The sequence below is a fragment of the Canis lupus genome, chromosome 1 (assembly GCF_003254725.2).
Source record: "Canis lupus dingo isolate Sandy chromosome 1, ASM325472v2, whole genome shotgun sequence".
Classification (NCBI taxonomy): Eukaryota; Metazoa; Chordata; class Mammalia; order Carnivora; family Canidae; genus Canis; species Canis lupus.
This window is the reverse complement of record NC_064243.1, coordinates 74,139,437-74,283,615: the sequence shown is the minus strand read 5'-3', so window position 1 is coordinate 74,283,615 and position 144,179 is coordinate 74,139,437. Positions and strand designations below refer to the sequence as shown.

Genomic DNA, 144,179 nt, shown 5'->3' with positions numbered 1-144,179 from the left:
AAAAAAGTTTGTTCTTGGGAAGCTTCTCTTCCTGGCTGGCAACCTCAAAACCCGAGAACACCAAGGTCTGATTTCTTGAGATGGAGAAGTGGGGAAGAACAGAAAGACAACTGTCCAATACAAGATCTTCAGAGGGAGAGACGCCTGGGTGACTCAGTGGTTGAGTGTCTGCCTTCAGCTCAGGGTGTGACCACGGGATCCCAGGATCGAGTCCCGCATTGGACTCCCCACAGGGGGCCTGCTTCTCCCTCTGCCTATGTCTCTGCCTCTCTCTGTGTGTCTCTCATGAATAAATAAATAAAATCTTTAAAAAAAAAGATCTTCAGAGAGAAATGGGTTTCAAAGAACAAGGTGGCATCTGTCACTGGAAACAGTCATAGGGGGCAGCCCCAATTGGTTCAAATTGTATTCCAGATCAAGAAGGGAAAGTGAAATTACTGGACTCTCTGCAGTATTTTTTGAAAATTTATGAAAATTTTAGGGATGCCACAATGTGTTTTATCCTCAGATGACAAGGTTTCAAAAAGGGGGAGTAGCCTCTCCCCTCCTGCCCAGAGCACTGTGGCTTCCAAGTGTAAAATCCCAGCATCCTCACCTCACTTGAACACCTCAAGGGCTCTGAAGGAGGAGAAAGCAGAAAGTTGCCCAGCCCAATGGGGAGGTGCCCGTGGCATCTGGTGGGTAGAGGCCAGAGATGCTGCTCAACATCTTACGGTGCTCAGATCAGCCCTCAACAAATAAATTTTTGACCCAAAATGTAGATAGCAACAGGATCAGAAATCTGCCATAAATCAATCCAGAAACATCTTCATGGTTCTTCTATGTCTATAATTATGCAAGGAAATCCTCTTCATGGTTTTCTAGAAGGAACATGGTAAACACTGGTATGTATTCTCAGTTATAGTCTCAGCTTTAAGGGGACTCTACTCTGTGCCATGAGTCTTAAAACTCCTAGGAGTTCTTTCTTAATCCAAGCCAAGCCAAACTACCATCTCTCCCCCATTTGCTATGACTGTGGCTTCCTCTTCACCCTCCTTCCTAAAATCCCAGTGCAGGTATTAGCTATTGCTTGCCTTAGCTATTTGCTAACTAGTGCACACAGGATGCCAAATGCAGTCAAATGTGAGTAAAAAAAAGGAGCCAAAATATTAAGTATCAGGTACCATCTAACTTCTCTCTACTGCTCTTCCTGCCTAGACCAGGGAGTGTTTCTTGTCCCACTGGCTCCTACATGAGTCCTAGACCCACCTGGTCCTCCAACTTAGCCTGCTTCATATGACACAGACTTATTTTAGTTTAATAACAAACAACTTTAATACAAGGCAGATTGGTCCCAGTGTTATAACAGAGTAACACTCAAAGGGCAATGTAAGCATTGGTGGGAAGAGATGAATGCCAACTGGGGTGCCCTTAACCTGCTAGGAATAAGAAATAACTGACTTGGAGAGTTGCATCAGCTATTTCATACTATTACAATTTGTTTTAGTGAATTATCTTTCTTAGAATACCAAATGGTCCTCTAATGGCCTGAAAGATTTGAAACACTTCCAAAGCACTAACAGTTTTCTGTACTCAGTCACTGGGAGGTCTGGACTTCAGAATGCAAGTTGGCTAACAGCCAGAGCATACCAATGACTTAGATTTGCAAACTCTGTAGTAACCCAAACAGGTTAGCATCAGAGGTCATGACGTGGGTTCTGTTAACATTGTAAATTTGGATCTCTTATGCACACATAGCAAATTCATTGCACATATATGGGGAATTTGCCCAGATCTGCCTCCTTGTTATATATTTTTTGGCTTCCCTTATTTTTCTAGATCCATTCCCAGTTCTATCAAGGTGATGCAGTCACTTTCTTCAGAGAGATGAATACCGAGAATTGTATATGGCACCCACTTGTAAAGAAGTGATGGCCATGGGACATCTGGGTGGCTCAGAGGTTGAGCGTCTGCCTTTGGCTCAGGGAGTGATCCCAGAGTCCCAGGATTGAGACCCACATCAGGCTCTCTGCATGGAGCCTGCTTCTCCCTCTGCCTGTGTCTCTGCCTCTCTGTGTCTCTCATGAATAAATAAAATCTTAAAAAAAAAAAAAAAAGAAGTTATGGCCAAAGAACCTATGTAATGTCAGACAGTGGAGTAAAGTTTCTCAATATTAATCTGTGTTTCTATTCCATTCTAAACCCACCAAATTCTTTCAATTATACCCTGAGCAATTCTTTCCTCCCTATAACTAAACAGATGTGAGTCATCTATTGGGAAAACACAAACAATGGTCGGGAATTACATGAGAGACAGGAAAAGTCCACAATTAGTTTTCTGCTCACAGAAACTACAAAAACATCAAAGATGGATAAAGGAGAAAGGAGAAGTGGGCAGAACACCAACAGAGAAGGCAGAAATCAGGAAACTTGAATTCTCAAGGGAAATAATGTCCTGGAGCATAGTAAGGGGCTAAGTGGAAGCATACTCAGTCGTGAATTGACCCTCTCATAGCTGTCCACACAGGGCCACCCATCTGTCCCCACTGAGGGTCCAGTTGGAAGTGAAGATTGAGCCTTAAGAATACCTGCCCAGGTATGACCCTCTCCTGTCTTGTGAGTGTAACTGCCAGAGTAGGGATCACAGGGGTGATGGTGACATGAAGGGAACACTATCTTACCAAGTCAGCACCATAAGGAAGCAGTTTGAAGACTGAGCTAAGAGGGAACACACATTCTTTTCAACATTAACAAATCCACAGAAGAGGGCATTTGCCTAATGCTAGCTTTTTGGGGGAATTCACAGCTCATTACTAACTTATTTTCATCGTCTTCTCTCTCCTCTCCTCTTCTCTCCTCTCCCTCCCTATCCTTCTCTCCTCTCCCTTCTCTTTTCTCTTCCCTCACTCTCTCACACAAAAAATTCTCAGAATAGATAATGTTCCATTTATCTTGACCTCTTTTCCTTCCATCCCATTTAACTTCCCAAATCTATCTACCTTTAAGAGGATCAAGGTTAAATATCAATATGCACAGATATGCGTAGTCATTAATTTGTCTCTATAAGGGCAGCCCGGGTGGCTCAGTGGTTTAGCGCCACCTTCAGCCCAGGGCCTGATCCTGGAGACTGAGGATCGAGTCCCACATCAGGCTCCCTGCATGGAGCCTGCTTCTCCCTCTGCCTAGGTCTTTGCCCCCCCCCCCCCCTCTCTCTCTCTCTCTGAATAAATAAATACATTTTCTTAAAATTGTCTCTATAAGATTATGGGTTCCCTTCATAAAAGATACCTTGTTTTAAAATGTACTTCCTCCCCCTCTCAGTTCCAGCAGACAAAGCAACCTGAAAAGTCACAAATTGTATTAAAGTTTCCTTGACTAATATTTGGTGCCTAGCAGCACTTCAAAGGAGAATTTTTACTCCATTCTGAGCTTCACACTTAACATATCATAGGAATAATAAGGCAAAAAACTTTAAAGTGTTCAAACATATCCATGATATTTAAAAGGATCATATTTAAACTCTATAAGGTCTAAATGTTTAGAGCCCAGGCATCCCAGCTCTGTCACTCTGTTTCATTTCCTGGAAATGTGGTCACTTACCAAACTTCTCTAGGTCCCACTTTTCTCACCTTCGATATGAAGAGGTTAAACAGCAGAACACAGAATGTCTTTCTAGTATGCTTTCATCATCCGTAAGAAAGATTATTCTGTTCCCTATTCTCTTTTATCCTTTAATAACTGTGTATGGGGTTTGCCCTACTTGTCTTGCCACTCATTTTCATATGAATTTCATTTTCCTGAACTGTTAGAAGACTTGGTACTCGCAGGTTGTCTAACTTCACAAAGCTCCCTCTTCTATAGGCCCCATGTTGTATTATGATGTAAGGCATCTTGCTTCCTGAGATGTCCTTGCCCTGTCCCCTCCCCAACTTGTGTCTTCGTCTTTTCTCTTCCTCTCCCTTACCCTCCCCCTGCTAACTCACTCCCGACCAGAGAGAGGTGTCTCCCTAGTATGGGCCTGGTCCTGGAAGGAAGCTATGCTTGCTCAGGCCTGAGAGCTCATGGGAGATGGGCTCCCAGACCTTCCCCAATCCCCTTGCACTTGGCTGAGATGGGAGTGGGGGAGCTTTTGCAGCTTCACCCACTGCTCCTAGCTTCATTCACCTCACTTCCCAGGGTACACCTGCCAGCCACATGGGGATTCTCCTGTTCTCAGCTCAAACATACTGACGTCCCCGTTGGTCCCCCCACCTTCTCTCACATGGAAGCACACAGCTCTTGTGCTGTTGGTGGCTGGTCTACACCTATCTATATTTTGAGATTCCTTCCCCGGTGTCCTAACAGATATGGCATTGGCCTCCTATTTTGAGATTCCTGGGTATACCTTGTTGGCTTAACTTTGTTAATGCCACCCATAGACTTTTGGTTTTGTGATCTCGTTGCATGACTTCTTTTTGTGAACCACTGAAAAATTCTAAAAAACAATGCTGATGCCTCTGCCACCATGTTCCTAGAGCTCTCAAGAGCATGTATTTTAATCTACTGTTCAGAATCACAGACAGCATCTTCACATTAGTTGTTCCTTCAATAACTTAAAAGTACAGATAAGTAAAATGAACAAATGAGGAAGATACTGAGTTTTCCAAGATAAATAAGCTCTGGTTTTCATGGTCCAGACAGTTTTGTTGTAGAATTAAGCTGCTCCTCAAATAAGGTAGGTAGTAACCCAAGTGTCGGCCTCCCATCTTCGACATGCACCTTCAACACAGTGTAGGCAAGCAGAAGAAGCAGAAGAAGATTCATGTGACTCCCTCCCGAGTTGTTCACTCAGACCTGGGTCCTTACCGTCTCTTACCAGGCTCGCTCCAACTACATGGCTGTTCAATTTCCAGAATGCCTTCTGCCTGTGCACAGGATAAGGAACAAGACATACCCACCACTGCTTGGCCCTCTTTTCCCCCACCATATCACACACAAGGTTTTACTGAAAAATTGAACTAACAAGGGAATTACAGAACAGGGTGGGGGTGGGAAGCAGGAAGTGGGAATGATTTGTGTCTTTCTGTATCCCAATCAAGGCTCTTCTGTTGGTCCAAAAGAAATGGCAAAAAGAAAGAAAGGAAGGAAAGAAGGAAGGAAGGGAGGGAGGGAGGGAGGGAGGGAGGGAGGGAGGGAGGGAGGGAGGAAGGAAGGAAGGAAGGAAGGAAGGAAGGAAGGAAGGGAGGAGTCCAAGAAGTCACAACTTCACAAAGAGCCTTCATGGATACTCCCAGTTCCTAATTTTTTGCTCTTCTGTACTTTTTACAAAAATACTTTCTTCTAATCCTTACTCTCATGTGAATTTCCACCAACTTTCTAGAAAACCTCATGCCATACCCAGAGTAATCTTTCCTTGTAGTGGCTTCATGGTGCTGCATTTCTTCAATGCTCAAATGTTTATATTAGAGTAAGTTCTGAAGGTTATAGCAGAACAGAGATCAAATTTATATTCAGTCTTTGGTGGGTAGAGGTGCCCTAAACCCTGTTCTCTTTGAGATCTCTCCACCAGTGTGAACTGCAGCTTTGCTTCTCTGTTCTTCTCACTGCCCCAAAAGTAACTGTTAAGTTATTCAAATAGACCAAAGCACACATACATGCACAGACACACATCTCTTCCAAAAATAATACTAATTCTCAGAGGCAGTAAAGTTTAAAACCATCAGAGAGAATACAAACATTGTTCTACCAAGCCATGATTTGTCATGCCACCTCTGCCACAATGGGGTTTCCTCTTTACTTTGCTATGCCCAGGATTCTGGGGTGCTTTGGCCCCTCCTCCATGACCCAGGCCCCTATACCCACATACTTTCACACCTGCTGGTGCTGGAAACAGCCTGTCACTGAGAGAGACACACCTCACAATGGTCATTCACTGAGCTGACCAGAGATGCTGCCAAAATGTAGAATTTACTCCTTTTAAGAATGCAGTCATGAATATGGTTGCAAATGCCAGTTATATCCTGAGTATTCACAGAAGTCTTACCCAGCCCATTTTAAAGCTAACAGAAATCATGCCACTAGCCCAAAGGCAGGCCTACAAACAAGAGCCCATGCAATCAAAGAACAAGAAAAGATCATATGGTTCTTGTTTTTTCTCTTGCCGATATGATGAATCACATTGATTGTTTTACGAGTGTTGAACCAGCCTTGCATCCTGGGGATAAATCCTACTTGGTCATGATGAATAATCTTCTTAATGTTTGGTTGTATCCTATTGGCTAGTATCTTGTTGAGAATTTTTGCATCGATGTTCATCAGGGATATTGGTCTATAATTCTCCTTTTTGGTGGGGTCTTTGTCTGGTTTTGGAATTAAGGTGATGCTGGCCTCATAGAACGAGTTTGGAAGTACTCCATCTCTTTCTATCTTTCTGAACAGCTTTAGTAGAATAGGTATGGTTTCTTCTTTAAACGTTTGATAGAATTCCCCAGGGAAGCCATCTGGCCCTGGACTTTTGTGTCTTGGGAGGTTTTTGATGACTGCTTCAATTTCCTCCCTGGTTATTGGCCTGTTCAGGTTTTCTATTTCTTCCAGTTCCAGTTTTGGTAGTTTGTGGCTGCCCAGAAATGCATCCTCTCAATAGATGCAGAGAAAGCATTTGACAAAATACAGCATCCATTCCTGATCAAAACTCCTCAGAGTGTAGAGATAGAGGGAACATTCCTCAACATCTTAAAAGCCATCTACGAAAAGCCCACAGCATATATCATTCTCAATGGGGAAGCACTGGCAGCCTTTCCCCTAAGATCAGGAACATGACAGGGATATCCACTCTCACCACTGCTATTCAACATAGTACTAGAAGTCCTAGCCTCAGCAATCAGACAACAAAAAGAAAAGACATTCAAATTGGCAAAGAAGAAGTCAAACTCTCCCTCTTTGCCGATGATATGATACTCCACATAGAAAACCCAAAAGGCTCCACCCCAAGATTGCTAGAACTCATACAGCAATTGGCAATGTGGCAGGATACAAAATCAATGCCCAGAAGTCAGTGGCATTCTATACACTAACAATGAGACTGAAGAAAGAGAAATTAAGGAGTCAATCCCATTTACAATTGCACCCCAAAGCATAAGATACCTAGGAATAAACCTAACCAAAGAGGTAAAGGATCTATACCCTAAAAACTACAGGACACTTCTGAAAGAAATTGAGGAAGACACAAAGAGATGGAAAAATACTCTATGCTCGTGGATTGGAAGAATTAATATTGTGAAAATGTCGATGATACCCAGGGCAATTTACACGTTTAATGCAATCCCTATCAAAATACCATGGACTTTCTTCAGAGAGTTAGAACAAATTATTTTAAGATTTGTGTGGAATCAGAAAAGACCCCGAATAGCCAGAGGAATTTTAAAAAAGAAAACCATAGCTGGGGGCATCACAATGCCAGATTTCAGGTTGTACTACAAAGCTGTGGTCATCAAGACAGTGTGGTACTGGCACAAAAACAGACACATAGATCAATGGAACAGAATAGAGAATCCAGAAGTGGACCCTCAACTTTATGGTCAACTAATATTCGACAAAGGAGGAAAAACTACCCACTGGAAAAAAGACAGTCTCTTCAATAAATGGTGCTGGGAAAATTGGACATCCACATGCAGAAGAATGAAACTAGACCACTCTCTTTCACCATACACAAAGATAAACTCAAAATGGATGAAAGATCTAAATGTGAGACAAGATTCCATCAAAATCCTAGAGGAGAACACAGGCAACACCGTTTTTGAACTTGGCCACAGTAACTTCTTGCAAGATACGTCCATGAAGGCAAGAGAAACAAAAGCAAAAATGAACTATTGGGACTTCATCAAGGTAAGAAGCTTTTGCACAGCAAAAGATACAGTCAACAAAACTCAAAGACAACCTACAGAATGGGAGAAGATATTTGCAAATGATGTTATCAGATAAAGGGCTAGTTTCCAAGATCTATAAAGAACTTATTAAACTCAACAGCAAAGAAACAAACAATCCAATCATGAAATGGGCAAAAGACATGAACAGAAATCTCACAGAGGAAGATATAGACATGGCCAACAAGCACATGAGAAGATGTTCTGCATCACTGGCCATCAGGGAAATACACATCAAAACCACAATGAGATACCACTTCACACCAGTGAGAATGGGGAAAATTAACCAGACAGGAAACCACAAATGTTGGAGAGGATTTGGAGAAAGGGGAACCCTCTTGCACTGTTGGTGGGAATGTGAAAGGGTGCAGCCACTCTGGAAAACTGTGTGGAGGTTCCTCAAAGAGTTAAAAATAGATCTGCCCTACGACCCACCAATTGCACTGCTGGGGATTTACCCCAAAGATACAGATGCAATGAAATGCCGGGACACCTGCACCCCGATGTTTATAGCAGCAATGTCCACGATAGCCAAACTGTGGAAGGAGCCTCGGTGTCCATCGAAAGATGAATGGATAAAGAAGATGTGGTCTATGTACACAATGGAATATTACTCAGCCATTAGAAATGACAAATACCGGGATCCCTGGGTGGCGCAGAGGTTTAGCGCATGCCTTTGGCCCAGGGCGCGATCCTGGAGACCCAGGATCAAATCCCACGTCGGGCTCCCGGTGCATGGAGCCTGCTTCTCCCTCTGCCTGTGTCTCTGCCTCTCTCTCTCTCACTGTGTGCCTATCATAAATAAATAAAAATTAAAAAAAAAAAAAAGAAATGACAAATACCGACCATTTGCTTCGACGTGGATGGAACTGGAGGGAGGGTATTATGCTGAGTGAAATAAGTCAATCAGAGAAGGACAAACATTATATGGTCTCATTCATTTGGGGAATATAAAAAATAGTGAAAGGGAATAAAGGGGAAAGGAGAAAAGATGAGTGGGAAATATCAGAAAGGGAGACAGAACATGAGTGACTCCTAACTCTGGGAAACGAACTAGGGGTGGTGGAAGGGGAGGTGAGTGGGGGGTGGGGGTGACTGGGTGACGGGCACTGAGGGGATGAGCACTGGATGTTATTCTATATGTTGGCAAATTGAACACCAATAAAAAATAAATTTATAAAAAAAAACAAAGAATAAGAAAAACCTCTCCTGATACAGAGGAAGTTGATATAGAGTATCTTAATCTATTGCTCTGTGACAAATTATTCCAAAACTTACCACATTAAGACAATAAACATTATTATTTCACAGTCTCTGTGGGTCATTGGGCGTGGCTTAGCACGGTGGTTCTGTTCAGGCTGATACTCACGTGGCTATTGATCTAAAACAAAACAAAACAAAACAAAACAAAACAAAAAAAATGCAATCATGTTCTTAGGCAAGAGCCATCTTCCTCCCCAGTCTAGGAAAGAAGGGAAGAGTCAAAATCACTTTCATTTTTCCAATTACATTCAGCAGTATTGCAGCACACCATAGCACTTCTCCTACTTGGTACTGAAGATAGAAGCCAACCACAGATACAATACAAGCCTATGTTGAGGAGACCTCTCTTAGTAGCCCAAGCCCAGGAGATCAAAGGATCTTTCAGAGAGAATCAACCAGCCTGGGTACAAGTGCTTGAGATTTGCTATCTCCCTGACTCAGCTTTGTCCTTTTTTCTCACAAAATTAACTTGGAAATCTGGCCTCTTTTTCCTATCATCCAATGCCAGGTGCCTATCTCTAGTTTACTCACGCCTGTTCTTGCAATGAATTATTAAGATGACACTATTTCTCCTCAAACCCTGCAGATGTCTCTTCTCTTTCCCAAAGTTTCCCATGCAAGAGGGTAGCAACAACCATAGCACCTGGTGATGCTCAACAAATACCAAGGGAGTTTTGTTTCAGGGAAACTTTCTTTCAGGAACAGTATGAAACACTCAGAAAAGGTTGGGCTCTGGAATCAAAAAGATCGGAGTTTGAATCCTGGCTTTGGCAATTACATGTAATATAACCTTGAACTTAGTTCATTAAGCCTCATTACAGGACTTTGGAAAATAAGAATAATAATGCATAACTCAAAAGATTTGGGTTATAAATGACTTTTACATCTGTAAAGGATTCCGATCTGTGCACATGGCAGTGGGGCAGATATGGTTTTAAGAATTTTGCTGATTTTTCAAATTTGGTAAATCTGATGCCAAGTCCTCCCACTCACCAGGGGTTGAGAAATGCAATTGATGAATCTAGCATAAGTAACATTTGAATGAGTTAAGTCCTCAATTGCCAATTGGAAGTTAATAAATAATGTCCAAAATTAATGAGAATTAGCCTGTTATTTCTATAAAATACCATATTATATGGAAATATGGGTATAAGGACCAGAAAAAATAGATGAAAAGTAGTTCCTATAGGAAGAAAAGCCATATGCTGATCACATAAGATAGAGAACTGATTTTTTTGTTGTTGTCACAAAATAGTGTCATTTCCATATGCACAGAGGTTCCTTTATATCTATTATCTGGTCTCAGAGTAAAAAAATTCTAATAGGTTGAAAGCCCTAAATGTTTCTTTGTATAAAACATTTTGCAAGGGCGCTTAGGTGGCTGAGTAGGGTAAGTGTCCTGCTCCTGATTTCAGCTCAGGTCATGATCTCAGGACTGAGATAAAGCCCTGTGTACTGGGTTCTGTGCTGGGTGTGATGCCTACTTAAGATTCTTTATCCCTCTCCCTCAGCCCCTCCCCTCCTCCCTCTAAAACAAAACAAAACATTTTGCAGTTAGGCAAAACAACCTACAGAAACATGTAAGACCATGACATAAAGATTGCCCAGGATTTCCTTGTGCCAAAATATTTTCTTAAGTGTTACCTGGATGTTATTCAGTCCTTTGTCCAAATTCTACCATGAATTCATTCTGGATCATTAGACAAGCTGCTCCACTTCTATGAGACTTAAAGTCCTTATTTATAATGTTAGATCCATTTAAAAAGCTTCCTTCCAAAACCTGTTATTATTATTTCTGTCTTTGTAACTAGCTATCAGAATGGAGACTGGATGATTTTTGAAGCCACTCTCAGATTTAAAATGTTGCACACTGAGCAGATGATTCTTGTATTTGTGTCTCTTTTGCAACAGCTATTCTGCTTGTGTGCAGTTGTGTGACCTTCCATTCTCATTTCTTAGATCCCTGTGATACGAAGCAGTCTCAATTTCAGTGTCTGATGAAATCCTCTCCTTCCTCTCTCCTGGATTTCAAGCAAAGTCTAAAAAGAAACACAACCAGGCACCATGGGATCTGCAGATGGCTCATAAAACATAAACTGAATCACAAACACAGAACAAGCAGAGGACAGAGAGAAACAGCTTGAGGTTAGATGTTTTAGAATTTTCTAAGAAAATCCAAGAGCCACACCTCAGGCTGCATTTGATACTGATGTTTCTTTATTGATATAAGGTTGGGGGGCTTGAAAATCTGCAGTATATACAACACCAGTAAATACTAAAATTCACTATTCTAAATAATTCAAAGGAAAGACAGCTTAGTTTTATTTTACATTGAATTACATATTTTCAAAGGTTAGTTCTTCTAAATCCAGAAATTACTCTGCAGACAAGACTTATGGAGGTATGTTTTATTTTAAGATTGGCAAAATATTTTAAAACAATCATGAGATTATTGTAATTTTTTAAAATAAAGCACACTTCTGTTTAAAATCCTGTAAACCTCGTTTTTCTACCAGGTTTCCTTAGAAGACAAATATTTTTGTTGCTCTCATAAATCTCAACCTCAAAGGATTCTTCCATTTTCAGATTTGTTCTGAGTTCCCAGCTATGTGGCCATAAAACCATCCACACAGACCTTCAGGGAAAAGACCTATCTGGTCATCTGGGGTGTCCCTTCTGTCACCAAGTATTGCTCAAAATTCTCCCCTGAGGCATCTTCTCCAGTGATTTGTGCAACTTTACAATAGCTCAAGAAATTGTGCGTCCATGGCTTCTTTTAAATGAATTTCCATCATTACAATTAAACTTACCTCACTTTTCTCATGACGCTCAACTCCATCCTGATGTCTGTCTTTGCTTGGCAATGACATCTAGATTTTTTTAAATGGCTGTCTGCTTGTTTGCAAGGCATTTAGCACCATCATTGACACTTATCCCCAAATTCTTCTGCATGTCCCTAGCATCTTGGCATTTCTTCCCTGTTGTATTTGTTCTGGGCAGAAAAAAAGATTTTTTTCTCTCCTGGCACCTCAGTTAGTGCAGCCAAATACCGGCTCTATCTTGCTTTCTTTTTTTTTTTTTTTTTTTTTAATTTTTATTTATTCATGATAGGCACACAGTGAGAGAGAGAGAGGCAGAGACACAGGCAGAGGGAGAAGCAGGCTCCATGCACCGGGAGCCTGACGTGGGATTCGATCCCGGATCTCCAGGATCACGCCCTGGGCCAAAGGCAGGCGCCAAACCGCTGCGCCACCCAGGGATCCCTCTATCTTGCTTTCAGGACATCACCAGATTTTCCACTTGGGACACCTCAGGGTCCTTCATATTTGCAGCCTTTCTTTTCCAACAAATATTCTTTGACTGGCAGATGCTGAAGATACCACATGAGCAGGAGAGACCAAGTCCTTGTCCTCAGGAAACTAACATGCTAGGGAGAGATAAACAACAAAAAATTTTGAATTGTTCTGTCATGTTGGGTAGAAAACAGCTATGAAGCAAAATAAAGCACAGTAAGGGCATACGGAGTGGTGGGGTGCTACTTCAGATGGGGGAGTGAGAGAAGAGCTCTGTGAGGAGATGGTGTTTGAACAAAGGCTTGAGTGACACAAAAAACTCAAGCCAGGAAACATGAGAAAAATGTAATATGGTATTTAGCACACATGGTAAATGTAGCTGGGCTGCAATTTTCCTTTTGGGTAAAGCGAAACTTAGTAAAATTCCTCATTTTGTTTTCCACAAACTAGTGTTACCACTTCTTTCAAGTTTAACTAAATACTTCCACTACTCAAATGAACGTTGAGTGCCTGTGATCATGGGGTTCAGACACCATACGCCCTTGTCCATCAAAGGAAGAATCAAGAAATAGTTGAGCTGAAAGGGAATATTACAAGTCCTTTGTGGGGGAAGAGTACCTTGCTTATCTACTGCTATGAAACAAGACAACTGAAAACTTAGTGAATTATGACAATTTAATATCTCTCACAATTCTGTGGGTTGAGGCACTCAGCTGGGCACTTCTGTGGAACTCACTTGGGTTCTCTCATGTGGTTGCTGTCATATGATGAATGAGCCTGGGGTCCTCTGAGACTTGAATGGGCTCTAGTGTCCAAGATGTTGTCAGCACTCCCATGTCCAGTACCTCAGAGCTCCTCCATGACACCTCACTCTTCATGTGACCCCTCACCCACCACCCTCTCACTCACTCCAGCAGGACAGACTTCTTACATGCAGACTGGCTTCCAAACCACAAAAGCAGAGATGGTGAGATTTTCTGTCAAGGCTTTAGACAGTGTCACTTCTCCCACATTCTACAGGTTAAAATGGAGGCATGGGGTCAGTCCCCGTCAGGCTGCAAGGAGACTACACAAGGGTGTTAAAATAGAGGCAGAGTTCACTGGGGGCCATCCTTGGAGACAGCTGCCACCTCTGGCAATCTGATGTGACTTGCCCAAGTCATGCATTTACTCAGTGGCTGAACGAGAATTCAAGCAACCAGTTTCTTCACTTTGCTTTCCTTTTTTAACCTGAACTGATCCAAAATTCTTTTTGAGCCTAAAGTAAATAATTACATGAAGCTCAATGACACAAAATAGCATTAATTCCCTGCACCTCCCAATTGGTCCCCTCCTCTTCCCTAAGCCAGAGCCCTCCTGCAACATACTGTTGATTTTGTTCAATTATGATATACATGATATATATATGTATGATATTGTGTATATGATATATATATGGTATGTATATATATATGTATGGTATATATAATTATGGTGTATATATATGGTATGAAATATAGTAATGTATATAATTACAGTGTGTGTATATATATGTGTGTGTATATACATAGTTTCATGTCCAAAGCACTGATTTAACAGCACTTAGAGCTCAGGAGTAACTTCTAGAAACTGTCACTAGTACTTCAAAGAGCTGCTAATCAGATATATCAGCCAAAATTTAAAGATAAAGCCAAGAGGAGTCATGTCCTTTCAATGTCATACTGAGGCATGCCTTAACAAGCCCACCAAAAGATTATTCAATTATCTAGGAGAACATACCTGTGTTTGACTTTGCTGTCCACTAATTTGATTCTGTGAAGTTTCATAACGGAGACTTCTATCCAGGAGAAACACTAATGATTTCTTTCTAGTACATAACATAACCCATAAAACAATGGCCTTTATTTGCCCTATAGAGCATCAATGCATTTTATATCTAACCTAGCAATTTATTCTAACATTTGTTTAAATGTTTGTAAATAAATACTCAGTCCTTCAAATCTTCCGTGAGCCAACTTTACTGGCTTCCTTATTAATGAGTGGAAGAAATCTATGACACAAGCTCAATCTGTATTTCTATGAGAGATTTTCAACTTTCTGAAAGTTATAATGCGACACTACAAAGGCTCCAAGAGAACATCCTGGGGGCAAGCAAGACTGACACAGGCTGGGCCATTATTCTTGTCTATGCAGAGTTGGTTGACTATCCTATTTGGCAGTAAAATTTTGCCAGAATTATTCATGGGAGCTTCACTTCACAGTGCTCAGGGCTCTTATTCTGAGATATAAGCAGCTCAGGGAGGAAAATGCTGAACAGTTAAATTCCAACCAGATTTTTACCACCTGGAAAGATACCAAAACAGGCAAAAGGGAAGTCAGCCAGTAGAACTTTCTGGAGAAAGACCACCATTTCTGTTAATTCAATACTGAAATTTTTTTCTTTTGATTGGAGAAATTAACAATCCCTATGCACCTACAGCCACAGCACATATAAGAATTATCACGGGAAAATCTTGTGTAGGCTCTTCTATTGCTCTACTCAGTGGCTATTTTGGGTTCTCAAGAGGTATAAAGGAATCCAGCCCTCTGTCCCCACCACATTACTGGGTTTTCCTCTCCTCCTTTTCTTCACAAGCACATATGGTAAACAAAATCTCATGCCACAAATGTGGGAGTATAAGACATGTGATATGTTTTCCTTCACCTGAGCTTTATTTCTGTTGTGCTGGCTGATGGAAACACAATCAGGTTCAACTCAGAGCCACTGTACTGGGTGCAGAATAGTTCAAAAGGATGTGAGAATGCTGGGGCACTGTGTATGTCACCAACATGCTCTGTCTCCTCTAGCACCTGAATGTGGTTGCTGTCACTACATCCCTCACTTCCAGCTCCCACTCCACCTTGGCTGACAATCAGCTCAATCCTGGGGTCTCTGGATCTCCCAGAAGATACAGTTCTGTTCTCATATCTTTCCAGAGATTCTGAAGCTAGATACTACTGGCCCACTCTGTCTAGATGTCCCACACAGCTATTTCTACTCTATGGCTCTCTTAGTTCAAGAAAAATTATCCACAACTTGAAAATAAGATGAAAACATGGCTTAATTAGTGTTCCTTAAAATTAATTGTGAAGCCCTCTTATAGGGTCATCTGATGCTCTCACCTTTTATCGTCATCCCTTCCCCAAAGAGAAAAAGTTACTTACATTCCAGTTTAATTTTAATTAATTAATATAAGCTAATTTAATTTAATTAATAATCAATTTGTTGACTAATTGGTGTAATTTACCCCTAATAAGAAAAAGTAAATAATCAGGAATAAGATTTTCCAGGTAGGATTGAGCTTTGGAGGGTCATATATCACTGTAATACCTAAGTATTTTTTTTCACCCACCAAGAACCAATTTTCACCTTCCAAAATGCAGTAAATACCACCCCTCAATTGAGAATTCATCTTTTTTTTTTTTTTTTTGAGAATTCATCATTTAAAGAGAAGTAACTTTGTCTCACTACTTACTATTAAGGAAGGGCCTGACTCTTACAGGAAATTGTTAAGTTCCATATTATCTCTGTCCAATAAACTTGCAAATTATTTCTATTCACAAATCAAGTAACCCCAAAACTTACAACTGTTTTGCCCTATAAGATCGCATTATTCATTTACAGATCACATTCTTATACTTTCCTTGAACTAGCTTTATTTACTATCCAACTGGTTCCTTCACTAAAAGTTAAAAATTCATTTTTTCTCATATGCTCACTATATATTTATATTACAGTCATGTTGTTACTTGGTGAAAACTAAATATTGACCTTTGCCATTTTAAGAAACTAGAAACTACCAACAAAGATGATAACATAGGTCCTCTCTGTTCTCAGATCTCTCTGGTCCCCAACTCATCAGGACCCAGACAGGGTGGAGCAGAACCTGGGGCTCATTTGTGGGGGATCCTATGGGCATCTAACTCTCATTATTCTTTCTCTGACCTTCTCCATCCCCATCCCTGATAATCTTTATCTTCTTATAGAAGGCTGGGGATACAGAGGGTAAGTGACTTTCCCCAGAAAGAAAAATGTTTCCAAGACTCATTCAGAACTTAGACTTCATGGCTCAAAAACTCAGGATCTCAAAAATCAGATCAAGACAGCATATAGATGGGTCCTGCTTTTTTTGAGGTCCCATCTATATGTTGTCTTGATCTGATTTTCAGAGTGTAGGGATAGAGGAAACATTCCTCAACATCTTAAAAGCCATCTACAAAAAGTCCACAGCAAATATCATTCTCAATGGGGAAGCACTGGCAGCCTTTCCCCTAAGATCAGGAACATGACAGGGATGTCCACTCTCACCACTGCTATTCAACATAGTACTAGAAGTCCTAGCCTCGCAATCAGACAACAAAAAGAAAAGACATTCAAATTGGCAAAGAAGAAGTCAAACTCTCCCTCTTTGCCGATGATATGATAATCTACATAGAAAACCCAAAAGACTCCACCCCAAGATTGCTAGAACTCATACAGCAATTGGCAGTGTGGCAGGATACAAAATCAATGCCCAGAAGTCAGTGGCATTCTATACACTAACAATGAGACTGAAGAAAGAGAAATTAAGGAGTCAATCCCATTTACAATTGCACCCCAAAGCATAAGATACCTAGGAATAAACCTAACCAAAGAGGTAAAGGATCTATACCCTAAAAACTACAGGACACTTCTGAAAGAAATTGAGGAAGACACAAAGAGATGGAAAAATACTCTATGCTTTTGGATTGGAAGAATTAATATTGTGAAAATGTCGATGCTACTCAGGGCAATTTACACGTTTAATGCAATCCCTATCAAAATACCATGGACTTTCTTCAGAGAGTTGGAACAAATTATTTTAAGATTTGTGTGGAATCAGAAAAGACCCCGAATAGCCAGAGGAATTTTAAAAAAGAAAACCAAAAAAAACCAAAAAAATAAAAAAAAATAAAAATAAAAATAAAAAAGAAAACCATAGCTGGGGGCATCACAATGCCAGATTTCAGGTTGTACTACAAAGCTGTGGTCATCAAGACAGTGTGGTACTGGCACAAAAACAGACACATAGATCAATGGAACAGAATAGAGAATCCAGAAGTGGACCCTCAACTTTATGGTCAACTAATATTCGACAAAGGAGGAAAAACTACCCACTGGAAAAAAGACAGTCTCTTCAATAAATGGTGCTGGGAAAATTGGACATCCACATACAGAAGAATGAAACTAGACTACTCTCTTGCACCATACACAAAGATAAACTCAAAATGGATGAAAGATCTAAGTGTGAGACAAGATTCCATCAAAATCCTAGAGGAGAACACAGGCAACACCGTTTTTGAACTTGGCCACAGTAACTTCTTGCAAGATACGTCCATGAAGGCAAGAGAAACAAAAGCAAAAATGAACTATTGGGACTTCATCAAGGTAAGAAGCTTTTGCACAGCAAAAGATACAGTCAACAAAACTCAAAGACAACCTACAGAATGGGAGAAGATATTTGCAAATGATGTTATCAGATAAAGGGCTAGTTTCCAAGATCTATAAAGAACTTATTAAACTCAACAGCAAAGAAACAAACAATCCAATCATGAAATGGGCAAAAGACATGAACAGAAATCTCACAGAGGAAGACATAGACATGGCCAACAAGCACATGAGAAGATGTTCCGCATCACTGGCCATCAGGGAAATACACATCAAAACCACAATGAGATACCACCTCACACCAGTGAGAATGGGGAAAATTAACCAGACAGGAAACCACAAATGTTGGAGAGGATTTGGAGAAAGGGGAACCCTCTTGCACTGTTGGTGGGAATGTGAACAGGTGCAGCCACTCTGGAAAACTGTGTGGAGGTTCCTCAAAGAGTTAAAAATAGATCTGCCCTACAACCCACCAATTGCACTGCTGGGGATTTACCCCAAAGATACAGATGCAATGAAACGCCGGGACACCTGCACCCCGATGTTTATAGCAGCAATGTCCACGATAGCCAAACTGTGGAAGGAGCCTCAGCGTCCATCGAAAGATGAATGGATAAAGAAGATGTGGTCTATGTATACAATGGAATATTACACAGCCATTAGAAACGACAAATACCCACCATTTGCTTGGATGTGGATGGAACTGGAGGGTATTATGCTGAGTGAAATAAGTCAATCAGAGAAGGAAAAACATTATATGGTCTCATTCATTTGGGGAATATAAAAAATAGTGAAAGGGAATAAAGGGGAAAGGAGAAAAGATGAGTGGGAAATATCAGAAAGGGAGACAGAACATGAGTGACTCCTAACTCTGGGAAACGAACTAGGGGTGGTGGAAGGGGAGGTGAGTGGGGGGTGGGGGTGACTGGGTGACGGGCACTGAGGTGGGCACTTGACGGGATGAGCACTGAGTGTTATTCTATATGTTGGCAAATTGAACACCAATAAAAAATAAATTTATAAAAAAAATCAGATCAAGCTTTAAACCTCAAGAACCAATAAATTAGCTCTTTTGTTTTCTCCTTTTGCTTGTACTAAAGTGTACTCAAGATGCTTTGAGGTCTAGTTTGAAGAGGAAAGGCCTGGAGGGTAAAAAGATATTGTTAAGGAGAAAACAACTTGATAAATGTAAAGATTTAGTATAGATAAATAAATAAAATAAATATACTAATCTAGTATTAATATGATATTATTAATAAAATAAATATATTTATCTTTATGAGTTAAATCAGGGTACACCTTGTTTAACTCTGAAAGTTATTGCTGCTGACTTGCTAGAGGTCATTCACAGATCTTTTTTTCTTAAGGTTTTATTTATTTATTTGAGAGAGTGAGAGAGTGAGCAAGGAGGGATATAGGCAGAGGGAGAAAGAATCTAAAGTAGACTCCACACTGAGGCAGAGGTCGACATGAGGCTCAATCTCACCACCCTGAGACATGATCTGAGCCAAAACCAAGAGTCAGATGCATAACCAACTGAGCCATCCCGGAGCCCTGGTCATTCACAGATTTTTAAAAAGACTCCAGGCAGACTTGACAGGGTGGTGGGTCCTAGGAGACCCAGGACTGTCACCATGTGCTGTAGTAAGTCAGAGCATCACTTCTTTTGATAACATTTTTTTTAATCCATATTAGCCAAACAAGAGCACAACTTTTAGAAGTAACTGATACTCTCTCAAGCCTTGTTCAGTTGTCTGAGCATATTCACCAAAAATGAGTGGTCAATATGAAAGACTGTTTGTCAAATTATTTCTACTCCTTCCTTTACCACTAGAAAACAAACTCTAGGGACCCAATCTATAACATCCTCAAAGCTCTTCCTGGCTAATCACAGCATCTCTCCCTTTACTTTCTGCTTTTTCTCTTTCACCACCTCCCTACAATACCCTCAGCCCATGGCCAACCTTTCCACAGCAACTTGCCCTCCTAAAATCATCTGGGGTTTTTTTTATACCTCAGTGAGATTTCTATTCAATGCAATATACCTTTTCTAGTGTTATAAATCCTGTCTTTACCTGTGCAGGCTTTTGTAGCAGCACAGAGAATTTTAAGGCTCAGTGGAGAGGCAAAGATATTCAGGTGGGAAGGGGTAGAGGAACAGAGCTGATTCTATGATCTATACAATAATATTGTCAACATGCAGTAATAAGGACAAGGTAAGAGGATGAGTGATTCCAAATCTCCCAGGGGATATGCTAACATTTGTCAAGTTGATATTTTTGGCCAGCACTTTCAACTCTCACTTGGAGTTCTAATAGAAATCCAAGTTCCAGCAATTCCTTTTGCATTATGAAGGAAAAACATTAACAATATGGAGGGAGCAGTGAGTTCTTCCATTAATATGTGTCTTAATGAGCCCTCCTATTACTATGTACAGCCGTCTCAATCCCCCTATCATGAGACAAAGGGAAACCATGAAGATACTCACAAAAATACAAGTACAGTTAGAGTATCAAAATTAAATGGAGAGTATATAAAGATCAACTGAAAGATCAATTGAAAAGTGTTTTTAAAATAAAAGGAGGGGCACTTGGTCAGTTAGTCACTTAACCGTGAGTTAACCCATTAAGTTACTGACTCTTGATTTATCAGCTCAGGTCATGATCTCAGCATCAGGAGATCCAGCTCCATCCAGCCCCACAGCAAGATCCACCCTCAGGGATGATCCTCTCCCTCTGTCCCCCCTCCTCACACACTTGCTCCCTCTTTTGAAAATAAATAAAATAACTCCTTAAAAAAATAAGAAATAAAAGGAAAGATTGGCTTCTGCTTCCAGCCACAAAAGAATTATAGGTATTATATTTGCCCTCATGAGGAAACAATGTGGAGCAAATATTTTGGACTGTAGGCATCAGACAGCTTGGAAGAGGTGAAATGCACGAGGTAAACTTCACATTCTCCCTAGCTTTCAATTTGGTGGCACTTTCCAAATCATAGAACAGAGAAGTAAAGACTAAATAAAGAGCAGAAGTCTCATGATGCACAGAAAACAGAATCTCATGGCTGCTTAGGTTGCTGGGATTTGTGAGACAGAGTAAAAGCTAAAACTATAGATTCTAGAAAAAAATCAGTGGAGAATATTTTTCAATTTTGGGGTAGGGAAAAAATTTTAGAACACACATTGTAGTAATTGTAAGAAAAATTGATAAATTAGATTCATCAAAACTAAGATATTTTGCTTTACAAAAGACACCATCAAGGAAAAAATCAGGCAAACAATATTTTGGAAGAAAAAATATACATGTAAATATTCATGCGTGTATGTGTATGTATGTGCATGTATACATATTTGTATATATGTGTATGTATACACATAATTGTATAAGACAAATGACTTCCTTATATATGTTATACAGAACTCTTATAACTCAATAACAATAAGACAACCCAATTTTTTGAGTGCACAAAGACTTAGACATTTCAAAAGGAAGATCCATAAATGGTTAATAAATACAAGAAAAAAATGTTCAATGTCTTATGTCATCAGGTAAATGCAAAGGATATCCATAATGAAATCCCATTACATACCCACTAGAATTGTTAAAATTAAAAAACAACACCACCAAAAAAGGCTGTTGAGTAATTGGAACTTTCATACTTTTTTTTTTTTTTTTTCAAACACACAAGGGTTTATTTACAAGCTCGAGCTTGGGTCCAAGTATACCCGACACAGCGGAGCAGGGACTTGGACCCCGAGGTGGGTTTCAGCTTAGTTTTTTATAGGCTGGTCTAGGGGATCTTCAGAAGGGGTGGAGGAATTTCTCAAGTTCTGTTTACATTTTGATATGGGGACTTCAAGGGCATTGAGCTCTGTTCTTATTCTAATAGGGGCTTCCTGCCCTGGCTTGGGCTCTGTTCTCATTCTAATAGGGGCTTCCTAGGACTTTAAGCTGTAAGTTGTTTTCTTCCTGTAACTGAAGTAAGGTAACCTTCAGCTCTTATTCACAGGGGCCTGGGATGGCTGTACTTGTGATAACGCTGAACTTAAAGTGGAATGGCCTTAATTTTCTGGGCCTCCACATTTCCCCCTCTCAGAGGAACCTAAGGAAGGACCCAATCATGGGTCCAGGTTGCTCTCAGAGTGAGCCGGGGGGAATGATTAAACCAGGATTCTAACCAACCTTGTTGCTATTCTCGCTCCCATTTACATTCCAGGGAAGAAGCAACATCTTGGTTTAAGGCAGCACATAACCATCCCCACCCCACCCTTTGTTGTAAGAAGACGAAGTCTAATCCCCTTCTATTTTGAAAGACAACCTCAGACTAGGGAGTCTCGCAGGTGGGAAATAAGTGAGAACAGCGCAGTCTTAGCTTTAGGGGATTGTCCTTGTTCGGTTGGCTTTTCCTTTCTGGAACAAAGTCCTTGAGAACGGCATGTGGGTCAGCTGGCCGGATGTGGGTGTAGTGGACCCAGGGAGTAATCCCGTCGACCTTGAGAGCGGTGGGAGTGGTCAGGATCACGATGTAAGGTCCCTTCCAGCGAGGCTGAAGTGTCCGGTGTTGGTATCTCCGCACGTACACCCAGTCACCTGGCCGATATCGATGGGGATCCGGGAGTGGCCCAGTCTCATAGAGGGCCCCCAGCTTAGGCCACACCTTCTCATGAGTTCGTTGTAACATTTGGAGGGAGAAAGGAAGTTGGTGATCATCAAATTCAGCAAGCACCTCAGGTTTTAAATTGGGGATAATAGGTGGAGGAAGACCAAACATGATCTTGTAGGGAGTCAGTCCCATCTTATATGGGGAGTTCCTTACCCTATATAGGGCGAAGGGGAGGAGAGTCACCCAGGCCCACCAGTCTCCAGGGCTAATTTAGTTAAGGTCTCCTTTAATGTTCTGTTCATCCTCTCTACCTGTCCTGAGCTCTGGGGCCTATATGTACAATGTAATTTCCAATCTGCCCCAAGTACTAGTGCCACTCCCTGTGTTACCTTAGAGATGAATCCTGGGCCGTTGTCTGACCCAATTCTAACAGGAAAACCATACCTCGGTAAGATGTCTTCCAGCAGTTTCTTGGTCACGGTCTGTGCCATTTCATGTTTGGTGGGCCTCTGTCCATCCTGAAAAAGTATCTACAAACACTAATAAATACCTGTATCCGTATTTTCCAGGTTTTACCTCAGTGAAGTCCACTTCCCAGTAGGCTCCTGGGTGGTCCCCCCGGAGCTGGGTGCCCGGGTTAGATCCATGGGCGGTGGCATTAGTTAACTGGCATGCGTGGCAGCTCGCCACAATCTGCTCGATCTTTGCTCAAGAGTCTTTAATAGTGATCTTTGCATGTCGTATGAGGTCTTCCATCTTCCTTGTTCCCATGTGAGTACTCCGATGCATTTTGGATAGGACTCACCGTCCCAGTTCCTCTGGCAGGATGATGCTGGAGTCTGCGGCCCTCCACCAGCCATGCAAGCACTGGGTCATAGGCAAGCATTTGATCCAATGTAAGTCAGCATCAGTATAGTTGGGGGTGTCACGCAGGGTCGGTGCCCCCGGATCGGGTAGCGTGGTAGCTAAGACCTGGGTCACCAAAAGGGCTGCCTCCTTTGCTTTTAAATCGGCCAGCCAGTTTCCCCTGGCTACTGGCATGTCTGCCTTTTGGTGCCCCGGACAGTGGATGATGGCTAGGGCCTTGGGCAGTCAGAGGGCCCTCAGGAGTTCAAGAATCTCCGTTTGGTTTTTAACAGTCTTTCCCTCTGCTGTCAGAAGCCCTCTCTCTCTCTGTAAAGGGCTCCGTGGATGTGAGCGGTGGTGAAGGCGTACCTGCTGTTGGTGTAGATGTTGATTCGTTTACCTTCCCCCATGGTCAGCGCCTTGGCCAGTGCAATCAGTTCTGCCCCTTGAGCTGATGTTCCAGCTGCCAGTGGCTCTGCCCAGACGGTCTTCGTCTCCGTGGTTACAGCTGCCCCCGCATATCTGACTGCTTCTCGGACAAAACTGCTGCCGTCCGTGTACCGGGTGGCGTCCCCATTCGCCAGTGGCTGGTCCTGGAGATCAGCTCTGATTCCGTGCACCTGTGCCAAAATTTCTTGACAGTCATGCAGAGGCGGGTCCCAGTCTGGGTTAGGGAGTCGAGAGGCATGGGGTATTGGTGGACCCTGACAGGGTCTGCCCCCCGGCTTTAGTTCTATGTATATGGTCAGTCGGTACCAGCCCAGTTTCTGCCCACGCTTGGGGAATTCCTGCAGCCAAGGGTCAATGTCAGTCATTGGGGCTGAGGGCGTTTGGTGGAGACGATAGAGATGATATTCGTCTTCTAAACTCAGGACAAGCACCTGAATAGAGTGCCCCTTCTTGTTTAGGACTTTTGCCCCTTCGGGGTGGAAGCAAATTTGTGCCCCCATCTTGGTGAGCAAATCCCTACCTAACAACTGGTAGGGACACTCAGGGATGACCATGAAGGAGTGGGATACCCGGCCTGTGCTAAAATCCACAGTTCTTCGGGTAGTCCATGAGTATTGTTTGGTACCCGTGGCCCCTTGCACCCATGAAGTTTTGTTTGCCAATTTCCCTTGGGGTTGTAATAAAACCGAATGTTGTGCCCCAGTGTCCACTAGGAATTCAACAGGTTGCCCCTCTACTTTAAGAGTTACCCTGGGCTCGGGGAGGGGTGCCAAACCCCGACTCCCCTAATCATCCATTTTCAAGATCTTGGCAGGGGCCTTAGATCTTTTGTTAGGGCAGCTTTTCACCCAGTGGCCCTCTTCTTTGCAATAAGCACATTGGTTTTTGTTCAGCTTAGGGCACTCCCGAGGGGGACCAGGGCCATCCTCCTTACCTGTCCCTGAAGCCAGCTTCTTGAGGTGCCTCCGTCTTTCCTGTGGGTCGTCCATGGTTGTGGCCAGCAGGATCTTGGCCACGTTTCGGGTCTGCCGGTCACTTAGTTTGGTTTGTTGTTCTTCCGGACGTTCTCTATTATTATAGACTGGTTCTGCTACTATCACTAAGTCCTGCAAGCTCTTCTCTCCCAGTCTCTCTACGCTCTGCAATTTCTTTTTAATGTCCGGAGCGGCCTGGTTAACAAAAGCCATGATAATTGTGGCCTTTGTTTCCAGGGCTTCTGGGTTTATAGGGGTGTACTGCCTAAAAGCCTCTATGACTCTAAGAAGGCTGCTGGACTCTCATCCTTACCCTGTCTCACATCATAGACCTTGGCCAGATTGGTAGGCTTGCACGCGGCAGCCTTGAGACCTGCCATTAGAGTCTGGCAGTAGACCTGGAGTCTCTCTTTACCTTCAGCTGAGTTGTAGTCCCAGGTGGGGGGGGATAAAGGGAAGGCAGCATTTATGAGGTCTGGGTTTTGAGTCTGCTGTCTGTCCTCTCCCAGGACAGACTTCCAGGCTTCCACCTGAATTCGTTCTCTCTCCTCGGTGGTAAAGAGAACCTGCAAGAGCTGTTGGCAGTCATCCCAAGTAGGCTGGTGGGTAAAGAGAACAGTATCTAAAAGCCCGATTAGATCTCTCGGATTATCAGAGAACTTTGCATTTTGGGTTTTCCAATTATATAAATCACTGGTGGAGAGTGGCGAATATAACATTAGCTGTTCGCCAGTCTCGTCGGGGGTCCCCATGGCGCAGAGAGGAAGGGTGGTGGAGTCGGCTGGCCCCACATTCAGAGGTGGGGCCGACCAGTGGGTCGGACCGCGTGTCCCCGCTGCTGGCCCGCGCACAGGGACTCCCTTGTCAGGGAGGGGTGGTGCCCCTTCTGCAGCCCCCGGTGTCTCCAATGGAGGGGTGGAAGGGGGGGGTGCCCGGTAAGGCGGCGGGAGAATCAGGTCCTCCGGGGAGGAACCCTGGAAGACTGGATGAAGGGGAGCTTGGGGCGTAGAGTCGGTCTCCTTCTCGGCTTTCCGCAGGGCTAGAATCTTGGTAGGTCCTGCTTTAGGGGGTAAAAATGGTTTTAGCCAAGGAGGGGGATTCTCGATCATGTCCTGCAAGATCAGGATGTTGGGCACCTGGTCAGGGTGGCCGTCCGGTTTGTCCCTGAAGATCACAGCCTTAACCTGTAAGATAATAGGTAGGTAGAAAGTTCCTTCTCAGGGCCATCCCACGCCAAAGGTTGGCCATTCTGATATGCAATAGATTTGAAATCTCCATCTCCTTATGTAAACAGTTATGACAGTTAACAAAGACACAGTAACACAGACAAATGCACAAACAGTTAACAAGGACATAGTAACACAGACAAATGTTCCAGTGTGGCCGCAGAGACAAAACAGAAAGCAACCCAAAGGTCTGGCACCTGGCCCTCCTTACAGATGAGACCCCGTCCTCCCGGTGGAGGCAAGGGACGTCTCCTCAAGACCCCCTGGTCGACAGCCCGCCAGCGCGTCCGCCTAAGCCAATGCCAACCTAATACAGATTGGAATTCCTTCAGGTTAGAGCTCTCAGAAATATGCGCGCAAAAGGTGGAAAAAGTTGAGTGCACTCACCACACGTGAAACCCTCCAGATAGGGTCCTGGGGGTCTCTCGGATCCCGGAGGAGCCCCCAGATGTTGTGCCCAAGATCGCGAATCCGAGAAACCACCAAGGAGCCGACACCGATGCAAACGAGGGTTTACTTACAAGCTCGAGCTTGGGTCCAAGTATACCCGACACAGCGGAGCAGGGACTTGGACTTCATACATTTCTTTTGAGAACTTTCATACATTGCTGTTGGGAATCACCATTGTACACCCACTTTAGAAATACGTGAGTGATTTTTTTAAAAGTTGTATGTAACCTCTACGTTATGACACAACAGTTCCACTGCTAGGTTATTACAGAAGAGAAATGTATACATATGTCCACCAAACCTATGTATAAGAACTTTTCATAGCAGCTTTACTCAACTAGAAACAATCCACATCTTCAGCCACAGGAGTACAGATAAATAAACTGTAGTTTATTATAACAATGGAATACTGTTCAACAGTAAAAGAATGAACTATTGATATAATCTACTACATGGCTGAATCTCAAAAGCATTATGCTGAGCAAAACAATCCAGAAACAAGTGTTCTTACTGTATGTCTCCAATTATTAGAAATTCTAAGAGACAAAACTAATCAAAGGTGATAAAAATCAGAGCAATAGCTGCCTAATACAAGGTGTGGGGATTGAGAGGGAAAGGATACAAAGGAACTTTGGGGTGAGTTCCCATAAGTTGACATAGCTGTGTACACAGGTGTATATATTTGTCAAAGCTCATGAAGCAGTGTGCTTAAGATCTGTGTATTACATCGTATAGAAATTATATCACCTTGATTTAAAAAAAAAAAAAGGAAAAGAGAAAAAAAACCTCAGTGATAATAAACAAAAGAATAATTCATAATATGGGTATTGAGGTTGAGAAAGTGAATGAGTCCAGTGACAAAAGTAAAACTTTATTTTGCAAATCATAGGGTTTCATTTATTTGTTTCAGTAAATTGACTGAAGACCAATCAATTGCTGACAATAAAAAAAATTTTGATAATAGATCGCTGTGTATTTTCTATCATAAAATCCAGAGGATTTCAAAAGATTTGATTGACACAAGACTTCTTCCACCCATATCTGCTTATTTATGCTCTAGTGTTTCTCAGCACTTCTACAAAAATAAAAAATAGAAAAATACCAAGGCAAAAGGAAGAGAAAAATCTAGGGTAAATGAGTAGATAGTGTGCAACTACAAGTTAATTTCTTTCCCTGAAACCACAAACTACAAGTTCCCCTCCCATCTGTTCATCTGCGTTTAAGGCCTTTGAAGTAAAAAATGCAGAAACCAAGTCCCCAGCAATGTGGTTGTCTGTAGCTACCATTTCCTGGGCATGCACACAGTGTCTCCTCTCTTCTCTAGTGGTGGTAAATTAACAATCTTCATTGTTTGGCTAACAGTGTTGCTAGAAAACGAGTCCAGTATGTTACAGAAAAGGAATGAACACAACTGAGTTAAAACAACAAAGCATAAAAGCCTCATTTATCCTGAGGAATAGAAACGTGTTAAGCTCAGATTTGGTTTATTTTTCCAAGTGGCATTTGAGAAACTGGTTGGCATGCCAAATCCTAATGCAGCAAAGATGCAAAGGGATTCTTGTCACTTACTACTTAAAACCCAACCACGTGGCCAGTTCTTAACATCAGAGACATCATCTTATACCACAACTTCTCTCAGTGGTCAAGAGATATCCATTTCCATTTTTTTAAGTTCCTGTCATATTCAAGATTTTTAAATTCCAAAATAGGTTACAAAACTGTGGAATATTTTTTATGTTGTCACTTAGCAAATTAACACTATTAATACTAATAATTTGTCATTAAAAATCACAATAAAATATAATTATGAAAATCACAACCAATAGGATTCATGAAAATATATTTCATAGTGGACTTCTGTGATATGATAAGATTTCAAGCCAAGAGGGTAGCTCTGTGGCTTACATGTTTGGAGTTAATATCAAAAGTCTGTAGGTGAGACCTGTGAACTTAGATAGTTTACATCTTTCACAAAATTAACTCATCCTACATCATTGATCTAAATGTAAAATGCAAAACTGTAAAACTTCTAGAAGAAAAGATGAAAAAAATATATACAACTTTGAATTTGATGATGAATTTTTATGTGCAACACCAAAAGCACAATCCATAAAAGAAAAAATAAGTAGTTTTATTAAAATTAATAACTTTTACACCAGGAAAGACATAGTTTCAAGAATGAAAGGACAAGCCACAGACTATGAGAAAATATTTGCAAACACATATCTGATAAGAACTCATATCCATCATAATCAAAGAATTTTGAAACTCGATGATAAGAGAATAAACAGTACAACTGAAATGGCCAAAAGATCTGAACAGACACTTCATCAAAGAAAACATACAGGTGGCAAATAAAGCATATAGAGAGATGCTTGACATCATTTGTAATTAGAAAATTGCAACCCAAAACCACAGGGAGATCCACTGTACACATATTAAAATGGTTAAAATCCAAAAAACTTATAATACCAATTGCTGACAAGGATGTAAAGTAACAGGAACTCTCATTCACTGTGGTTGGGACTGCAAAATGGTACAGCTGCTTTGGAAGACAGCTTGGCAGTTTCTCTCAAAGATAAACATAATTTAACCATAAAATTCAGCAATCACACTGCTAGGTATTCACTCATCTGATTTGAAAACTCAGATCCGTATGAAAGCCAGCATGTAAATGTTTATAAGCAGCATTTTTCATACTTTCCAAAAATTGGAGACAACCAAGATGTCCTGTAATATGAATGGATAAACAAAGTGGTATATCAATATGATGAACGACTATTCAGCAATCAAAAGCAATAAGCTATTGAACCAAGCAAAGACCTAGATGAATCTTAAATGCACATTGCTAAGTGAAAAGAGATGGTCTGAAAATGCTATTTATTTTCTGATTCTATTTCTAGGTCATTCTGGAAAAGACAAAATTAGTGAGCCAGTAACCAGATCAGAGATTGTCAGGTTTCAGGGGGGTGGAGGGTGGTGAAGAAGAGTCATTGAATTGGTAAAATAGAAAGCATATTTTAGGGTAGGGAAACTATTCCATATGCTACTACAGTGAAAGATACACGACACTAGGCATTTGTTAAAACCTACAGAACTTTACAGTATCAAGAGCGAGCCTTAATATATAAACATGTAAAAAAAATCATTTAGGTGGTCAGAGGATATGAGAATGGATTACAAAATGTGACAAAATAACTGACTCAAAAACATATGAAACGACTTCACTCAAAAGGGTGGGGAGCAAAGGTGCTGACCTAAGTCACTCTGGAAATGAGTGGTGTCTAAGCCTAAAGGCAAAAAGAACTACACAACCAGCACTGCACTCTGGTAAGGTTGTTTCCCATGGGGATAGGAGTCAACGATCCTTGAGAGTACTGTATGTGTACACTGGAGTCAAGCAATTAAGTAAATGATTGGCAGATGGTGGGAGCCAGGTTTCTCCCTGCTGGAGTGGGATGTTACACACAAACAAGATTAGACTGATCCATGTGGCAAGCTACCAAAGCTGGAGACATAAGTATGAACTCATGTTTGGTTTAATACAGAAACAAATGCTCACATACAGGAACACTCGTAGGTGAGTGTATATACACACATCCATGGCCTTGCTCTGTGGCTGAGAGGCCCCAGAGGCAACAAGCACAGTAGCAGTGAGCGCCCTTCCTCTTACCCTGCCCTCACCCCTCCCCTTATCCTATCTGCTGAATCCTCAAGACTCCCAACAGACTGAGGACTCACTTCTTTCATCTCTAAGTACTCTGTGTACCTCATTTTCTCCCTTCCCATGTCCTCAGGTGATCAGCTGATAGTTGGAGGTCTTGTTGTTTTTTTCTTCCACCCACTGCACATTTAAAGTCTCCACTAGCTGGGAACTATGTCTTACTGGCTTGCATCGTCTCTGTACATGATTGCTACGTTATGTTCGTTATGTTCGTGGGAGGAGGTGTTGTATTCACTTCCTAATTCCTGTGGACCTTCCAAGTTTCTCCATCTCAATATGAGTGGTAAAGTGAAGTCTCTCTTCTTCAGACCATGTGGGTTTGCTTTTCTTCCTATGAATTTGCCGAAATCAAAAGGAACAATGCCAACAAACTGCCGCTTAAGAAAAAAAAAAAAAAGTATTGTCTTTAACCAGAAATACTATTGCTCCAACAGGAATACTATGCATCGGCAAAGTGGGTCCCCCATTTAGTGGCTTTTTTCAGGTTCCCTGTCCCTCGAAGCTCCTTTTGCTTCTTGATTTAGTTGTACAATCGCTGAAAGCCAGGACCCATCCCACAGAGCACAGCCAAATGAGGGTCTTAGAATGGAGTGCTGAAATGGGGAGAGGAGTTCAGAGACTGGCCTGTAACTTTGATGACTACAACCATTTCTTTTGATTAAGCAGTTTCTGTGATTTCAGGAGGACCAGAAGGCTGCCATTCCAAAGACACTCAGACTGATTTATTAATCTGCGTGGGCCCATAACGAATTGTTCCTCCGACTCTTAGAAATCAAGAGGGGAATGGAAGTTAGAAAGTTAACTGTCATTAACCCAAAACATAGAAGAATCCAGATGAATAACATCTCTGCTCTTATTCTTTTTTTTTTTTTTTAAGATTTTATTTATTTATTCGAGAGAGAGAGAGAGGGAGAGAGAAGCAGAGACACAGGCAGAGGGAGAAGCAAGCTCCATGCAGGGAGCCCGATGTGGAACTCAATCCCAGGTGTCCAGGATCAGGCCCTGGGCTGAAGGCGGCGCTAAACCGCTGAGCCACCCAGGCTGCCCTGCTCTTATTCTTTTACCAAAATGCCACCCCTACAATTCTAGGCTGGAAATACCAGCCATTTTCCTGTATATAGCAGTCAGTGGGCTAGCATCCTAGGCTACAAGCATGAAATATATATATATAGACATATATATCTATATAGCAAGCATTTCAAATCACCTTCATGGTTTGAAGAGACAACCATGAACATCGATGGGGCCCAATATACATATCTGTTCAACAAATGAATACATAAATAAATTAATCTTATTGACTAATAGTTTTACAAGGTGGAGCCTGGCCAGACAGGAGTAAAGGATGAATTTTAGGGCAGAATGAGATATAACACTGAGAGAAAAAACCCTCTATTAAGTGACTTTAGAGTGGCTTGACGTTAAGTAGATGTAGTGAATTTTGACAGGAAAATTATAAAATACATTATATTCTTCCAAAAGAGTTGCAAGGTTGTAAAGTACGAAAGTGGCCCAGAAAGACAGAATGATTTAGCTATTGGGAGAAGTATATGAACAAATCAAACTTTGGAACAGTGAAGTGAAATTTTCATAGAATCTGATATATGAAAAGCCAAAAGGGCTCCAAGAGAATAAATTCCCTTCTTTCATGGGTCAGAGGTCATCATTCTTACCTGACATAAAGTGAACCCACAATATTTGTGTTTGTTCTGAATTGGGGCCCAGGCAACAGTACTTTTCACTTTTCAGTGGCCCCAGTTCATTCATATTTGCAATCGGGGTGGCGATGCTATAATATGCAAACTGCAGAGATGAAGGGCAATAATATGTCCTTTCCAGGAGCACAGCACAGTGAGATAGATCACAGTCAATCTTCCTCTGACTCATTTTATTTTCAGTCTTTCACTTAAAGATTAGTAGCTTGGCACTTACATTGTCACCATGCAGGCATTTGGTTACTGGGCTGCTATTTGTTCTCTTGCCTGGTACCCCACAAATATTAGGAGTGGCCTGGAACCTCAGCCATAACCTATAGGAAACTGCATACCTTCTTGCACCTCACAGGGTCCAGTTGCCCTGAAAGTATTTTCAGAAGCAGAGAGAGAGGGGTTGGATGTGGAGATAAAATGCCAGATGATTTGAACCCAGTTCTGGTCTTCCCCATCCTCAACTCAAGGCCTTTTCTGAGACTATTTCCTCCATGCCTCTTGGAATGACAAGCTTCTGGAAAGCCCCCAGCATCATCAACCACCTGCAGAGAGGGAAACTGAAGTTCATGGAGAGGAAGCGTCTTGGCCAGTCCAGGAACAACAGACAACCTGGGCCAGCCCAAATGCCCCTGCCCCCTATCCATCCTTCTTTGGAATGAGCTTGGGACTCGGGCTCCCCAAATGGTCCTCTCCATCCTCTTTTGGTCAGGTTGGGGTGCATCATTTTTCTGAGCCTTAGTTTTCTTGTCTGTGAACAGCCATGGTCCTACCACCTTCCCCAGGTGCTCAAAGATAAAGTATTCGTAGGTTGATTCGTAGGGTTGGCAACCCTAACCAAGAATCTCTCTGTGCAGAGGCAGACCAACAGCCTCACGATGGCCCTGTGTACACAGAGTTCATGGATCCCAGGGCCATGGAGTCCATGTGTTCTGAACATGCCATGTGATCATTTCAGTCCTAACTGGAGCACTAAACCCACATTTCTGATGTATGAGGGCCCTGGCCCACAGAGAGGCTGAATTTGGGGACAGAAGTGTCCCCTTTTATGTGGCTTCACTACTCTTTCATCTTGCTATCCTCTCCCACCTTTGAGAGCTTTAATCCCCTCACCATACTTCACAGAATATTCAGTGCAGGGTTCCAAGCATGCACTCCTCCCCCACCCACTGATGGTTCTACTCCTGACACAACAGGAAGTACGAGAGCTGATGGTGCAAGGCTTGGGGAAGCCAGGCAGAAACCCTCCCCACCCTCAATACCCCTCATCCACAGCTTCTCAACATCTCCAGGCAAAAGAGCTTGAGTATTTAATTGCATGTCAGACTATCACTGAATGAGAGGATGCTTTAGGACTCTAGATATCTAAACATGTTTATTTCATTTGAACTCTAAAAAAAAATTCCTCTTTCTGAAAATAATTCATAGATTTAATTTAAAAAATATTCAACTTTCAAAAGAGTTCTTGAGCATCCTTCAATTTTTTTTCAGTTCAAGTCTCACAGAGTGAAAAAGAAAACCATCTGATGGAAACAAAATCCACTGGAAAAAAAAACATATCTCAGTCAAATGTAAACAGAAGTCAATTTAAACCCTATTTCACAGATAATAGATACCATCAATTCCCGTCTGGCCCCTTAAACAAATAATTTTTCAGATAACAAATGGCTAATCTTTATACATAAAACCCCGAATTCCTATTTTATTCTCATAGTTCACATAGATTAATCAAGGTAGACTCCCTGATGGTGCCAGAGGGATTTCTCTTAATTTTGTGCCCTTTAATCTCTAGTACTGACATTGAGAGAAATCAGGAAACACTCTTTGGCTCCAGAGCAAACATTAAAAGAAGCTCTCCTCTCTATTTTTCTCCCGTGATGTTCTCTTTGCTCTACCTTGGTTAATAAATGAGAGGCTATCTTTCCACGATCTTCCTTGAGGTTCCCTGGCTTAGTTGCAGTTTAGGTTTTTAAGGAGTCTGTCTTCAAAAGCAATTACACTAAGTGAGAGAAGTTAGAGGGAGAACTGCTTTCACACTTCTATGTGGAATCAAACAAAACAAAACAGAAACAGAAACAGACCAGTGGATTCAGAAAGAACACACCTTCCCAGGGAGGAGGTGGGTAGGGCAAGAGGAGAAAGAGGTGAAGGAGATTAGGAGGTACAAACTCCACTTGCAAAATAAACAAGTCACAGGGATGTAATGTACAGCATAGGGAATATAGTCAATGATGTTGTAATAACATCATTGTGTAGCAACAGATAGCAACTAGACCTATCCAGGTCATCATTTCACAAGGTACAAAAATACAGATCACTGTATTGGACACCTGAAACTAATATAATATTGTAATTTAAATTATATATCAATAAAACAGTGTTTTAAGTGATTCATATCTGAAGTCCAGTTTATATTCACCAAATGCTAAGACTACAACATAGCCATTTTAATGAGCAAAATGGATATGGTCACAGCCTACTCACCCCTGTTGATTTATGGCAGTCATGACAATGACTGAAGTGCTCAGATTTCCTAGGCCAGCTTATCTCTAAACCAAGTCCAAATCGTTGTCATCTTTGGCATTCAACACCCCCCACCCCCCCCCACCCCCCCCACCCCCACCCCCGTCTCTTACAATGTGCTTGCTGCATCTCGCCAAAAACTGGCTTAAGAGAAAAACCTACTGGGTGGACACAACACTTTTTCTTACGGACAGATCCAGCATGCAGCAAACTGAATTAGGATAGAGGAACCCAGAAGCAAAGCGAAGCCAGTCAAGCTACAGCCCTTGAGTTCCTGAATCAGGGAAATCTCTCTTAGGTATTTAAGCACTTTCATTTCCAGAGGAGAGTTGAAAGGCAAAATGGGCTGTATGTTTCCATTTAGTTAGGCACACTGCAGGGAGCTTGATCCCTCATGTGACAGACGAAGGGTCACTCACAGGGAGTCATGAGATGTACTCAAACAACATAAGCTTAAATATATATATAATTATATATATATTTGGCCACAAAGTTCCCTCAGACTTCAAGGGCCAATTTTTTCCCCTGTGTGGCCAGGTTGGCTTCTGAGTTATTATTATAAAGTGTCTATTTTAAACTGTAAATAAGTGATAATGCTAAACAGCTGCAGGGCATAGCCTAGAGAAATGATTGACAGAGCAGCTGTCAGCTCCACTTTCTATCACTGTGCTGGTCTGAATTCCAAAGTGCCTGTTTAAATGGGGCACATTAGCAGTTTTATGGTGACTAATAGGATTGCCACATAGTAATTCAGAACCCGTGGCCTATCTCTACAGGGGAGGGATTGGATTTCACCAGGGCCAAAGCTATTAGGAAGGTGGGGACAGCCTGGACATACTTTCCAAAACAGAGCTTTCACATCTGACACTTAGAAATGCATTGCTAAATAAAAATTCAACTCTGCCCTTGTTCAAACCTGAATCTCAAGGTTTGCTGAGAAGGCAGCATACCTGAGGTCCTCTGAGAAAATACCAGATTGAAAGACCACGCTCTGCCTTTACATACCATTGAAAAGCACAGAAAAAGAATCATAGGCATGGTACAGTGCTAGATGGTGCAGAACTTTATTATTTTCCTTGGAGGAGGATAGGTTGCTGGAAGCTTTCTAGTGGAGAGTTTACTGACTCTACTTAAATCAGACTGATTTTTTGTTTGGGAAAGTCACTGAAATGGAACCTTTTAATTATATGGACGCAACATAAATTTCACCCACTATCCTGAGAGAAGTGTGTAAGTGGATTTTTTAGTTTGTGGTGGAAGTTTGAGATGCTTCATAGACAAATGAGGTATTGTAGTGTTTCTTTCTGTACCCCTGGAATACAATTAAAAAGAGGTGGGAGCATTTGCCGCAGAGCCATAAAATCTTAGAGCCAAAATTATCCTGGAGGAGACTTGTTCCAGACTCGACCTATATATTCTTGGAACACCCTTTGACATGGCGTCACTGGTCAAGATGTATCATTGTCTCATCCTGGTTAAAGCAAATTATTTTTGGTGTTTTCTGGTTGTTGAGATATACCAATGGTTGGCAAACTAAGCCTAAGGGCTGGCTATCTGTATTTGTAAGTAAAGTTTTACTGGAACATGGCTCTATTCACTGCTGTATTGTCTACATCTGCTTTTGCACTACAGTGTCAGAGTCAAGTAGTTGCAATACACATCATGTGACTCCACACACCTAAAATATTTAGTATATAGTCCTTTAAAACAAAAGCTTGCTTGCCCCTAGAGAAAAAGGAGTTCACTGTGTTAATAGCTGCATACCTATAATTAGAAGATGTATTGATTGTATTAGAAGAACACATTTGGAGTAGAAGCTGCACGTAGATAGTCTTTCTGATCAAGCAAATCAGGCTCAGTATAAGTCAAACTAGTGAGTTAGATGGGTATGTCACGCCTGCATACCCAGGCCTGCATCGTTCAGGGTTTTGGTGGGGACCTTTAACTTCGAGATTTCCTCCAGCAGTGAGGCACTGCTCTTGGTTTATTTGCAAGGAGAGAAAGTTCTAAGGACTTCCATTTGGCTCGTCCTACGGCACCAGCCACTACTCCAGGACAAAAGGCCAATATATGGGTTTTGCCAAGTGATATATGTATTACAGATATACTCTCATAACTGGGGACTGAACCAGAAAATGTGTTTAAAGTCTCTATGACCCCTATTGCAGGGAAGACCTAGAATAGAAACTCTATGTATTTTCCAACCCCTGTGAGCCCTATTGTGACAATGGCTTTCTTAGGTCTCCAGTAATTAGCGTTGACTTTATTCATCCAATGTCCTATAACCCCCCAAATGTTCAGGTATTTTCCTTTCCACAATCCATTTATTGTGATGAATGTCTACTGGTACCCTCAGTGAAATCTAAGAGGAAGAGTCACAATACAAACTGTAAACAGGGTCCCTAATCTCTCTATACTGGTGTACAGACAGACTCAAGCCTGAAAATTGGACGAGGGTCTTGGATTAATCATGTTTTTTATTTTCTGTATCTTATAATGTTTTGAGATCTTAAAAATCATACTGGCAGGGAAGACTGCCCTTCTCAGGGCTAGCTAATTGTTAGAAATAGCACAAGGCTCAACCAGAACCACATCTTTCATATGCAAACAACCAATCTGGAATCTATTTATCCCCCTCACCCCTTTATCTAAATCTGTCACATCAAACCAATATTTCTCCTGCCCTAAATCACTCCAGAGCCAGTTACCAGACGGCTAGAGGCCACCTGTATAGCCCAGAGTCCACCAACATTATTCAAACTAGCCAATCCTAAACCATTTACCCTGCCCTGCTTTTCCCACAGAAACCCCAATAAAGGCCATGGCTTAGGATTCCCCCTCACTCCTACTTCTGCCTCCTGACCAAAAATTCCATGTTCCCCCTGTGGCCGTGTGTGTCATGACCCTTTCTCTCAGGAAATATAAATCATAAAATTCTTTCAAATAGCATTGGTTTCTCTGTGTCATTAGTCAGCTTTATAAATTAAGACCCAGGCACAAAACAGAGCCATGTCTCTATTCTGGTAGCTCAAGGCAGGCCTCTATTAACCAGCTTTACTGTTTTATCAGTCTTACAAATCAAATTATATTGTAATGGGCAGCCCATCCATTTCTATCCTACTACCCTGTGATTAATTGACCATCATCAAAAATTCCTATGGATCAGATTATTCTGGTTCAGATTCCAGCTTTGGTATCTAGTGTAGTATCTACATAACCACCCTCTAGGGTGCCGGGGTGGCTCAGACAGTTAAATGTCTGCCTTCAGCTCAGGTCATGATCCTGGGGTCCTGGGATCAAGCCCCACATCGAGCCCTGCAGAGGGCTCTCTGCTCCATGGGGGGGCCTGACTTCTGCCTCTCCCTCTCCCTCTGCCTGCTGCTCCCCTGCTTGTACTCTCTGTGTTAAATAAATAAATAAAATCATATATATGTGTGTGTGTGTGTGTATGTATGTATGTATGTGTGTGTGTGTGTGTGTGTGTGTGTATATATATATATATATATATATATATATATATATATATATCTCCACCCTCTGATTTCCACACTCAAAATAGAAAACACATTTACACTTTCACATCCTGCACTAAATCCTCAGCCTATGGAGAATTGACACTACAGGATTTTACAAAAGTGTTGCTGCTGCTTCTCCAATATATTTATCAATGGGATAGAGTTAATACACCCAGATTAAAAGTGATAAATCCCCTCTACATTCTCATCTTCAAAGAGTTGGGATTGCTATCTCTATATAATACCAAGGGAATCCTGGCATCTCAACTTCATTTAGTACAGCCACCACTGAATCCAGATTTCAGACACTAAAATAAGCATTTAGAACCACTCTCTATTACATGGTCTAACACATGAAATCCAGGATATTTACTAAGAATACCTGTGTTAATAGGTTCAACTTTATTTAATACTATCTTCTTTCTTCATTTATCTAGCCAGCTGAAAATGCACTCCTATGCTAATTCTCAGACTTCATGAAGGAAGAAGTCTTTCAGTGCTTTCCCCCAATATTACTTGATTTACACCTGATTCATAACTGTTTTTGCAACACTGTGCAACACTGTGTCATTAGCTACAGTGGTCTGGGCCTTAATACTTAGATTTTCACAATCTTCAGCCCCAACCAGGGCATATAAAAAATTCCATACCCCTCAGGCACCTGGATGGCTCAGTTGGTTAAGTGTCTGCCTTAGGCTCAGGTCATGATTCTTGGGTCCTGGGAATGAGCTCCACATCTGATTCTCTCTCTCCCTCTGCCCCTCTCCCCCACCACTCCCTCTTGTGCTCCCTGCTGTCTCAAATAAATAAATGAAATCTTTAAAAAAATTCCAAACTCCTCTATTTCCTTGAAAGTCAGGTGCTTGCAACTATTTCTGGTACCAATTTAGGTATCATTTGAGGGTTCTCACATGAAAGCCAAGTATCAACCTGACTCATGCAGGCTCAAAAGAAAGTTATTAAAAGATATTGCATATCTTGTAGAATTTTTAAGAAGACTGGAGAACAAAGTTTAGGGGATGCAATGAGGAACAATGCCTAAAAGCATGTTGCAGTACTTCTAGTGAGGATGCCTCTGGCCAAGGCCACCAGGCAATCAATGCTACTACATCATGTACCACAGATCTTCAGCCTGTATCCTGGATGCTACCATGAGCACCACAACTTCTGCTGCTCCAGGAACTCTTCTCAAAACCCTAACTCCCCTAAAAGAGAATCCTCACAACCCTAACAAATCTCCAATAGATGCCTGTAATTTGTGGAACTCAGACTCCATATCTATGATTTTGCTGCAGCTAAAGAAATTAGAAATTATCTTAGAAATTCAAGAACAATTTCTATAAAATAAAGTGGGACCTACCTCTTACTAGGTAGGCTTGTAAGGTGAAGCAATTCCCAGAAACTAGGAAAGGAGTTCAAATCCTAGGTCCCTCCAAAAGCCTGACCGTGCCTTCTGTTGGACATTTTGTGTATAGTCCAGCATAGTACTACACATGTAATAAATGCTCAGTCTAGACATTCCCATCGAAGACTGGGAGAATACATTTGATTTTTTTTTTCTCTTTGATTTTGGATAGCCACACATTCTTTTCCTCTGTACAAAGTGGGCTGGCATCATTTGTTCCTGAAACCAAATCTTGATTTGTTTTGTTAGTTGGTTTGTTAAATGTTTTATTTAAATTCAATTTAACTAAAAATAAATAAATAAATAAATAAATAAATAAATAAATAAATAAATAAATAAATTCAATTTAACTAACATACACTGTACTATTAGTTTCAGAGGTAGAATTCAGTGATTCATCAGTTGCATATAACACCCAGTGCTCATTACTTCTAGTGCCTTTCTTGATTTGTTTTTAGTGTGATTTTTTTAATTCACAGAATGTTGCAAGTGACTTGAGAGATTAGCAAGATCCCCCTTCCATTCAACATGATCTTTTAAGGAATCCCAGATACATGATTAAATGGTGTTGGTCAGAGAAGCTAATCTGACAAAAGCTTTAACTATGTCTTAAAGCAAACCCAATCTACCTCCTGGATATCTCTAATTGTCACTTGGTTCTTTCTTACACTGAGTTGAAATTTAATTGCCAGATCTTCCACCTGTATGCTAATTATGCTCTTTAAAGTAACACAGAACAATTTTACTTCCCCTTTTCCAAGTCATAACTTCCAATATAGCCCAACAGCTATGACTTCCCCTCCTCTTTATCAGGCTAAACATCGCTAATTCCCTCTCAACCCCCCCAACCCCACCCCGTGATGAGATTCCAAATGTCCATCTTTGCTGGTCATCCTGTGTGAAATCCCACCAGTTTATCATTACCTCATGAGCAGGTTTGGACATATGTTAAGGAATAATCTTAAAAACTATTTTTAATATATTCATCACTCATTTCTTATAGGATTTTACTTAATCCCAAATTCCTACCACAATAAAAGCACTGGCTTTTGTGTGTTACATTTTAAGATGAAACCAAAACTTAACATTCCTGGACATTGCTTTGCTTTTTCAGGTGCTTTCTGTTTGGTTGTTTATTTTGTATCTTACCATATGCTCTGGGAACGGTGACTTCTTGTGGAAATCAAATCCCAGATTTCTTTTCCTAAAGTAATCTCATAACTTGAGAGCTAAATTAGAAGGCTACTAGGAAACATTTGTAGTGTCTCCTTGGTCAACATCTGCAATGCGTGAAGCATTTAACACACCAAGGGAAATGCTAGGAGAGAGAAAAAAATGCAGAGATGTATGAATGGAAAACAGGAGAGAAAAGAACTTAGGTTTGTTTTTGTCTTGTGGTGGTGCTTTTTTGTTTGTTTTTAGTGACTCTTGGTTTGCAAAGATAAGCAACATGAGAGAAACACAATGAAATTAACATCTGTTAATATCCTGATGTGGAGGAAGAAATACCAGTAACATTGGAAGGAAGAAAGAAAAACTTGTTAATTATAACAAAGTTTTAATGACATTATACATTAACTTTAATGAACACACATTTAGAAAAGATTTAGCTCCTTTGAAGAGAAATATATCAGAAATGAACAAATCTGTTCAAGGGATCCAGAAGTGAATTGCCAACCTAATAAGACATTGGAATTTTATCTGCACAGATTATTTAGCATCCAGGAAAGGAGTCGTTTATGTTTTATATTAATGTTGCTCACAAGCTTGTTAACAATGACTCAAAGTCAGTCTCTAAAATCTTTTGGGTAAATACATAAAACTGTACTTCTACTTCTCAAATATATGGCAAACACACAGTATTTAACATGTGCCAGATATTGTTCTAAATATTCTGTGTATATATAGATATATTTTTGCACAATATATGTACATACATATATAGTTTAAATATATATAAACTCATTTAACCTGAGGCACAGAGAAGTAACTTGCCCAAAGTCACATAGTCAGTTATTGGTGAAGATGGAATTTGAACCCTAGTTGGCTGATCCCAGAATCCATGTTCTCCACCATTATTCTACCTTGTCTCTCAGGGCAAGTGGAATAAATCTTAACATATTTTACTCAGTTGTAAAAGAGAAATGGTGTACTGACCACTTTTTCAGTCCAAGAGAAAACTGCCTTGAAATGTGCCCTTCTTAAAAATAACAAGAATAAATAATAAGGTGGGAATTTTCATAGCGCTGCATGAATTATGTGTGTCATTTTCCTTGGCCACACCAAATACTGAGGAAAGGAAAGGAAAGTTGCACCTTCTATTGCATTAAGGCTCTCTTGGGTCTGAGAACACATCTTTACAGTCTTCAGGTTGCCCGTTAATGATGTCTAGTTTTTCAGACTTGAGACATATGTCACTCCAAAGCATCTTACTTGGCCATAAAAACTGATAGTAGTTGGTTCATGTTGTAAGTTAAAATAATAATTTATCAACCTATATAACTAATTTAAGGTGTCTTTCAGAGATAGAGCCACATATATGTGCCCTGATATGTCCCAACAGCCAGACCAAAAGGGCATCATACTTCCACCATAAAATATATATTTATCTTCCTGCCTCTAGCGCAATATACATCTCAGTTCCAACGTGATAGCCCAAAAGGCAATATGTTCTGCTGAGCCCTGGTGGCTCAGCAGTTTAGCACCGCCTTCAGCCCAGTATGGGATCCTGGAGACCCAGGATCGAGTCCCATGTCAGGCTCCCTGCATGGAGCCTGCTTCTCCTTCTGCCTGTGTCTCTGCCTCTCTCTCTCTCTCTCTCTCTCTCTCTATGTCTTTCATGCATAAGTAAATAAAATCTTAAAAAAAAAAAAAAACATACCCATGGAAAAAGAGCATAGGAGTCAAATTTGATCAGGAAAAGGATAGATGAAATAGTGAGCTTTTGAAGGGTTACTTGTAAGTTTTCTTTGTCCATAAGAATTATTTTACAGTAAGACTCAGAGAAAGACTACAGCTTCAAGTTTAAACCAACACTACATCTTGCATTAGCATCTTGATTGGAACTCAGAAGACAGAGCAAGAGACATGGATCCCCAGTGTGCACCACACACATTTCAGGGGGTTTCACTAGCACATTCATGTGTTGGCTGCTCAGTTCAGGAGACGGCCACACCTGTGTTCCTGGTCTCCTACCTCACTCTTCTACCATGGTCACATCGCTCATTCCTGCTGTATCTACAATTTCCCTTTTATATGGTATGAGAAACTAACAGTATCTTTTCACAGGCTTGGGATTTTGGAAGCAATTGATTGACACTTGAACTCAACTTTTTCTTTCCCCACTACACTTTGATATAGTTTATTGGCATAGGACTGATCTTTAGTAATTTTGAGAGCTCTTTTGTGGAGATCTTCCCTCCAACACTTGATGAATTTGTACATAATAATGCCATTAGATTTTTACAAATTGCTATTTCATACTTCTGGTTGATGGTATTGACTGAATACATTTATTCTATCAATACACTTTTCAATAAATACCAGAAGAGCTGACAATCTTAAACATATTAATCTACAGTGTCTTCCCATTAAAGTATTAGATATGGTTGGCATCACATGATAATCCAATTAAAAACAAGCTATGTTCCTAAAGATGTTATAGGTTAACTGAAAAGAAAAAACCTAAGTCATTGCCTAAAATCTTCAATTAAATTTTTGGCATTAGAGGAGAAATGTAATTAACTTTTGCTTTCCAGAAGTTTAATTTTTCTCAGCCCCTAGTGAGCTCAGAAGTGCCTGGGGAAAAGACTGATAGAATATTTCCAGAAGAAATAAAGGAAGAAGTCTTTCTTGAAAATTCTCAACCGAATTAACCGACTATGAAATAAAGGGTGGAGACACTTCAAGGATAGGAAATACCAGCTTGGAAGCAGATGATTCACCTTGCCAAACTAAAAAGACTTTTACTGACTGCTTGTTAAGCAAAATTTTGTGCTCATCAGTTACCTATGGATGATGAACAGAAAGAAATGGCCGGCCACTCTTCTCTTTGAAAGTTAGAGTAACCTCACTGAGGCCAGAACAGGGAAAAGTTTTTCCAGACCTTCCTCACTATCCAGCTTGGCTTGAGGACCAGTGGGCTGGCTTGATGTCCAAGCACCATCACTGAGCCCCCATGAGACCATGGTGAGCTCCAAGGGGAAGTTTACTCATCCATAACAAAAGCAGAAGCATATCTCCGATGGAGGGTGGTTTTGAATATTAAACAGATAAAATCTGTAGAATACTTATCAGGCAGTTCTGATTTCTGGCTCTGCATGCAAGAAGTATGGAAGTTGCCACGCCATCCTAATAAGTAAAAAACTAAGGAAACTAAAAAATCAACAACTCTTCTCAGATCTGCAAAAGAAGTAATGTCACAGGGCCACTCACTGTCTCCCCCAAACTGGAAAGACGGACAGATGAATACAGACGGTCACAACTTACTAGAGCAGAAACTCATGGTTGACAGCTCCAGGGGAACCCATGCTGGGCAGGAACACCAGAGCTGCAACTGATGAGCTGCTATAGGATTGGTGTGGAGAAACTGGAGAGATAGAAACTCCAGGGGGACCCAGTCACTTTTATGAGTATTACTGACTGGAGCTCTATCAGGTTCTTATGCTAAGTATCAGAGAAAAATTCCCTCGTGCTTCTCATAGGAGGAGAAGTAAAGGAACCATATTCAAATATGCCAGAGTCCTCTGTTCTTCTTGAAAGGTTTCGCTGTGAGAGAAACTATTTAACCAGAGCTTAACCTGCTGGGGTCTTGTGAGAGCCTAAGATACCTGGGGGAAGGGACACAGTCAACTGCAGCCCACTTCATCCATCCTGTGCCACCTAAAGGGCAGAAAAAACTCAGAGGCACTTGTGAAGTTCAAGGTCCAGAAACATGAGTTCACTGAAAGACAGAGCTTAATCATAGGAGTATAGAATGCTTCCCCTTTGCCCACATCTCACCACCACATGACTAAACGCCTACTGATGATCGTTTCTTTTGCCCAAAACATCATGTCCAGCTACCAAGAAAAGATTAGGAGGCACATCAAAAGATATGACAATTTGAAGAGACAGAACAAGCATCAGAACCAGACATGGCAGGGGCATTGGAATTATCTGACCAAATTTAAAACAACTCTGATGAATATGCTAAAGACTCTAATAGATAAAGTGGACAGCATGCAAGAACAGATGGGCAATGTAAGCAGAGAGTTGGAAATCCTAAGAAAGAGCCAAAAAGAAATGCTAGAAATTAAAACACTATAATCAAAAGGGAGAATTCTTTTGATGGACTTAGTAGTAGACTAGATGCAGCTGAGGAAAGAATCTCTGTGCTTTCAGATATATCAATAGAATCCTCCAAAACCAAAAAAAGAAAAGAATAAAACCTGGGGCAGGGGTAGGGGGCATATGTATGTGGGCAGAACAAAATATCCAAAAATGTGGGAAAACAAAAGGTGCAAAATACATGTAATGGAAATACCAGATGGAGAAGAAAGAGAGAAAAGAATAAAAGAAAGATCTGAAGCAATAATAACTGAGAATTTCCCCAAAATTAATGTCAGATGTCAGACCACAGAACCAGGAAGCTTCAAGGACACCAAGTATGATAAATGCAAAAAATAAATCCAAACAAAACAAAAATACTACCCTTAGATACACTATATTCAAACTACAGAAAAACAAATGTAAAGAAAAAATTCTGAAAGAAACCAAAGCAAAGCAAAAAAAAAAAAAAAAAAAAAAGCACATCAGGCATACAGGAACGAGCATAAGAATTGCATCTGACTTCTCCTCAGAAACCATGCAAGCAAGAAAAGTGTAGAATCTAGTATTTAAAGTATTGAGAGGGAGATGCCTGGGTGGCTCAGTGGTTGAGCGTCTGTCTTTGGCTCAGGTCATGATTCCAGGGTCCTGGGATTGAGTCTCACGTCAAGCTCCCTGCATGGAGCCTGCTTCTGCCTTGCATGTGTCTCTCCCTCATTCTCTGTGTCTCTCATGAATAAATAAATAAAATCTTAAAAATAAAAAAAACTAAGTATTGAGAGGGAAAAACCACCAACCTCAAATTCTGTATCCTTTGAAATTGTTCTTCAAAAGTGAAAGAGAAACAAAGACCTCAAACAAACAAAAACTTAGGGAACTGTAGCCAGTAGAACTGTTTTTCCTTTTTCTTTTTTTCTTTTTTTCTTTTAAAGATTTCACTCATTTATTCATGAGACACACAGAGAGAGATAGAGACATAGGCAGAGGGAGAAGCAGGCTCCCTGTGGGGAGCCTGATGTGGGACTTGATCCCAGGATCTCAGGATCACGACCTGAGCCAAAGGCAGATGCTCAACAGCTGAGCCACCCAGGTGTCCCTAGACCTGCTTTTCAAGAAATGTTAAAAGAGGGGTGCCCAAGTGGCTTAGTCAGTGAAGTGTTTGACTCTTGATTTCGGCTCAGGTCATGATTTCAGAGTCATGATCTCAGAGTTATGACATCAAGTCCCACATTTGGCTCCATGCTGGATGTGGAGCCTGCTTAAGATCTCTCCCTCCCTTTCTGTCTGCCCCTCCTCCCTTACTCTCTCTCTCTTAAAAAAAAAAAAAAGTTAAAAGAGGTTCTTTTGAGAAAAGGGAACTAATATACATCAGAAACTAGAGTCTACCTAAAGAAGAGAAGAGCACTAAAGAATGAATAAGTGAAGGTAAAATAAAAACTTATTTTCCTTTCTCTTAATTGATCTAACAGGTAACAGTTTGTTCAAAATAATAATAGCAACATGGACGCCTGGGTGGTTCAGTGGTTCAACATCTGCCTTTGGCTCAGGTCCTGGGATCGAGTCCCTCATCAGGCTTCCTGCATGGAGCCTGCTTCTCCCTCTATGTTTCTGCCTCTCTCTGTGTGTCTCTCATGAATAAATAAATACAATCTTTAAAAAACAAAACAAAATAATAACAGCAACAATGTATTCAACCATACATGCTTATATCAAAACACTTGTGGTACAGTGTTGTTTGAAAGTGGACATAGATGGGACCTCTGAGTGTCTCAGTGGTTGAGCATCTGCCTTTGGCTCAGGGTGTGATCCTGGGGTCCTGGGATCGAATCCCACATCGGGCTCCCTGCATGGAGCCTGCTTCTCCCTCTGCCTATGTCTCTGCCTCTGTGTGTCTCTCATGAATAAACTAATAAAATCTTTAAAAAAATGAAAGTGGGCATAGATTAGTTGTTCACATATATTATTATGAGGGAATATATTCTAAGGAAACCATTTAACAGATTTTTTTAAGTATATTTGATATGCTAAGAAAGGAGAGAAAATGGAACCATAAAATGCTCAGTTAAAACTACAAAAGGCAGAATAAGTGTGGAAGACAAATTTTTTAAAAAGTAACAAATATGGTAGATATTAGCCTGACTGTATCAATAATCATACTGAATGTCATTGTTCTGTATGCGCCAATTAAAAGACAAAGATTGTCAATGTAGATCAACAAACAAGACCCAAATATTTGTTGTCTACAAGAACCCCACTTAATATAAAGATACTTACAGATTTAAAACAGTAAAGGGATGGATAAAGATATACTATACTAACACTGATCAAAATAAAGGAGTGGTTGCATTAATTTCAAACAGAGCAGACTTCAAAGCAAGGAAAATGATCAGAGATAAAGAGGGGCATTGTGCAATAAATGGATCCATTTTTCAAGAAGACATCACAGTCCTTAATGTGTGTGTGCCTAACAACAGAGTGCCAAAAAACATGAGACACAAACTGAATTTAAATAAAATTCAAAAAAAAAAAAAACATACATAAGACAAAAACTGATAGAACTGCAAGGAGAAACAGATGAATCCACTATTGTAGCTGAAGACTTCAACAACCCTGTCAGAAATGGACAGATCCAGCAGGTAGAAGATCAAGAAGGACACAGTTGAACTCAACACCATTAGCCAAGGGGACATAATGGACGTCCCTAGACTATGTCACCCAACAACAGCAGAACACACATTCTTCTCAAGCTCATGTGGAACATTCACCAAGATGGGCCTCATTCTGAGCCACAAAAGGCTTCCCGCAGTGGTTGTAGGTGTGAAAAAAAAAATGGTTGTTGTCATAGTCATTATTTTTAGTAAAAGATGTAAAGGTACAACATTTAAACCAGGAATTCCGTGAAACTACATTCTAGAACATTGGAAGATAAGCAGATTGAGACCAGAGACAAGTACCATCTCTCCTGCTACCACACATGTGACAAGTAGCTCACACACAGTTGTTAAATGAGGGGCTGGTGTCTGTATAATGAGCAAATTCTGTCGGCTCAATGGTGAGTTTACCTAGGGGAGGGAGACAGAAAAGAACCTCCAGCAGCAAAGGAAAGTGCTGAGTTTGGCTGCTGAGCCCTTTTAGCTCAATTTTAAGAAAAATTAAAGGAAGTGCCTATGGCAAGGGCTCCCCAACCCCACCCCCTGCCTTTAGCACGGGGACAGGTGCACTGATTCTGTCTGCATCATCTCCATGCCCACAAGCCAGCATCTGCTCTCTATTGGTTTTGTGCATTTTAATATTTACTGGGCCCTCCCCAGCTACCCTCATTCCTTCTAAGTTCTCTCTCAAGACAACCATTCTTGTTTTCACAAGGGCTATGGTTGGAGTCTGCAGAGGTTTTGAATGGCTTGCCCCTAACCTTAATATCTCCTTATATCTGATTATGTTTAATGTACAGCTTTGTGAAATGCATTTTTTATGGAAATGCATACGTTACTTTACAGTGTACTACTAATTTCCAGCAAAAGGATTTTTTATTTAGTAAACAGTACCATTTGCAAGAAAAGGCTGAGTATCAAACATTTATTTCTTAAAACAACTATCAACAAACACTAAATATCAGGTTTGCATTAAGATCAAAGCTCAGGCCACTGCCAGAAAGTATCAGAGGAGCACGAGTTATCAGCTCTACTCCCCAGAACCGTTAAGAACTGCCAGTGAAAACTTGCAGAGTCCCTGTGCTGGGTAAATGAGTGATACAAGCATCTTATGCTGTGACAACTGTGTGGTACACATGATTAGTGCTCTGGGTATGCAAAGGGAAAAAGAGGGTGCTCTCTAGGTTACATGGCTAGGGACACCTTCAGAATAAAAATGCACTCTGCCAGGATCCTTCATTCAGCCCAACTATTTATTGAGCACCTACTATGCACCGGGCTCTGTGCTCAGTGCCAAGGATATGGAGATGAACAAATCGAATATTGGGCATTGCACTCATGGAGCTAGAAAAAAAGGCAAACCTTAAATAAGTGTAAAAAATATTGAATTGCTATTTTGCTAAAGGCTCAAAAGAAAAGAACAAAACCCTCCAAGTCAGAGGAAATTTAGAAGGATGAAAAGAGAGGCCATTCTTAGCTTAGGGACTGAGCTTAGTAGTTTTTCTGGTACCTCAGCTGTCATAATGACATGGGCAGGTGACACCTCTCCTCATGCCGTTTGGTCACATCATAGCCAAGGAGCCGTTGGTCACCTCCCAACATTCTGCATCAGCTAGTCCTGACTTACAAACTCTGTTATGAAGATTCCTCCTTATCAAGGAGAGTTGAAACCACAATCTTGTACATAATTAGTAACTAGTTGTCCTAAAACCCTATTAATACATCTGCTTCTAACTGTTACACAGAGCTGCCTTTTCACTCCAAAAGGCAAAGGCACTGCCCTGTACATGGGATCCCATACTCAGACCTTGAAAAGACTGGGGAAATCTCACCTACCCAGCCAGCTTTATGCGACTTAATTAGGAAAGAGCCCTGGACATCTGGGCTACAGTTAGAACCCAACAATTTGCTTGGGGGACAGTATCTTTTCATTCACATCTGTCTCCGGCCTCCTTTCCATGTAGTAGCTAGGCTTTTGTGCTTCCAGAATTGAGAGGAATTTGTATAGATGGGCAGGAAAAAAAGAAGAATGAAGAAGAAGAATGAAGAAGAAGAAGAAGAAGAAGCAGCAGCAGTAGCTGCTGCTTCTGGAAGACAGCTTATCTTTCATTCCTTTATGAAAGCCTGAGTCATTGATGAAATTGAGGTAGGCAGCTCAGAAGGGATAGTCACAGGCATTCCAAAGGCAACTGGAAAGAAGTTAATGCTCTTGCAGAAAAGAAAGGCAGCAAAGAAGAAATGAGCTGGCCCTGAGTTGCTCAAAGTGGTGGAGGGACACTGGGTTTCCATCCACAGCTGGCTTCCTTGAGTGCCTTGAAAGGCAAATTGAAGGGAGGGGTACCTCAGAAATCCAAGCCTTAGGTGAAGTTTTTCCTACCCCAAGCATACCTCAGACTTAGCACAAGCCCTGGAAGCTAGACACGCTTGTGTGGGCTTGGACTCCACACATCAGAGAGACATCTAGAGCACTAGTTTCATGTAAGACCTACCCTTTCTCCATAAAGACTTTGCATGGTTCTGGAAGAGGGTGGGAAAGAATTCTAATAACCCCTGAGACTGAATTTTGCACTAGCCCAGTGGAATGGGCACTTGAGTTGGATGTGATCTGATTTCAGGTAAGTCAAGTTTCATGACAGGCATTTATTTCATGCATGTCTTTGGAGCCTCTGATTCATACCCATTGTATTTCATCTTGTTTTCCACTTTTTACTTTGTACAACTAAATAATCAATTGCCTTGATAGCCTATCAATATGCCTTTCTTTAATTGTTAAACATTTATTAATAATTCAAAATCTACCGATAACCTCCCAACACTCCTGTGATTTTTGCAGGTCTCAGAGCTCTTTGAAGAAGATCTGTCACTCTGGAATCCAGAGTCAGCTAAAAGCTTTCTAGTTATGTCCTTTCTCTGGAAGGCATCCTGCTTGCCAATAGGTCTTGGGGTTAAATGGAAGACAAGAGTTCAAGGATTTTGAAGCTCTGATTCAATTATAGTAAATGAGTGTAAGGGAATCAGATATGTCACTGTTGAGTGCATTCACCCAACCTCGAGGTCTTTTTTTTTTTTTTTTAATAAGCTAGAGAACTCTGCTATTGGAGAAATCTTGCTCCTGGGATCTGGGGTTGCACTAAATCCTTTTACTCAATCTAACCCCTAATTCAAGCAGAATAGGTGAGAATGAGTGGGTAATGTGGTTAATTACAGGCTTCCAGTGGATTAGCTGGTCATTTTCTTCACCCATCTTTTCCCCCACGAGACGCTCAGTTGTTGCGACAGTAAGATGTTGTGACAGTGACATGCAGTGTAGCTGAAAGCTGAGCAGTGCCTCTTCTGCTGTGAATTCTTGTTGGATCTCCTAACACTTAGGTGGTCTGGTGTGGAACTCTAACCACCTCAGTGCAGATTCTTCTGAAGTCATTCTGGCTATTGGGTCTAAACTAGCAGTTTTTTAAAGATGTAAAGTATCTTAAAACATAATCAAATAAAATCCCCCTCAAAAATAAAGAAATTAAGGACAAGAATATTGTCTAAGACCAATCAGAATGGTTAAGGAGAAAACCAGGGCATGAACCAGAACTCCAACTTGCTGCTCTTTCGCCATCACTGTCTCTTCAATTTGTCACAAATACTTCTACTTTTCTTCTACCCTGTTCTCTGTTTCTCAGGGGTTTGCTTTTTCTGCTTGAATCTAATTTTCTCTGTGGCATTTTGGGAAACTTCCAGTAACTGCGCATCAGCAGGAAGATTATTTTAAGCTGAAAAAAATCTTGCTATTCTGCAAGCTCTGAATATCATTAATTTCCATATGTTCTGAGAGTTATTAAATGTTTTTCATGTGTTTTCACCTGACATCATTTCTGTCTTGTGTTCCCTGCTGACTGGGCCAGTATTACCTCTCCAGGTAAAATGTTCTGTTGCTTTAGTGCTCTTCTGTTCTTAAATGATATTTGACATTTGACATCTGAGTCCTATGTCTGCTGCATAAATGGCTCTGAGCCAGACTCAATTTGCTGCTTTCATCAAACTATTTGTCAGCCTTTGAAGTTGGGACATACAGTATGACTCATTTGTGATGTCACTGCGCTAGGCAGAATTTGAGAAATTAAATACTCTAAATATTCATGATGAAGAATATTTTTTGTCAAATCCCCAAAATTGCCAAAATTAGTTGTGGCAGTCACTGCTGAAATGAAATGATACCTAATTCTGAAGGTCTGTCCACAAGCTTGGTTCTCTTTTCCCAAGATACTGGAGCACCGGTGCTCCTCATTAGCAGGCAACAGAAATGATCTCTCAGGTAACAAAATGCCATGCTCTTATCAGAATGCAAAAGATCTTAAGCAGCCTTGCAGTTTTCTCTGACAATAATCAAAGACTTTTAGGGACAGACATAAGCACTAAAGGGAATCACTGATTCTTATTCCAAAGACCTCTGAGGGTAAGCCAAAAGAGGCAATTTCAAGAATCTCTAATTAATACCACTGCCTCGGGGATCCCTAGGTGGCGCAGCGGTTTGGCGCCTGCCTTTGGCCCAGGGCGCGATCCTGGAGACCCGGGATCGGATCCCACATAGGGCTCCCGGTGCATGGAGCCTGCTTCTCCCTCTGCCTATGTCTCTGCCTCTCTCTCTCTCTCTGTGACTATCATAAAATTAAAAAATAAAAAATAAATAAAAATAAATAAATAAAACCACTGCCTCAAAGATATACCTACATTTGCATGTTCATTGAAGTATTATTCATAATGGCCGAGACATAGAAACAACCAAAGTGTCCATCAACAGATGAATGGATAAAGAAAAAGTCGTATACATACTCAAAATATCATTTGGCCCTAGAAAAGAAAGAAATCTTGACATGTGCAACAACATGGATTTGAGGGCATTACGCTGAGTGAAGTAAGTCAGACAGAGAAAGACAAATACTGTATGACTTCACCTTACATGTGGTGTCTAAAAACTCTGAACATGACAGAAACAGAGAATAGAGTGGGTGGTTACCAAAGGCTGGGGAGTGGGAGAAATGGGGAGATGTCAGTCAAAGGTAAACTTCCACAATAAACTTCCAGTTATAAGATAAACAAGTTCAGTATAGTAACTGTAGTTAACAATACTGTATTATATACTTGAAAGTTGCTGAGAGAGTGAATCTTATATATTTTCACTACCACCAAAACAAAACAAAAAACAAAAACAAAAACACAAAAGGAAATTGTAGGAGATGATGGAGATGTTAACTAACCTTACTGCAGTAATCATTCCTCAATGCATAAAGTGCATCAAATAAGTATGTCATACACCCGAAATTTACACAGTGTTATATGGCAACTATAGATCGAAAAAGCTGGGGAGAAAAAAAAAAAAAAAAAAAAAAAAGGGGGGAAAGAAGAAAGATAAACTTCCTTTGGGGAAAAAAATGAAAGAATTCCTAAAGACTGTACCATATAAACAAGTAACTATGTAACTAAGGCAAGATCCCCTTGCAGGAAAGCATAATGGATGTAAATCACCATGGCACAAGACAAAGCAAACCAATGGTCATGCTTCCTGCCAAAGAGCTCATGTCCATGTTTCTGGCATGAATAAGATGTAACTTGGATGAAGAAAAACTGAAAAGCTAGAAAGTATCCTCATCTTCCTGTATGACCTTTTGTCACTCCAGGAGAAAGAGACACATTAAGGATATATCTACAACTTAAAAACTATCTACCATATAAGCGTTCCTACAGAACACTCAATAAAAAAAGAGAAAGGAAAGCGTCTATTAGTTACTCCTTGCCTGTCTACAAGGATCCATGCAATAAATTTCAATTAAGAGTCAGTGCTTTAAGGAGAAAACTCACCTCCTGGTGAATTAGTATGTATCCTTTTCTCATCAGATAATTAAAGTTCAGTCCTTCACTATATTTTAAAATTTCAACTGCCTAGGAACCCACTACTAAAATTAGTGCTGTAATAATAATAGCTATTATTAGCCTACATTTACCATTTCATATATTATATAAGTTTTCATTTTTTTATCCATGGTTTCTTTCTTTTATTGTAAGTCATCTCAAAGATACTTTAGAAGTAGGTAGGGTCTAAATAATGAATGCATTAAAAATAATAATGACCATCTAGGGAAAACACAATGACCCCGACTTGCTTCCCAGCTCTGATGTTCATGCAGCTCACAGTCAGCTTCTATACACCGGGGCCCATGAAGTAAATCAACCTCACAAGGCTAGCTGGGTGGTTGCTGTAGGAATCCTGCCCAGCAGCGAGGGAAATGAACGAGAAGGAAGGGAGAGAGAGACGCAGATTTCCACCCAAGCCAATGTGGCTGTTGAAGCAGAAAGGAACAGCCAGAGTTGGACATGAGCCACCTCATCTGCATAGAAGGACTTCAGATTCACCAATTTTAGAAACATTTAAAAAGCTGAAGTTGAAGAGTCTGGATGTATCACACGGCCCACAGTGTGGATGATGTCCAACAGAGTGATGTTCATAGATGCATTAGGGAAAGACAGGAGGTTTGTCTCTACTTCAACTGCATTCCTATCACAGATGTGATTTCTGCTTGGAATGATCTGAAATTTTTAGAGCCCTGATTCTTTCCTTTATCTCTTCCTTCCTTCTTTTCCCCCTTCCTCCTTTCCTCTGCCCCCTCCCCTCCTTCCCTCCCTTCCTTCCTCCCTCGTTTCCTTCCTTCCTCCTTCTCTCTCTCCCTTCCTTCCCTGTCTCTTCTCTCTCTTTCCTGGGACAGAGCCAAATATCAGTGAGAAGAAACTGTGGGTGGTCTATATGAGAGCCTAGCAGGCATGCAGAATTCCACACAGGCTGGCCAGCTTAATATTCCAGCATCAGGCACAAAGTCAGTGCTCAACAGAGTATGTGGAATTGAATGGAGTCTTTTCCAGAAGACCTTAGAGATTATTGAGCCCAAATAGCAGTGAGATCCAAAAACATTTGACAGTGTACCCATTCATTTGAAAATGTCAACAAAATATGGGGAGGAGGGAGGCAAGAATAAACCTTCCATATCTAGGCCATTCAGAGAGGAGTACTCTGTAAATGTTCACTCATAAAGTTTGACCTTTGATTAGAAGGGTGAAAATCAAATACAGCATTACACTCAGTTAACAAAGAGGATCTCTTTTACAAGCATAGTCAAATGCATGGCCTCATGTGAATTCAGATTTATGTATATATCAGGTTAACCAGTATAAGGTGGCATAGGTAGACTCAGAGGACAGCTGCATCCCTCAGGCTAGAAGTGTGAAATGCAATGACAGTCTTTATTAATGGGGGTAAGGTGTTTATGTCCCTTGAAAGACATCCTTTGAACAGTTCCATCATCCTTTAAACAAGTTATCTCTGGTCTCCCCTAATCCCTGTGTGCTCTGTACAGTCAGTAACATAGATGCCATTACTTTTTAGGAAAGGACTGCCTCCAGTATTAGTCTCCCAAGCTACAAATGTGATTTAAAACCTCTCAGCCAGCACTTTATCCATGGCAAGATGCATTGCCTATCCCCTGAGAAGTCATAAGTGCAAGGCTCCCTTTAAGGGCACTTAAATTGGACTGAAATTGAATAATCTTTGCAATTTATGATGGCTATTTCCCTCTGGTATAGAATAAAGTTGGAGATGCAGGGAGCTCAGAGAATGAGAGCAAGCCAAAGGATTTGGGGTTTGGAGAAGAGCCCACCATCGTTTCTACTCCTTATAACCACCTACCTTTAAGCCACAAATGAAAGAAAAGTATCTGTGCCCACAGATAATTTGAATGATTTCTCTGAATGTGAGTCATTTAGATGAAACATATGGAAACTCACTTTGGCAAAAATGAACGAGGGGAGGTAACAGGGAGCAGGAGGAAGAAAATCATCCATTTGACTAGATTACATCAAAAGCAAGGTTTTCTCAGGATGCCTCTTCAACATAACTTATATCCTCAATGAATTATTCCACATTTATAAAAACAGCTTATGCTCCATATAAAGACTTTAAAAATCATTATGCTTCTTTTCGTTTGGATTCAAAGGAGACAGAAGGAAATCTCTAGGCCTTAAATGTGATTATGGTTCTATAATTTGGAGTACTGAATTTTTTCACTGGGCTGACTACTCTAATCAAATTAATAGACATCCACCAAATCTCCACTTCCTCCACGTCTTTGGTCCACTCTGAGTTACACAAGCTGTGCTGCTTAAGGACTTCACCATTTGAACTATTTGCTCAACTAGAGAAATTTGTACCAACATATAAACTAGTCATGATGACAATAACTATTGTCCCAAATGTTGTGGCATGGATGATCATTCATATTCTCAATATGACACTGTCAAAATACATGTGAGGGAGAAGTTACTTATATACAGTACAGTGCAAGATGCTGTGTCTAAAATTGTGTAAATCTGGTCCATCCTTACTTTGAAGAGCACACAATTTCTGGCGAACACTGATAAAGTTACAGGTCTAAGTTAGAAGCATTACACCAAAGCATTTTAGTGCGTATTAAGGAAGGGATTACTGCACACTGAGGAGGGTATGTGGCAAATGCTATCAGTGACTCTTCTGTGTCCCTTAGACCCTACCTTCTCTTTATGTTTTGGATGCCCTCCACTAACAATTACCTGAATTCTCTAGACTCGAAGAGTTTTTCTAGAGCCACAGAAGACCACTCAGCTCACATGTGCAGGTCAAGAATGCTGGGGAATTCGCACATCTCAGAAACTATCCTCAACCAATGACTAATGGCAGTTGGAGGATCAATACCTCAGTTCCCTCATCTATCAAGTGGTATAATTCTGAGGCTTGTGTTTTCTACTATTTCCCAGAGTTTCCCTTACAGAATTAAGCTCCAGTTGCTCACCTTGATAACTAGTTTACTAATTCACTCTTTATTTACTGCCTTCCCATCCCTACATCAATTTCCATGTCCCTGCCAATGCTTCCTGCAGCTCCTGAAGAGATTCTTTGTACTTGAATGTTTGCCTGAGGTGAGCTTCTGAAGGGAACCTAAATTAGGACAAAGTGAGTCCATCTTTTATATGTGTTCAGGAAACACATCAGTGACAGCATAAAAAGAGGAAAATAGGCATCTCTTCTATGATTAAATTTGAGAGGATTCATAGAAATGCTCATGGGACAAACACTGCCAGTCACCTATCCCCGACAGTAGTGGTTCCTCCCTCTATCGTCAACAGAAACCAATTTGGTTTGGCCAAACAAGCTCAGAGAAACTAAGCCCCTTCCTTGACCCATGAGGATGATCCAAGGTCAGTGTAGGTCAAACATGACCATCCCATTCCTATTTGCTGATAATCTTTAGGGGAGGACAGTTGACTGAATGCCAGCTCATGAAACATAAGCAGGAACTGAGGAACTCTTTTTCCTCCTATAAACAGAGATCTGGAAAAGTAAAAGGTTTCTTCTCTCTCTCTCTCTCTCTCTCTCTCTCTCTCGATCTGGAAAAGTAAAAGGTTTCTTCTCTCTCTCTCTCTCTCTCTCTCTCTCTCTCTCTCAATCTCTCTCTCTCTCCTTTTTTGCCTTCACCTTCCTTCGTGTTTGGAGTGCCACAGGGTTATGCTTGGAGTAACTGCAGTCATCTTAAACCCATGAGAGAAATGTTATTGAGTTGCTAATCCAACCTCAGAACCACCTACCTCCAGACTTCCTTTATGTAAGATAAATGTTAGCTAAGATCTCTGTTACCTACACCCAATTCACCCTGATTGATACAGATGCAATTCTAGGAGCCAGCTTAATGAAGAGGAATGGTTTGCAGGCAACAAGACTCCAATGTGGCAGTGGAATGAGAAAGAGAAAGAGAAAATCCCGTATTTACTGTTCACTCAACATTTTATAATGAAAGAGTCTAGTGTTAATATTCCATTTCTCTCCTGGGATACTCCTCTTACATGCAGTGTCAAACTGCTTACCAAAACTTGGAGCCATAGGCCTGCTTCTGCCTCTGCCTGAGTTCCTCGTGGCACCCTCTTCCTTCCTTCAGTGTCCACTCAATTGTCACCCCTCAATGACAATCCCCTATGTAATAAGTGCTACCCTGGCCCTCATCATCTCCTCTCAGGGAAAGGATGGATGGGGGAAAATGCAATTTGCTCCATGAAGCAAGAAGGTTATTACCATCCTTATAATTGGCGCATTAAAGTTTATGATGTGGTCCAGAGTGACCATATTATTAAGAGCTAATGTTACAGATTCCTGTACCATCAGAGAAGCTGGCTGGCTCATGCAAGGTCAGGAAGCCCATTCCCTGCCATTTTCAAGCATGACTACACAGACTTTTGGAGTCCTTATTTTAAAGGCCCTTTAGTTATCTACCTACAATAACCTAGTAGTTAATATTAAAAAGTCATCTTTTTGGCTGATGACATTTCTTGGCCAAAACTTTCCTGCTTTCCTTTTGTTTTGAGGAGATGGGGGGGAAATGGAATATATGCCTTAATTACCATATTTTGAAACTGTCATCAAGTAACCTTTTCCCCTCAGGAGGAAGAAGAGGAGAAGAAAGAATAGGTCTGGGTCAGTATATCTAACTCTCTCCTTGAAATCTCTACTTGGATGTGGGAGACATATGCTAGTCCTAAAAACTATCACATGCCCCTATTCCTTAGCCTTTGTCTACCTATAGAGGCCAGAAAGCCTAATACTGTATTTTCAAATTTCCATTTAGCTAAGGGTGGCCACAAAACTTAATTCAGGCTAGTATGATGTAGGCCAAATTCCTAGGTAAAGATTCCTTGCTAAATAAAAAGGAAAATCTTTGCTAGGATAAGCCCCTTCACCTTGTGGCCCTCCATGTAATTTTCTACTTGGTATGCAGGTACAAGGGCAAGGTCACAGCAGCCATCTTGAACCATAAAGAAGTAATCAAAAGGTAAAAGGCTACCTGCCAAGGTAGGTAGGTAGACCAGAAAGTTGAAAAGAGCCTTACCATCCCTGAATTGCTGAGCTGCCTCACAAAGCTTAGGTTGCATAGCCTTGGACCTCTGTCTTGTGACTAAGACACAGCCCTAGCCGTTTTAGCCAATTCAGGAGGGCTTTCTGTTCTATGCAGCTGATCATCAATATAAAGATAGAGACTGACCTCATGAAACCCCCTCACCTGGCCCTTCCTCCAGCGTCCTTATCACAGTAATGTGACATGGCCCTCCTACAGAGCCTATAGGACAAAAATCTAGGCATTATCCTTGACACTGTTCCCTCCTTCAGCCCCATATCCAATCCATCACTATCTGAATGTCTCACCCCTCGTCACCATCTTAACTGCTAGTTCGAGATACCACTGTCCCTCCCCAGAGTGACTGTGACAGCCTCCCTGCTTATCTCCCTGGCCATGTGAAGGTCTCACTGTATCATTTCATTTTCAAAATACAAATCTAATCATTTGTACACATTCTCTCTCTCTCTCTCTCTCTCTCTCTCACACACACACACACACACACACACACACTCACAGATACACACTCTTGCTTAAAAGCCTTCAGTGGCTTGCCATACATCCTGTGATCAAGATATAAATACTTAACATGGCTTAAAAGGCCCTTTGGGGATTATCTTCAGCCCCAGCTTCTGCCAGCCTTCCTCTGAGTTTCAGCTTCCTAACCATTATTTCTAAGAAAATGCCCTACTCCCTGCCTCCACAAAGTCTTTGCACAGACTTTTTTCCACTGGATGGAAAATTCTTTTTTGTTTCTACCTTTTACTATTTGACTTCTGGAAAATTCTCCATTCAGAACACAGTCCTGGCTTCTCAACCTCAGAGAACTCTTCTCTAACCCAGTGCAAGAGTTAAAGATCCTTTGTTTAACGATGCCACAGACCACCTTCCCTTTTGCAGATTCTCTAGTTGTAATTATGCATCCTAGTGGGATTAGTTACTTGATGGTAAATCCTTGAGAAAAGGATCTCTGTCTGATTTTCCATTTTATCTTTAGGCATTCTCCCTGCCTAACATGATGCCTAGCACATAGTAGACGCTCAATAAAAACTTACTCAACAAGGATTGAATGGAAGAAAGCCATATAGCCCAGTCAGTAAATCATCCCCTAAATAGAACCCTCCTGCACTGTTGGTGGGAATGTGAACTGGTGCAGCCACTCTGGAAAACTGTGTGGAGGTTCCTCAAAGAGTTAAAAATAGATCTGCCCTATGACCCACCAATTGCACTGCTGGGGATTTACCCCAAAGATACAAATGCAATGAAACGCCGGGACACCTGCACCCCGATGTTTATAGCAGCAATGTCCACAATAGCCCAACTGTGGAAGGAGCCTCAGTGTCCATCGAAAGATGAATGGATAAAGAAGATGTGGTCTATGTATACAATGGAATATTACTCAGCCATTAGAAATAACAAATACCCATCATTTGCTTCAACATGGATGGAACTGGAGGGTATTATGCTGAGTGAAATAAGTCAATCAGAGAAGGACAAACATTTTATGGTCTCATTCATTTGGGGAATATAAAAAATAGTGAAAGGGAATAAAGGGGAAAGGAGAAAAAAATGAGTGGGAAATATCACAAGGGGAGACAGAACATGAGAGACTCCTAACTCTGGGAAACAAACTAGGGGTCATGGAAGGGGTGGTGGGTGGGGGTTGGGGTGACTGGGTGACGGGCACTGAGGGGGGCACTTGACAGGATGAGCACTGGGTGTTATGCTATATGTTGGCAAATTGAACACCAATAAAAAATAAATTTATAAAAAAAAAGAAAAAAAAAAAAAGAACATGTTGGGCAGCCCTGATGGCCCAGCGGTTTGGCACCACCTTCGGCCCAGGGTGTGATCCTGGGGACCCGAGATCAAGTCCCGCGTCGGGCTCCCTGTGTGGAGCCTGCTTCTCCCTCTGCCTGTGTCTCTGCCCCTCTCTCTCTCTCTGTCTGTCATGAATAAATAAAATCTTTAAAAAAATTTTTAAAAAGAACAAAAAAAATCATCCCCTAAATAACTGATTAACATTATATTATCTAAATAAAAATGTAACTAAAAATATTATTAATATAATACCAAAAAAACACAGAGCTTCATAGGACCGTAAATATCTGATGAATCACCAAATTTTGCCATCTCACTAATCGTCTTGTGTCAGGCACCATGTCCTCTGATGCATGGGAGGACTAGGTTAGATAGTATGGTATGGACTGGGTACATGCTCTGGACAGCCGAGGCCATGCTATGATAATGGTGGCCCTGACAAGGATCTAATCTAGATTCACAGGTTGTGTTGCAAATATGTTCTAATTGGAGAGAGAAACTCTGGGAGAGGCTTTTCTCCTTTACCCCCAAATAACTGTCCATCTGAAGTATCCCTAAACATGGGATGTGGTTCTCAAACCACTAAGAGGCTGCATGGGAACTTGACCTCCTAGTTCAGAACACCCCTTACCAGATGACTTTAAAAAGGGTAAATGGGAAAATTGAAAAGAGGGAAAAAATTGACAGAAAAGCAGAAAAATTATCTTGGTCTGGAGGGTCTCAGTTTTGAAAAGTTCAAGCTTTTCCTCAAACAGGAAGAGCTCTTCTTCTTTAATGGTTCTCTAGGCCATTGGATCACCAAGATATATATGTTCCCACTTCACATCTAATTGTGTAACACAACCAAAAGAAGCAGGGAGTGTGGAGATGGGCTATGTTTTGTGGGAGTGAGAGAATAAACGGATTCCTGGGAGGTGCCTAGAATCTAGACAAGACTTTTATGTAGTGACCCTATTACGGTGGTCAGAAAGGAGTGGATAAAAACAGGATGAATGGCATGGCATGTAATATCTCCTTTCACCTCCCCCAAAACCCACCAAACTCAATTTTATTCTATTCTTTGTAGGAACAAACTTTACGGGTCAGAAGCCATGGATTTAAGCCTCTAATCTGCCACAAACAAGCTTTGTGATGTGGCTTTACTCTCTGATACACATTTGTTTCATTGGCAAATAGTTGGTGGAACCCAACTGGTAAATAAAGATGGAATCCAACACAGAATTGCGCCCAGAATCAATGATACCATGTTTGTGAAAGCCATTTATGTTTTGCAAAGCTTATATCCTCACTAGCTAATTTAATTGGACTTCTCATTCCCCAAACTCTCTTTACTGCATTTTTTCAAGTTAAATTACTTTATTTGTCTGTAATTAAAATCAAGTTGATTATAAATATATTACAGTAATTATGAATATTGAAATTTTTTAGATAAAAAATTCCTTATTCAGCTTACTGTGATTCTCTTTAGCACTTCTCTTTACTGTATTTAGCCACCATAGAAGTATGCGTTTATTCACATCTGATGAAGGAAGATAATCCTTCAAAGGGCCACACCTTGAACACTGGCCAGCTTTTCCAAAACTCCATACTCTCTGTATTGGCTCCCTCCCTCTTTCATAGGACATTCCCTCAAGCTCCTTGTAGAACTGTTCTTCCCTGACCCTATTTATTCAGTGGTATCTTGTGGCACAAGAAGGCTTTAGACTAAGCCCCCACCCTGAGAAGTAAATTGCAATTTCTACTCACAGGCACTAGCTGTTTATGATACAATCTCCAGAAGTTTTCACACAAAGCTGATTGTGGCTATGAGAGAGATATATTAGTGGCTTTCTTTGAACAGGGGATCAGGGCATCTTGTGTGCAAATCCGTGATTGAGGATCCCAATCCCAGAGAAAGATGCAGCCACTACAGTTGTCACATGACATCCCATGTGGAGACAGACCCAAATCCTCATCAACAACAACCAGGTAACTAACTCATGGATGTGTTGAAACTACCCACATTTTCCCACAAGGTGATAAAAAAAATGAATCTGTATGGGGCTCTGACCCTACAGTAAGGGGGGTGTGCATGTGTGTGTGAACACAGGGACACATGCATACGCACAGGCATATGTGTGATGTATTCAAATGTTTGCAGTTTGTCGAGAAATTTTATTGGAATTAGCTATCTTTTGCAAAATGTTCAACTTCTCACCCTGAAGAAAGGACAGTACCAATATTAATTATTGGAGAGCCCCAGTGAAAAAACTATGAAGGGACCATGGAGAAAGAGAGTTGTGTTTTGATTACCCAATTGCCACAAGTCACACGTGTTGATGCCCAGAAATCTCACTATTTGATCATTTGTATTGATTAAGAAGACGCCTAATTCAGAGGTGTGGAAGTGGGAGGATCTTTCCTAACCTTGCCATGTCCCATCCCAAAATTAACTTTCAGTTTGAGGTTGAGAGATCAAACAATATCTTCTTGCTGGCTAGCATCACTCTCTTGGAAAAGGAGCCCATAATCCACTCATGAGAGAACTCCAGAGCATCTGAGGTCTACTGAACACTCCAATAATTAAAGTACAATACCACTTGGACTTTTCAAAGTGCTAGAGTGGATATCAAGAAGAACTAACCCAATCACCTCCTCATGCAGGTGAGGAAGCTGAGCCCCAGAACAGTCACATAGCGAGCTAGGAGAAATGCTGAGAGGTAAACCCAGTCTCATGTTTCCAATAAGTCCCTTCTCCAGTGGACTATGCTAGGTCCACCGAGCTATGGCTGTAAAGGGTCACTCCCAGAGAAATGCTCACTGCTTTTGATCTCTAGCTTCTGCAGGTTCCCTTCAGAGCCAAATTTCACACCTCATCTCCTTTCTTTCTGTCTCAGTCTGCTTGGACTGCCATTAAAAAAATCATAGACTGAGAGGCATAAGCAATATAAATGTATTTGCCTACAGTTCTGGAGGCTAGAATTCCCAGATCAAGAAGCCAGCAGGGTTGATGTCTTGTGAGGGCTCGCTCCTTAAGGTTTGCACTCAGCCACCTTCTCAGAAGGCCTTGTCTCTGTTGTTCATGCATGTAGGGAGAGAGAGACCTTTCCTCCCTCTTGTTATAAGGCTCCCAAACCTACCAGATTAGGACACAACCTTAAGACCTCATTTAATCCTAATTATCTCTTAAGAGATAATTACAATCACACTGGGGGTTAGGACTTCCCTGTATGCATTTTGGGGAGACACAATTCAGTCCATAGCACTTTGCATCCTACTACTCCAGTATCTGATTTTATAACCTTCGAATTTCAACTAGGCATTTGAAGAACAGCAAATTGCATTAAGAATATAATTTATTGTTTCCAATACAGCCAGAGCAGGACAATTGCTACAACATTTATCCTATAACAGGCAAGAGTATTCACTTCACACAACACATCCAATCCCAATTTACTATATCTAACTAAAGTGAGTCCTGAGCATCTGCTTTGTGTGAATAAGGAAAACAAATAATTCATTATGTCATTTCTTAATTTTTTTTCATTTCTTAATTTTAATAATGTCTAGATATAATATAGCAAGATTGATGTACTATATACTTGTTTAAGTGGAACTCAACCCACATTGTTTTCACCAGTCACCAGGCAGCTAATTAAATACCAACCAGCTACCAAGCTGTCTGCTAGCATAGAGGCCAGGCAACCTCATTACTGATAAGGTTAATTTAATCAGTTGCTTTCACTAAGTGCCTGTGAGTCACTCCCATAATTTAAAACACAAATAAAAAACATGAGTGGAAGCACTTCCTAAATGGGTAGAATTCCTTGTACCTCTCTTTGCCCACTCATTTCCCCTCACCTGGGTCACCTACCTGCCAAATACCCCAGTCTACTGACAACCAGAATTTTTTCTTTATGAGACATTAACTTAGGAACATCAAAACCAGGAACAACAAGATGTGCCCCCTTTTGTCTATTTGCAAATCTGGTATAGCTGCATATGTTTGTGTGATCTAGGAAGAGTCCTCTGAGTCTACAACTGGAATGTGTTCTCATGTTGGAAGCTCTGCAAAAGAAAGAAAAAAGGAAAGAGAAAGTTTGAGTCTAAAAGTAGGAAACAATCTGTTCTGCAGCTGATGGCATTCAGAGTCGGGCAACACGGAAGAAATGCTATTTGTGTGCACAGGTGTCTAGGACTCTGCAATCTGCCCAGCTGGGAGCTCTGGGAATGGAGGCTAAACCACCGGTCTCCTCCTTCCTCTTCTTCATCCCTCTCAGGAGCTTCTCATAAACTATGGACACTCTGACCAATGACTGAAATACACATATTATTCTCAGAGGTCTCAACATGACCATAATTTTGAGTCTCTGAGAAGCCCAATACAGAAATTTGAATGTGCCAGCAAGCATTACACTGATGGCCTTCTTACTTCTTCCAGGCCAGTATGGTCAAGGCCACATCCTGACTTTTATGGTGATGCTCACAGTGAGGCTTAGGCCCACGTATGGATGTAACAGGGAGAAATTTAGCATGTTTGACTGCATATTGCTTCTATTGCCCTACTGCTCTGACCCGTAGCTAGGGAAGTCCTGCTTAGCCCTGCCTGTAGGCATGTTAATCATTGAAGGAACTTTGCTTAAAGCTAAGATTTGCAAAAACCACTCTTTACTCAAAACCCACCTCACCTGAAGAGATAAGTAAGTACTTACAGAAACAGCAAAGCTATGTTTAAGATTTACAGGAATGGCAAGACAATATTCCTGTACTCAAAGATCAACTGATAAAGGACAGAAAAGTTTCAATAACCTTCCTCAGACCATTATGAGCACTAGAATGCCTACACATATCTGTCACCTCTTGATTCCAACTCCTTCCCACCTCCCCCTCTTCCTAACAAAAGAAGCTCAAAGTTGATGCTGAGGAATGATGGTTCTTTAAGACAAAAGTCCATCATCTCAGTTTTCTGACTTCCCAAAAAAGTCACTTTCCTAGCCCAACTTCTTGCCCCTCAACTTACTGGCCTGTCATGTGACCAGTGGAATGAACTTGGGCTCAGTTACAGGTATAACGATATTTAGCAACATAGACACAATGCATGCAAATGCATTCACTATAGAAAAGTAAGTCATGGTCAATAACCATCCTACTGGCTGTTTTACAAACCAAAATGAGAATGGAGTATTTTGAAGTTGTATCCTGAAATTAGACCTTTCATCAAAACAAACCACAGATTTAAAATAAAATAAAATAAATTGCAGATTTAAGATAAGTGATAATGGACTAAAAGAAATATGGACAAGCATTATATGACCTAATGATCAGGGTGGTATTTCGAAGTATGATACCAATGACAGAAATCATAACAGTAACAGAGGTGACTGCTTCAGAGAAGCAAACAAATAAAAGGAACACACACACATACACACACACACAAAAACAGGAACTGCCACCAAAGTCACTACAATAACAGTACATCAATAAAATTGAAACAAAACTGAAAGCCAATAACCAATGAAAACGTTAACACAGAAAACAAAGTATGCTTAATGTATATAAAGTAATTAAAAGTCAGTAAGAAGAACCCTGGTATGACTGTCATGCACAACAGTTCTCTTGCTCAGCAGTCGCTTATTTCTTCTGCACCACCCCATTGATGATTTGATGGGAGATGGACATGGGCCCCCTGAGGCCCCAGAACTATCTTAGAACTATCTTTTTTGTTGTAAATTAAGATGGACACAGATTTTTATTTTAAGGCAGATATCTAATAAAATGAGTACCAGCTATCTCTAAGAATAGATTAAGGGCTGGTGCAAAAGATGAGCTGTGCATCACTGGAGCAGAGACAAGGAATTAAGAGGGCAGTCCAATAACATTAGGAACTTTGAAAATGTCTATACAGGCCATGAATTCCTTTGGGCTTTGAAATAACAACACCTGTGGCTTGTGGGTGAAGGGTAGTTGGGAGCCCATACATACTAATGGACAGCATATAATGCTGGAGGAAGACGTAGAATCAGATGATGAAGAGGAGAAATGAAATTCCTAAGTATATCTGGAGAGCAAGCAGCCCTTGGAAGTGGAGGCAAGGATCCATGCAAGAAAATCAAACTTGCTGCTGAAGAAGAAAGACGAAAAAGAGGAAGAGGAGGAAGAGCATGAGAGGAGAAAATGCTCCAGTAAAGAAATTGATATGAGATACTCCAGCCAAAAATGCACACAAATAAAACCAGAATGAAAGATTCAAAATCATGAACACCAAGATCAAAAGATCAAGAATCCTCATTTAAAAAAAAAGAGAGAGAAAAACTCCTAAAACATCAAATGGTCCTAATTCTATAGAAGACATTAAAGCAAAAATGGAAGAAAGTATAGAAAAAGGTGATTCTCTTTCCAAAGAGAAAGCCAAGCTCGTCAATTATATGAAGCACGGTTTTTGGATAACTGACCCAGAAGATATTCAAGATCTCTGGCAGTGGAGGAAATCTCTTTAAGTAAACAGCTTAAACAGCTTATTAAAATTTTCCATCTCATTTTATTTCTGTAATAGGTGATCTCTGGTTGTCCTTTTTATAATGTAGAGTGAGAACCTTCTTTACTGTGTCTGATAAATGTGGTCCAGGTTGCAATGCCAACATATTGTCCCAAATGCCTGCTTAGTTTTCAAAGGCAGAACTCCACCTTTTGCTTGGTTTTAAATACATGTGGAATGCTTTGACAGAACATTTGTCATCGTGGTCAGACAAATGGAAATGGTGGAGAGACTATAAAAATATATGTGTGAAATAAACTTAGTTTTTTAAAGAATTTTAAAAATCAATGAGAAAAAGATGAGCACCTCAACTGAAAAAATGATGGTTCAGGGGCACATCTAACTCTTGGTTTTGGCTCAGGTCATGATCTCAGGGTTGTGGGATTGAGCCCCAAGTCAGGCTTCATACTCAGCAAAGAATCTGCTTGAGATTCTCTCTCTCTTTCTCTCTCCCCCCCTCTGCCCTTCCCTTCCGCTTGTGATCTTTTTCTCTAAAATAAATATTTTTTAAAAAAGAAAAAAGAATAGAGAACATAATCAGGCAATTTACAAACACAGAAACCCAACTATTTCTTAAAAATATAATGTCCATAATGAAAAAAATGAAAAATGTAAATATGCATAATTTTTCATTTATCAAATTGGTCATTCAAAAAAACCCAGCAAAACCCATTTTTGGAAAAAATGTAGGGAATCCCATAAACCAGGTGGGAATGACAGTTGATGCAACTTTTTCCAGGTTGATAATTTGGCACAAGGAATCAAAATCCTAAAATTTGCATTTCATTTGACATTGGAATTGCAAACTTAACCTAAGGAAGTAATTGTGGATAAGCACAAAAATGAAGCTACAACATCCATACCAGTGTTGTTTGTAAGAAAGAAATAATATTGGGTACATTAACTGAGGAACATACAATGAAGATGGAGCAGTGATTTAAAATTGCATTGGGAAGGTGTTAAGTTTTAAGGCTGGTTTTTGAGCAATATGATCTTATACTTATACAATATACATGCATAAATATATAAATAGTATATACTCACAGAAAAAGACTAAAAGAACAGAAGTAAATGTCAGTAGTGGCTATCTATAATGAGATCATAGATGATATTTATTTTGCTTTTTACTTTTCCATAGGCCCTAAATTTTCTTCAGATAACAGATAATTGTTATAAAAAGGTAACTTTTTATAACAATTAAAAAACCATTTTTAAACAGAATTTTAAAGGAAAACCAACAGTACAACAGGCTTATGTTTCTCCCACCAAACTAAATGGCTTTCACTTACTGCTTCCAAAGATCATGCTGCCTCTCTTTCTTCCCTGATCTGCATCCAACTCTAATAATTTCCTTCACATCATGAAAAAATTATACAAAACCCCAAGCTCACTCATTCAATTAACTCCCTACCTCTTCCTTACTCAATATTCAATTAAAATTGAATCACTTTAAGTCTTGCTATTTTAAAACCTGCTCTGGCTAATCTGTTTTTTTTAAATGATCAGCTCTTCTTTCTAACTTCTGAGCCTTCAAAAATATCCAAAGACAAAAGAATGTTTGTAGACAAGTCACTCTGTTGTTCTGTACAGCCACTTCAACAACCCCCCAGGCCCCCATTCCCTAGAGTCTAATAGGTGTGTAAAGCAAAACAGAACAACTTAGAAGCTTCTAACCTACATTGGGTGGCATGCCAAGGAAAGCAGTACATGGCTGGTGTGACATGAAAATACCAGACATGGGTCAAGGCAAAAATCCTTCTTAAAATGCATCACCCTACATAGTAGTGTAGAAGACACGGGGCTAAAAAAAAAAAAAAAAAAAAAGAAGTCGTCACGGGGCTCTGGCCTCTGTCCACAGGTGGCAACTTGTGTGATTTTGGACAAGCAGTTGACCTGTTCTGGGCCTCAGTTACATCCTTTCCAAAACTATGGTATTATTTCTAAGGTGACCATGAAACTGATGGACATTTATGTCCTTTTCTCTAGCAAGTCACTTAACTCTCTATAATCACAAAATCCCCCTTAAAGATCTCACAACCTGGGATCATTACAGATCCATTTCTCTTCCTTACTGTGGATATGGGAAATACTTAGCCTACTTCACAATTCCAGGGTTCATCACATCTTATGACAACAGATTGCTTTGGTCACTTCTTTCTGGTTTCTCCATGCTTCATTTTCTCCCCATTCCATCTTCCCTCATTGATTCGGACTACATGTGAGTCACTTTTTTATCTCCATAGATGGGGAATCAGCTCTTTATTTTTTTAACCTGAGGGCAGTTAGTCATTTGAAAGGCTTTAATCTAGTACAACCTATTATGGATGTTGTTCTTTCAAGGTTAAAAGAGAGGTAGTCAAAAAACAGAAGGGCAGGGATTGTAAGAAGTATCACTCAGGTGGCCCAAGAATGGCACTAACTTCTTATAAAGCTGACACACACCAATACTGTTCTCAAACCAAAACAAAGACAATTTCCCTGACTCCCTGACCCAAGACAAAATAGATCAATACTGACTCCAAATGCTGACAAGGGTGTGGAGAAATGGGATCACTCGTACATTACTGGTGGGAATGTACAATGGACAGTCACTCTGTAAAAGAGTGACCCCATGTCTCATACAACTACATACGCACTTACCATATGGCCTAATGAGTCCATATGTGGGCATTTATGCCAGACAAATGGAAACCTCTGTTCACACAAAAACCTATATGCAGATGTTCACAGAAGCTTTATTCACAATATCCCAAGACAGGAACCAACTGAAATGTCCTTCAATGGATGACTGGCCAAAGAAACATGGATATATCAAAACCAAGAAACACCACTCCGCAATAAACAGTAACAACTGATAGACAAGACAACTTGGATGGATTTCAAGAGAGTTAAGCTGCATGAAAAAAAATCTAAAGATTACACCTATATGATTTCATTGACATAGCATTCTTGAAATGACAAAATTATAGAGATAGATCAAGACTGATGGTTGCCAGGGCTGGAGGGAAGGAGCAGGGAAGGATGCAGCTATATAGCTAGAAAGGGTAGCATGAGGGATCTTTGCAAAGAAACTGTCCTGTATCTTCAATGTGATGGTAATCAAACCTATACAGGTGACAAAATTACACAGAACTGAATACACACAAATGAGTACATGCAAAACTAGTGAAATCTAAATAAGATTGCTGGGTTGTATCAATTTCATCAATATCAATTTCCTGTGATATTGATTATGCAAGATGGCGAGAGAGAGAGAGATGCTGACAGCACATATGTGGACAATAAAGAACTAGAATCAACTTACAGAATTGTATTTTTTCCTGGAAGGTTTTCCTATTGAATAGAAATGCAAGTCTGTCCTATAGTCCACATTCCCTGAAATTTTAAATCACTCCTAACTTTGGGTGTTCTACTTTGTGGTGGTTGTCATGGTGATGTTTAAAGAAGGGGAGAACCATAAAGTACTATACAAAGATCCTACTTTCTCCAACGAGCTAGAAGATCTTCTGAGTATAGCCTACATCTGGGTTCCCCCACCCACATGGTGTGGCCAGCCTCAGCGGTCACTTGCAGATAGTAACACCAGGAAGTGGACACTTCAGGGAAGGGAAGACAGAGAGGGGAGAAAAACAAGAGTTGCTAAATAACACCAACATCTTACTCCCCTGCAGTGGTTTGGACCTGAGGTGTCATCTATACCATTTCTCAAAGGGTCCCTAGCAGAAAGAAATCTGTTTCCCACAGCACTAATCTGCTTATGACGATGCCTTTTATAGGCTTTTCCTTCTTTCCAGCCTCTCTCTCCCCTCCACCTCATTCCATCATCCAGTAAACCACTTGAACTCCTTACCTCAGGTCTGCTTTTAGAAGGACCCAAATCCAGATGTTCACACTGAGGATATCTGAATGCACACCACAGTGCCTTGTCTCTAACAACTGATGTTTTACTTTCCTTAATCAATATTAAAACTTAATTTAAAAAATTAATCTGCTACAAATTTCATGGAAATATAACAACACACAATTCATTTATTTAAGACAGATGACAACACCCTCAGTTAAATACAGTCTTGGTCATTTTGGAAGCTGCTCTCCTATGTGCCTCATAACAAATACAGACACCAGCGATCAGGCTGTTTAACAACTACCTACAAAGCCCTTTTTGCGCAGGTTCCATTCACTGAAGTGAATACACATTCAGCACATATATCTTCAGAAAACTGCCATACTCGTGTCCTACATTCTAGAAGACCAACCAGAGTCTACTAATCCAATAGGCTCATCAAAAGAGCTGAGGTGTTGGCCAGCTTGCAAGAGGTCACCTAAGTGACTTACAGAAAATGCTAGTCTGCAGAATTTTTTAAAGTGAAAGATTCTTTGAGATCCTGAAAGCCATGCTAGATGTTACCCACCTATAACCAGCCATAATCCTATTGGTAGTATTTTGAACCATTCTTCTCTGAATCTTAGCTGGTATCAAGGCTGCCCTCCACTGTCAGCATTTTCAGTGGTTCTGCTATAAATATGTTTGTGTCCATGTAGCATTCAGTTTGGCTTGGGAGATGGAATAGCCAGAAGAAAAACGGATCAGGAGTCTGAACATTTAGAACATTAGAACCCTGCCCTGTCTACATCTGACAAGTGGCAGGCAGCAGGGAGCAATTTGGGCCACAGTCCTTGGACTTCCTGGGTCTCTGTTTACTTATCAGCAAAATGAAGTGTTTGAATTAGATGGGAAAGAAAAACCAAGCTCTGTTCCAGCTTGACAAGTCTGTGATTATAGAAGGTGTTTTTGTTTAGGAGACATAGGATCTGCTAACAGTATTATTACCCATGGATTAATTCATTTAGCAATTACTAAGCATCTTCTATGTAGCAAGCACTGTGTAAGGGATACCAAGTGTCACCATGCATAAGCAGATAGGCCTGCCCCAGCCTTTGCCACAGCTCAGATTCTCACCTCTATACTTCTCTTCATCTAGGCTCCAATTGCTCCAGATTCAATGTCTCAGGAGCCAGCGTCCACCAGGGCAAGCTTAGGTCGTGTGTGTCCCCAGGCTCTCCAAAAAAATAGAGAAGAATCCGACCTCTGTCAATTTTCATGGAGGCAGGCAGCAGGAAGTGGCTGTCACTAGGAATTGCCCACCAACCAATATGACACAAGTAGCAAACTGCCCTAGTAGGAAATCAGAGTACTCAAAGGAAGAAGGGAAGTTGAATGTTGGATGACACATGTCCTCCATATCTGCCTCGTGAGCTCTCTGACATGTATATGCACATAGGCATCTTGGGGAAAGAAAGGACCCATAACCTTCACCCAGCTCTCTAAATGATTGTGGCTTAGGCAGGAAGAATTTAAATCCAAGGGGGTCTCTCACATTAGTGGGCAGATCACTTTGTTTCATTTTTCCTGGCATTCTCCCATGAGACACAGCCATGAAGCATTTACTCGGGAGCCTGGAAGTCTAGATTGAGATTGCTTAACTGGCTCTACCTGACTCTCAGTGTATTGTCACCACCACATTCACCAAGAGGCCAACAGAGAAAATGTTCCGGACAATGTTTAGGACAAGGGTGAAATGCACTGCGTAGGTCATGGGTCACATGGGGAACTTCCCAACATTTCATGGGTAAATACCACTGGCTATGTTGGCCTAAGCTGGTAGTGGATTTGACCCTCCTCTGATTATCGAGAGTTGATGGTGTCAGGCTGCCACAGGTCCTAATATCTACTTAGCTTTGGAAATTTGTTTCCACCACTGCCCTTTACTAACTAATTGATACAATTAGAAAGCCAACAAAAAAGAAACTTTGACATGAAACCCTCAAGCAATTAAAGCTACAATCCACAGAGAAATGCAAAGAACTTAGAATAGCCAAAACAAGTTTGAAAAGTATAGCCAAAATTATCAAATTGTATAGTGCTTCTAAAATATGTGTTACTTGTTTTAACTATTTCTCATTAAACTTTTATTTATTTTTTAAAGTGATTTTAAAGATTTTTACTTATTTATTTATTTATTTATTCATGATAGACACAAAGAGAGAGAGAGAGAGAGAGAAGCGGAGACACAGGCAGAGGGAGAAGCAGGCTCCATGCCAGGAGCCCGACGTAGGACTCGATCCCGGGACCCCAGGATCATGCCCTGGGTGAAAGGCAGGCGCCAAACCTCTGAGCCACCCAGGGATCCCAAACTTTTATTTTTAATGAGAGAAAACAACATTTAGATATCATGAACACTCCAGACATCGCCTGCCTATGCAAAGGCCTGTCCATGAGATTTTTTAGGACAATGCCCCTCCCAAGTCCACTCACCCCGAGTGGTAAGTGCTATCCTGTATTCTGTGGTTAGTATTCCTTTGTTTTCAAAACTATGTTTACTATAGATACAGTTTAATTCTATTAGGTTTTGACCTTTAGATAAAAAAAGTCATGTTCAGCATATTCTTCCATGACTTGCTGTTCTTCTACAATTTTTTAGTAATATTCAAGAATGGTAATGTGTGTAGTGGTGGCAGTAGTAGTAGTAGTAGTAGCAGTACATTCATTTCACAGCTGTATAGTATTCCAAAATTTTTTTATTCACCTAATCTTAATGGCTCTTCATATCATTTCCAGTGTATCATGTTTCAAATATTACTGTGAGCGCATGCACAAGAACTTCTCCTGAGTACATACTTACTCATAGACTCCCCAGGCCCCACTTATGCACATCTTCCCTTTAGTTAAATATGAAATTATTCTCCAGGTGTGTGTATCAGCCTACCCTCTCCCCAGCTGTGTATAGGAGATCTGGCTCCTTTACATCCTCAACAACACTTGATATCTTCAGACTTTCTATTGGTTACCCATCTTGCATATGTAAAATGGCATTCCAAGCTGGTCCTTAATTTGCATTTCCAATGAGAACTTTTCTCCATGTCAGTCTTCACTACCAGATATTCAGATCCTGAAAAGCATGAAGGCTGCGCAATTCAGTTTTGTGGCCTCTGCACCTGGCCCTTTCCAGCACACAAGACCAACTAATGGTGGTGGAGTGAATGATGCCAGTTCATGGGCTCCCTAATCCACAAGGCTCAGAAGGGAACAAAACAGGAATCCAGGGGTGGAAAAGAGAAGGGCAGCGAAGGCTGACCCATCCCATCTCTTGCCAAGTGAGATCTCACAGACCACATGGGGAAAAGATACAGGGGAACAAAAGCACAGAACCTGGAAGGAGGAATCCTACTTTTTGTTTCTCTTATCATTAAATCTTCTGTCACCTGCACTGGGACTTCACATCAGAATACCAAGGAGGGTTAAGAGTGGAGGGGAAATGAAGCTCTCTGCTTCAGAGAGACATGCACCCAAGGCCAAGAATAGGGACTGCAGGCTCCTCTGCCACCTTGACCAACTTCTTCATCTCCTCTATTCCTCAGATAGACACCAAAGAGGTGCCCCCTCCAGAGCTGGACGAACGCTGTCAGTCCCCTGAGAGCACCAAGTCAGCCACCAGGGATGCTGGTAATGGGCAAAGCCCTGGCGGCACCTGCTGGGTGGCTGCTGTTCCCCCAGGCTACAGCGTTAGACCCGTTTCCCCCTCATCCTTCCCAGTCACCAGTGGCACATTCGTGGCAGCTGCCTCTTTGCAGAAATCTGCACCAAAATTAAACTCATCAAGCTGTCAGCCCCGTTGCCGGGGCTGCTCCCATGTCAGCCCATGTCATAACAACCGATGATAGAAATTCAGGCTTCATGGGGAGCATCTGTTTCCTTTTTAAAATCGCTTTAAAAAGAAGCCTGAGCAAGGCGCCTGATGCTCGGGACAGTGCAGGATGCTGAGGCAGGCAGGCAGGCTCAGCACCTGCTGGGGGGTGGCACTTCCTCTAGAATTTAGGAAACCAGTGGGGGAGGAGGGCCTGGTTCCAAAAACAGCAGCCTTGGGAGGGAGCAATGGAGGTACCAACAGGAGTCCCAGTTTCTCCTCCCTAGGGTTGTCCTCTTCTCAACCACCCAGCGCGTGCTTCTTCTAAGTCCAGCACTGCAGCCCTGGGGTAAAACTCAGTCTTGCCTTCTCAGGAGGGTCTTTGTCCCAAGGCAACTTCAAAGCTTCCAAAATATTGGGAGATTATCTCCTCTGATACCTACAGCGTGGAGAGAGGGCAGGGTGTGGGGGGTGAGGGTTTCATACCCCAAACACAGTCTCCCCTCTGATGGGCCTGTGATTCAGGATTGCTCAGCAACATCAAATCTGGAGGAGAAACAGCACTAGCTGAATCCCTGCTGCTTCCCTGTCTCCAGTTTACCTTGGCCCCTGCCCAGGATCTCGATCTCAATCTCTCTCTCTCTCTCTCTCTCTCTCTCTCTCTCACACACACACACACACCCCACATACACACACACACACACACACACACACACACACAAACACATAATGTATGTGTTCTTGTGTTAACTAAATAGCCCAAGACACAGATTAAGCACATTTGTGTTCAGCATCCAAGCTCAGACATGAGAAGAATCTTAGCATCCATCTCTCCCTTTTCCCTCAGGAAACTGAAGCCCAGACAAGTCAAGTGACTTTTCTAATTACATAGTTTGTTGTTAACAAATAGGGGAAGAGATCCCAGAATCTTCTGCTCTTGCCTTTGGGGGCCCAGTCTGACCAAACAACAAAAACTAACTGGGAGCCTTTTATCTAAGAGAAATACAGAGAATACTGAAGCATGGCAAACAAAAGGTTTGTCTGATAGGATTTGGGAAATACAGAAATATCAGAGATCACCTATTTAAAAACAATTTTTTTAAAAAAATGCATATGGGCCAGATTAGAATGAATGAATGGTTGAGGGAATCCTTGTAACGTGGGCAGTAAGTACAGATGAGATTTTCATTTTCAATGATGCAGAGGCCTCAGAATTTCTTGGGCAGCTTACTGTTGGGTGACTGACCTTCCCAGAAGAGACTCTACCTTGGCTGAGCATGTGTGTGTGTGTCAAACACCAAGTTCTAGGCGGCGCTGAGGGTCTCTGCAGATATAAGAAGAGATTCTGGAGCATAGCAATGTGACATTGGATGGTGACAGCAATACTGGCTTTCATTTACTGAGCACATACCCTGTAAGGCACTGTTACCCCTCACAGAAGCCCCCTCATCTAATCTTCATATTTACAGATGAGCAGCCTGAGGAATTGAGAGCTTATATGATCTCTTCAAGTCATACAGCCCCTAAGTGTCAGAGCCAATGTGAATGCAAGAGTCTCTCAGACCATGTGCTGAATTCCTGCTGATGCCCTGGATGGGGGTCAAGAGGTGAGCATGCTAGACCTGCCTCTGCCACAGGCAAGCCCACTCATTCTGGGTGTCCATGATGACTTCCAATGAGGTGAACGTTTTGGGTAAAGGTCCACACAGATGTGTGACTTTGGGCAACTGTGCAGTAAGGAGTCAATTGGGCATGCCCAGGCTGCACAAAGTCTGCGTATTCTAAAGGCCTTTTGAACTGAACCTTGAGCAGTTCTTGGGAGACCACCTCTGAGCCGTTGGAATACCCTGTTGGACAAAGGGTCACTGTCTACCTGGAGCTTTGGGCTGCACCACATATTTTTTGCTAACAATAAGATTTGTGGTAGGGGTCTTGGGCCACGCTCTATAGCTTGACCTCCGAGTGACAGGTTGGGGACTGAGTAACTAGGGTCAGTCACTCAGGTGCTGTGTGCCTATGTGACTGACTCTCCAGTAAGAGCCCTGGATACCAAAGCTCCAGGGAACTTCCCTGGTTAGCAAAACTCCATGTATTTTGTCACAGCTTGTAGTTGGACAAATTAAGCACTGCCCGTTGAGTATGTGGGGACATGGACACCCAAGGTTCACATATAGTTTTTCCCAAACTCCACCCTACGATTTTAACCTGTACCCATCCAATGTAATAAACCGTAACTGTGAGTACACCAGTTTTTCCTGAGTCCTGTGAGTCCTTCTAGCAAACTATCAAGCCAGAGTGTAGACTTAAGTGACCCTGCAACACAAGTCAACTCACCCCTTCTGCCTTCAGTAGTTTCAGATATTAAGTGAGGGAGTTGACCAAGCTCTGCATGATTTCCAAGCATTCCTAAATGCTGTTTTAAACCTCACTTCACATCTGTGCTTCTTTTCTAGTCCCTTGGGTCTTATTTGTTATCCCATCTGCACTAAGGATTTCTCTGTTTTTGGTCCGTGTTATTACTCTCAAATAAATGAACTCTGGCTGACAGAGAAGACAGCGTTGTCAAGTCTCCAAGTCTTAAATATGTGTCAAAAAGTCTGTTAGCTAAGTCCCAGTATCCATTCTCCTCTCCTTCCCTAGTAAAATAATTCTACTTTAGCTGAGTGCCTAGGAATCTTTATTATGAATAAGTGTCCCAGCTGATATGGACTGAATATTTGTGTCCTCCCCAAAGTCATATGTTGAAACCCTACCCCTCAATGTGATCATTTGAGGAGGTGCAATCTTTGGGAAGTAAGTAGAATTTGATAAATGGAATTAGTGCCCTTGTAAGAGTCATAAGGAATCTTGTTTCCCTTCTCTGCTCTCCTCTGTGGGAGGACACAATAAGAAGTTAGCACCCTGGAAGAGGGTGCTTACCAGAACCTGGTACACTGACCTTGGATTTCCAGCCTCCAGAACTGTTAGAAATAAATTTCTGTTGTTAATAAGCCACACAGTCTAGGTATTTTGTTATAATAGCCTGAACTAAGACACTAGCCTTCCTAGCAGCTAGATGTGGGCATGTGACTCAGTACTGATCAATAGTGTGTGAGCAGAAGTGCACTGTGTGGCTCTTGGGAAATGCCTTAAAGGAGGTGTGCACTGCCTTCCTATCTCTCCCTCCTCCACAGTGGTGATGAGGGAGGGGTTGGATCTGGATGACTTCTCTGTCCATCAGGAGGAAGCCATGTTCTAAGGATGACAGAATGGGGAGGTGAAGCCTGGCTCTCTGGGGACTCAGTGAAGGTACTACTGGTTAGCCACAAACTGTCTCCTCCATATTTCTTTTTCACAAACAACAAATAGCATCTATCTTGTTTAAGCCATCATTATTTTGGATTTTCTGCCACATAGAACTAAGCCTTTCCTAACCAACACAGGCTGCATCTCCCACCTAATGAGAGACTTAGCAGGGCTCCCCCCATCTGAGCCCATCTAGTGCCTGTACAAGAAAGCAATGATGATTCATTTAAAAGCACTCTATTCAGAATACGATCTTCTCCTATTTCCTACAAATCAAATTACCAAGAGACCAATTGGATTTTTCAAGTCCCTCAAAATGTTCTTTTTAGATGTTCTTGGTATTAAATAGTAAGAGAATTTAAATGGCATCAACAAAACACGCAGATGTGACTGTGATGATAAGTTACATAAATCTGTGACAGAAAGAACCTCACCAGAGCACACAGATACAGCCAAGATGGGAAAACAATGAGCTGGATCTCACAGATTTGCTTCCAGCTACTACCATCTTTTCATAGGCAACCATCTTCCCTGCTCCTGGGGAGAGTGACATCCAAACAGTTTAGGGTAGTAAGAGCCTGGGAGCCTTAATATACTCATTTCCTGAACAAATATTGTCTCTGGACCCTGAGCTCTTGGAAAACAGAAGCTGAAGTGATGTCTCCTTTATCATGTGCTTCCCTTGTGCCAAGCACAGTGCTGGGCCCAGAATGAGCTCAATGTCAGGGGCCTGGCTTTGAGCCCAAGCTCTGTCAACCATATGCAGGTGGTACTAACCAAGGGACAAAACCTGAGCCCTTGCAAATATCTCCTTCTCATAACTGTTTACTGAGTACTCACTATGTGCCAGACACTGTGCCAAACACACTACGTTCATCTTCTGTACTCTTCACAACAACCCTGTGAAGTAAGTACTATTATTACCCCCTTTTAAAAATGAAACAAGTAAGCCACAAAGAAGTGAAATATTTTGCTCAAAATTATTTAGCTACCAAGTGGCAGACTGTGGATTCAGAGCTAGCAGCCTGACTCCAGAGTCTAGGTACTGACCCCACTGTACTGTCAGCGGAATGCATGACATAGATGATGTTGTTCTTGCTCTCATCCTTATTGTCGCTCTTCTTGTTGTGTCACAGATTCAAAAGAGGGGAGGGAACTAACATTGGTGGGAAGCCTGTGTCTGCCTGGGTCAGAACTGGGACTGACATTTTACCTATGTTGCTTCATTTCCTCTACACAGAGGCCTATTCCCACATACAGATGAAGTCATAGGGACTCAGGAGGTCTAAATAAATCCCTCAAGACTTTGCAGCTATCATGGTAGCATCTGGGCTTCATTTCATATCTTCCTGACTCCCAAGCCCATGCCCTTTTCATTCCTATGTCCAGGCCCAATGCAAATGGAACAGCCCCATGCCACACAGGCTCAAATCAGCTCTTCCTAAGAGCTGACACATTCAGTTCTAATAGAATGATTGCTACTGATTAGGAAAGCTTTTTACCTATTAAAATCATTTACAGTCCAACCTATCCAAAGAAATATTTGAGGCAACACAAAAGATCATAGAGAGGTCAATAAAATAATTATTAATTGGGGAACAAGATGTTGCTGATTTGTCTTAACAAAATCAGTTGGGTCTTGGTCTGGCACAGCAGCGGTTATGGGTCTGGGTTGGTAGTCAGAGTAACAAGACAGAGAGGATTTAATCTGGTACCATGTTTCCCCAGTTTTATGGAAGGATATAGACCAGGGATACAGGAGCAGCATTTTTAGCTCTTCTGGAGGCCCAGCCACCACCCAAGGGCACAGCTTCTTCTACCTCCTCACCCACATGGGACACATGCATGATGGCCAAGGACAGGAGTTGAGGTGTGTGGGAGTCACTTGACAGAGAAACAGAACACCTTGGTCCCCCACCAATCTCTGAACCACCTTCATACTACAGGCTCAGGGCCTGCATGCCCACTCACAGCTCCCCTCACCCACATGAAGTCTCCACTATCAGCGATCTCACAGATGTGACAATCACCATTTGTCCCACCCCTGGAGTTTCCAGAAAACAATACTGTGAGAAGAAGACCAACTCTGAGGTCATCCAGATCTGATGTCAACTCTTGACTCCTGGGTGTCCCACTAAGAGATGAGAATATTCAAAGAGTTCTGTTGTGTTGTCTAAGTTCTATCTACATCAGTAATAACAGGGCTGTAAGCAACAAGAAAACCTGGCTAATGTTTGCTTCAACATGCAGGGGTTTATTTTCACACAGCAGAAGTTCAGCGATGTAGTCCTGAGCTGGTGCAACTGCCGTGTGGTGAATCCTGAGATGCTAACTCTCTCCATGCTTGTTGTCTTGTGGTTGCCATAGAGATGCTGCACCTCCTGGGGTCCCATCCACAAGACAAGCAGAAAGATGGAGGGGCAAGGGAAAAGGGGGCAAAACCATAACAGGAAGCAAAGACTTTACCCCAAATTCCCAGCAGACACCCTCTCACATCTCATTGGCTCTAGCTACATCACACAGTCACCATTAGCTGCAAGAGAATCTGGGAAAGTCAGAGTTCTTAGCTCAGCACAATGCCCCAAACACAATGGGGTTCTGTTGGTAAGAAAGAAGGGACAATCAGATAGAGGTAAATGGGCAAGTAATCTGCAATTTCTAACACATATGGCAACCTTCAAAATAGTTTTCAAACCCACCAGGCCCCACACAATTTTAGGCAGCTTGCTTTATACACATGGGCCTCTTCCCAGCAAACAAAACTCCTTCCATCTGGCCCTAGCCTCTTCCTCCTGCCCATCCCCCATATATACAACAGTGTGCTAAACAAACACAGGTCTCCATTTTCTGCACACACACCTCATTTTCTCCACCAGTCATCTGACTTTTGGGGAAACCACCAAGGAATTTATAACCCTGGCCTCATTTGTAGAGCTCCAGCAAGGGCCTGATTTTCACAACTGAAATTTGGAAAGAATGCTCAAGAGCACAGTGGTGGGGGCCACCATTCCCGGAGGCAGGTCCCTGGATTTGCATGCTTTTCTTATTCTGCCAAACTAAATGCTGGTCCCTAAAACATACTGTAAAGATAAAGTGGCTATGATGATCCAGATATTTCTTTATCTTAGAGCTATAAGCTGAGTCTACATTAATGCAACCTCATTAAAGCTGTCTTTGTTGTAGTGAGTTCCTTGATATGAGAGACAGCCAAGAGGCTGGCCAGCTATTTCCTAAAGGCAGTAGAGTAGGTATCAGAGAAGGGACAGACATTCTTTCTGACTCCAAAAGTCAATAGTTTGGATCTTTGTGGCTTATTTTAGTTTCCTCTTAAAACAGAATTTTAAAAAAGGTTGTAAGGCTCCCAACAAAGGGAAAGATGAGTCACAGAGTTTAAAAATTGGGTTAAGGGAAGCTTAGTGGTAAGCCTGCCTTGTGGTTGTCTGGGATGGAATTCTAGATGGTTCTCCTGGACACTAATTTAGAAGTTTGTTTTTTGTTTTTTAATCTCCTGAGAAAAGGTACCCCATAGCAATTTCATGAGGATGATGGGTTGGTATCTGGCAGTTGCCTCTTGAAGACCCCCCAACCCAGCTGGTATTTCAGAAGTTATGAATTGAAGGGATAGGAAAATATGGTGACTATTGTTAATGATAAAACTATCAAAATAAAAGTAACCTTTCCTCTCCTCTAAGCAGGGAATCTGGGAATGGGAAGAGAAAAGATTATTGAAGGCAGAAAAAAACAGCCCTGGAATGAAATTTTTAAAATCTTAAGCCTTGGGATGCCTGGGTGGCTCAGCAGTTGAGCATCTGCCTTCAGCCCAGGGCATGATCCTGGGGTCCAGGATCGAGTCCCACATTAGGCTCCTTTCAGGGAGCCTGCTTCTCTCTCTGCCTGTGTCTCTGCCTCTCTCTATATATCTCTCAAATAAATAAATAAATAAATAAATCTTTAAAAATAAAAAATAAAATAAAATCTTAAGTCTTTTGAATTTTAGAACCCAAAAGATCTACGAGGAAGGTATACAAGTTCTTAATGTACTCTAGCTCAAATCTTTCTAATGTGCTTCCAGATCCTAACATGCTTTAAACTAAGTCAAATCTGCTTCTACAGAGTGAGTCTTAAAATCACAAGGAGTATTTGGGAAATATAGAGAAATACAACTTTTTTTGCTTTTGTAGAAATATTTAGAAAGTAATTACCCATATGTGGTAGATTGATTATAGAAACAGCCTCAATTATTCACTACTTCCTGTACCCACAGCCTTCATCATGTGATTCTATAGCTCCTACCATCGAGAGGTGAAGTCTAGCTCTCTACCCTGGAATCTGGGCCACAACCTTTTGCCAATAGAACACGACAGAAGTGACAATGGTTGGTCAATTCTAAGTCTGGGTCTCAAGAGAACTTGTTTATTTCTGCTCTCTTTCAGAACATTACCACTGCTATGTAAACAAGACCAGACTAACATGCCAGAGGATAAGAGATCTATCTCATGGATAAAAGCCCATATGTCCCAGACAAGGGCATTCTAGATCCACCTACAGCCAGCCAGCCAGCAAACATGTGAGAAAGACCAGCCAAGATTAGCAGAGCTGCCTGAATTACCTACAGCTGACTTCAGATGCATGAAGGAGGCCATCCAAGAGCTGACTAACCCACAGACTTGTGGGCAAATCATAAATGTTTATTGTTTTAAGGCAGCATCAGCAAACTTTCTACATAAAGGGTCAGACAGTAAATATTTTAGTCTTTACAGGCCATGTATGGTCTCTGTGACATATTCTTAATTTTGGTCTTTAAACACTTTAAAAATATAAAACCACCGTTTGCCTGTGAGTCTAATAAAAACACGCTGTGGGCCAAATTTGGCCCAATAGTTAATAAATAACAAATAGTTATCCACCTATCTTAAGCCACTGTGCTTTCAGATGGTTTGTTATACAGTGATAGCTAGCTAATATACCATATGGTTTTTGTTTGTTCTTAGATCTTATTCCCTTGCAAACAGAGACTAAACCATGAGGGTTCCTGCCTTTGGGATGAAGAGGATGGGTGCTGTAAAAATAAAAAAAGCCACTGATCAACTCTGAGTCTCAGAGCTGATTTTCTCAGTTCCCTTAATAAAACTGTAGCCTGAAATCCCATCTTTACGATGAGAAAGATTTCCAAATTTCAGGGACTACTGGTCAAGATTATGGAATTACAGAGGAGGCTGCCAGCACTTAATCCCAAAAAGTCAGCAAAAACCAGTCTACATCAGTGGAAACCATTGCTGAAGCAAGACCAGAGAGAACTGTCATCCTGCAGCAGAGACCAGCAAGGAGGAAGCAGGGTTGCAGTAAATCTGCCTCTTCCTCTATGACCATGAAGTCATGTCAACCCAGCCTTCTAAACTCTAGATTCCATGGAGATATAAGGAAAAGAAAAAGGAAGTAAGAAAGACTGAGAATCTATCTGAGTCATGCCCATGGAGAATGAATAGACCATTTAAGTCATTCAATTGGACTGAGTTTACTGGATTGGACTAAATTTAGTTTTTCCTTGCTACTCAGTGGGTTGGAAACTTAAAAAGAAGACAGATCAGTCATAAGAAATAAGACTGTTAGGAGATGAATTATGTCCCCCAAAAAACAGGTTGCAATCCTAGCACCAGAACCTAAGAACGTGACCTTATTCAGAAGTAGGGTCTTCGTGGATGTAATACATTAAGATAAGGTCATTAGGTTGGGCCCTAGTCCGATGTCCGGTGTCCTTATAAGCAGAAGAGAAGACAGAGACACACAGGAGAAGGCCATGTGGCAATGGGGGCAGAGTCTGAAACTATGTAGCTGAAAGCCAAGAACACCATGGATTGCCAGGAACGCCAGAAGCTAAGAGAAAGGCATGAAACAGATTCTCCCCTAGAGTCTGAGAGGGAGGCCCCAGGGGCCAAGTGTGGCACTGCTGACATCTTGACTTCAGACTTGCAGCCTCCAAAACACTGAAGGAATAAATTTCTTTTGTCTGAAACCACCTAGTTTCAGCAGCCACATGAAACAAATACCATGGCTATATTTTTTATTTTAGAAAGGTAGCAACATCTCCTAATTGATAATTATTTCAACATTGTTTTTCTTAAGTCTCACTTCTGAAATTCAGAGGAGTCCCCAACGGTCCCTCAAATACTGGCAGAGATGGGAACATGATTCTCCCCACAGAGCAGATTCAGACAAACGTGGAACCCCCAGCGTGAAGGCGTATTCTCTGAAGACTTCTGTTTTGGTTTGGATTTGAGTTTTGAAGGGAAAAGGATGATTAAAAAAAGAAGGAGGTGTGGTTCAAAGAACAACTTACCTTTTCAAGGCCCTAACTTTGGTGTGCATTACAACCATCCAGAAAACAAACATGTCAGAACTCTATCCTCAGATATTCTGAGTCACGCTGTCCAGAGAATGAAGCCCAAGAACCTCCATCTTGGGCAAGCATGTTCAAGGTGAAACAGACAGAAACAGACAGAAAAACTGTCCCCCAGAAGCATCCACAGAGGGGTCCCAAAATTCAAAGTGGCATGGAGTTCCCATTCGTCCCCAGTCCATCTGGAAAGCTGTCCCAGTGTGGAATTGGCCAAAGTAGGAGAGCTTGGACAATAGTGGGCTTTCCATCTACAGTGTCCCTCCAGACGGAAGAGGAGCAAGGCAGAAGCAGCCTCCCCCTGGACTTCCCTTACCCTTCCCAAATCAGGACCCTGAACAGACTCTGAGAGAAAGGCACCCCCAGTGGCAGTGTTTAGTTTTCCAGGTACCTAGCAACAGGCACCCGGCCAGTAGCTGCATGGCCCCCGCATAAATGGATGGCACTATATCAGTAACGCAGAGCAATGAAGCAACTTATTGTGATCTTGACTCATATGGCAATAAATATGAAATCGAAACACAGAAGCAGAACATCCACAGGAAATGGCAACAGCATTTTATGGTTCTTAAATTTCATAGCAGCAGAGAAAATCACTACCGGGCTCTGAAAAGCTGAAGCCAGAGTCTTTTTTTTTTTTTTTTTTCAAATCCATTTCAGAAGAAAGCAAGGCAAAACTGTGGAACAAAGAGCTGAGTTCGGGGGAGGTCAGGGGGAGTCAAGCCATTTGGAAAGAAAATCTCTGTAGCTTTAAGAGGGAAAAATTTGAGCAACATAAATCAAAAGAAATTAAGATTCTTAAAATGCATTTGATTTTTTAAAAGCAGCCAATAACTAGTACAACTAAATTATGTTTTCTCCTTCCTACCTGATCCCATGAATTAAATTACAAACAGAAAAATAATGAATCTCAGAATTCAGCCCCTAGGCCCAGTCAATCCCTATCTTTTGCAAGCACCTGCAGGTTTGTGATAATTTCATAATTTCACTGAACATCTACTATGTGTCTGACCCTTCACAAACATTGTCTCTAATCATCTGAGCAATTGTGTAGGTAGATATTACTAATCATATTTTTCAGATGAACAACTGACAGTCTGAGTAGTTAAATCAGCTCCCAAATACTAAGAGGAAAAGCCAGGATTAGGTTCCAAGGCTTCCTGACTCCAGAACTCAAGGCTAATCTCTGATACTCACTTCTCTGAAGAACCTGGAACATGTCTTGAATGCCCATTTTGCACAATAAAATAATACTGGAAGAACGGATTCACATTAACCAAGCAAGAGTTTCTCACCGAGCTAATGAAAATATTCTAAAACTGGATTGTGGTGATAGCTGTACAACTCAGTAAACTTACTAAAAATCACTGAATTTGTATACTTAAATTTGTATACTTAAAATGGGCAAAGTTTCTGATATGCAAATTATATCTCAATAAAGCAAAGATAAATGTAATATTAAAAAAAAGAATAATATATTGAAACCAAAAGTAAAATGATGATAATGATGTGATATATGAGCCTAGGGGAAAAAGATTTACTTCCCCATTAAACCTGGGGACAAAATTAAGGGTAGAGTTGATGGAGAGATAACTACCACTGCAGAACAGGCTCAGGACTTTATCATGAAGACAGACCTCGGCAAGGTCAGCCTCCCTCTGTGGCTGAATTTCTCTCCTGAGAGACAACCACTTTCCCATCATATGGGAAACATGTGGCTCCTTGTTTTTCCCTTCTACCAAAACCTATTTGCAGACCTTTGTTCATACTAAAGTGTAAATGACTGATTTGTGTATAAAGGGTCTCTCTTCTAAAGAAAATACATAATTTTAAAACTCCAAATATTCAATCCTCCCCTTTCTGCCCAAGAACATAACAGACCACTTCAGTTGGATGTCCAAGTGACTTCAAAACCAACAAGCAACACCTAAGCCAATTATAATCATACCACCAATTACCCCCCAGGTCAGACTGCCTGCCTTTCCAACTTCCCTAAGCCTGCTTGTGGGCCATGTTTCCCTTCCCACCTGCTAACATAGGACTCCACCCCTCAAAAAGTCTCCGAATTCCAAGTACTTCTGGGGAACCCCAAAGACTAGGTCCCATCAGTTCTCAGATCATACATGCCTGTGACATGCATCTGACATTTTTATCTTTCTCTCCTACTCCAACCTCCTCCACTTCACCCTTTAGCCATGAACCCCAGCTCACACCGTGCCCTCCCTTTGCCAGCCAGCTCTCTGCTCCTGGGTACCTGTATGTCCCCTGGACACAGCAGGCCACCCCAGGACCTGTATCAGTACACGGGAGAGCCCAAGGGCCAGAACTACACTGTGTTCTACGTTGAAGTGGGAGAGTTCTCTTCCTCTTTCATGTGCTATACTGTTAGGGAGGTCCCAAATCAGTCCTGCCTTCCTCCCTATACCCCATGGAAGGAAATCCAGAATTAAATCTGGGGATATTATCTGAACAAGATCTTCTACCTGAAATGACCACCAAGCACGCTGTCTTTCTTCGATAAATAGAAACATCACCAAAGGGCCATTTTTCATCTTGATGGACAAGCCAACCAAGCACTTTGCAGTATGTTACCCAGAGCACAATCACAGTGCAGTCAGCTTTTATAGCTCAACCTGCCGTGACCTGTCCCACTCCGGAGAAGCCTCAAATTACTCCCAGAGGCCAGAGAAATTAATCCGACATTGTTTTAGATAACCCTAGCACAAAAAAAAAAAAAAAAAAAAAAAAAAAAAAAAAAAAAAAAAAAAAAAAAACCCTAGCACAAGACAGAGATTTGAGTGGCTGAGAATGCCGCAGAGCTCCCTACTAACAGGATCTTGTTTAGGAAAGCCCATAACAAAACTGCAAGGGTATTCTCCAAAGACAATGAACAGATAATTGCGCCAATCAATTTTCTAGAAAAAATCAATGTATTGGCATCCTGTGAAACTATACTCCTTGATGGGTGGTTTGGGGGTCTGCCTTGTTTTTTTCTCCCCTGATTCTAATCCTGGGCAGCCCTCTGAGTCTTGCCTTTTCAATGGATTGTTCTCTAGCAGCACTTTAAAAAAAATCAGCCTCCTTTTTTTTTTTTCCCCTCAGTCAAAAGAAGCAACAAAATCTGTTGATTTCATTTATGTCTCCTGGGATTCTAAAGACTCTAAAAATATCGGCTGTCAGCCCTACCTGTGATCCTGCTGCTGGGTATTATGACCTCTTGGAAGTATTGCTCCACCTGTACTTCCTTGTACTTACCACCTAGCTCCTATGCCCACTTTCATGCTAGGGATTTCCAGTCCTCCCATTCTTCACCCTCTTAATTGCTCCTTTCTGTGTGGACAGGGTTTGCAATGCATTTTCCTAAAGAGCTTTTATTCTTTTGTTTCAATTACTGTTTTGAGAAGGAAACCAGATGAGCTCTTTGGAATTACCTACCATGTCTCAGGGAAGGAGAAGAAAGCACCACCCCCACACGGTGCTGCTCACCAAGATCTATCAGGACACCAGGTGAAACAACTCACTGCATCTCCCTGCCCTGACACTGGCCATCAGACAACCTGCCATCCCCGAGGCAGGGCCCAGGAAGCTACAGATGAATACAGTCTCCACAGAGGATTTCTGAGGCAGGTGAGACGCACCTAGCACTCTGTGAGTCATGCAGAACACCGTGACATGGTCTGCCCTCGTAGAAGGTGAAAGCGTACTGGAGAAGTAATATCAACTTTTGGGAAACAATGAGAGAACAAGGAGTGAGCACAAACCTACGGGGCCGGACGGTGCTAATTTTTAGAAAACTAGGATTTTGGGGAAATGAAGGTGAGTCAGAGGAAGCTTCTGGAAGAGACCAGGCACTGAATGGGCAGGATTAAAAGAGGCAGAGGGGACCCGGGAAAGCATTTTCGGTGTGGGTGAGCAATTGTAGGAAAGGTAGAAAGGAGGCTGTGACAGGGTGGAGCAGAATCAGAGGCCCAGAAGGAAAAAGCAAGCCATTCAAACACACCGTAGAGAATAAGGTTTAACAACCACGCTGTCTGCAGAGGTGAAGACAGGTGTAAGAAACCAGACAGGGGTTGAGGTCTCCTCTTCAGTAGGGAACTGTTGTAGCCATGATCCTAAGGGGACAAGGGGAAGGAGGGAGTACAATGACCCGGACATGCCAGCTCTCCACAGGAGGCCAACTGCAAGAATCTGGGCCTTGTAAAGAAAAGCAATCCCACCCCTCCAATCCCTGCCCCCCACCACCAGAGAGCCTGCAGGGAAGGAGCCAAGGGATGCCCAACCTGACCCACTCCTACCTGCCACCGTGCACCAATCTTGCACTGGTGCCTCCCACGACTAAGGTCAAGCAGAGAGCAGAGAACCACTAGTGGCCATACTGGAAAGGCCGGACACCTGCATGGAAAAGGGCAGAAAGGGCATCAAAGGGACAAAGGGGTGCAAATCGGCAGACCCATCACCCCGACACAGCAGTGCTATTAAAGTCCCGTAGCAATGCTGGCTGGAGGTGAGGGACATTTAGGGGAAATGTAGTTGGTGAGGCCCCCCGAACAGGTGAACCACAATCAGCCCTCCTGTCCTCCAAGTCTCTGCTCAAATATTCAGTGAGCCCCCCAAGCCCAAACACAGTCTAACCCATCAACTCCAGTTTATTTCCCTCACAGCATCATCTGCAACAGTTCCACTCCTGTTCTGGGGAGAGTGCAAGTCTCCCCCAAGAACCCCTCATTTGTCATCATTCCCTCAGCACTGAGAACCCTGCCTCCTGGGGTCCTCACCTGGTGAATTCTTAGACAGTGATCACTCACGGATGAGAACAAAACATACAAGCCTGAGACACAAACTGTGCTAAAAGCAACCTCCAGTCTATAAAGGAGCTAGAGAGCAGGACAAGAAACAGGAAGGAGAGGGAGAAATGCCCTTCCTTCTGAAGGTCCCATGTCCTGCCCTGGTCACAGCAGGTGGCCAAAAAGTATGACCCTTTAAGCTCTCTGCCACCTCCAAGGGGATTTCGCTGCCCCTCCTCAATCCAGAGCTGGAGAGAGCCAGCAATCCGGTGGCCAAGCCACTGCCCGAATGGTCCTTCTTATTGGCTGAAGCTCCTGGGGCAGGTCACCGAGCTCAGAGAGCCTTTCCGGTTGGAGAGTCCCCAGCCATACATGGATTTATGCTGCACCCAGTTCCTGGGGGAGGAAGGTCTGTTCTGACATCAAACAGTCCGTCAGCATCGCTGTTCCAGAAACTGTTAGCATGATGAGTGGGCTGCACAAAGGTAGCGGGGTAACGGTTAGCTCATCTCTAATTATATGGGATTTACGATTAGGCAGCAAGTTTATTTTGGAACACTGCGGTAACAAGACACACAGCAGTGGTGAGGACGAGGGGGCGGAGTTCTAGCTTGGCCTTTAGAATATAATAGCTTGTCATTGCCATGGAAACCAGCTCCCCGGGAGTTGCAGGCACCTTATTCTATAATTATAAGAGATCTGATAAGAGCTGAGGTTGGGGGGGGGGGGGCGGGTGGTGTGTATTTTTTTTTTCCTCTATAAATTGTATTCGGTGGCTGAAAATAGAAGAACCTGGAGAACAAAGCCTGTTATTAACTACCATCTGCTAAAAGGCGTCTGCACTTCAGCTGCCTGGAGAGGCTCTTCCTGCAAGCTCTGCAGATGCTCCCAGAATGCCATGGGTCGCTCAGGACTCAACTTGCCGGTGCCTGGAAAGGCGGAAGGTGTGTCCCGGCCAACCACATGCAATCATGGCTTCAGGCTGAAATGGCTGCACTGGTTTGCTGGGATGGATTGCACCCTCCATGTGAGGGTGGGCTGCTCTGGCCCCCAGCCCCAGGGCAGTCTACGGAGTGGGTCTCCTTGTTTCCTCCCCAAGCCTATCCCCTCATTGCCAAATTTCAACTCTGGGTGGAATTACAGCCACTCCCCTACCCTGGGGCTTGAGCTTGAGCAAATTTCTTAAGCTCTCTGAACTTCCGTCCTTTTATGATTAAAAACTCTTCAGAGGATTACAAGATGAAGGGAACATGTTAGGCAAACTGGAAACTTTGTCGCACACAGCTGGATTCTCTGAAGAACCCAGCCAACTTGCTTTGGGAGCAAATCACCCTTCATTTAAAAATTAAACCCCCTATTTTCCAGTTGAATGATTTTACCAATAATTCCACAGTAGATGTTAAAGAGAACAGAAATACCCCTTACGATAATAATAATAATAATCAATACTTCTCAATTGTATAGCATTTTACAGCCTAAAAGTGTCTTCACCATATTTTATTGTGGTTGTATATTGCCTGACTGGATTGAGTGCTGTGTTGATTCATTTATAAGCCCAAGCAATTTGGAAAGCTTCTTTTCTAAAAGGCCTTCTTTAAAAAAAAAAAAAATGGGTCATGGTCATTAAAATCTGAAGCCTAGCAGCATCAAGTATGGCTGTGTATGTTAAGGGCACTGAGTCAATAAAATCACCAGAAGCTGTTTTCTAAAGCTATTCAAACTCTAAAGAGTTCATCCAATTGCCCTCTAAAAGCAGGAAATGAGTGAGAAGAATAGGGAATACTTCATTCTATTCAAGACCAAAGTCAGCCCGTTGTCCCACATTAATATTCTTCACAAGACAGAGACATTTGGGGAGAGGGGTGGAAATATCACTATTACATTGCTTCCCCTACTACTTATGCCTCCCGTGGACTGCCCATCTCTTCTGGAAGGAGGATGGTGTCCACTGTTCCACATCTGCCGTCATTTGGGATTACATATGGTTCCAAGTAATAAAATCCCTAATGAGCAATGGTTCAAATTAGGTAACAATTTCCTTCTCTTTCCAGTAAAGCTCCACAGGGCTGATATAGGGGCTTGGCCCATGACGTTCCCCCAGGTCACCAAGTGGTGAGCTCTATCCCCGGGAACTCTATGGTCCAGCGTGGCAGCTAGGGCTGGCCTTCATGAATGTATTCCAGAGAGCTAGAGGACGGACAAAAAAAAAAAAAAAAAAAAACACAAGGGAGAGACAGTGTGAGCTGCCTGCCCTTTGAGGAAGGTTCTTAGGAACTTCCATCCAGCAATTTTCTCACATACACATACCACTGGCTTGAAGGCAGGAGGGTGCATATGAGGGCCAACCAGCAATCTTCACGCGTGCCTGTCACATTTTGACTCTGCTTCCACATCATTTTTTTGCCAGGTGACACCACCTGAAGTCATCCTCAACTACAGGTTCAATTTTATGGAGCCAGGAGCTAACCCTTGGACTAAGCTCCAAATAAACAGCATCTCACAGTTGTGGATGCACGGCCATGCCACAGGAATGAAGGTATACTTTGAACCCCACTCCTACCCTCCTATCCTCAAGGAGCTTACCTTCTCCTGTGGTAACCTCAAAGCCCAAGGTTGACAATAGCCAGAAACTTAACCCAATCTGGTCTAAGCAAAAAGAGCGAAATTACTAGAAAGATGATGTTCTCTGACTGAAGACTAAGGCAGAAGACTGTGGGTCTAAGGAGGACTGGAATCAGGCACTGCAAAGCCATGCAGGCTCTTGTTCTTTGTCTGCATGGGTATCTTTCTTGCCGATGGGTTGCTTCTTCCATGGAGGGGAAAGGGAGCTGCCAACGGCTTCTGAGTTTTCCATCCTATAACTTCAGCCGCTTGAGAGAGTGACCGGATGTTCTCTCTGTTTCAAAGTCAGGAGACACCCAGGAAAAGAGTCCAGCTTAGTCAGGTGCTAACCCTGGGTTAAGTCAGGTGGGCATGGCCAGCTGAACCCCAAAGACAGAGCAGGAAAAGGGCAGTTCTACAAACAGGGAGCTCGTCAGACAGGGTAAGCCAACAGGTATTCATGGCAACAGTCATTTTCTAAGCTCCAGTGATAGATTTTCAAAACAGGTCAAAATTCCTTGGGAAACAGCAACAGAGCAGTTGTCACTGAGTACTCACTTGTGTACCTTTGTCCACACAATTTTCAGGGCCCCAAGGTCCCTCTATTTAAATGCTTATGTTCCCCCTGTGGAAACAGGCTCCAGCCACAGGTCCAAAAGGCAGATATGTGTGCCCTCCAGGAAATGCTGGCCTTGCCCAAATCAAGACCTCTGAATCAGCAGGGCATCAAATACCCAGGAAAGTATCAGACTAGCTTTTCTTTTCCCCCACCATAAAGGTTAAAACAGATGCAGGAAAAAGGACTTTTAAAAAAAAAAGTGAGCCCAATCACACAAAGGCTCAGGAGAGAGTGGTACCTAAACACCCCCATGTCTCAGGATGATTAACCCCCTGATGATATTTGGAAAATCCTCTGCATTTCCACCGCACCATCCAACAATGAAGAATACGAAAAGCAGGTCAAAGTAATCACTCATGAAAACATAAAAAATGTATCCCCTGCCAGAAAAGACCGACCTTGTAGCTACTGTCTCTGTATACTGCATTAAACGGCCTCCCACCTCCACCCCTGCTGAGGCCCTGCTGGCCAAGATCATTTTCAGATCTGTTCTCAGCACCTAGAATCTCATCTCCATCATTTTTCTCTCAAGAGTGAGAAAAACAAGAAGACTAGACATATCAGCTCAGTCACCCAAGTCATTATGAAGCCACTGTCATTATTCATTATTAAGCCATAATCAGTGATCTCTAGAATATCCCTGCTTTCCCATAAGGGGCTCCCTTAAGAAAAACTTTGTTGTTATGCCTCAAATCACAGAAGAGCCACCTGGCCTGCTGACAGAGCAGCGAGGAACTTAGCCCTGCATGGATGTCTTACCCAGGCTGCACTGTATGGTATTCAGGAGCTAAATGGGGAGACCGCCTCCCCACAGGAGCACCAGGGCAGTTAGCATTGTAGAAACAATACTAAATTAGAGTTCAAGCCACAGCTCCATTAGTTTCCAGGAGACCTCAAGTCATGTAACCCTTCTTATCCTTGATAACTGCCAAAATAGAATAATACCAACTTCAGGGATTAGATGTGGGTCTATAAAAGTATTCTGAAACTGTAAGCTTTTAACCACAAGTAAAATGAAGGGTGTTGGCATCATTAGCGTGTATTAAAGACAGAGCTACTGAAATGAAGACATTCATACCAGCAGACCTCTGGAAGAAGTGATCATTTATATGGGTTTTCTAGTTGCTACTGAGAGTAAAAACTACAGATCAGCTATCAGAAATGGGGCTGGGGTCAGAGCCCCAAATCTCTTCTTCTTCATTCTCTTCCTGGGGAAGGTACATCATGGAGTTCCAGCAAGAGTGCATCAATCTTCATTTATGAATTAAACTTGCATTATTCCTGATTAAAAACAAATAAAAGAGCCCCCTTTCACTTTATATCAGTGTTGCTTACTCCTCAAATATAAATTCTCAAAATAAAATCCATTTCACTGCCATTTTTAAAAATCCATTTTATCTGCCTTGTCTTCAGCCTTTGAAAGCACCTGCCAGAGCTCTGAGCCAAGGTCACAGGGCACACAGGTTAGCTGCAGACACCCCCATTCATCCACAGCAAATGCTCAGAGTGTCTCTCATCCACTTTCTCCTCAGAATCTCATCTTCACCTGTCAGTGATCTCCTGGCTCTTCAATTCCAACTGCAATCTTCCCTTGGACTTTATTTTAGATTTGTTTATTCAGAAAACACTGAGTGCCTGCTCTGTGCCAGGCACTATTTGTTCACAGTGAACAAAAACATTAAAAACCCATGGCTCCCTGGAGTTCATGGTCTAGCTTACTCCTGATTCCTAAGGTCAGAATCTTGGTTTCCTCAAATGGGTTCTGACATGTGGGGACCAGCCCCACATAGGGCTCTCTGCTCATCAGGGAGTCTGTTTCTCCCTCTGTGTCTCACCCTGCTCATGCTCACACTCTCACTCCCTCTCTCTCAAGTAAATAACTAAAATCAAAAAGAAAAAGAAAGAAAGAAAGAAAGAAAGAAAGAAAGAAAGAAAGAAAGAAAGAGAGAGAGAGAGAGAGAGAGAGAGAGAGAGAGAAAGAAAGAAAGAAAGAAAGAAAGAAAGAAAGAAAGAAAGAAAGAAAAGAAAAGAAAAGAAAGAAAGGGAGAGAGAGAGAGAGAGAGAAAGAGAGAGAAAGGAAGGAAGGAAGGGAGGGAGGGAGGGAGGACTTGAACTAAATGGCACATGGGATTTTCTAGAAACCAGGCTCACTAGGTTTTTCTTTATTTATTTATTCATGAGAGACACAGAGAGAGGCAGAGACACAGACAAAGGGAGAAGCAGGTTCCCTGCGAGGAGCCCTACACGGGACTCTATCCCAGGATCCCATAATCACAACCTGAACCAAAGGCAGACGCTCAACCACTGAACCACCCAGGCGTCCCAAAACCACGCTCACTAACACCAAATAAACTACAATAGGGCATACAAATCCAAAAAATATAAGCATTTCAGTTTCCACAGCCTCCTGTAAGGAATTCTCAATAGAAAATGGCCAAGGTAACCTTCGCTCCTTTGGCTCGCCTCTTCTAGATGGATATGCCACCTGGGTCCCTTTCTGTCTAAAATTATCTTGGATGTGTCCATTACGTCTCATGGGGCTGCCTCTCTGGAACCATTTAGAGGGCAAAAGAAAGGGAATAAAAAACCTTCTTTAAAGCAAGAGTTCTAAGTAATTAAAAGACCAAATTTACTTGTGTTCAATTCCTAGCAAACCTGATGCTCTATCTTTGTTCCTGAACAAGAGTTCGAAGTTAAAAAATAAGCACTTCACTTCTGCTATCAGTTTGAAAATAAGCCACTGGGTCGTGGGTTTTGTTGATTTGCTTTTTCATAAACTTTACAATGTTATTCATTAAGCACATGTAGAGTTTTAAAAGAATAGCAGAGCTTTTAAGTTGGAGGCCAGCTAAGTGACTCTAGATCCAAATGTTCCCAAGCACAACATCAAACACTTATGAAAGATGCAAAATCGCAATAACACCAGAAACAAAGGAAATTAATAATCCAATGTTCTCTGGGAGAAATATACACTAACCAAAGCACAGATGAAGCCCTGGAATAGAGGAGCAGAGAAAGGAAGTAAAAATGCAATCCTCATTTGACTGAAAAACTCTAACTCAGAGATGTCAGGCCTTTGTTGCCCAGATAGCAGGTAGCCACTGCCCTACTGTAATGAAACCACCTTCTGAAATGACTATTGTTGGTTTTATACTGAAGTCATTAGTGCTGCCTACAAGGATTTTTCTCTCCCTTCATAGATGCTAGGATTGCACCTCCTTGATCCTTTGATTAGATAGATATAGACACATGACTCCCTTTTGCCTGAAAAAAGTGATGTGTTACTTCTGGATGGAAGCTTTAACACCCAGTGCACATTAGCCACACTCCTTTGGCCTCTGCCAAGGGGACAAGAAGCTCTCCAGATAGTGGCTGCTCTAACAACCTGGATCTAGGAGTGAGAAACAAACATATTATTTCAAGGCACTGAGGGTTCGGGGCTGTTTATTAATGAAGCACGACCCAGCCCATGCTGACTTCAACTCCTATATCTTAGGTTGCCAGATACACCTCACGAAATATCAGAACCCTAGTGGATGTAAGAGTGAAAAACATGCATTTAATTTTTTAAGTAACCAGAAGCATTGACATTTTATAATATTTGCATTTTCAAAACTTTTTTTTAGGTTCATAATAATTAGATAGATCAGGTGTTGGCAAATTTTTCTATGAGAGACCAGACAGTAAATATCTTAGGCTTTGTGGGTCATACATACAGTCTTTATTGCAAATACTCAACCCTGTAGTGTGGATTGTTTTTTTTTTTTCTTTTAAGATTTATCTTAGTGAGAGCACGAGTGTGTGAGTGGTGAGAGGGTAGGAGGGAGAGAATCTTCAACCAGACTCCCCGCTGAGCAAAGAGCCCAACAGGGGGCTCCATCTCATGACCCATAAGATCACAACCTGACCAAAGCCAAGAATCAGACACCTAAACCGAATGAGCCACCCAGGTGCCCCAACCCTGCTGTTGTACCACAAAAGCAGTCATAGACAATGTATAAGGGAACATCCGTGGCTGTGTTTCAACAAACTTTATTTACAAAAATAAATGGTGGAAAAAAATAAATAAATAAATGGTGGGCCACACTTGGCCCACATAGCACGATTTGCCAACTCCTGAGAGAGATCACTGAAGAGATTACAGAATCAACTTTGTACTGACTTCCCCCACTATTTGGCTTCATTTATCAGCTTACATATTGTTCATTACACTGAAAAATCTTTCTACAGCTGCGTTCAGGACAGGAATCAAAGCCTGAAAATGAATTAATTTCAAAAATATTAGAGCATCTGTTAATTAAGTAACTGTGCTGGCCCCACAGGGAGAAACATGGTATAGTTAAAGACAGAACTTCACCATAAAGGGAATTAGGAAAGAGATCTTTTTTTCCTAAGTGAGAGCCATTAAATTTTTCTGATTTCATCATGATCAAATATTTACTACAAGAAATGCAGCATGTGCTGAAGCCACAAAAATACAATATAAAAAATTACTCACAGGACACATTTCCTAGGTACCTTGCATAAATATTTAAAGCTTCTTTTGGTAAAATTTTCTACCAAATACACTGGAAAACAATTGCTTATACAATGCAAATGTAACTCTTTTCTTAAAAAGCAATCATTTTTATCAAGGAATTGAATTTTCACAAAATGAAAGAAAAGGCCAATTTACTTATTTGAGCAGTAAATAAATAAATATAGGAATGAGTGAATAAAATACAGACAAGGGTCTGGAACTACTTGCTATTGCAGTAGAGTATATTATTGGCTCAGAGTTCTTTCTTCTTCCCTAATCCTTACCCATATTCTCTGAAGTTCACCTCCCCCGTCCCACTGATGTTGTGCTCAGCCGAGTGACTTGTTTTGGCCAATGGAGTGTCAACAGAATTAATAGTGTGGCATTTCAGAGCAGAGGCTTTTAACGATGTCTCACAAGTTTGTTTTTCCCTCTTGCGCTCTGCCAAGAGCCATCTGCCATCTTCCATGGGGAAAGATGGCCCTTTGCAGTTGTTACCTATAATGTAGAACATGTGGAACAGATTTGAATATGCACTTAAACCCAACTCTTAGCCCAAAGCAGAACCACTCCAATCAATCTACAGATCTGTGGGTGACAAAATTAATGCTTGTTGTTATATGCCATTGAGATTCTGGAGTTGTTGTTCTGCAGTGTTATCACATTAAAGCTGACTAATACAGCTATTACTTATCATATTATTTGCCACTTGATATTATCTATTTTGTATTATTTACTAATTGTTCTTGCTTAATCAGAAAATATTTTTTACATTGTCATACAAAAAATCATGGTTTGTAAATAAACTGTCATCGGTTTAGTAAAAATGTCTCAACTCTCTTAATAAACCCAGATATCAAGTGTGACTAAGCCTAATAACTTCATGGAACTCACTTTCAAAAACTTTTTAACTTTCCAAATTTTTAAATGGTGCAGCATGGTAGTATTTTGAAATACTAACAGATGTGTCCTTTATTATTCCATAAGTTTCACTGAATCACTACCTGTAGGACCTTTTCTCAGTCCAAGGGCTAGAAAAGAGACCCCTCTTAACCTAAGAAGTAATGATGCCACCTAAGAAGTAATGATGCCAGCTATGGATTGCAACCATCAATGGATCACCAAACTGATTAAGTACATCTTAACCAAGATATTTTAAATAAAAAGCAGATTAGAAAACATCAGATTATATCACTCATAAACAGGTAAATATTGTTTTACAAATATATGGGAGAAAAAGAAAGACTGAAATGTGAAAAAAGTCAAAACAAAAACAACTGGGAACCAATGTCTTAAAGGAAGTTTTATATTAGTGGAATTGAAGGCATCAAATACTTAGTTCCAGTTCAATACCTGACTCTTCTCCAAACTGCAATAGGCACTTTACTTCCTGCAACATTCTGGGATTATACCTACATATAAGGTAAAATCGAAAGACATCATGTAAACATGGAAAGACCACAATAAATAGTATATAAAACAAAGTAATTATTGAAGGCATTGCCATTAAAATCAGGACCAAGATAGAAATGTCTACTATGACCCTTAATTTCCAATGATGTTTAGAAAGTTTTAGTTCATGCACTAAGACAAACAGAATATGAAAAAGAAATATCTTTCCTTCTTGATGACGATTGGATTCCCAGAAAATTTAAGATTTAATAGAAGACAATTAATTTGGCAATGGGGCTAAATACAAAATAAATACATAAAATTAACATCTTTTATCCAGATTAACAACAATAATCAATTGAAAATATATGTGAAAAAAATCAAGATTGTGATCAAAACTATATAACACATAAGAACAAGTGCGTTTTTTTTTTAAAGTTACAGGACCTAAGTGAAAGGGCAAGCCATACAGTAGGAAAAGATATTCACAAAGCATATATTCAACAAAAGAACATATAAACTGAATTTTTTTTTAAGTAGGCTCCATGCCCAGCATGAGCACTATGCCGAGCTTACACTCATGACCCTGAGGTCAAGACCTAAGCTGAGCTTAAGAGTCAGATGCTTAACCGGCTGAGCCACACAAGTGCCCCCAGAATATATATTTTAAAATTCTTTCAAATCAGTAAGAAAAGACAGCCAGTCCATTAAAAAAAAAAAAAGGTAAAAGACTTAAACCACACACTCTATAAAAGAGGCTACCCAAATGATTAAAAAAGCCTATGAAAAATATTTAACATCATTGGGCAAAATGAGATACTACATACTCATCAGAATGGCTAACATTCTCACTGACAACCTAAGTTGGCAAGAATAGGGAGGTCTGGTCTGTCACAAAGTTGGCAGTAGCATCACTTGGCACAGGAACTTTACAGAACTCTGGCATTCTCTGTTAGAGGTAAACACCTGCATACATCTGTCCAGTAATTCCATTCCTGGCATATCCTCAATGGAAATGTGTACATTAGTGGACCAAGAGACATGTATAAGAATGGTTTGGGTATTATTTGTAACAGCCAGAACTTTAAACAACCCAGATGTCCAGCCAGAGTAGAATGGAGGAGCAGAAATGTAAATGATACATCCACTGGAAATGGGTGGTGAAGGGTGGAAATGGGTGGAAATGGTATGGTGATTCCTCAAAAAATTAATCATATGGTTGAGCAATTCCACTTCTGGGCATATACTCAAAAGAGCAGAAAGCAGAGATCTGAATGGATAGCTGTACACCTATGTTTCTACTAGTATTATTCACAATAGTTAAAAGGTGGAAGCGACCCAAGTGCCCCTCAACAAGTAAATGGATAAACACAGAGAAAATAAAATGAATGGAAAACAAAAATATTCCATACAATGTAATATTATTTAGCCTTAGAAAGAAAAGAAAATCTGACTCATGCTACAACACAGATGATGAAACTTGAAGACATTAATTACACTAATGAAGTAAGCCAGATGCAAAAGCACCAATATGATATGATACCACTTATATGAGGTACCTAGTATAGCCAGGCTCTTAGAGGTGGAAAGTAGAATGATGGTGGCAAGGGGATGAGAGAAGGAGAAATGAGGAGTGACTGTTTAATGCCTATAGATTTGAGTTGGGATGACAAAAGATCCCTGGAGATAGATAGTTGTGAGGGTTGCACAACACTGTACACATCCTTAATGCCACTGAAAGGTACACTTAAAAATGATTAAAATGGTGAGTTTTATGTTATTTATATTTTACCACAATAAAAAAATTAACATTAGAATTGATAAGTTGCCATATATTCCTATAATAGAATCATATAAATCAATGAAAATGAAGACAACACAGATTTTTAATTTTTAAAATCCAGTAGCTTAAAAAAGTTAGGCGTATATTTGAATATATATAAACAACGACAAAAAACAGATGCAAAAGGACACTTTTACATACTTAGAAATATAGAAAACATGTTTTTAGCCATTTGAGAATTGCATTGTGTTCCAGCTTTATCCATGAAGTCTTCTGAAAACTGAGGCCAAGAAAATTTCAAATGATTAAGACAAATACTTACATAGCTTTTTTAAAAATATATTTTACTGAATAAACAAAAAGCAGAAACACCAAGCTATCTGACTCCATTCTGGGCCCTGGCATCCCTTCCCTAGCTGCACAGATTGTTCCCTCCAGCACAGTTCTGAGATCACAATCACCTGGCTAGGAGGTAAAGTAATCAAGGCAGGGAATGCTTGCTTCTACAGTATGAGATCTGGAGGACAGAGAGACAGAGTCCGGAATGGCCTTCCGAGAGGTTCCTTGCAAAGACTGCAGTTTTTTATTTATGTTTCTGATGCAGGCAGGGATAGATTGTTTCAAGTGGCCAAGAAATAAAATCCTATCCAGTTACTCTACAGTCCTTTGGAGAAGAAAAGATTCCCGGGGCTCCCATCAAACACTGAACCCAGTGAGATGCACAGATACTCATCCTCCTCTCTTAAAATCCAGGAGGAGGATGCTGCCAGCACCATGCACAGTTAGGGGGTGAAGGCTAACTCATACCCGGAGCCCATGAGCCAGGTCTGACTAGCCCTCCGAGGCTCCAATGTCAAGTGAGCAGAAAAGAGCAACAGAGCACCGTGCAAACAAGGTAGGCCCAGACAAAAAAGAAACTACACTCAGGCTACTGAGGAAAATTCACTAGGTTTATTCTTTTAAAAGAATGACAAACACTCAAATAAGCAGAAAAGTTATTACAGCCCTATAGTACTCTCCTAGGGTTCTCTCACAGAGCCTTCAGAAGGAGCACGGCCCTGCTCACACTGCTATTAGCTGCCAGATATGTGAGGATTAATTTCTGCTGCTTTAAGGCACCTACTGTGTGCCAATTTGTTATAGCAGCCCTAGGAAACTAATACAGTGAAATACACAAAAAAGTATATTTGATGGAAATGGACAGTTCAAAATCAGTAATAATAAAATAAACACCCTTTATCTGTAACCTACTTTTGAAGCCCATCCAGAGTGCCCTTCGTGGATCACTGTCCCACCCGTGTCTCTACTATCCGAAATTCTGTGTTAAGCATTCCTTTCATTTTCTTTATAATTTCTTTATGCATACATTTATAAATATATCCCTCAAACAACATAGTATTTAGTCTTGCCTGTTTTGAGCTTTTGTAAAAATTGAGCCATACCTTATATATTCTTCTTTATATGTTCTTTAAACAATTTTGTTTTTAAAAGTAATTCATGATGATGTATAATATTTCATATACAATCTATTCATTTTGTTACAAATAACACTTCAGTGATTTCCTAATATTTTGTTATTATAAACAACATTACCATTAACATTCTCATATACGTCTCTTAATACATATGGACATTATTTTAGAACTATAAAAACCTGAATTACAATAGGTTTAGCATTGAAATAGAGTTTCTACCTAACAGGAGAATTGCTGAATTATAGGTTGCATTTATGTTCAACTTTATGAAAGTATATTTTAAATACATAGATAATAGAATTAAGAGGAACTTTTTAGATGTCAAATCACAGACTCAATGAACCAAGACAGACGAGATAAAAAAAAAAAAAAAAAAAAAAAACCAATGTAGGGGCACGTAGGTGGCTCAGCATTTGAGTGTCTGCCTTCAGCTCAGGTTGTGATTCCCAGGGTCCTGGGATCGAGTCCCACAGGCTCCCCACAGGGAGCTGCTTCTCCCTCTGCCTGTCTCTGCCTCTCTCTCTGGGTGTGTCTCTCATGAATAAATAAATAAAATCTAAAAAAAAAACACAAAAAAACCCCCACCAATTCAGTTAATGATTCAAAACATCTGACAAAGTTAGGAAAGAAACAGACAAATCTCACTTATGAATATAGATGTGAAAATCCTAAGTAAAATATAAGCAATTCAAATGTAAAAGTACATAATAATAATATATCAAGTTGACTTTATTCCAGAAATGCATGCATAACTAATTATGAAAAATTCATATAATTTATCAAATGAGTCAAGCTATAAAACATGAAAGTATATGATAATCTCAATCAATATTAAAAGGATATTTGATAATATTCAGAATCTCTTTTAAAAAAATTCCTTATGAATCAATATTAGATAGAGATTCCTAAAATGATGAAAAATATCCACATTAAATTAGGAACAAAGATATAGAATGCTTGCTTTCACATCCATTATTCAAACTAAAATTTCTAGTCTATGTATTAAGAGACAGTGAAGTATACATATAAAGGGGACAAAAATTAAAAAGGAGAAAACTTATTATTCAGAGATGATATATGATTTGCAAGTGATTTTTCATCTAGAAAACACGTTTAAAAATTTTGTATTGTAAAAATTACCATTAAAAAATTTCACCATAATAGAGACAGATAAACATATCATTGTGTGTCCTGTATACAATTTGTCCTACAGTATTCGCACAATCTTTTTAGTAGAGCAACAGATTAAGTAGAATACTGGCATTAATGATCTATGTTGTATGAAAAATGTTAAGTAGTGACACAGGCATCACAAGAAAATAGTCATATCATTAGAAGAAACAGCCAGTCCACCTCTCCTTTCTTTTTTTTTTAAAAAAAGATTTTACTTATTTATTCATGACAGACACAGAGAGAGAGAGAGAGAGAGAGGCAGAGACAGAAGCAGGCTCTATGCAGGGAGCCTGACATGGGACTTGATCTCCTCCAGGATCACACCCTGGGCTGAAGATGGCGCTAAACTGCTGGGCCACCGGGGCTGCCCTCACCTCTCCTTTCTTGTACTGACTCTCGGACATAACTTTATTGGATGGAAGAGCAAATGGAACTAACATTTATATCATTATCTCCTTCCTCTCTTCCTTCCTCTATTTTTTTCTGACAGAGCAGACATTTGAATTCACATACTTCAAATGCATATATAATCTAACATCACTATAAATAAAACCTTAATATCCAGTTGTGCCCAGTTTCAGATTCTGCTTTTGCTTTATATACTGAGCTTGATACAAAAAAAAATAAATTTTGTTAACTAAAAAATAGAATTTGCTAATTATGTTGTAAAATTAAAAAGCTGACATCATATAGTGTATGTTATTTCCATCAGGGCAACCAGAACCCCAGTCCTTGACCCCAGAATTAAGAGGCCCAATTCTGGCTTCTTCCTTGCTCATGACTTGGGGTCTACAGAGCAAAAAGCTGTGCTCTCAAGAGCCAATGTCCTCAAACTGTCCCTCATCTACTCCCTCTCTTCTTTTTTGACCCTCATCTACTCTCTCTCCTCTTTTTTGTCTGAGCAACCTTTCTTCCCTTCCTTTATTTTTTTTATTATACTCAAAAGAGCTTCTTTATATTTATATTACGAAATCCAAAAACCAACCACATGATCATTTTTACCTTCAATCTTCTTAGAGTCTTTCTACAGTAAAATCTAGCCCTACATATAAACAAAAGTTAACATCAGCAGCTGAAATGCTAAAACAGTCTTCACCTCATTTACATACAAAAACATCAATTCTTTCTACATATCAGCATTAATTTGTTAGAAAATATTAAGGAGGGATCCCTGGGTGGCGCAGCGGTTTGGCGCCTGCCTTTGGCCCAGGGCGCGATCCTGGAGACCCGGGATCGAATCCCACGTCGGGCTCCCGGTGCATGGAGCCTGCTTCTCCCTCTGCCTGTGTCTCTGCCTCTCTTTCTCTCTCTGTGACTATCATAAATAAATAAAACTTAAAAAAATATTTAAAAAAAAAAAAAAAAAAAGAAAATATTAAGGAAAAACTTTCCTTTCAACATAGCAACTAAGATAAAATAACCTGAAGACAAACCATCAGAAAATATTCAGGATTTATATAAAAAGAATTGGAAACCTTTACTAAAGGTACCCAAAAGCTACAAAAAAGTAGTGGGATATACTGTGGGCCAGATTATGAGCTTCTAAATTGTAATGATGACAATTATTGCCAAATGAGCATCTAATGGAATGAAATTCCAATCAAATTCTCAATTGTGTTTTTTTATTTTAAACAATAAAAATAAATAGAATAATAAAAGATGTGCATTATCTTGTAGTGAAGAAGGCCTCAGAAGCATAGAATAAAATCTAAAAGCCATCTAGAAACTCCCTCAATAGACTACACACATAAAAATTTAGTATTTCTTCATGAAAAAAAGCTATGAAAAAGTAAAAAAATGAAAAGGAAAATGACAAGTTAAATTTACAACATATAAAACAAAAAAAAGTTGACGTAATTTGGAAGAGGTATTTTATCAATAAACCATTAAGTAACTAGAAATAAAGAAACAAGTGAAGAACATGGACAGGTGACAAATGGCCAATAAAAATATGAAGTACTGTCCAACATCAATAGTAACCAAAGAATGCAAGCGTTCTTAAAAAACGATAATTATCCTTTATCACTAGGCAAAGATCTTTTTTTTTAATATTCTTAAAGATTCAGGAATTGCACATTCTCATTTACCATTAGTGGGTATAAACCTGTATAACTTAAAAAATGCTTTGGCAGTAAACATAAAATCCATAAAATGTGTATAACATTTGACTTAATAGTATTTCTTTCAGGAATTTATTCCATGGAAATAGTTATACAAAGATATAATTATCCTAGCAAAAGAATGATCATCTTGACCTTTATGAAAAGTGAAAATTTAGAAAAAGCTTTAATGTCCATCATCTGCCCAAACCCACTAAGATAAAGCATCACAGGATGGACTATTGGACAGCTGTTGTCCTAACTGCTTGGGTGTGCACAAACTCCAGCAAAGCTTCCATATAGTTATCATTTCAAATTGAGTTATGCACTTTATTGGTAGTAGAGCCACCAAGTTTAGTTATTTAAAATATCTTTCAAAAGATTTCACCATAGAGATCCCTGGTGGCTCAGTAGTTTAGCACCTGCCTTCGGCCCAGGGCATGAGCCTGGAGTCCCGGGATCGAGTCCCACATCGGGCTCCCTGCATGGAGCCTGCTTCTCCCTCCACCTGTGTCTCTGCCTCTCTCTGTGTCTCTCGTGAATAAATAAATAAAACCTTTAAAAAAAAAAAAAAGATTTCACCATAATCAGCATTGGAACAAACTTACATAATGTATAGAGAAATATAAGGAAACAAAAAAGCAAGGAACAAATTGCTTGCATAATATTACTGAAGCAAATAATTTCATTGGAAGAATGAATACAATATCATATTTTTTTCTGGAGGATAAACAACCAAATGTTTAATGGGACTAAAGAAAGAAAATATACAGCAGTGGCTGAAAATAAGAAAATACAAAAAGATTGCCTTCACACACTATGCAGGGTAGTGAAACTGGCAAGGGTAGAGAAACCGGCAAAACTCAGAATAGATGAAGGAAATTTTAAAGCATCAAGAAGCTGGCTCTATCAGACAGAGAAAGACAAATGCCATATTGATCTCACTTATATGTGCAATTTAAAAAGACAAACCAGAAAACCAAACTCATGAATATAGAGAACAGATAGGTTGTTGTCAGTGGAGGGAGCTAGGGAGTAGGCAAAATGGGTGAACATGGTCAAAAGGTACAGATTTCTAGTTATAAAATAAGTCCTGGGAATATAATGTTCAGCGTGATGACTATAGCAAATAATATACAGTATTATATATTTGAAAGTTACTAAAAGATTAGATCTTCAAAGTTCTCATCACCAGAAAAAACCTATGTAACTACGTGTGCTGATGAACGTTAACCAGACATCATGATGATTGTCTCACAATATATACAAATATTGACTCATTATATTGTACACCTGAAATTAATATAATGTTATATGTCAATTACACCTCAGTTTTTTAAAAAAGAAAAAGCTGGTTATGACACAGGACTGTCAAGGAAGCACTGTCTCATAGTTTAATTGGCGATTTTTTTTCTTTCTTTCTCAGCAGTACATAAAACAAGACACTAACAATGATATGTTACATTCAATGAAATATAGTTTCTTTGTTAGCATGGAATATATACTTGGTACATTGTAAGTTTTCCTTTCAGCAGCACACATTCTAAAATTAGAATGATCCAGAGTTAGTATAGCACCTGCATAAGGGCAACATGCAACCTCATAAAGCATTCCACAGTCTATTTCTCAATCTAGGTATTTATTTGTGAACATTTATCCATCTGTACACTTATGTTTTGTGCACATTTCACTAAGTGTGCCATGTTTTCATATAAGTTTTCTTGAAATACCAGCATATAACACAGTCTATATAGTATGGATACCATTTTTTAAACTGGGTGCAGGTGCGTATGTCTTCTCCCATTTGTACGCATATTTGTGAATGTAGGCACAGAATCTAAGAATCAACAGGAATGATCAAAAGACAGGTAACTTTCAGTTTCTTCTTTATGCATTTCTGTCTGAAGATTTTTTACAATGAGCACACTAATTCTTTAAAATCAGAAGAAAAAGACAGAAAGACCTGTTACTTTGCAAACACATGCACATAAAACCTGCATATGTTTTGAACAGCAATTGTGCTTCACAGAATTTGTGTACAGAAATATCTAAGGATGCATACAAATTAGCTATTAGAATACTCATCACATTCATATCTTCTACACAGTATTTTCTGAGAATTTAGCCTACAAATAATTAAGAGATACATATATTTATTTATAAAGTTTTTATCATAATGTTTTGTAAAATATCAAACACTTCCTATAACATAGGAATAGTTAGATAAATTACTGTACATTTATACAATGAATGTAACCACTACCATGGTGTGGATTTTGAAGAAAATGTGATGACACAGGAGATGCTTATGAACACTGTCAAATGAAAATGTGCAATACAAAACTCTAAATGTAGTATAAACCAAATTTTGTAAAATATGTATAAAATTAATATATGAAATATATATGCAAATAAAAAAGGAAGAAATACATGCAAATGTTTATAATGGTTATTCCTAACTATGAAATTGTTATTTTTAATTGTCTTTATATACTTTCCGCATTTTCTAAATTCTGTAAAATGAGTATTACATATTCTGTAATTTTTAGAAAGTCACTTTTTAAATCACTGCAGTCAGTCACTTAATCCAGAAGCCAAACATCCACACCAAAACAAAATGCTAATTCTACAAAGAAGCACAGAAGATGCCCCAGGCCTTGCTTTGCAGCCCTGTACTCACTGTAACTGAAGGATAGCCTGTTATTTGGAGTCTGTTGTGTTCATTTAAATGCAGTCCTATTACACCTGCTCATCTTATTTCCTTGCCTGAAATAAATTACAAATAATGATGGAGGCAGGCAGAAGAATGCAGTTGTCAAGAGACATAGCAATTAATGTAAAAGTGAGAGAAAAGAAAATAAAAAATAGTAGGCATTATCATAATCCAGCACTGTTTAGTCACAGGACGTAGAATCCTATAGACTTGAGGGCAACAGTGAATTGAAACAATCCTTATCCATGTCCAGAATATGAGTCAATTCATTAAGAACTTTTCTATGTAACACCTCTCTATTAAAAAACCTTGAGTTGGGATGCCTGGGTGGCTCAGTGGTTGAGCATCTGCCTTCTGCTCAGGGCATGATCCCAGAGTTCTGAGATTGAGTCCCATTGGGCTCCCTGCGAGGAGCCTGCTTCTCTCTCTGCCTTCTCTCTGTGTCTCTCATGAATAAATAAATAAAATCTTAAAAAAAAAAAAACCTCGAGTTATAAAATTTCATAGAAATGAACAGAGTTACAAAAGTTAGACCAAGGAGTTTTAGAATTATTTTGAATGCACAACATATATTTACTTTAATAGTTTAATATTGCACTACCATACTTACAGAGAAACATACATAAAAATATAATTTTTGAAGAATTAGAGTTTGAAATATTTGTCTTACACCATAAATGGATCATCTTGTGCATTGATTTGGTTCAGAATTCAGCAAATTAATATCTGTGTTCTTTATTCACTGTTATTATTGAACACTTTATTAAAATACAAGATAAATTCAGAGAATCATTTTATTCACATTTTTATGGAGAATTTCCCTATTAAAAAGAGACAAGTATTAGAAAACACCACCTGGTCAGTAGTTAATTTATGTCACCTTATGAGTCTCTCAGCAATCTTATAAGAGATCAGAAAAACAAACTGTATCCTTAGTCTAACAGTATCAGATGATTAAATCAGACATTTTGATACATAATGAAGCATTTCTTTACCTGTTAGCCTCTCTACCTCCTATGAAAATTGAACCAGTAATCAAAAAATTCCCAACAGACAAAAGTCCAGGACCAGATGGTTTCATAGGTGAATTCTACCAGACATTTAAAAAACAGTAAATACCTATTCTTCTCAAACTTTTCCAAAAAGAAAAAAAAAACAGAAGAGGAAGGAAAACTTCCAAGTTCATTCCATAAAGGCAGCATTATCCTGATTACAAAACCCCAGATAAAGACACTACAAAAAAAAGAGAACTATAAGCCAATATCTCTAATGAACACAGACGTAAAAACCTTCAACAAAATATTGGCAAACAAAATCTAACATTACATCAAAGAAATCATTCATCATGATCAAGTGAAATTTATTCCTGGAATGCAAGGATGCTTCAATATTCACAAATCAATCAATGTGATACATCACAACAGTAAGAGAAAGGATAAAAAACATATGATCAGTTCAATAGATGCAAAAAAAAAAAAAAAAGCATTTGACACAGTACAGCATCCATTCATAATAAAAACTCAAAAAGGTAGATTTAGAGGGAATACACCTCAATATAATAAAGGCCATAGAAGAAAAACCTATACATAACATCATATTCAATAGCAAAAAACTGAAAACTTCTCCCCTAAGATCAGGAAAAAGACAAGAATGTCCTCTCTCACCACTTTTATTCCATATAGTACTGGCAGTCCTAGCTACAGTAATCAGACAAGAAAAACAAAAGGCATCCAAATTGGTAAGAAGGAAGTAAAACTTTCACTATTTGCAGATGACATACTATATATAGAAAACTCTAAATATTCCACCTAAAAACTACTAGAATACAGAAATGAATTTAGTAAAGTCAGGGGATACAAAATCAATATACAGAAATCTGTTGCATTTCTGTATACTAATAATGGAGTAACAGAAAGAGAAAATAAGAAAACAATCCCATTTACAATTGTACTAAAAATAATAAAATACCAAAGAATAAACTTAACCAAGGAGGTGAAAGATCTGACTCTGAAAACCACAAACATTAATGAAAGAAATTGAAGATGACACAAAAAAACAGAAAGATATTCCATGCTCATGAATTGAAAGAACAAATATTGTTAAAATATCCATACTATCCAAAGCAACAGATTTAACACAATCTCTGTCAAAATATCAACAGCACTTTTCACAGAACTAGAACAAATAATCATAAAATTTTGTTGGAACCACAAAAGACCTGGAATAGCCAAAGCAATCCTGCAAAGGAACAAAACTGGAAGTATCACAATCCTAGATTTCAAGATATACCATAAAGCTATAGTAAACAAAACAGTATGGTACAGGCAACAAAAATAGACGCAATCAATGGGATAAGATAGAGAGCCCATAAACAAACCCACAATTATAAGATCAAGTAACCTATAACAAAAGAGGGAAAACTCTGCAAGTAGAAAAAGACAGTCTCTTCAACAAATGGTGCTGAGAAACCCGGCAAGCTACATGCAAAATAATGAAGCTGGACTATTTTCTCACACCATACACAAAAAATAAACTTGAAATGGATTAAGAACCTAAATGTGAGGCTTGCATAAAACTCCTAGAAGAAAGCACAGGCAATAATTTCTCTGACATAGGCTGGAGCAACATTTTCCTAAGGCAAAGAAAACAAAAGCAAAAAAATAAATAAATTACTGGGACTACCTCAAAATAAAAAGCTTTTAAACCACATCAAAGGAAACCATCAACAGAACAAGAAGGCAACCTATGGAATGGGAAAAGATAGTTTCAAACAATATAGCCAATAAAGGATTGTATCCAAATATATATAAAGAACTTACACAAATCAATACCCAAAAACCAAAGAGTTTAATTCAAAATGGGCAGAAGACATTTCTCCAAAGACATACAGATGGCCAACAGACACATGAAAAGATATTCAACATCACTCATCATCAGGGAAATGCAAATCAAAACCACAGTGAGCTATCAGAATGGCTACCTGTCAGAATGGCTGAAATCAAACACACAAGAAACAATAAGTGTTGATGATGATGAGAAAAAAGGAACCCTTGTGCACTGCTAGTGGAATGCAAACTGGTGCAGCCACTGCGGAAAGCAGTATGGCAGTTCCTCAAAAAATTAAAAATATAGTTACCATGTGATGTAGTAATTCCACTACTGGGTATTTACCTAAGAAAATGAAAATACTAATTCAAAAAGATATATGCACCTCTGTGTTTACTGTAGCATTATTTACAATGGCCAAACTATGGAAGCAGCCCCAGTGGCCATCAATAGATGAATGGATAAAGAAAATGTATACATGCACATGGAATATTACTTACCAATAAAAAAGAATGAACTCTTGCCATTTGTAACAACATGGATGGATCTAAAGAGTATAATGCTGAGATAAGTCAGTAAATGACAAATATCACATAATTTTACTCATATGTAGAATTTAAGAAACAAAACAAATGAACAAAATAAAAAAGAGACAAACAAAAAAGCAGACTCCTAAATACAGAGAACAAACTCATAGTTACCAGAAGGGAAGTGGGTAGGGGGATGGAGGAAATAGGTGAAGGTGAAGGGGATTAAGAGTACACTTACTGTGATGAGCGCTGAGTAATGTATAGAATTGCTGAATCACTATATTGCACACCTGAAACTAATATAACACTATCCATTAATTATACTAGAATTTTAAAAATTGAAAAACTAATAATAATAAAATAAAAGCATGAGAGATACTCTTCGAGAAAGCAGTTCTGTGATGAAATAAGTTTAGGAAATACTACATCTTTCTTGGAAATTCACAATGTCCTTAACATGTCAAAGTTTCTGAGAAGGTTCAAGGTAAATATTTTGCCTAAAATAAAATTGCCTAACGTAGAATTTCCCAAATGTATTTGACCATGAAACCCTTTTTGTTTGTTTATTTGCCACCTACTAATATCTAATGGAACTAGTGGTCCTGGGAGTACTCTAGAGAAGCTTTACCTTCTGTTTCCAATAATGAAATGGAGCATGGAGAAGTTGGATAACCTGTCCAAGATTTCATAGCAGTAAGAGGCAGAGCTAGAATAGGTGCCCAGTCTTCTGACCCACATTTATGGTCTTCCCTTGACAATTTCTCCATTACTCACTTGATGATTAATAAATTAGGAAGCCCAGTTAAGAAGAAACCTATCAATTTTCATTTAAAATACATTCTCCTTGTTTTGTAATTTTGTTTTGTGATTTTTCAGCTGAAAATGAGTCTAGTCTTGTCCATAGTCTTGTCAATTATTAATGAAAAAAATAAAGGACTTATAATAGGGAAATAAATTTCTTATAAGAACTATAAAAGAAATGAAGGGGTATTTTACTCTGAATATGATTAGTTTTTCTTTCCTTTAAAAACCATTGCATTGGGATCCCTGGGTGGCGCAGCGGTTTAGCACCTGCCTTTGGCCCGGGGCATGATCCTGGAGACCCGGGATCGAATCCCACATCGGGCTCCCGGTGCATGGAGCCTGCTTCTCCCTCTGCCTATGTCTCTGCCTCTCTCTCTCTCTCTCTCTGTGACTATCATAAATAAATAAAAATTTTTAAAAATTAAAAAAAAAACCATTGCATTGTGAGCTTTCATCCAAATAATAAAATGAACAAGATAAATTAAAATTATACTTTCTGCTCCAAAAATCAGTTCTTGATAAAATGTAAAGAATGATAAGAACAGTCACTATGTGGATCAGTGGGCTTTTTCATGTATTGCTTACTAAATGGCTCAAATAATGTGAACAATGTATTTCTCGTGTTAAAAAAATTTTAAAAATTAAGCACTAAGAATACTCTGAATTTGATATGCCAAGTACTTTATATACCTTATATCATTTAATTCTCAGTGGGACCCTGCAAAGTATATGCTCTTATTCCCATATGAAAGATAGGAAAATAAAGTCTCAGGGAGTTAGCACAGGATTAGGAGGAGCTCAGACTTCCAGATCAATGTGCTTCAATTGAAATCCTGCCTCTCCCTTCTCTGTGACCTATCAAGCTCCTGGGCTTCTCTGTGCCTGTGTTTTTATCCATTAATGGGGACAATAATCCTCAAACAGAACCTGTAATGATTAAATAAGCCTCAAAAAAATGTATGTTATTTCTAGGGGCACCTGGATGGCTCAGGTGGTTAAATGTCTGACTCTTGGTTTTGGTTCAGGTCATGATCTCAGGGTCATGAGTTGGGGCTCTGTGCTCAGTGCAGTCTGCTTCAGATTCTCTCTCCCTTCCCCTCACTCTTCTCTCTCTCATTCTCTCTCTCACCTCTCTCTCCCTCCCTCCCTCAAATAAATAAAATCTTTTTAAAAAATGTATGTCATTCCTGTTTTTAAAGTAAATTTCATAAGCTCATTGAGTGGATGCTTGTTTTCTCTAATGGCAATAACCAGCTTCCTCCACCCTCTGAATTTATTATCCTGTTAAATGCTTTTAAGTCTCAATTCAAAAGCAGCAATGTGAGTGAAACTTCAATCCACTGCATCCAAATCATAGAATGTGCACCCACACTGGCATTCCATGCCTCTTACTTTTACACACTGCAGGAAGCCACGGAGCCCAGAGGTCTAGCTCTCAAGTACAGGCTGGATGCTGCAGGGCACAGACCTGAAAGGATGTGCTAGCTGGTCCTGAAACCACTGGCTTCCTAATTGCTTCATATCCTTCCATATTCTGTGAAGATGTGCATCAACAGAGCACATGCCTGAAAACATGACCAATCCAAAAACAAAACAATCTAGCATGAAAGGCTGGAGCAGTTTATATTTAACATGCTAAACTTTAATTTTCTCAGGTTTGTGAGGGGGTTAAGGAAGAAACATCAAAAAAAGCATTCAGAAAACTGTGACCACAAAGAAAATTCACTTCAGCTGAGCAAATATTTATTGAGAGTCTATTGAGAGTCTACTTGCTCAGGCCCTGGCAGATGCAAAGGAGTGTGGGACTAGAATTTTAAGCAGCTTATAATTGGGCTTCCTATTAAACATGGCAGGTTGAACACCTGTGCTCCCTCCCCAAATCCCTCTAAAATGACTAACAGAATGTCTCAAAAAGAAGAAATAAAGTTTAAGCTCACCCTCTCATCCTCACTCTCAGCCAATGACCTCACCTCATGTTCCATGAAAAACCTGAAGCAATCAGAAAAAAACTCCCCCAACTCCCATCACATCTACCTCCCTCCAGCTGCCACAGCATCTGCACCCATGTGTTCTTCCTTCCTGTTCCTGAAAATGAGCTGAGCATGAGCGCTTACAGCTGCCTTGCAGTGGTAAGGTGCCTTGGAGTGGTTCCCATGCTGCCAGCTAGTTCAGGGAACCACTCCAGGGTGCTCCCCACACCACCGTGTCCTCTCTCTCTTGGGCCACCCCGTCTGTGTACAAACCAGCTGGAATTCATCCTTCAACTCCCTCCATATCTCTCCACACAAAAGGTCTGTAAAGCCATCTTACACACTATTTTACTCCAATTCTTTTCCTTTTCTTGGCCCACCCCAATCAAGTTTCCCACCCCACAATCTTAGTGTGCCTCCTTATGATGTCCACATTATTTATTCCAACGGTCAACTCTCTCCTTTCCTGACCTGGTACAATTTATCACTCCCTCCAACTCCCTCTCTCCCTCACCCTCTCTAATAACACACTTTTCTGACTTTCCCACCTTACTGGTCACAGCCCTCCCATTAACCCTCTATTCTCTCATCTTGTTCCAGGGGGAGCCTGGAGTCTACATGTTGAAGACAGTAGCATCGAGAGATGGAAGGAGCCTGAGTTCCTGTGGATAACAACCTTTTACCTTCCTGATGGCCTACCCTGGAAAAGAAAGAAATCTTAATTATGTCAAGCCAGCATGATGGGGAGATTGTTGATCACATAGCCTGACTAATATTCTCAACCACTGTAATAGGAGACAATGAAAAATCTGATAAATCAAGAAACAGACATTTCTAGAAGTAGACAGTAAGTACATACTATAAATACCCAAAGCGAAGCATGATGTGTTATGAGTAATCACAGAAAAAGTTCTTAAAATGAATCAGACACACTTGAGTGCAATAAAAGTGTTCAATTCAGTTAGGTTATTTTGTTGTAGATTTGGGGTATGATAGCTTCACAGAGGGTAAAAAAACTTGGCAAGATTTTCTTTCTCTTTTCATTCTTTTTTTGGGGGGAGGGAGGCATGTAAGAGCTGAAGATATTTTAAATAATAACTGGAAGAAAGCCAAAAATCAGGGTTTTGCTAGCACACACTTTCCGTTGTGCAAATTTTTTTTAAAGTAACTCTTCCTCGTGATACTTTCATCTGTTGGAAAATTGCCTCAAACATGCTCATGTTGTTAGAATGAGACACTTTACTGACACCTGGTGGATAAACACCATAATAAATACTCAAGTTCAAATACTCACCTGCAAAGTGAATTGCCCTCCTTAGATCTGTGGTTTGGTCCATGCGCAACCTGTACAACTCATGCTTTGGGTATCGTCGTCATTCCTAAAATATCTGTTGACTGCCCCAGGATTTGTAGACCCTGGCCCCTCAATTGATCCAATTCCTAGCTCCTCTCTTTCCCCTTCTCTTTTTTTTATTTTATTTTTTTTTTAAGTTTTATTTATTTATGATAGTCACAGAGAGAGAGAGAGAGAGAGAGAGAGAGAGAGGCAGAGACATAGGCAGAGGGAGAAGCAGGCTCCATGCACCAGGAGCCTGACGTGGGATTTGATCCCGGGTCTCCAGGATCCCACCCTGGGCCAAAGGCAGGTGCCAAACCGCTGCGCCACCCAGGGATCCCTCTTTCCCCTTCTCCTTTCCCTCCTTTTCTTTCTCCCTGGCCTCTTGTTGAAGACAGCCTCTCTCCTCCAACCTACCACTCCCTTCTTTTGCAGAGCAAAGGCTTCGGTTTCGCTGAACAACCCCTTCTAACCAGAGCTCCATCCAAAACTAAGATGTAAATCCAGACCCTGTTATTAATAAAATAAATTATTTTCTACCTCAATATAGATGTAGGCCACAATTCAGTATGTCTTTCACCCTGTGCACCAGGTGTAAGAGGTCTGGAGCAGGAGGGCCCATAGCAGAATCTTGCCCTGAGGCTCTCCAGGCTCCACCCCAGGACCAGAAAAACAGCTTGTTTGGAAGTGAGTATCTGCCACACCCCCTGGTGTCACCCTCAAGGGCTCACCTCAACCAGGGGCCAGAAGAGCAAGCAGTTGCTTTCTTTACTTCTCTTAGGAATCTAGGCTAATCTAGGTTTCGTTGATGTTTACATGGAGCCCCTGCCTGATCCAGCTCAGGTGATTAAAAGGGAAGCCTTACTTATTTTCCTCTGCCTTTCTGGATTACTCAAGGGATTGGCTGATACACATCTGCAGAAAAAAACATACTTCATTCTTTCCAGCCCTAACTCCCCTCTTCCACTTTGTGAGAAGTTGAATGAACCGGCCTATGATTTGAGAATGTAGAGTGGACCAATCCCTTTTACCTGTGTGCATGGATTGGTGGCATTGACGCCACCAATTCTCTGTATTACTTTGTAAAACCTATAATCCCAGGTTGGATTAAAAGATATATCTTCAATGAATCCCTTTCTTGACATCCATCTCCCCTAACAGTAGTAAAAGGAAATGAGGTGCCTTCAAGCAGGCAACCCAATTTCAATGACTAGCTTCTAAATTATTCTGATTCTTAAACATGCTGCACTGTAGGAAATACTGTCTCTACACAGGTGCAGTATAAATTCAAATGTCTTCAGCCAATTTCATCATCATTTACTGAGTTTGAGTTCTGGGGAAATTTTAAGAATTTGGGTTAGTTTAGTCTAGAAAGGAAAAAAAAAAAATAGAAGCCAGGGAAGGTATGAATACCTTCAGATATAAAAACAGTTATTGTAAGCATCCTACCATTCGTTTTTACTCATGTCCAATAAAATTAGCGTAAGTTGTAATAATACAGTATTCAATTAGACAAAGATTTTAAACATGGATGGATAAATTCTGGAAGACCCTCCTCATTCACACATGAGAGCTTTTTGCTTTTTTGTAAACCCACTGGAGGCAGGGGGATGGAGAGATGGCCTCCTGAGCTCTCTGGAGCCCCGAGTCTACACGGCTTGTTCAACAAACATTAATTGGGTGTTTCTATTTGCCAGACACTGATGAGATGAGGAGTAGAGTGAATCATCTAAAATCCTTGCCCTAAGGAGCTCGCGATCTGCCAGTGGGCCCCAGCTTACACAATCCTGAAACAGCTCAGTTTGTCCCACAGATAAGGGGAAGTCACGCCCTTAAACTATATTGCTGCTGATCTGAGCATCTTTCAGACTCACCTGCTGATATAAGTATAGCTGTAATTTACCCCAAATCAGTGAACACCTGGAATTGGGGCCCTCCCTGAGAAGACCCCTTGGTTCTCTATTAGCCAGCCAGCATGGGAGTAAAGAGTTTTTTTTTTTAATGTCCTAGAAATACCCTTAATTATACTAGACATTAGGAATGCTTTAGGAGTAATGTATGGAAGGATTCTGTCCCAAATTGGAAAACTCAATGCCGCTCTGTCTCTTCTGAAGCTGTAATCACGGTTTTCCTTGCCCGTCCAGGATTACAAGGTTTGTAAGAAATCAGAGCAAGTGTAAAATCAAGACTACACACACTGAAATGTGAAAATGTTATATTACCTATTATAGCATCAAGCCTTCTAAGTCCTCGTAGATTTGGGTCATTATTATAATGCTTCATTAATGATAATTCTTCATAGGTCCTACATCAGTTAGGATTCTAGCAGAAAAGACATGACACATTCAAGTGAGAATACTTCAAAAAAAATTAAATAAAAGAGCAATTTTAAGTTATGTAGGGAAGCCACAAAGAAGAGTACAGTCCCCTGGACTAGTGGAATTGGTACCAGATAGACCCTTGGGACTCAAAGTGGGAGGGGAAGCAGAGACCCAGGAGAACAGAGACCCCAGCCTCTCTTTTCTCCCCAAGTGGACCTGGAGGGCAAGGAAGCCCACTGGTTCCATCAGGATTATCACCAAGAGGAGGAGAGCGGGGTAGAGTAGATGTGGATGAGCAAAGAAAATGTCTGGCCCAGAACCCAAGGTCTGCAAGAGACAGTCAGCTCCCAATATTTCCCCAAACAACTTTAAAATTAACTCAGTCCACCCAAGTGATTAGAAAACAGGTATAGCAAATCTTCAGTCCAAACTGGACCATCCTTCCGACCCACCCTGCACTTTTTCTAGCCATGTATCATCAAATGCCAATGGACATCCTTAATAAATCACCTGAATGTGTTCATTAACTCCATGCAGGAAAATCTTTCACAACACATATATATGTCTATCAAATCATTATGCTGTACACTTAAAATATCTTACAATTTGTCTAAGTATGCCATAATAAAGCTGAAAGAAATAATAAATTTTTTGAGAAAAATACAAAAAAATAATACTTAGGGACCTGAAAAGATAAAAGTACTGGTCACATTTTAATAAATATATTTAAGATGCAGGGTCAGAAACATGATTAGTAAATGGAGGAGCACCAGTAAAAACCTAAAAAGCTTCTGCTACTTCTTCTCATTGTTCTACATAATCTATATTGTTCCATCTAGATCTATAGATACTTATTCTAAAATAATAAAATAAGACCTTACATTCAAAATAAACAACCAAATACAAGTATTTACCTTTTCTGTCAACCAAGTCCCATGAAAATAATAAAATAGTAATAATTAAAATAAATCCATAGCAATTCCCATAAGCCAGGGCAGTGCCACCAGAAGACCAGACAATGACAAATATAGAGATGAAGCAGAAGGGAAACAGCAGATGCCACTCAATGGACCTGAGAAGCTCATAAACCCAAAGCCAACAGGGAGGGGCATCTGATAATAGGATCACTATTCAGAACCTCTGAATAAACCCAAGTCAGCAAAAAGGGCCTGGAGAAGGAGCTGTTTGGAAGCTAAAATCTGATCATTGGCTCTAGCTCTCTGCAAATGCACCTCTGATGCGGCAGCAACCAACGGTGGTTGGTGGGGCCAGCAAAGCTGACATTTATAAGGAACAGGCAGTGCCCTGGGAACCCAGAAGACAAGTCAGTAGCACACCTGGCTGGCCATGCACCTGGCTGAAAGAAGGCCGGGCACCGTGAGGGCTGAGGCTCTGAGACCCACACTGGGGACCTTTGGAGGGACCTCCAGGTCCGCAAACCAGCTGATGCCAGAACCTTTTGCAGCCCATGGAGTCCAGCCAGTGAGCAGTGGGTGAATTTAAACCACTGTAAAATTCCCCCTTTCTAGCTGAGTGGTGGCAGTGGAAAGAGTTTTGGTTATATTATTTATACTTCTTGCACGTGTAAATACCTCATCATTTTTAAAGAACTGCAACTCAAGGGGCACCTGGGTGGCTCAGTCAGTTAAGTCTGCCTTCGGCTCCTGTCACGATCTCAGGGTCCTGGGATCGAGTCCCACGTGGGGCTCCCTTCTCGGCAGGGAGTCTGCTTCTCTCTCCCTCCACCCCATCCCCGCTCCTGCTCACTCTCTCTCACTCTTTATCTTAAATAAATAAATAAAATCTTTTAAAAGAGAACTGCAACTTTAAAAGAATTGTTTAAAAGCTTTAAAGAACTCCTGTGATAGAAAAACATTTATCTGAGCATTTCCCTCAGTTTCATTTCGGCTGCCTTTTATAGTAACTTCAATAATATTAAATTTAACAAATCTTGTTTTTAAAAATACTATGTGTGTCTGGGTAGCCCCGGTGGCCCAGCGGTTTGGCACCGCCTTCAGCCTGGGGTGTGATCCTGGAGACCCGGGATCGAGTCCCACGTCGGGCTCCCAGCACGGAGCCTGCTTCTCCCTCTGCCTGTGTCTCTCTCTGTCTGTCATGAATAAATAAATAAAATTAAAAAAAAATACTATGTGTGGTATAATTCCACTCTTCTGAAATTGCTTCTGTATGTATGTGTGTGCACACCCATGCAGATGCACAGAAATGTATCTATTTTTGGTGTTCAGGAAATATTAATACAGGTGTGCTGGGGATAGCTGGATTTAGTGTGGTTTATCACCTTCATTTTGTAGTTTTAAAACATCATGTTAATTTTTTATAATGTGCATGTATCACTTGTGGAGAACATCAGTCATTAGACCAAGGAGCTGAAATCCTTGGGATCTAGACCACTTGCCCTTAAACATAATGCAGAGGGAAGGAATATTCTTCCACTTTCTAAGGAAGGACTGGAGCTGGTCAGGACACCAGCCTCACACTATTGAACTCTGCTAGTTCACTGAGAGAGGGATGGTCAGTGGGAGGCTCAGACCAGCAGCCCTGTCAGGGTATCATTGACCCCAGCACCAAGCCCAGCCTCCCAATCTGCTGAGCACAGCCGTGGAGACAAGCAAATCACCAGCAACACTGAGCACCCAGCTCGCTCACTCTCCCTGGCCCTCTCTTCCCATTCTCGCTCTCTCTCTCTCTCTCTCTCTCTCTCTCACACACACACACACACACACACACACACACAGTTTAAAGACTGAATGAACCACAGGAGGTGACATATTCTCTTTACTTTGTCACAGCAGAACTAGGGAGGAGCTACAACTTCTTAATCCCACCACCTCTGGGCCTGCCAATCCTCATTCATGCCAGCCACAGCAAAAACACCCTTAACAACCAGCAGCAGACTCAGGCCTCCAGAGGAACATGGTGCACCTGATCCACCAGCAAATGTGATTCTTAAAAAATTAGGAGACAGGGACATGATGTGAGATTCTGAGAAAATCAGGGGAGAAATGGCCTCAAGAAAAGACTAAACTTCCTGCCAAACTAATGGGTTAGGACTCAGACTCTTCAGAACCAGATAGACAAGAGTGACCTCACCTAGTCTTCCAGGCTGTTCTCATCTATAATTTCTCTCCTGTGTTACTTTTCTTTGCACTTTTGCCCCATTGTTAGGAGTGAGGGAAGGATTGCTATATATTTCAATTTTTTATATCTTCATCTATGTTGCTATAAGTATTTATATATTTATGTATCTCTGAATCTCTCATTCAATTCCTTTATGACGCATATCCCATTAGCAATTATTTCACTTGCCTGCCAATTTATTTACTCTCCCTCCATACCAGACTGGAATAGAGTCTCCAGAAGGGCAAAGAGTATACCTGTTCGTTTATCATGATATCCCTGCTACCCAACACACTGCAATAGCTATGTAAATAATAAATAAATGTTCTATCATGTGGCATTTACTACACTGGATGCTTTATCTACATCATCTAAGGGACTGCCAGCAGCTGGAACAGATATTCTGAAATACTGGCCCATCATCCAACACCCAAATACTGGATGAATTCATCAAACACAATTTTAAATGCCCTGTTGTGCTCACAAGAGAGTAAAGGACATCTCCATCCTGTCTCCACCAACATCCCCCCTCCAATCCCCCCCCCCAATAAAAAACACCTGCAAGCTTCAAATAGAGCAAATTTCATAGGTGAGGCTACACTGGAATGGAGGTAAATGCTGATGTCAGGGACACAGAGCCTCAGGGGATCACAGCCACATGCAAGGGAACAAGGCCTGGAGTCCTGAAAGAGACCCTTGCCGAAAGCCAGGACGCCTGAAGTGGCTCAGTGAAAAAGCGGGCAAGGGGAAATTGTCCAGAATCAGAGGGAACCCATTAGGGAACCTACCTGCTTCTACCAGCTTCCAGCGGGAAAATTAGCAGTCATCAGTTCCTCGAGGTACTGTAACTATCGTGACAAGAATCCGCGAAGGGAATCCACGCCGGGGGCCGGCGCCGGCTGAGTCCCAGAATTCCCAGAATCCCCGTCCTCACGCACTTCCGGTCAGAGCGGAAGACCAGAGGTTTGTGGGAGATTTGGAGGGAGGGAGGGAGGGAGGGAGAGAATACGCGCGTGTTGCCGACACCCTCGTGCCGGCTTAGAACCTCGCCGCCCGCCGGCCACGGCCGGCCTAGCGTGGCTGCTCCTCCCACCCAGCCTCCTTCGGCGTCTCTGACTCTGGGGCCGCGGGTGTGTTTAGCCACCTGACGAGGGGCCCACGCCACCGACGTCAAAGGTACCAGAAGGGACGGGCCCCGCGTGTCCCATGGGCGGTTCTGGGATGAAGGCAGCCTTGCCCTTCTCCCGCTCTGCGCTCGGCGTTGTCTTCGTGACACTGTGTCTGCGGCACTGCAGGCCCCGGCGTCACACCCCGGAGCCGTCTTGCCTGCACAGGGCCTCAAATACTCCACGGACACCTGTCCTGCCCTGGGGGATCCCTGACTCTTCTTGTTCCCCACAATTTAGAACAGAGGAGCAGAACCGTAAGGTTGGGTTCCTTGAGTTTGTTCTGGGTTTTCTTTTTTTTTTTGGGGGGGGGGGGGGGTTCTTTTTATAACTATTATTATTTTAATTTTCTTAATTGAAATACAATTGGCATATAACAGGTATTCGTCCTAGGTGTATTACGTAATGGTTTGGTATGTTCACCACAGTAAGTCTACTTAGCATCCAATTACAATTTTTCTTCCCTTGTGATGAGAACTTTTAAGTTTTCCTTCGCAACTTTCAAATATGCCATATAGCAGTGTTAACTGTAGCCACCATGCTGAACATTATATCCCTGGACTTACTCATCTTATAACTGGAAGTCTGTACCTTTCACCCACCCTCTCCCCAGCCCCCCCACAACCACCAATCTGTTCTCTGTATCTAAGGAAGATCACACAATATTTGCCTTTCTCTGTCTGATTCATTTCAGTTAGCATAATTCCATCCGTGCTGTTGCAAATGGTGGGATTGCCTTCCTTTTATGACTGAATAATACTCCATTGTGTATATATACCGCATCTTTATCTATTCATAAGTCAATGGACACTTAGGTTGTTTCCAGTCTTGGGTATTGTAAACAATGCTGCAGTAAACATGAGAGTGCAGATGTCTTTTTGAGCTAGTGATTCAGTTTCTTTCAGATAAACACTCAAAAATAGAATTGCTGGATCATGGGGATCCCTGGGTGGTGCAGCGGTTTAGCGCCTGCCTTTGGCCCAGGACGCGATCCTGGAGACCCAGGATGGAATCCCACGTCAGGCTACCGGTGCATGGAGCCTGCTTCTCCCTTTGCCTATGTCTCTGCCTCTGTGTGTGTGTGTGTGTGTGTGTGTGTGTGTGTGACTATCATAAATACATTTAAAAAAATTTAAAAAAAAAGAATTGCTGGATCATAATAGGAATTCTATTTTTAATTTTGGAGGGAACCTCCATACCATTTTCTGTAGTGGCTGCACCATTTTATATCCCCACCAGCAGCCCCCAAGGATTGACTTTTCTCCATATCTTTGCCAACATTTACTATTTCTCATCTTTTTCTTAATAGCAATTCTAAAGAGTGTGAGGTGCTATCTCGTTGTGGTTCTGATTTGCATTTCCCTAATGATTAGTGATGTTGAACGCCTTTCCATGTACCTGTTGGCTCTTTGTATGTCTTCTTTGGAAAAATGTATATTCAACACTGCTTCCCATCTTTAAATCTGTTTCTTTTCTATTGAGTTGTATGTCTTCTTTATATATTTTAGATATTAACTTCTTATCAGATATGACTTGCAAATATTTTTTCCCATTCTTTAGGTTGCCTTTTCAATGTGTTGATTATTTCCTTTACTGTGCAAAAGTTTTTGTTAGTTTGTTTTGTTTTTTTTTAGTGTAGTCTCACTTGCTTGTTTTTGCGCTTGTTGCCTTTGCTTTTAATGTCAAATCCTAAAAATCATAGCCAAAACTGATGTCAAAGATTCTAGGGTTTCTGATCTTTAGTTCTCTGGTCTAATTAGATTTAAAGGCATTAGTAAGTCCACTTGTACTGGTAAAAAGAGGATTGGTTTTTAGTTAAGCAATAAACTAAAACAAAGCACTGTTTGCAACACGTTCTATTAGCCCTGCTCTGTGTTAACTGTTATGTTTCTTGAAATGTTTGCTCCAGGCCTAAGATAAGAAATTAGAAATTACATTATTCTTTCAATAGTTCTCCCTGAAGACTAGCAGTTATACATTTTAAGACATGATTTTCATGTTTTTGATTTCTTAAAGCATAATTTACCTTTTATCTTTATAAATGTATACATAATACATACTTTTTTTTCCTTTCCTCATTGATCCAGGCTCTTGATGAAACTGTTATTCCACGTTATTAAATTTCTATCCACCTAGAGCCTTTGTATGGAAAACTCCTCTATCCACAGCCCCTTCAACCTAATTTTACAGCACTTGGCCCCTTTACCATCTAGTCTTTGCAGATTGGATTAGAAATAAACAGTTAACCCAAGAGCACCCAATGCATTAACTTGCCAGCAAATATGACATGGCCTACCCTAAGAGGAACTGGACTGAGCCTACTTTCTTTCTCTGTAATTCAAATTGGGAAAATCAGAGATAATGATAGTCACCTGAAAATTAAAGTAATTGAGGGAGCAAATCTGTCCACAAATGCAGTGTAATAAAGCAGAACACACAGAAAGCTACAAGGATCTTGAGAGGAGATGGTGGGAGCTCATGAGATGGAGTAACTGAATTCTGGGTACTGTTCAGTCTTTGCCACTTTTCCAGTTCAAGTTCTAGATCCAGTCCTTGTGTGCATTTTCCTCAAAAAATTTTCCAGCAAAAATTCATCAGCACATAACATCAGTATTCTCACTATTAATTAGTAAACTTAGAAGCAACAAACAGAAAAACTGTCGCAAAAATGATAATGTTAAGATAACTGATCTGTAAATAGCGCTTTGTAGATGTTTTTGTAAAACAAAGGTTTCTCCCATTTTGGGAGTGGAAACATTAGATACATCCAGCATTGGTGGTTCAGAATTTATAGTTTCACCAGAGACAAAGAATAAAAAGGAAGAAATAAACAAAGAGAGAGGAAAAATGACCAAAGAGATTGCCTCTGGGAAAAATTTAGTAAATATTTAAGATTCTAATCTCAGCATAATTTGACATGCTCTCCCCTAATCCCACCCTGAGGGGCCTTGTCAGGTAATTGCCCTCCCAAGCATGAAAACAACATTCTTTCTCACAGAAGTGCTCTCAAGAACCTCCAATGCAGGGAGAAAGACATCTCAACAGTAGTTTCAGGGGAAATTGACAGAAGGAAAATGCTCAGATGAAGATGGGTGATGGAGCTGCTCTTCAGCAAATCTGTAACTTTGGAAGATTATTGGGACAAGGGAAATTTGAAGTGGTCCCTGAGGCTCCAGACAAGGAAATGGAAACTGAGTGGGCAAAGAGAGAGGCTGGAAGCTCCCCCGTGAAGTTACTTAGATGGAGGTGAGCATCACAAAAACTGTAAAACCTGAACACGTTGTGTGTCTGAAGCAAGCGTTTGAGACACTTAAGTGAGTCATCCATGTGGTGAGGCTTTGTGAGGAGGGAGAACTCTTTCTGAGAATGCGTCAAGGTAGATCATCCAAAGCCTTGCTCATGCCAGCTTGCACGTACCTTCACAACAGGGTACACTGAGATCTGAAACAGGAGGGCACAATGGTTTAAAGCAGCTTTATGATGCTAACAACTTCAACATAAAGGTAATTTACACTTAGATGTGGGGAAGCCATGCTGTGCCTCACTGTGGGAACCCTGAGGCTGTCAATGCCCATGGCCATCACCAGCAGTGTGACATCGGGGCATAGGTGCATGAGGACACATTCTTATGTGGAACCTACCCTTTGTGGCAAGCTCAGAAGAGAAATTTTTGAATTAATAAAAGAACTACATTTTGAAGATTCACTTTGGGATTCTGTAAGTGACAGTGCTTAAAAGCATTTCCAAACAACTTATAAAAGTGAATCTTGCTCCCAGAATCACATCTGAGGAATTGCTAGATAACAGTGGTTAGCAGGCAATATGCTTTCTTTGGCAAGATCAACCAAGGAACTAGAGACTGTCTAAGAATGGAAAATCAACCTAGAGACTGATGAGGAAAGCAGATCTGTCATTCCACTTAAGAACCATTGAAAGTTACCAACTCAGAGGTGTCACTGGTTCTGGAGACTGCCATTGAAGCAGAGGAAAACCAGCCCTCCACTTGTGAAAATGGTCTCCTGTGACCAGTAAGAAGGCAAAATAGACAGTTTGGACATGTTCTTTCCAGGCTCCATATCTATCAAACTTTTTTCCAGTTGGGCTTGAGGAAGAAATAGAAAAACCCTCTGTAACTTGGAGCCAAGAAGAGCAACCAAAGGCACTACCAAATTTGATGGTTGTGTAGAACTGAAAAAGTTTATGGTCTCCTCCCATACTGGCAGGCTACACTTTGTAGGGCTAAAATGGGAGGTTGAGAGAGGAACAGGACAGATTTCCAAGCCTATTAGTGCTGTTGACCCCTATGTCTGCCTGCATCAGTGTGAAACTGAAGCCAGTTATGTCCAAAGCTGTCTATGCTGCACAGGGCTGAAGGACAGCCACCACATGCCTTGATGGCAGACTGCAATTGGGATCCAGTTAAGCCAGATGCAAGGTTATCTAGATAGACAGCATCAAAGCAGCAAAGGTAGCTAGGGAGGTGTCAGGGTATACTTGCTCAGTTTTACTTACTTTATTTTTAGTCACAATCATTTATAGGTGAACAAGGCCAGATATGATCACAAAGGTCACAGATTAGGTGTACTTCACACTGGAGGACTTGCTTAGCACATTGCTAATAAGCTTGCCACAGTTGTTACAGGCAAGTGCTTCAGCCACTTACACATGTTCTCATGGGTTAGGGTTGCTAGAGATTGCTCAAGACAACATAGTTTAAACTTGGAAGAACAGGAGATTTTATAACTACTTGCTATATTAACCTACTGCTAATGCCACATTAAATTAATTAAATCAATCAGAAGTACATATAAACTGTACCTCCTTACCCCCAATGAATTCTGCAAGAGTGTGGTAAGATTCACCACTGGTCATAATGTAATTTAGAACAAATTTTGCAGCAAAAACCTTAAAAGCATGCATATTCTTTGCACAATTGCCCTCAACCTCAGTCCTCTCACTGTAAAGTGAGGACAGTGATGCCCCCTCCTCAAATTGCTGTGACAGTTGAAATTCTGTGTTTGGATCAACTGTAAGGAATAGTTGCTCAGTAAACACCACTTCATTTTCCCCTTTCCTCTGATAAAACTCCATCTTGTTCATCACCCATGTCCCTTTTGCTAGGTCTCACGTATGCACAGCCACTCAGTGGAGATCATGGTTACCTGTGTTGCCAGGTAGACCTGGTGCCATGTGACCATACACTTTCAGATGGCTTTTAAACATGAAAGATGACCAGTTTAGGTCTGAGGCCAAGAAGTCGGTTGCAACCAGCTTGTGAGACATTAAATTCATGATGCTCTCACTTTGTTAGCTTTATGTTCTGAACAGATAAGTCAAGGAGATAGAAAATGCATCAAGACCATTTGTTGTGTATCCAGGACTGTCACATGTATGACCTTATTTAATCTACCCAGCAACAACCTGAAATAAAGCATTAACTCCATTGCATAGATGAGGAATCTGCAGCTCAGAGCAAATAAGTGGCTTCTACATGGCAGCCAAAGGTAGGCCCATAATTTGAACCTATGTCTTCTGACTCTTGAGACCCATCTAGGATCTTTCTTCCACCATGCCACCTCAGTGATGCGCCTGATTCCATCTCCGAATCAACTGACACTACAAGCTGTGGTGTGGTGTTGCAGAGAGGGTGGTGACCTGTCTACATTCATCTTTCATCAGATACTAATTGAGCATCTTGTGTGTGCGGGCACCATGGTACTTTCTGGGAATGCAGAGGTCAAGGAGCCAAAGCCCCTGTTGCATACATGGACTTCTGTTTCAGCTGGGGAGTCAGCCTCCGGGGAACTGGAAATGTGATGAGGGAGGCATTTAGGATGGGGAAGCCACAAAATCCAAGGGGACTGCATTTGAAATGAAATCTGGAAGAGGTGACCCTGTAAGGATCTGAAGGTGGAGAGGTCCAGGCAGAAAAGCACAAACTGCAGATGCACTGGGAAAGGTGAGGGGGTGAACAAGGAGAGAATCAAGAGAATGCTAAGTATGGCTGAAGCAGAAGGAAGAAGGAGAGAGGCATAAGAGAGGACAGGAGGGGAGCAAGGTCTGATCAGCCACCACCTCATGGGCCATGGTTGGATCATGCTCTAAAGTATGGTGGGAAGCCACTACAGGGTTTTTATTGGGGAAGGTACACCATCTGATTCATATTTTTAAATAACTTCTCTGACTTCTGTGTGGAGAATGGAATGAGAGCACTAAGACCAGTTAGAGGGCCATTATAGTACTTTCTGAGTGAGCTGATGGTGATCAAGGCAAAAGCAGTAAAGATGCAGGCAAGTGGACCATTTTGACATGTATGTTACACATAGCATTGAATCTATTTGCTAATAAATTGAGTCTGTGACTACTGGGAGTGGGGTAGGGATATAGGAAAGAAAGAACTTGAATCAGGTGGGCGGTGAGGCCATTAACTGAGGCGGGGAGCCTAGGAGAGGCAGATTGGAAGCTGGAAATCAAGAATTCTATTTTGGCCATATAAGATGCCACTTAGAAATCTAAATGACTATGAGAAGTAAGCAGGTGAACTAGCCTTTTGCCCTGTGGACTGGTCACTTTACTGGATCAGCCAGGAAGTGAATATAGAGAAGAAAGGAACTCTGGGCCCTTGTTTAGAAAGTTGGAGCAACGCTTCCTGCCTGGTCTACCTTAAAGATGGTCTTCACTAGGAGTGAATGACGTGAGGGCAGATCTCTGCTGCAATGGCAGGGATCATCACTGAGTTGTAAACCACCTTCTTAGGTAAGATGGCTGATAAGGATTGTCCAATGTGGAAAAGCCCTCCAAAACTAAAGAAATTGGAAGGGGTGCTGCAGTGGCCTCACCCCTCCCTCAGGGACCAGCTGGTTTCTCTGAGCCTTAGCTTCATTTCAGTGACCCCAGAACAGCTAAAAATGAGCCCATCTTCTTCCCCATCCTGCCCTTGTTTCGTGACACCCACCATCATCGTGCTGAAATATGTAGCACAACAGGGCCCGCCATGATGTTGAGATACTCCGGAACCATTGGGCAGTTGGCCTGAGAAGTTTGAGTGAAGCCAGTGCTTCCTTTTCTCAAACTTTATAGGCATATTCTTCTTCATGGAGAATTTAACATATGGAAGCTTTCATTTTGTAATTGCCAGATGTTCTTCTGTTAGATAACAAATTCTAATAAATTTGAGGAAAACAAATTCTTATTTTCTTTGCATGCTCTGTGTGTGCATGAGCACACGCGCACACACACGCACGCACACACACCCTTCTTCCCATCTAGCTGCAAGACATAGAACATCTTCTCTTTGATTTTTTATCCCCTCACCGGGTGAATGAGGACCAAGCATGGCAAATTTCCAGTTAAAGGCATAATTCCTCCCAAAGCTATGATGCAAATGAGGATGGGGTGGTGGTAATGATGTACACCTGCATGCACTCTTGTTGTTGGCCAACAGGGCAAGCTCAGGCTGGCAGGCAGCCACCTGCTCTTTATTCACACCTCCACAACTTGTCCAGCCTTCCAGCGGCCTTGGGCCTCATTTCCCACGCTTCCAGTAAAGAGGATGAAAGCATTTGTTTCCTCCCCAGGGATGCTATGGGAAGTGCATGGGAGAATTCACTGTGTGTGGGTGTGTGGTCTGAGTTGCTCTAAGATGGAAAAAAATGGAAGTATAAAATAAATGCATTAGCAAAATCTTCTTTGATCCTACTTGGTGATTAAAAATAAATCCATATTATTCACTCAATACAAGCTTCTCCTACTCATTCCCTCAAAAATACTATATTCAAATATATTGTGTGTGTCTATGTACATCTATTTACAGACACTCCTACACTTGCTTCTGATACGCAATTACAAGGAGGCTATAGGTTACATGACTATTAAATATCTAGAAATCTTTTCTGAAGTCCTACCCTGTGTCAGAGTCTAGGCTAAGTATTACTGATTCAAAAACAACGCACAAAATAATATTTTCTTGTGGAGTTCACTGTCTAGTAGTAGATACAGACTTCTAAACAATCTCCTTATCAAGTACAACATTAGGAATTATTTTCAGATTTAGAGAATGTTCGGAGGACAGAGCATTGCTCTCTGGCAGAAAAATAGGTAGGCTGGGTAAAGGCCCCCAAATATATCCACATCCTAACCCTGACACCTATAGCTATGTTACTTTATATGGCAAAAGGGACTTTGAAGGTGGGATTAAGGATCTTGGATGTGGGGAGATTATCCTGGATTATCCAAGTGAGCCCAGTGTCATTACAAGGATCCTTAAAAGAGGGTGGCAAGAGAATCAGAAAAAGGTGAGGACTGAAGCAGAAGGTAGAGGAATGTGTTAGGACACACAAGTAGGGGCCACAGACTGAGGGATGTGGTGGCCTTAAGAAGCTGGAAAAACCAGGGAATGGACTAGCCTCCCAAAACCTCTCAAAAGAACACAGCCTTGCTAGCATCTTGAGTTTAGACTTTGGGCCTCTAGAACTGAGAGAGAATGAGTTTGTGTGGTTTTAAGCCACTACATTTGTGGTAACTGGTCACAGCAGCAATAGGAAACTAATGCAGAAGGATAGGAGGGGATGCCTAGAGGAAAGCAGATTTAGGTTTGAATACTAAGTAAGATGTTTCTAGAAGCCAACACAGGGGTGACACGTTGGGTTGGCCAGTCAGAGAACCATCTCAGCAATGGGTGACACTGTAAAAGTACATACATACTAACAAGGCTTTGCTTTGCTTTAAATTGTGTTCTGATGGTAAAGGCAGTGGAGGGGTGGTGAGGGGACATAACCACACTGTGGAAGGCCTTGAATAGGGCCTGTCAATTACCTATGGCCACAGTCAGGCTGTGTAACAAACCACCCCAACACTGTGCTTCCAAACACCATCCACTTATCATTTCTCACAAATCATTGGGTCATCTGGGTGATTCTACTGATCTGAGCAGACAAGGTTGTTTTAGCTGGACTTGTCTCATGTGTGTGCAGACAGGTTGGCTGTGGGCTGGTTGGTCCAGATTGGCTGCAACTGGGAGGTCTTGGCTCCTCCATGTGTCTCTCACATCCTTCCAGGGGGCTAGCCTCGGTATGTTCTCTTAGCAATATCCAGGGTCAAAAGAGAAGCAGAAACTCACAATTTTTTCAGTATTCTGCTTGCATGTAGATTGCCACTATCTAATTGGTGAAAGCAAGTCACATGGTGTATTAGTGTGCTAGGGCTACCAGAACAGAGTACCACAGACTGGGTGATTTAAACAGCAGAAATAGATTTCCTCATTATTCGGGACACTAGACGTCTAAGATCACGGTGTTGGCACAGTTGTTTCTTCTGAATCCTCTCTCCTTGGCTTGTGGATGGCTGTCTTCACCCTGTATCTTCACATGATCTTCCCTCCATACATGTCGAGGTCCTAATTTATTCTTCTCATAAGGACACCAGGCTATCGGATTAGGGCCCACCATAAGGACCTCATTTTTAACTTACCTTTTTAAAGGCCATGTCTTTAAATACAATCACATTCTGAGGTACTAGGGGTTAAGACTTCAACGTAGGAATTGGAGGGGAGGGAAGGCAGTCACAATTAAGTCCATGACATGTGGCCAAATCCAGAGTCATTGTGAGAGGGAAGTATCAAGGCCAGGGACTCTGGGAAGCATGAAAATGTGGGACCCTTAGGGGTGCCTGGGTGGCTCAGTCAGTTAAGCATCCAACTCTTGATTTGGGCTCAGGTCATGATCTCAGGATCCTGAGATCAATCCCCACATCAGACTCCCTGCTCAGTGGGGAGTCTGCTTGTCTCCCTCTCCCTCTGCTCACTTAAAATAATAAATCTTTTTTTTAAAAAAGGGAAGAAAATGTGAGACCTTTAATGTAATCAATGTACCATATGAACTGAGAATTTTGATTTAGATGCATTAAGTGATTAGAAGTCTGCAGATTTTCAACTGGGAAGTATAATGATTTTAAAACTGTGTTTTAAGAGATTATAGTTCCAAATATATTTTTTGTTTTACAGAATACTATTTGTAGAATATTAGTAAGAGTGGATTCTAAATGTCATGGCTCTAACATACTGATTTCAGGTATCTATTGCAAAATAGCCCCAAACCTATGGCTTAAACAACCATTTTGTTAGATTTCACAGATTTGTGGGTTCGGAACTTGGGCTAGACCAAGCAAGGCACCTAGAAGCACCCAAACAGCGTTCTAAGAGAAAATGGGAGCTTGCAAGGACTGTGCCCAGAAACAGGCACAGAGGTACTTCCGCTGCACTCTATTGGTCCAAAAAGTCACAGGCCAAAACAGTCTATTAATTTCTAAAATCCTGCTGCTTCTTCAGGAAAAGAGGGTCTGAGTAGCTGGGTTTGCATGTTATCCTTTGTGCATTATGTTTGAGAAGGGCTTTCCAAGAACGTGAGCAACACTTGACACCTGTGTGGGACAGTACTGGATCTGGAAGGTGGGTAGTAGCCTGTACTCAATCCTACCATAGATTCGCACCAGAGGACTGAGCCTAGGGATCATGCCCAGACCCAGCGTCTTGGAGCATGGGCTCTGTGCTCTTGGCGGCTACCAGCAGCAGCGGGTCCACACTGTCTCTGGGGTGGAAAGAATGAAGGGACCCACCTTCTGGCCCTTCCCTACTGGTGCTGTTATTCTACTAGCCCCCACCAACAAAGGAGTGAGGGGGACAGGCAAGCACTGTGCCAGCCTCTCTACTCCCTGAGGGCTGGGCAGGTGGGGGGTAGAATCTGGCTCCAGAGGGATTCTTCTCTCTACTTTCAAAAACGCTCACTTCCTCTGAACATCCTCACCTGACTTTGCCTACTCTAAGGAGAAAGGCAGTTAATCTTCCCAGTATACACACCAGAACTTTTGTCTTGGGCTGGCTTCCCGCAAAACAGACTCTCAGACTAGGATGCAAGCATAAGAAGTTAACATGGGAGGTGATCCCAGAAAGCACCAGAAGTGCAGTGGGGAAAGGAAGGAGAGCCCAAAGATGGCATGTTAATGAGCAGATTGCCACTGTGGGCCATGGAAGCTCGTTCTTGCTGGGGACCTCTGGGGCTGCTGTAGAGTGCACCTCAAAGTGGCCTCCTCCACAAGGTGGGAGCCAGGATATTTACCTTCCAGTGCCATCCATCATGATAAGGACTTTCTCAGGACAACTCCCCTGCATATCAGGCCTGCCCCCCGCATGGGCCTAGCAGCCAGAGCAGGGCCAGGCAGAGCACAGGTGCCCGTGGTAGGAAGCTGCCAGCACGTGCAGGGCAGGAATGGTGTCAAGGGGATGAGGGCAGGACACCCATTGGATCTACCAGAAACTCATATCCAGGGACCTACGTTAGACCTCCCATCATGGTTGTTTTCACCATTTACACCGCTGAGGGTTTTTTTTTTTTTTAACCAAATATGAAAGAAAAGCAAAATTTGAACAGCATCTGTGTCTCAGTGAAACAAAATATCCTGAAATGAGTCAGAACATTACAGAAACGTATGCAATCAAAAATAAAAGTCCCTCTCATGTCTTTGTTCCTGTACCCCATTCTACAGAGGTGTCCACTATCTTAACCAAATGGTTGGTTACAATCATCCCTCTCCATCATATGCTTAGACAGAAGGTCATTATCTGAGTACAATTGGCACCAAAAAAAAAGCCACTTAAAGTGAATCCATTTAAAACAGAGATCAAAATTTCACAGTAAATGGTGATTAGGAGATTATCTTGAAAACTGAAACTAAATTTATAAAATAAAGGTTTTTATTTAATAAAACTAATGTTATAATGGCAGCTGGGCACTAGTTCTTAGAAAGAGTAAAGAATAAATCAAGTATTAAAGGGTTTGTGAAAAAAATAAAGGGTTTGTGGAATCATTTTTCAGACAGAACTGTACAATAGCAGGATACGACATCCTTTGTTTCATATTCGACTTCCACAGTTCAGTCATAGGATGGTCACGTTGGATAAGAGAATTCGAAGATTTCATAAATTCTCCCAAGGACTTCTCTTTATCCTGAGATGTTAAAATTCACTTCCAAGTGACTATTGCCATTCTGGTCAGGTTTTCCCTTCACAGTTACTAACCTGCCTCTTTCTGCCAGGCCCTCATGTGCCCTTGGCTTTGAGTGTGATTCATGCAGCTGTGCTCCTTACTTTAGAGTTTACACAAACCCCTACATCTTCTTTAAGGTTTCGATGGACTGAATTATTGTGATAAGTGGAGAATAACCACAAGCATCAAGAAGGAAGGATGTTGGTGGAAACTAATGTGTCTACATTTATATAATCTTTAAGTATACACATACTTTGACAACACTCGATTCTCTCTACAGCCTCATAACTACAGAGACCGGCATAATGAACACTCAGATAACACAGGCTACTTTACCTTCATGTGTTATCAGCCTTAAACATACCTATTGACATTCCCACCATGAAAGATGGGAAGCTGTTGCCCTTCAATTGCCTGCTGCATCCCCACCCTAAACCTCTTGATTTTTGCTGTATGATCTTCTAGTTCTTCTCAGTTTGCCTTTATGTTTTTAGATAGTCTTCAACTTGGATCTTCTGGCCCAGAGTTATCGAACTGCACCTGTTGACTCTGCTCTGAAAACCACTACCATAAGCCACAAGCAGAGCTTGCCCAGAGGACCAAGAGCATGGAGACAAGTGTGGGGAGTCAGGCCTCTGGGTTGCTGAGAAAAGGTTGCACAGCACAGCGTGGGACACGAGGAGGGGGGACACAGCTGCACCTAGGGAAGGGCAGCACTGAGTCCCAAGGCAATTCAAATAGACCTTGATTCAATCTAGATCCCTCATCCTGGTCCATTCTCAGTTTCCAGGGAAAACTCAGGTAGCCGACTCCACCAAAAAGATACATGTATATGCAGTAGGGAAAAGCATCTTTGATTTAACGATCTGTTTAAAAAAAAGAAGAAGAAGAAGAAGCTAATGTTGAGAATTTTCAAACCAATATACCTAACCTGTAAAGGGAATTGAGTGTAAAATCTAAAAGAACAGTAACCATCAGGGCAGCAGTCCGAAAACCTGGTTATATATCCCAAACACCTGAGGAGTCCGATTTCCAGGTCCCACCTCTGATCTCTGGGAGTGGGGCTGGGTTTTCATCAGGAACCCTAGGTTTCTGATCCTTCTGGGGACCCTGCAGCCCAAGGCCTACAAAAAGCATTTAGGGACATCTTCTGCAGAGGTGGTCAGTTACCCTGGCTAAGCCTAGCACAGGGAGTAGGAGGAGGGTGGAGAAAAGAGGCCACCAGTGTTAGTGGGACCAGGCTCCCTACACACACCATCCCCTCTGACCCTGACACCACCCCCATGAAGTGTTACTGTTCCCATTTTACAGATAATAAATCTGAAGCTCAAAGGGGTCAAGCAAGTCATCAGGGTCATTTAGCTTATAAACAGTAAAACCAAGATTTGAACCCATGCCACTTGACTCAGCAAGACCATTTCTGAGGATAGAGGTACAGAAGAGGGCATTATGGGCTGAATTGTGCCTCCTCAAAATTTATATATTGAAGCCCTAATCCCCAGTGCCTCAGAACGAATTTGGAGATGAGACATTTTTAAAGGTAATTCAGGTTAAATGAGGGCACAAGGGTACACCCTAATCCAATAGGATTCTCTCAAGAGAAATCAACCCTGCTGACACCTTGATCCTGGACTTCCAGCATCCAGAACCATAAGAAATAAATTTCTGTTGTTTAAGCCACCCAGCCTATGATCCTTTGTTATGACAGCCCTGGAAAAGGAATACAGAGGGGAAATGGAAAAAGAACAGAGAAAGAAGAGGAAGGAAAGGGAAAAGCAGAGAATGGGTCTCAACTGGGTTGAGGGAGAAGCTTGCCTCGTGAATCAAAGGAAGAGCAATGAGCAAAACTTTGAGGAACACTCTCTTAACCATCAACAAGGAACCTTCTATAATATGCTGTGCAAAAATAATAATAATAATATGCTGTGCATAGACATGAGCTCTATGCACACATTCTCATCCCTCCAAAGTACCTGCTCGATCCTAACAAGGGTGACCTTGGCTTTACTGTCTCCTGAGCCCTTGATGTGACGTGATGCCCTCAAAGGGAGGCATCAAAAGGAAAACATACCGAATTCCTACTAAACAAGCCAATTCTGTTTTTCAGGTGGGTTTCCAAATTCATGGAGGAATGGTTTAGATCTGCACGTTTTCCCTAGCCTTGGAGATCTATGTTTTCCCCGCCCTCACTGCTTCTAGTTCTGACTTCAAAGCCCCCAGGAGATTTAAAGAAGCAAATTGAAGACAATCTCCTTTGTCTCCATCAAAAGAAGATTCCACAAAGCAGCAGCCCTCTCTGCAGAGCCTGTGATTGCTCTGTGTCCACGGTTAACAGCATGTCAGCCGGAAAAGGGTCCGCGCTGGGGACCTGAGGAACCTGCCAAGGTGTGTTCACAGCAGATGCTTAGCACTTGCTTTAATGTCATCCCATCATTAGAGGGAGCAGAGCTTGAAAGAGATTCTGTCTGAGGATGCGAAGGGGTGAGCACCTCACACTAGCAGCTGAGAAAGCAATGTCTTCAAAGATGGGATAAATCCGTGACCACAGGGAAGTGTTAGTGCTGAGAAAGGAGGATTTTTTTTTTTAACTTTGCATTAGAGATTCTGAAATAATAGGCAGGACATACTTGGGGGCGGGCAGGGTGCTTATAAACAACAGACATTTATTCCTAATTGTTTAAAGGCTGGGAGTCCAAGATTAGGGTGCCAGTATGGTCAGGTTTTTGTGAGATCTCTCTTTCCGGTTGCACATGGCCACCTTCTCACTGTGTCCTCATTCAGTGGAAGGGGTGAGGAAGTTCTCTGGGGTCCCTTTTATAAGGACACCAATTCCATTTGTGAGGGCTCCACCTTCATGGCCTTACCTCCTAATTACATTGTGGGGTGAGGATTTCAACATATGAAGTTTGGGGGTGACACAGACATTCAGATCACTGCATAACATGACCAGGGAAGGTGCCTCTGAGGTGGCTAAGCTGAGATCTTCAGTGAAGCAGAACTTTGCAGGTCTTAGAATCCCAACTCCAAGTAAGAAGCACTCACACACACCAAAAGGATTTAGCGGCTTGCCTAATGAGGATGTCTAGGGTTGGCTGACTTCGGGCCTGACTTTGGGACAGGCTAATTTATTGTGTTATTAGTTTGTGTTTGGCTTTCACTGTTTTTCCCTCAGAGCTAAGAAGGCAGCCATGCCTTGGTCGCTCCTGCCTTCAGAGAATACAGAGGGGAAATGGGAATTCGTTGTGTCACACAGAAAACAGCAGACATTGCCTATACATCATTTCCCTTTTGTTTCCCTGAAACATGGTGTCCTTGAGAGGATGTCTGAATCTGGGAGCCTCTAAAACAGACCCTGAGGTAAGGATGTCAGGGCACATAGTTATTTGGGAGGTGATGTCAGGAGGCACTATAGGAGTGCAGAGAAGTGAAGTAGGGGAGGGAATTGGCAGGTTATCAGTGCGGGCAACTGGGGTTCATGCCTACAAGGGAGCTTTGGGAAACAGTGTAGGCCACACCTCTGAGATATCCCAACCAAGAGGCAATGCATTCTGAGCATTTACCCACCACATCCATTCCATCATTGTTGGGGGCTGCTCCCGGGGGGTCATTAACAGTCAAGTACTTCAGTCTGTCCCCAGAGCAGGCCCAGGGGCTGTGGTGGCCAGAGGAAGACAAAGTCCACATGCACTCGCAGCTGGAAGTGAGCTTCCAGAACATGTGAGCATGATGAAAGGCCGGGGGACTTGGGTAAGATACCACAGGCTCTGCCATAGGGGTTATACTAAGGGGAGAGAAAGAGAGGTGAGTGCCTTTGAGGACCACAGGGGTGAGGAAGGGAGCTCCTGGGAACAAATGGGTCATAGAGAACTCACAGGTTGCACATGGAGGGTGGCCAGGAACCAAAGCTGTGAGCCCCAGAGGTATAAGACTAGAATGGCCACCCTGTGTTCCTCTTCCATCCCAGGATCCCAGGAACTATTCCTGGGGCTGGAGTCTGGCCTCCTTCAGTGACCTTCACAACGGCCAATCAGAAGAAATGCCCAAAACATGTCTGATTGGATGGACATTGAACCAATCAGAATAGATGCCTGACAAGTTAGAACTGACAGCCAACCAGTCAGAACCAACAATGGCCTTTAACAACAGGTTGTGTCAGGGGAAGAGCCTTAGCTGTAGGCAAACCCAGACCTAAACATAAGCTTGCACTTAGTGAGCTCTGACTGTCAGCCTCCACTTCCTGCATCCTTTTCTCTGCCTCCCATTCTACCTCTTTCAGCAGTCCGATATCTTCATGTGGCCCAGTGCTTTGCTTCAGAATTCTCACTCAGGAAATGCTCATGTGTCAATCATTTATACCATAGTATGAATTTAAATACTAAAGCATCTGAATGATGAACTTCGTCTTGACTGTGGAGGAAAAAACAGGCAAAACCTCCATGAAAGACACATCCACAACGGGACGAGTCTGCCCTACAGTAACCCCATAGCAGCATCCCATGAGGGTAGGCTGTAAAGCAGGCCAATCTTCCTTTAGCATTTTGAGGGAGCCTGTGGCCTGTCTTTCCAGATCTGTCACAGCTGTTGGCCCTTGTGTCCCTCATGCATCAAAGCCTGATGACCACCTAGGATACCACCTCAGCTCTTTCATGGTCCCCCACCCAAACACATAGAGCAGCATCTCACCAGAAACCAACTCTGTGCTTTATTACTCCGTTGTTCAGTGAAGAATGTTGCATCTATTGGAAACGGAAACCCTGCTTTCGTGCAACTGTACCAGCCAGGTTCCAAAGCACACCTGCCTGGGTTCTGTTATCCCGGATGGGGCCAGGAGCCATGGAGGAGGAGGAGGGGGAGGAACTCTAACCTTGCGCAGCAGCGACCCTTGCATGGGCCCCTCCTTACAGTTCTCACAGCCATGGTCGCCTGAGACTTTGTCTCCTAAATGAGTCAGAAAAGGCCTCGGTGAGTTTCTCCACTCTTTCCAGCCTCTGCCCACCACTCTGTCCTGCAGATTTTGCTGCAGACTTTTCTTAGAAAAGCACAGCCTGAGGTAAGCTCTTCCTTCCAGCTGACCTTCCAATGAGTTCCTGCTGTCTGTTCTATGTTCCAGCCCTGAGACTAAACTTGGCTTCGAGGTCATAGAAGAACCTTGCCAAACAGCTTTCCCACACTCACGTCCCAGAGAGTGGGACAGAGTCCCTGGAACCACCGCCCTCACCTCAGTGGGGAGAAACAGCAATCCTTCAGCATGGCCACAGACTCTGTGGGTCAGGAACCAGGAGAGGCACACAAGGATGGCCTCCATCTACTCCACCATGTCCATCATCTTCCCCATGAGATGGGACTCATCTGAATGGGCTGGAGGATGGCAGGACTGCCTGCCAGACTGTGTACGTGCCGCTGCTCCATGTGCAGTGGCTGCTTCATTCTGCAGGGGAGGGGTAAGACTTCTTAATGGGGATTCTGGGCTCCATGTGGGAGTGTTCCCACTCACAGGGTGGGAACTGTAACTCTGTTTATGGCTTAGCCTTGGAAATCTGGCATCGTCATTTATGCAGCATTCCAGTGGTTACATACAGGGCATCAGCCACATACTTCAAAGAAAGGAGAGAAGAACATGAGGCATGGGAGATGTTGTCGGGATCATCTTTGGAAAATACAATCTGCCCTAATACCTCAAAGCCAAATGAAACCTATTAGCTATTAGCCAAGTATGCCCACTCTACCACCCCTTGGCCCCCTGTGTCTAAATATGGCCTATCCTTTAGGGTCCTCCATGAATCTAGTGCCCCAGCCAAAGTCAGCTCTTCCTCCTCCACTCTGCCCACACCGTAGCTGCTCTTGGGTGCCTACCCACTTCTACCTTGTGTGCTAGGTATCTGGGCCTGCCTGGCTCCCTCGGTCATCAGGGCTCATGCCCCGCACCTCTTTACAGCCCCCCTGTGTCTATGAATTGGCCTGAACCACAGTAGATTTAAACCCCAGAAGTCTTCCAAGACCACACCATGAGAGGCCAGTGTAACATGGGAACAACATGGGTTGGGGATGTGTCTGTTGGCAAAACATGTCTCTGGAAAGTTTATCACCCTGTGAATGCAGCCCCAGCCCTGGTCCCACACCAGCTGGTAAGCTCTGAAGAATAAGCTGGACAGGCTGGACATCGTCATTTATAGTATCCAGGCCCATGCTCCTGCTCATGGCTCCTGAAATTTGATGCTCTGAAACGAGGCTCCCTAGCCTTCTGAGCTAGACAGACGTGCCTCCAGGGCTGCATGGAGCAGGCTGGCACAGAAAGCTCTGGGCTTCACAAATGCTGGGGTCCCCTAGAGTCCTGAGCCAGTCTAAGATGTCTTTTCCATCTGTGCAGTGGTACTCATGTGAAGACTATGGCCACTCCGTCTTCTTTTTTTTAAATTTTTTCCAGACTTATCGAGGTATAATTGATAAATAAAATTGTAGGATATTTAAAGTGTACATGATGATGATTTGATACATGCATACATTGTGGAAGGATTCTTCCATCCAGTCCACTTTCTCCACCAAGGTTGGCAAACTACACACCTGGGAGCCTAATCTGGCCTGTCACTTGTTTTCATAAATAAACTTTTATTGGAACGTAGCCATGCTAATTTGTTGCATATCATCTGTGTCTGCTTTCCCACTCCAGTGGCAGGGTTGAGTAGGACAGAGACTGTATGACATGCAAAGCCTAAAATATTTACTCTCTGGCCATTTACAGAAAAAATCTGCTGACCACAGCGCTAAACACTTGTAGATGACCTCACCATCCCTCACTAGGGAGGAAGAGCCCCAGTTGGCACATCCAACCTGTGACTTGGCCCACAAGTTCAAGCAAGGGAGGAAAGTTTCCAGAAAGTCCACAAGACAGAGCCTCACATTGTATAAGATCAAAGGCATAACAAGAAACAGACTCCTAGAACCACCAGGCCACCCAGCCTCTACTTCTCCCATCTCCCCCTATTGAGACAGGAAAGATCTTTTTACCTGCCTCAGCTAAGAGCTGGGATTGAAATATTATTAAGAGAAAACCCAGAGAAACAAACAAACAAACAAACAAAAAACTGGGGTAATATCAAAAATTCAGCGTCCAGCTCCAATCAGCTCAGTGAGAACTACCCCCAGACTTGGAGCCCACAGTCCCCCTTAGCCAGGCTGGAGAGCAGTAGCCAACTGGCAGCAAAACTTGGGTCCCCAGCATAAGATTCAGGTCTACCACACCAGGTCCTGGTTGTCTGGGGTTCTTTTTCATCTCCATTCACAGCTGGAACCATGGTCCCAGGACCCCTCAGATGGGACTAGTAGACCCATTCTGGTTCAGCAGTGAAACACCCACCAGGTGACTCTTTACAAAGGGTTACCTCTGTTGTCACCCATCTGCAGGAGAGAGATGAAGATGCTACACAGCCCAGGGAAGGCTCAGATGCTTTCCTTGTCAGGTGACCAACTTGTAGACTTTTCCTTGAGGGAAGCTTGCAGAATTCTATTCCATAAGGCTTTCAAATAATGGGTTCCAAGAATGAATCTGTCCCTTGCCAGCTTTGCAAGCAAATTGTTTAAATCTCCCAAGTCTCCTTTTAATCTTCTAAAAATGGTATAACACTGCCAAACTCATATGGTTAAATGACATATATGAGGCCCTCACTAGATGACCAGTGCAAAGGATGAATGAGGGCTTTAAACAAAAGGGAATAATGACAGCTCTATGGCAGGGGAAGTTTGTTCACTGTACCTCTTGGGATTATGCTTCTTTTCTCCTTTTGTCCTATTTCATTCAATTTATCCTCATTTATCCCCATAGAAATTTCTTTCCCTTTTTATTCCATTCTCAAGGCAATAAAGAATAAAAAATACACTTGTAAATTATATTTAGTTAATTATACCAAAATATGAAATTTGGCAAGACAGCCCTACATTCCTGCTTCCTTTCTTCCCTCAGACTAAAATTAGCCCCTACGTATGCAGCCAAATTTATTAATGCCCAATAAACATATATATGTGCACCTGGTTTGCATAAGGAAGTGATTAAATAAAATTTTTTAAATGCTTGAACCAAGTGGCTAAAGACTAGAGTTTAAGTTGTTGCTTTGCCCACAGATACTCTGTGTGACATTCAGAGAGTCGTTTGACCTCCGTGAGTCTCAGTTTCCACATCTCCATTTGGACTAAATTCTCTTATGTCTGGCCCTCTTATAGGTCGTAACACTTGAGGAAAAGCGTTTGGGTTCTTAGGTACTCTTGGGAGAATTGAGACTTTTATCATTATGCAAAATTAGAGAGGGAAACAAACCATGAGAGACTCCTAACTCTGGGAAACAAACAAAGGGTTGCGGAAGGGGAGGTGGGTGGAGGGATGGTGTAACTGGGTGACGGGCAATGAGGAGGGCACTTGATGGGATGCACACTGGGTGTTATACTATATGTTAGCAAATTGAATTTAAATTAAAAAAAAAAAGATCCTTCTTGATCTCTGGCACCCTTCCTTGTTTTGAAGACTGTTCTGCAGAAATAAATATAACTACTTCTGTTGCTTTTGGGTTGTGTTGGGGTGGTGTACCTGTCTTCATTCCTTTACTTCTAATCTATGTGTGTTTAAAGTGAGTTTCTTGTAGGAAACACATTGTTGAGTCTCGTGTTTTGATCCACTCTGGCAATCTCTGCCTTTAAACTGGTGCATCTAGACCACTGATGTTCAGAGTGGTTACTGACACAGAGTAATGTCTACCATGTGTGTTACTGTTGTCTAGTGGCTGCCCTCATTCTATGTTACCATTCTTGTCTTCCACTTCTTCCACCTTTTTTTTTTTTTTTGCCTCGTGTGGTTTTATTTATTTTTTTAAAGACTCATTTATTTGAGAGAGAAGGGAGAATGAGCAGGAGGGGCAGAGGGAGAGAGGATCCAAAGCAGACTCCACACTGAGCATGGAGCCCCACAGGAGTCTTGATCTCATGACCTTGAGATCACAACCCGAACTGAAACCAAGAATCTGACACCTAACCAACTGCACTAACCCAGGCCCCTCTGCCTTGCATGGTTTAAACTGATCACTTTGTATGGTTTTATTTACTTTCCTTTCTTAGCATGTCAGTTGTACTTCATTTTTCACTTGTTTTAGTGGTGGACTCAGATACCCAGGAACTTAATGCCTTACACTCCAGAGTGCCTGCCAGCTCAACCTCATCTTAACAGCCAGATTCTGCCTCCAGGACTCAGCTGCATTTCTCTGCAGACTGGGCTTTTGTACTCACCTCATGGAACCCTAAAACCTGGGCCAGCACATAAAACCTTTCTCTTGAGCTGCAGTAGCATTCTGGATAACTGAGAATTCAGACAGATATTTTTATTTCAGTCTTCTTCCCACACAAAGACTTGGCACAAGAGTGGCCAGAACTGCATTGTTCATAACAGACCCAAACTGGAAAAAATTCAAATGTGCAACAACCTGTGAATGGGTAAAAAGAATGTGGTATGTCCATACAATGCAATGTTTTTCAGCAATGAAAGCAAGCAAACTGCAGATGCACGATGAGACATGGATGGACCTCAAAAATGTTTTGCTATGTGAAAGAAGCCAGACACAACAGACTGCACATTGTATGAAATTGTTTATAAAAATGAAAAATGTCCAGAAAAAGGCAAATCTAGACAAAGCAGATTACTGGTTGCTGGGAGAGTGGGGAGGGAGAAATGGGGATTAGCAGTAAATGTTCAAATGTTCAAAGTGTGATTTATGGTGATGATCACACAACTTGGTAAATTTACTAAAAGAAAAATCATTGAATTGTGTACTTGAAATGGATAGATTATACAATATGTACAATATGCCTCAATGAAATTTTTTTAATTCTAAAATTCACAAGCCTGTATTTTAAAATACTTTTTGTGTGACTCTACCTCCCAGCTTCAGTCAATCTGTAGAGTGAACCATACTACATTTTCATCTAATTATTGCTGAAGATTTTACACTAAAATTGCAGAAGCTCCGAATACAGAGCTCACGTCCTGAATCCCACAAGACCTCCCAGAAAGCTTTTCTTATTAACAAGTCTCTGGCTTCAACACACCTGTAAGTTATCCATATTTCTGTAAATTGGATTCTAAATTAATCAGAGTTTTTATTATTTTTCCATCTTCCTTCCTCCAGAATCTTTTCCTGGGGAAAGAGAGTCAGACCATCAAAAGCATTTGGTGCAATTCCAGATGGGGGTCCTATTCCTTTCTACACTCCCCATCACTTAGCACTTAGTAGGACCTCCATATTCATGAAGCCATAGAGAAAGGCGGGTTGTTTGTATTCCATTGAAACATTCATGACCCACTTTCAAGGCACCTCCAAGTGGAGCAGCTGGCTAAGCACAGCACCAGTGAGTCAAATTTGTGTTTGCAGGAGAAACAAATAATTAAAACAGATCAAAGACTCAATGTGATAATTAGAAACATGCTCATCACTCTTCACACGCTGGGAAAATCTCCATTCTCCAAAATGGAGAAACAGCCACAGGCACTATTTTAAAACTGTCCTCCTTCCCAACCCCCGCCACTTAGGTTCACTTTTCTCTTTCTCTTGAGAGGGTTTGAGGTTTCTGCTTGCCATATTTGCAACCTAAGGATTGGTCTCCTTTCTCAGCTTGTTGACCTTTTACACATCCTTTAAGACAACCTCAAATGCCACATCTGAGAAGCTGGTCTTGGTCCCCCTGGGGCTCAGGCTTGTGACAGTTGGAGTACTTCCTCCATTGTGCTTTGTTGAGCTCCTGGGGTGAGGCTGTGGGTTCTGCCACCAGGCCATCTGCCCCATGAGTACCAAGCCTGGGGCACACATCTCTGGGCCTTTGCACAGCCACCAGGCCCCAAGGTCCAGCAGGTGTGCAGTGCAGCTCACCCACCACATGCCACTGGCTACACAGAATCTCTCCTACTCTTCAAGGGCCACCAACATGCCCATAATGCCTACATGTCAGCCTCCTCTCCCCCTCCAGACTCTC

General features: G+C 41.3%; 1 protein-coding gene, 1 long non-coding RNA gene and 1 pseudogene across 15 annotated transcripts; 2 read left to right on the top strand and 1 right to left on the bottom strand.

Moving 5' to 3' along the window:
- The first annotated feature begins 64,408 nt into the window (after window positions 1–64,408).
- Window positions 64,409–66,486, top strand: LOC112643500 (nucleophosmin-like; annotated as a pseudogene).
- Window positions 66,487–87,565: 21,079 nt separating this feature from the next.
- On the bottom strand, window positions 87,566–121,356 carry LOC112644633 (uncharacterized). 14 transcript variants are annotated; one of them, XR_007413998.1, is made up of 7 exons: window positions 120,760–121,356; window positions 116,735–116,834; window positions 110,641–110,698; window positions 110,373–110,434; window positions 107,014–107,099; window positions 96,696–97,823; window positions 92,999–93,173 (listed from the first exon to the last, which is right to left on the bottom strand). XR_007413998.1 is itself a non-coding variant. In XM_025421482.3 (4 exons), the coding sequence occupies exons 1-4, from the start codon at window positions 97,916–97,918 to the stop codon at window positions 87,710–87,712; spliced, it is 756 nt and encodes a 251-aa protein (XP_025277267.1). In that variant the 5' UTR covers window positions 97,919–99,773; the 3' UTR covers window positions 87,695–87,709. The 14 variants fall into 14 exon arrangements, 2 of the variants coding, with proteins under 2 accessions (XP_048972091.1, XP_025277267.1); XR_007413994.1 differs by lacking the exon at window positions 92,999–93,173 and adding an exon at window positions 95,909–96,147 and having other exon boundaries at window positions 120,760–121,353; XR_007413997.1 differs by lacking the exon at window positions 92,999–93,173 and having other exon boundaries at window positions 95,909–96,909; window positions 120,760–121,352.
- Window positions 120,963–140,197, top strand: LOC112644634 (uncharacterized). Its single transcript, XR_003126596.3, has 4 exons — window positions 120,963–121,147; window positions 135,283–135,560; window positions 136,348–136,532; window positions 137,140–140,197. It is a non-coding gene; the product is annotated as an uncharacterized LOC112644634 (long non-coding RNA).
- Window positions 140,198–144,179: the final 3,982 nt, after the last annotated feature.

Bases quoted from the DNA above. Each gene is read 5' to 3' on its own strand.
- LOC112644633 (XM_025421482.3), bottom strand. From the start codon at position 97,918: ATGGCAATGCCTTCAATAATTACTTTGTTTTATATACTATTTATTGTG. The intron at 88,281-96,695 runs GTAAGGATTAGG...TTTTCCATGCAG, and splicing joins GTGAACTTCAGAGAATATGG to GTGTCCGGCCTTTCCAGTAT. The intron at 88,001-88,183 runs GTAGGAGTGGGT...TTGTCCCCTTAG, and splicing joins AGATTGGTGCACGGTGGCAG to GATCATGGCTACAACAGTTC.